The sequence below is a fragment of the Peromyscus californicus genome, unplaced genomic scaffold (assembly GCF_007827085.1).
Source record: "Peromyscus californicus insignis strain IS unplaced genomic scaffold, ASM782708v3 Scaffold_8__1_contigs__length_139910024, whole genome shotgun sequence".
In the NCBI taxonomy this organism is placed as follows: Eukaryota; Metazoa; Chordata; class Mammalia; order Rodentia; family Cricetidae; genus Peromyscus; species Peromyscus californicus.
The window spans coordinates 85,298,829-85,440,624 of NW_026294606.1; the positions used below are offsets into that span (position 1 = coordinate 85,298,829).

General features: G+C 46.9%; 5 protein-coding genes across 8 annotated transcripts; 3 read left to right on the plus strand and 2 right to left on the minus strand.

Annotated features, from left to right (window-relative positions):
• Positions 1-34,054: 34,054 nt before the first annotated feature.
• Positions 34,055-75,690, plus strand: Egln1 (egl-9 family hypoxia inducible factor 1). Of its 2 annotated transcripts, XM_052726839.1 has the most exons (5): positions 34,062-34,952; positions 68,668-68,787; positions 70,349-70,485; positions 72,325-72,392; positions 73,483-75,690. In XM_052726839.1, the coding sequence occupies exons 1-5, from the start codon at positions 34,128-34,130 to the stop codon at positions 73,539-73,541; spliced, it is 1,209 nt and encodes a 402-aa protein (XP_052582799.1). In that variant the 5' UTR covers positions 34,062-34,127; the 3' UTR covers positions 73,542-75,690. The 2 variants fall into 2 exon arrangements, with proteins under 2 accessions (XP_052582800.1, XP_052582799.1); XM_052726840.1 differs by lacking the exon at positions 70,349-70,485 and having other exon boundaries at positions 34,055-34,952.
• A 3,180-nt stretch (positions 75,691-78,870) lies between these two features.
• Positions 78,871-86,811, minus strand: Sprtn (SprT-like N-terminal domain). The gene is made up of 5 exons (XM_052726838.1): positions 86,333-86,811; positions 85,497-85,596; positions 84,532-84,660; positions 83,139-83,406; positions 78,871-82,370 (listed from the first exon to the last, which is right to left on the minus strand). Exons 1-5 carry the CDS (start codon positions 86,539-86,541, stop codon positions 81,601-81,603), a joined length of 1,476 nt encoding a protein of 491 aa, XP_052582798.1. The 5' UTR covers positions 86,542-86,811; the 3' UTR covers positions 78,871-81,600.
• Positions 86,812-86,952: 141 nt separating this feature from the next.
• Exoc8 (exocyst complex component 8) lies at positions 86,953-92,307 on the plus strand. Its single transcript, XM_052726837.1, has one exon. The coding sequence runs from the start codon at positions 87,076-87,078 to the stop codon at positions 89,224-89,226; it is 2,151 nt and encodes a 716-aa protein (XP_052582797.1). The 5' UTR covers positions 86,953-87,075; the 3' UTR covers positions 89,227-92,307.
• Positions 92,308-95,506: 3,199 nt separating this feature from the next.
• Positions 95,507-125,046, minus strand: Gnpat (glyceronephosphate O-acyltransferase). Of its 3 annotated transcripts, none has more exons than XM_052727732.1 (16): positions 124,933-125,046; positions 117,411-117,593; positions 114,549-114,725; positions 113,664-113,793; positions 109,658-109,785; positions 109,138-109,213; positions 108,173-108,324; positions 107,928-108,058; positions 106,324-106,547; positions 103,096-103,338; positions 101,299-101,378; positions 100,409-100,549; positions 99,371-99,470; positions 99,201-99,294; positions 98,178-98,239; positions 95,507-96,370 (listed from the first exon to the last, which is right to left on the minus strand). In XM_052727732.1, the coding sequence occupies exons 1-16, from the start codon at positions 124,966-124,968 to the stop codon at positions 96,327-96,329; spliced, it is 2,001 nt and encodes a 666-aa protein (XP_052583692.1). In that variant the 5' UTR covers positions 124,969-125,046; the 3' UTR covers positions 95,507-96,326. The 3 variants fall into 3 exon arrangements, with proteins under 3 accessions (XP_052583692.1, XP_052583691.1, XP_052583693.1); XM_052727731.1 differs by having other exon boundaries at positions 124,894-125,001; XM_052727733.1 differs by lacking the exon at positions 124,933-125,046 and having other exon boundaries at positions 114,549-114,754; positions 117,411-117,525.
• Positions 124,967-136,646, plus strand: CUNH1orf131 (chromosome unknown C1orf131 homolog). The gene is made up of 7 exons (XM_052727734.1): positions 124,967-125,315; positions 126,933-127,276; positions 133,633-133,689; positions 134,326-134,421; positions 134,517-134,603; positions 135,206-135,258; positions 136,098-136,646. Exons 1-7 carry the CDS (start codon positions 124,967-124,969, stop codon positions 136,228-136,230), a joined length of 1,119 nt encoding a protein of 372 aa, XP_052583694.1. The 3' UTR covers positions 136,231-136,646.
• The last annotated feature ends 5,150 nt before the right edge of the window (positions 136,647-141,796 follow it).

The following is a 141,796-nucleotide window of genomic DNA, read 5'->3' on the forward strand; positions in this document are numbered from 1 at the left end:
CATTCTCAGGTCCCTACACCTCTAGTAGGATCTAGGTGGTGTTACATCTGAATTATATTTCATAAAACTCATTACTATATTCATCAGCAATTCAGATGTGACAGGCAGGATTTATCACAGAAGCTTACAAATAGTGTAGTGTTAAGAATTCTGGCTGAGGTAGCTGGGTATGGTTACACACATGCGCATGATCCAGCACTCGGGAGGCAGAGACAGGTGGGGCTCTGTGAGTTCAAGGTCAACCTAGTCTACAGATCGAGTTCCAGGATGGCCAAGGCTACACAGAGAAACCCTGTCTTGAGAAAGAACAAAACAAAACAAACAGAACTCTGGCTGAGAGTGGGAGCGCACGCCTTTAATCCCAGCACTTGGGAGGCAGAGGCAGATGGATCTCTGAGTTCCTGGTCTACCTAGAGAGTTCCAGGACCAAGGCCTCCTCAACTCCTTTCCCTTAATTATAGGACATTTCAATCAAAGTAGTGTGCATAGTGACAATTAAGGCTGGGCTTGACTACTTTATACTCCGGCTTCCACCTCCCAAGTAATAGGATTACAGGCATGCACGACCATTCCCAGTTTTACATTGTGCCGAGAATCAAACCCAGGGCTTTGTTCCTGCTAAGCAAGAACTTTACCCTGCTGTAAGATATCTTTCTGTATGCTGTGAATATGTGTTGCTCTGATTGGTTGATAAATAATTGGCCAGTAGTTAGACAGGAAGTATAGGTGGGGCGAGCAGACCAAAGGAATTCTGGGTACAGGAAGGCTGAGTCAAGAGTCACCAGCCAGACACAGAGGAAGCAAGATGTGAAGGCAGAACTGAAAAAAAAAAAAAAAGGTACCAAGCCACATGGCTAAACATAGATAAGAGTTATGGGCTAATTTAAGTATAAGAGCTAGTCAGTAATAAGCCTGAGCTAATGGCCAAGAAGTTATAATTAATATAAGCCTCTGTGTGTTTACTTGGGGGACGCAAGTGGGAGAGATTTGTCCCAACTGCCGGCCAGCTGGGACACAGGAAAACTTCAACTACATTACCCATTGAGCTACACCTCCAGATCATTAAAAGACATCTTTATTTCTTGAGCATAAATACTCTTGTAAACATGAGGCATTGCCTTGAGCAAAAAGTAAAGCTGACCTCCTGTGAAAGTGACTGGTGTTCTTCTGAATCTGGCTGTGAAAGATGAAGGAGGGTGGAGGAACTGAGTCCCATTAAGGGAGGCCAAACATAGAAACAACAACAACAAACACAAACATACCGCACACAATAGTGAGCGCTAAGGACACAGAGGAGGCAGGCATGAGTTTTCCCTCCCTATTGCAAAAGGTCCTCTGGTCTGAAAGGACTTGCAGACTGTGTGAGAGGGAGTGATAAGGAAGTGGGATACAGGGTGTTTAGGGAACAGAACTCTCTGCTGTCACGATAGGAACTGTCATTACTTATGTGTCAAAACCCCTAGGAAGTACAACAGGCAGACTGAGCCATATCAACTCTAGGCTAGTTGATGAGGCGTTGTCATCAGTCTGGTAGATCAGCTGAATAGGGGACCACAGATCGCCAGTTGCAGGGGGTAGGGGGAGTTGGGGGGTGGGGGAGTTGTGGGGGTGGGGGGTGAGGGGTGGACTCCGAACGTCTGCTCTTTTGCCTTTCCTCCCTTCTTCCTGTCCATCCTTCCCTTATTGGTTTTTTGAGATAGTGTCTCTCATATAGCCCAGGCTAGCCTCCCACCTTGTTATGCAGCTGTGATCTTAACTTTCAATTCTCACGCCTCCTCCTGAGTGCTGGGATTGCAGCATGGGCAGCCCAAACCATGCCACACCTGAAGCTGCTCTAACAGAGACTGTGTTCCAGAGCCAGGGAAAACATTGTTTTTCTTTGTCGTCAAGGACATCGCTGGGACAACTTGTTAATTTTGAGTGAATACTGTAGACTACATTTGAAAACACAGCGTTTTGTCAATATGTTTCCTTGTTGTACTACAGTTGTACCAGAGAATGTTCTTGTTTTTAGGAAATGCACAATTAAGGCTTTTGTTGTTCAAATAACTGAGAAAAAAAACAGTAATAAGAGTAGAGAGAGCGAGGCGGGTGGTGGTGGCGCACGCCTTTAATCCCAGCACTCGGGATACAGAGGTAGGCCGATCTCTGTGAGTTCGAGGCCAACCTGGTCTACAGAGCGAGTTCCAGGACAGGCTCCAAAGCTACACAGAGAAACCCTGTCTTGAAAAACAAAAACAAACAAACAAACAAAACAGTAGAAAGAGCCCTGTCAAGCAGGGTGAAACACTAACGTTTAGGGGCTATGGGTGGAGAGCACATGCGACTTGCCCACTTCGATTGAGAACTTTTATTCAGTCTGGAATTATATTTCAGAAGAAGTTGGGATTTCACAGCTAAACACCAGGCAGAGCTCCAGGAGTCCAGTCGAAGAGAGAGAAAAGGAATTCTATGAGCAAGGGCATCAAGATCATGATGGGGAAACCTACAGAGACAACCAAACCAAACTAGTGGGAACTCATGAAATTTAGACCAACAGCTGTGGAGCCTGCCTGGGACTAGACTAGTCAGTCCATCTGCATAAGGGAGACAGTTGTGTAGCTTGATCTGCTTAAGAGGACCCTGGCAGTGGGATCAGAATCCATCCCTGGGCATATACATAGTACAGTACAGTACACACATGCAGGCATATACATAGTACAGTACACACATGCAGTCATATACATAGTACAGTACATACATGCGGGCATATACATAGTACAGTACACACATGCAGGCATATACATAGTAAGTACAGTACACACATGCAGTCATATACATAGTACAGCACACACATGCGGGCATATATATAGTACAGTACACACATGAGGGCATATACATAGTACAGTACATACATGCAGTCATATACATAGTAAAGTACACACATGCAGTCATATACATAGTACAGTACACACATGCGGGCATATACATAGTACAACACACATGCAGGCAAAACACCCATACACTTATTTTTTTTAAATAAGAAGAGCCGCAGCCAGGTTTTTCATTTTAGGATTTTTTTTTTTTTAAGATTTATTTATTAATTATGTATACAATGTTCTGCCTGCGTGTACGCCTGCAGGCCAGAAGAGGGCACCAGATCTCATTACAGATGGTTGTGAGCCACCATGTGGTTGCTGGGAATTGAACTCAGGACCTCTGGAAGAACAGCCAGTGCTCTTAACCGCTGAGCCATCTCTCCAGCCCCATTTTAGGATTCTTGATGCTCTCCTCCTTCTCCTTTCCTCTTCAGCATGTATTTATTACATTTTTTTTTTTTTTGGTTTTTTTTTTTTTTATTTTTATTTTTATTTTTTGGTTTTTCGAGACAGGGTTTCTCTGTGTAGCTTTGCGCCTTTCCTGGAACTCACTTGGTAGCCCAGGCTGGCCTCGAACTCACAGAGATCCGCCTGGCTCTGCCTCCCAAGTGCTGGGATTAAAGGCGTGCGCCACCACCGCCCGGCTTATTACATTTTAAGTGTAGTTGTGCTTGGATGGGCATGCATGACCTGAGCACTTATGGAAGTCAGAGGACAATTTTGGGGAATCATTTCTCTCCTTCCATCATGTGAAGACGAGGATTACACCTGGTAGTCGGGCTGGGCTGCAGGCGCCTTTCACAGACCAATTCATTTCTCCAGCCCAAGCGTCTCCTGGTTTGTTTTGGTTGAGGCAGGGTTTCAATACATAGCCCAGGCTGGCCTCAAACTCAAGCTCCTCCTGCCTCTGCCTCCCCAGTGCTAGCACTACAGGTATGTGACACCAAGTCCAACTTCACAATAGAAGTTTTGGGTTTTTAAAAAGATTTTAAGAAGTAGGGGGAGGGGGGAGAGAAGGGGGAAGAGAGGAATAGAAGGGGAGAGAGAGCAGAGAGAGAATGTGTATGGAGGTGTCCACAGAGGTCAGGAGAGGGCATTGGATCTCCTGAGCTCGAATCACAAGCAGTTGTGAACTGCCTGATGTGGGTGCTGGGAACCAAACTCGTGTCCTCTGGAAGAACAGCAAGGAGCCCTTAACCGCTGAGCCGTCTCTCAAGTCCCGCGGTAAAAGTGTGAAACAAGGAGGCAGATCTGCATCTCTGGGACAAGATGACTCTGCATCAAAGGGAGTCGTGTTTTACTCAACTGTACTCTCCTGGAAGCCTGGAGCACTGGGCTGTGTTAGCAGAACGTACTCTGCCCTTCTGCCAATCTAGGGTGGGGACTCTAGGTCCGAGCCTGCCGGAGAAGCAATAGCTCTACCTCTGTCCTGAATGTTACGAGTCAGTCCTGTGCGCACAGGCTTGAGTGTAACTCTTCTTTTTTTTTTTTTTTTTTTTTTTTTTTTTTTTGGTTTTTCAAGACAAAGTTTCTCTGCGTAGTTTTTTTGGTGCTCGTCCTGGATCTCCTTCTGTAGACTAGGTTGGCCTCGAACTCACAGAGAGATCCTTCTGGCTCTGCCTCCTGAGTGCTTGGACCAAAGGTGTGTGCCACCACTACCCGGCCTCAAGTGTAACTCTTAACTTCATCTCATACCATGAGTCTAGACATTCTGGGCAGGAACACGCTGGAGAAGATGCTCTGAGAATCCCACACCTGCCCCTGCATCTCTCAAGCCCCACCTGCCAACACACAGATAATGAATAATAATCTTGACATTTACTTTATTTATATATATATATTTGCAAACAGGATTTCATGTAGACCAGGCTAGTCTGTAGATGACTTTAACTCTTGATCCTCCTGCCTCCCACGTGATAAGATTATAAGCACCTGGTAAAACAACTGCTTTATTTGTCTTTCCGATTTATTGACTCGTTTAGCAGCGCATGCGACTGATCCCAAGGCCTTGTGCGTGCTAGGCAAGCTCTTTAACAAGCTACAGCCCCTGGCCTTATTTTTTTGTGGTTGCATGGTTTGTTTCTCAAAGAGGGTCTTGCTGTATAACCCAAGAATTCTCAATCTTCTGTCCCAGCCTCCTGAGTGCTGGGGTTCCAGGCATGCAGTGTCTGTCTGTGTTCACACACTATCAGCAGACTGTGCACCTGTCTCTGCAATCCTGCTATTTAGATGTCACAACAGGCACTGTCCACTACTGAGACCTATACCTACTCCACCCATTTGCTCATGACTCTATGGAGAAGAGGTCTCCTTTCATACACACCCCAGGTTACTAAAAACCTACAACCTCTCAGACACTGTCTCAGTCACTGGGTTAAAAGTTAAACTATGTCTTGAAAACAAAGATGAACATGCCATATCATTTCTACCAAGTCGAACTTGTCCATGAGGCTGTGTTCCCTGTGACATCACAATGGGAAGTGTGGAGGCTGGAGGGGAAGGGCTGGGACCTGCACAATCTGTGACAATCTAATCTCCCTTCTGCTTTAAGCAGCCACCTGGTCTTGAGCAAGTCACTTGAGCTGGGGATTCCTCCTCTGAAAGGAGAGGCTATACTTGGCTCTGATGTAAAATGCTGTAGGGGATGGGTGGGGCTATGGACAGAGAGAGAGAGAGAGAGAGAGAGAGAGAGAGAGAGAGAGAGAGAGAGAAAGCATTCCCTTTTGGCCTAGGGCCAACCCAAAGATAAGTGTCTTTAGTTGCTATGCCCCTTCTCCCATTCAGGAAATATTTGACTCAATTAAGTAATTTCTGAACTGTTTTGAGGGTTGTTTTCTGTTGTTGTTGGTTGGGTGGTTAGTTTGGGTTTTGATTTTTTGAGACAGGGTTTCTCTGTGTAGCCCTGACTGTTCCAGAACTCACTCTGTAGACCAGGAGCTATGCTGGAGCTCAGAGATTCAGCTGCCTCTGCTTCTGAGTGCTGGCATTAAAGGTGTGCGCCACCATGCCAGGCACTGTTTGTCTTGTCTTTAAGGCTGCTTTGGGGACTGGAGAGATGGCTCTGTGGTAAAAATTACCTGGGGCTCTTTCCCGGGACCTGAGTTGGGTTTCTCCGTACCCATGTTCAGGTGCTCACAACCACTTGTAACTCCAGGGTGATTTGATGGTCCCTTTGGAAAGCTGCAGTCACATGTGCAAACCTACACAGACAAACACATATGAATAGTGCACAGTAAAAGTAAGCTTGGCGTGAGGGAACATGCCTTTAATCCCAACTCTTGGCAGGCCAAAGCAGGTGGACCTCTGTGAGTTTGAGGTTTGAGACCAACTTGGTCTACATGGGAGTTATAGACCATGAGCTACATAGTGAGCCCTTGTCTCAATAAATAAAGTCTTCAAAACAATGAGTATTTAATTTTTTTTTTTTTAGTTTAAGCCTGAGGTTTGGGGTGGGGATAGTGGTTCATGCCTCTAATCCCAGCACTCAGGAGGCAGAGACAGAGGCAGGTGGATCTCTGTGACTTCAAGGCCAGCCTGGCCTATGGAGCAAATTCCAGGAGAGCCAGGGATAGGCAGAGAAACTCTGTTTTGAAAAACCACAAAAAAAAATTCTTTTTAGTTTAACACCAAATGACAATATTCACAGTCATCTAACTAGGATATTGAAAGACCACTTCCGTTTCCAATATGTATCATGAAGCCAATTCTTCAAAACAGATCACATGCAGATACAAAAGAACATGGATGTCTCCTCTAAGTACTTTTTAAAATATCCTACTTTAAAAAAACATAGTGAATTAATTATTTTAGGTAAAATAATTGTTTTAATATCTTGGTTTTTTTTAAGGGATTATTTTTTGTTGGGCATGTGGCTCAGTGGTGGAGCACTTGGCTATCATGCACAACCCATCACCAGCTCTGGTTATTCCTTTGTTGTCACAGTTCAGCATTGCTACCAGCCTGTAATTTGTGGAGGCCAGTGCATCATCAAAACTCAGGACCCTGCATGCAAAACCCACCATATACCTTAAGACAGCAACAGCAAAGTACTAAGACATGCAGGAAGACCTGCAACACCATGCCAGCCCAGGCCACTGCCCGTGAAGCTGACCCTTCTCAGTTCAGGGGCTGGGTCACTTTGGTTCAAATCCCAGATCCATTCTTGAAAGATGGCTCAGCATTTAAGAGTACTTACTGCTCTTGCAGAAGACCTGGGTTCAGTTCCCAGCACCCAGATGGCACCTCACAACCATCTATAACTTCAGCTCCCGAGGATCTGACACCTTCTCCTCTTCTGGCCTCTTTGAGCACTGACTGCATGCTCAGAGTGCACAGATATGCACGCAAGCACCCATACACATAAAAAAGTAGTAAGTAAAACCCCAGCACGTCTATCTGAGCTGTGTGATTTTGGGCGAAGCACTTTACTACTCTCAAGCTGAATAGCTACTCTCTCACAGAGAAGCTACCTCACAAAGGAGGGCGGGGTTGTTTTCATAAACGCTCAAGGTTGGCATTCGGTGTGACTCACTGATTAACAGTTGTTGTGGTGGTGCATGTTCCTTGGAGAACAGAAGTATGGTGTCTTTCTCACTAATGTGTTGCCTGGTCTAGCACGTGAGCTGGTGCCTTGATTTTTTTTTCAGCTCCCCTCATCACAGTCTTGTTTCTTTTTTTTTTGGAGCTGAGTATCGAACCCAGGGCCTTGTGCTTGCTAGGCAAGCGCTCTACCACTGAGCTAAATCTCCAACCCACAGTCTTGTTTCTTAATGCTTCCATTACCTGGAGTCAACTACAGTCTGAAATTTGAAAGTGAAAAATTCCAGAAATAAACCATTGGTAAATTTTAACTTGCATACCTCCTGCAAAATGTGATGGATTGGGGCTGGAGAGATGGCTCATTGGTTAAGAGCACAGACTGCTCTTCCAAAGGACATGAGTTCAATTCCCAGCACCCACATGGCAGCTAACAACTGTCTGTAACTCCAAGATCTGACCCCTTCACACAGACATACATGCAGGCAAAGCACCAACGCAAGTGAAATAAAAATAAATTTATTTAGTCACTCAGAAGTCAATTTGGTTATCAAACGGACAGTGATTATGTCCATGTGATCCTTACTTTATTTCAAAATAAGCTCAAAGCACAAGAATGGTGACGTTGGCAGCTGAGACATGCCAACAAGAAGTTGAGACATGCCTCTTTTAAAGGAAATGTGAAAGTATAATGACATTTTAATATTTTTCCCTCTTTATTTTATTTGTATGGGTGCTTTGCCTGCATGTATGTCTGTACACCATGTACATACAGTGCTCTTGAAGGCCAGAAGAGGACATCAGATTCCCTAGGACTGGAGTTACAGAAGGTTGTCAGTCATCGTGTAGGTGCTAGGAATCCAACTCAAGTTCTCTGGAAGAGCAGCCAGTGCTCCTAACTGCTGAGCCATCCCTCCAGCCCCATAATGGCATATTTTGACAGAGTGGGGTGTAAAATATTCCTTTACACTGTGTGAAGATGTATTACTGTGATTGGCTTAATAAAGAGCTGAATGGTCAATAGCTAGACAGGAAGAGATTAGGCAGAACTTCTGGGAACAGAGAGGACTCGGGGTCACCAGCCAGACTCAGGGAAAGCAGTATGAAAAGTATGAAGAGAGCCGTGTGACAGAATGTAGATTAAAATAAATGGATTTAAGTTATAAGAGCTCCTGGGACAAGCCTAAGCTAAGGCCAAGCTTTCATGATTGTTATTTGGGAGCTGACGGTACAGAGAAAGACTTGCTACAGAGGGAGTGAGAGGAGAGAGAGAGAATATGTGAATATCCCAGTTAGCTTTAACTGTCAACTTAACACAACCTGGAATCACCTGAGAATGAGGGTCTTCACTGAGATCAAATCAGATTGGCTGGTGCCATGTCTGTAGGGAATTATCTTGTTTGTTAATGGAGGAAGACCCAGCCTACTGTGTGCTGGGAGGTACCATCCCTAAGTAGGCGGGCCTGGGCTGTATAAGAAAGCTAGTAAGCACAGGCCTGTGTGTGAGCCAGCAAGCAGCAAGGTTGTTTGTGAGTTTTGCTTCAAGCTTCTGCTTGAGGTCCTGCCCTGACCTCCCTTCAGCAAAGGACCAGGACCTGGAAGTGTGAGCCAAATAAAGCCTTCCCTCCATTAAGTCACTTTCCATCAAAGTGTTTTTTATCACAGTGTCAGAGGGAAACCAGGACAGACCATATCCACAGCAACTTTATTGCAGCGGGCTGTGGTCATTGTTTTTTATGCTTTTTAAAGCAAGAAAGGTTTATCTTGGCTCGCAGTTCAGGGGTACAATCCCCCTGCTGGGAAAGGTACAGCAGCAAGACCAGCTCCTGTCCATGGTGTTGGATGCTGCTTGCCCTCACCCTGGTGGATCAGGAAGCCGAGAAAGCGAACTAATGTTCATTAATGTTTCTGAAATAAGGTCTCCCTAAGTAGTCCAGGCTGCTACTACTCATGATCCTCCTACTTCCAGCTCTGAAGTACTGAATTACAAGCATGTGCCTCCACACCAGGCCTTACACTAATTTTATTTTAGTTGTTATTAATGGCTTAGCATTAAGAACACATACTTCTCTTGCAGAGGACCCAAGTTTGATTCCCAGCACCCCTGCCTGATGGCTCACAACTATCTGTAACTCAGATCTAGGGGTTCTGATGTTCTCTTCGGGCTCTGAGGGTACCTTGAACTAACACGCGCATATCCACACACAGACATACACGCGCACATATAAATTAAGAATAACAGCCGGGCGGTGGTGGCACACGCCTTGGATCCCAGCACTTGGGAGGCAGAGGCAGGTGGATCTCTGTGAGTTCGAGGCCAGCCTGGTCTCCAAAGCGAGTTCCAGGAAAGGCTCCAAAGCTACACAGAGAAACCCTGTCTCGAAAAACTAAAAAACAAAAACAAAACAAAACTAAAAAACCAACAAAGAATAACAAAATAAGCCAGGCAGTGGTGGCATGCACCTTTAATCCCAGTACTTGGGAACTTGAGAGGCAGAGGCAGGTGGATCTCTGTGAGTTTGAGGCCAGCATGGTCTACAGAGTGAGTTCCAGGACAGCCAGGGCTGTTAAACAGAGAAACCCTGTCTCAAAAAACAAGAAAAAAAAAACAAACAAAAATAAATCTTTTAAATATGTCATTTTTATTTTTAATAGGCTGGGCACGGTGGCATATGCCTTTAATCCCAGAAATAGGGAGAGAGAGTCAGGTAGATTTCTGTGAGTTTGAGAACTTGGTTTACATAGTGAGTTCCAGGCCATCCAGTGCTACATAGAGAGACCCATGTCTCAAAATAAAACAAAACCAAAAAACTTTTTTAAAAACTGTCATTTTTGCTGGGCGGTGGTGGCGCACGCCTTTAATCCCAGTACTCGGGAGGCAGAGCCAGGCGGATCTCTGTGAGTTCGAGGCCAGCCTGGGCTACCAAGTGAGTTCCAGGAGAGGCGCAAAGCTACACAGAGAAACCCTGTCTCGAAAAACCAAAAAAAAAAAAAAACAAAAAAAAAACCTGTCATTTTTATTCTTGTGGTTTTAATTCTTTTTTTTCTCAACTGTTTTCCATCTGTGTGTGGTTGTTTGAATCTGCAGGTAATGAGGGCCAACTCTATATATCCATTGCTTTTCTGGGGTGTTTCCCACTCCCCAGTACCTTGGCACCTCAGTTTGCAAGATAGCGAACAGCAAAATCCAGGACAGGGTTACTGCTGCTTGGAAAAAAAAAGAAAAAGAAAGAAAGAAAGAAAGAAAGAAAGAAAGGAAGGAAGGAAGGAAGGAAGGAAGGAAGGAAGGAAGGAAGGAAGGAAGGAAGAAAAGAAAAGAAAAGAAAAAAGAAATCCAGTACTCTGTTACAGGAGGGATCACTCCAGAATACCCAAATCCCCACCCAGTAAAGGGACAGAAATTAGAAAGGGGATCCTGAAGAGAGGACCAGATCTTGGGGTGGAGGTTGATGGAATAATACATGTGATAAAGCAGAAGAGAACCCTGTGGGGAGAGGGGAGGATGTCAGCCTCAGAGGCTGCCAGAGCACAAGGGTGAGCATTGTCAAGGAGAGGTGAGAACAAACTATGGTTGAAAACACCGTAATGGCCGGGTGGTGGTGGTGGTGGTGGTGGTGGTGCACACATTTAACCCCAGCATTTAGGAGGCAGAGGCAGGTGGATCTCTGTGAGTTCAAGGCCAGCCTGGTCTACAGAGTGAGTTCCAGGACAGTCAGGACTGTTACACAAAGAAACCTTGTCTCAGAGAGAGAGAGAGAGAGAGAGAGAGAGAGAGAGAGAGAGAGAGAGAGTTAGGTCCAGGACAGACTCCAAAGGTACACAGAGAAACCCTGTCTCAAAAAACATATATATATATATATATATATATATATATTATAAATTAAATATATATATATATAAATTAAAAAACAACAACAACAACCAAAGGTCCCTCCCACGTTTCCACTCAGAAGCCAAGCTGCCTGGGTGCACATGCCCAGCAGCTCTCAGGAGCTTGTGAGCTGTGGGCGGGATCAGGTGGCTGCACCTGGACGTCTGTAAAACTACACAGAAGACAACAGTGGACAGTCTTGTCATTTAAAGCAGGGTATGGCACACCTTTGAATCTACTTTCCACACACACACACACACACATACACCCTGAGACAGGGTTTCTATGTGTAGTTTTGGTGCCTGTCCTGGATCTTGCTCTGTAGACCAGGCTGGTCTCAAACTCACAGAGATCCGCCTGGCTCTGCCTCCCGAGTGCAGAGATTAAAGGCGTGCGCCACTGCTGCCCAGCTGAATCTACTCTAATCAAAGAGAAATGATATTTTAAAAATTAATTAAGCCTAATCTCAGCCTGGGTACAATTGCAACAACTCATAATTCATGTCTAGCCACTTGACAGGATCCTTTCCTGAGAGCTTCACCGTAAATTCACAGAGCCAATGAGAACACGTAGAGATGCATGAGACGTCGGCCTCACCTTCCAACCCCTACTCTGCAAAGTTCCAAGAACACTAATGCATTTCTGCCAAATGCCTTCATGTGTCTTCCCTTAATATGTTTTATTATGGTAAATTATTCATAATTCAAAACACACCATTTTGAACCAGACTTGGTGGAGTACATCTGCAAACCCAGCATTTGTAAGGTATAGGCAAAAGGACCAGGAGTTTGGCAACAGCCTGACTCGGCTACATACCAAGTTCAGGGCCAACCTGGGCTATGAGAGACCGTCTCAAAAACATAAAAATTATCATTTTATTTTTGAGACAGGATCTTACGGCATGGTTGACATTGACCCCAAACCCTCGATCCTCCTGCCTCTGCCTCGCAGGTGCTGGGATTGCAGGCAGGCATGTAACACCATGCCCAGCTTATAAGGGGCTGGGAATTGAACCCAGGCCTCATGCATAGTAGGCAAGCACTCTACCAATTGAGCTACATACCAACCCTCAGTATTATAATTTTATGTAAACTTAATATTTGGAGTTTTAAAACTCATTCCAGTGTCATTTCTGTAGTTTTTGTAGACTTTGGTCCAAGGCTGAGTCTTCCATTTATGAATGGAGACTTGTCTTGGAACGCTTCAGTGGGTGATCTCAGCCTCTGGCTTCTCAGTCCAGTAGGATTTCTTTCTTTCTTTTTTGGTTTTTCAAGACAGGGTTTCTCTGTGCAGTTTTGGTGCCTGTCCTGGATCTCGCTCTGTAGACCAGGCTGGCCTTGAACTCACAGAGATCCACCTGGCTCTGCCTCCCAGGTGCTGGGATCAAAGGCGTGCGCCACCACGGCCCGGCCCAGTGCTATTTCTTACCATCAGGCTCCCAGAACCAAAGTCCTTCCCCGCTCTGCCTCACGTGAAAGACCATTGTCTCAAGGTGTTTAGGAAGACTAGACTGAGTCTTACTACCCACGTGGAAATGAGTGCCTTTCATCTCTCCAGAGAATCACTGAGCTCAGCAAACACATCTGAAAACTGGCTTCAGCATCAAGCTCACGGCTCGACTCAGTTTAGGTGGAGGTATGCAGGGCCAGCTCATGGAGACTTTGGAGAAGTAACTGCACATCTCTTCCCAGGTTAAGGACATGCTATCAGTAGCTTGAAATCAACCGCACTGAAGGAGTTCAACCACAGAAGTCAGAAACTGCTGTGACCTTGCCCACCTCCATCCAAGAGTCTGTTGCTAAGCAGCTACTGGTGCACCAGTTGTCAAGGACTGGACTGTCACCAGTGTCAGGGAGTAGAGTTTGGTAGTCTCAGGGACAAATAATAAGCCTTAGACATCAGGTCTATTCTACTCTGGTTTCTGTTCCTGGGATAAAACACTATTCCCAAAACCAACTTGCCGAGGACAGGGTTTATTTGGCTTACACTTCCAGGTCGCAGTACATATCACTGAGGGAAGCCAAGACAAGAAACTGGAGGCAGGCGCTGAAGCAGAGGCCACAGGGGAGCACTGCTTACCCTAGGCTTCTTCAGCTCTCTTTCTTACACAACCCAGAACCATCTGCCCAGGACTGATACCACCCACAGTGGGCTAGGCCCTTCTCCATCGATCAGCAATCAAGAAAATGGCCCACAGACTTGTCTACAGGCCAATCTGATGAAGGCAATTCTTCATCGGAGGGTCCCTCTTCCTATGTCAAATTGGCAAAACCTAACCAGCATGGTTTATATGAGACAAGGCATTTTATTCCTTCCTTCAGCAACAAAACATTGCGTGTCTCCAAGATAGACCATAGAAACTAGAATTTCTCTTTCTGAGGTAGGTCCCAGAAACCATAATCTTCCCCTGCCTGTAGGTAGGTATTGGAGCTGGCCACAAACAAACCCTCTGGCCTCCCTTTTCCAATGGCAGGTCGTCAGATAGGCATCTTAGGGTATCTGTCTCACAGCTGGAGGGAGGGATGCTGGGGCAGACAACCTTGCTTGGCCCCCCATCCAGCCCACCTTCTTGACATATGTACTGATGTTTCCACAGAAACCTCAGAGGTCAGGGTTCAGAAAGTGCTATAACAGCTAGTTGGTCATGGGGCAGGTCCTGGAGGGCGGCACCCTGAGAGGGCAGGGAAGCTCCATGGATCTCCTTCAGATCTTGCCCTGGGCACCTCTTGGCCTGTTTCTGTTTTAATGCTTTTCATGGTAGATGGGCAAACACGTTTCCCTCAATGAGTTCTGGGAACAAGTCATTTCATCTTTTATCCCTTCCTAGGTATTCTATTTTGTTTTTTGACAGAGTCTTGATATATAGCTCTAGCTGAGTCTGGAATTTTCTAGGTAGCCCAGGCTGACCTTGGTCTTAGAATAATCCTCGTGTTAGTCTCCCAAATGTTAATTAATTGAAATCCATAAGAGTTTGTGAAACTCCAATTTATATCCAGAGTGTCAGGAGCAAGGAAGCCCACCTGGGATTTGGGGCAAGTGTTAATCCCACTTGGTGAGAATAAGAACACTACCACAATTTCTGAGCAAAATTTGAAGCAAGCTTTATTAAATACTGGCTAAGACCATGACCACTGGCTAGGTCCACACCCAGGGACTCCCAGAGTATGGCTGTGAATTATATTAGTCAGAGGTTTATAAAGGCAAAACCCCCAAGGCTTCATACTTTCCACCTTCGTCCAATCAGTGGCAACCATATATCCTGACATACTTCTTGCCTCTCACCTACTGTGATCAAGGACGTCTTGCGCAGTTGGGGCAACCAAGCTTCTTTACAGAAACAAAAACACGTGACTTGTTATCTTACATGAATAATAGCCCCCAACATTCCAGGAAGTTATCTGTCTCTGGGCAAGTGGGGTTTACAGGTTACAGCTTTTATAGCTCTCTTAAACACAGTAATTTAAACTCAAAACACAACTTTTAGCCATCACACAAGCACCTGGGGGGGGAGTGTACGTGGTTGACAGAGTCAGGAATGACGTACCTCAGAACTCACCAACCAGCTTGCGGGAATGGGATGTCCCCACACATTTTATGGTTACAGGGGTGATGATCTGTGTTGATTGTAGTGGCTGAAGAACAGAAGGAAAGCAGGGAGCTAGTGGTTTGTTTTCCGGTCTGATGGTCTGTGACTAGGCATGATAAATTAAAGGTCAAGGCCGAATTGAGGGACAACCTTCCAGACTCTGTATCTGATGTGTGAAGAGCCGAATCTGTAAAACACCAGGTGCTGACAGGGAGCCACAGGTGGTGGAACACCCGGGAAGAGGCCTTAGTACCCAGGACACAGGCTGGATTAGGGAGAGATTACCGAGGTGAGAAATGTTTGCTGATGACTTTGTGCCTTATCTTTCCACAAAGTCCCTGGGAAGCCACGGGGAGGTTCCAGGGACAAGGTCAAAGGATGGGCAGACTTGGAAAGGCTCTGTGACTCAAGAAATGGGGACAGACTGGGACTTTGTAGGTCAACACCGAGAAAACTCAAAGGAACAAGTACTCGGATCAGTCCAAACAAGAAGACAGATACTGGAGTGGTGGCTGGTCCAGTGATGTGGATAGATACGGAACCTGAACCAAGCACTATCCTTGTTATCAATGACACTTTGTCTAATGTCATGTGTGCCTCCAGGATGAGTGATTCCCCAGGAAGCCAAGGGTTGGAGAGATTAAAAGAGATACTTAGTGACAATCTCTTCACTGGACATTCCAAGTCTGATATCCTTGTGTACAAGCCCATTATCTTTTCGTGGTATCTCTTAGAGCACCAGAAGTATAGCTGCTCAAACGTTTGATAAGAACAAGCAACATATGTTTAGGGCCTTTCCAGCCTGGGTAAAAGTTAGAAAGATACATTTTCCTTTGTGCGTGGCATTAAGGTTAATGGAAGGAATGACCTCTCTGTAGCAATGGCCCTGGGGTGGTGCTGCTTCCAGGTCCTTGTACTTCAACCCACAAGGTTTGTGATAACAATTTAGTTGGTTTTTTTGTTTTGTTTTGTTTTGCCAGGCGGTGGTGGCACATAATCTTTAATCCCAGCGCTTGGGAGGCAGAGGTAGGCGATCTCTGAGTTCTAGGCCAGCCTGGTCTACAGAGTGAGTTCCAGGACAGCCAGGACTACACAGAGAAACCCTGTCTTGAACCGCCTCCACCCCCCAAAATAAGTGGAATTTTGTTGTTGTTGTTGTTGTTGTTTTAATGTGTATGTGAGTGTGTTTATGCCATGTGTGTGGCCAGAACAGGGAGTCAGATCCCCTGGAAGTAGAATCATAGACCGTTGTGAGCAGTTGGATATGGGTGCTAAGAACCAAACTCTGCCCTCTGAAAGAGCAGGAGGTGCTCTCAACCACTAAGCAATCTCCCCTTGTTTGTTTTTTATGGTGATAGTGATCTATCCTAGGGTGTTAAACATTCGGCAAGCTCTCTGCCGCAGAGCTACAGTCCCAGCCCAGTGAATTTGTAAATAGTTTTAACTGGAAATGAAGGAGAAAAGCTGGTCCTGTTTAATCCTGTCCTGGCCAATGAATGCTGCGAACCTGTGAAGGACTCACTGAAGTGTCCCAATGAACGTTTCAAGTCTGATAGCTCTGGAAAGAACTGTGGGAAGAATAGCTGTCTGCTCTTTTCTCAAGAACAGGGCCTTGGGGGTGAAGCTGCCTTTGTTGTTGGAGCCAGCCCAGGGTGCTTAAAGCATAGGATTTGCTATTATAATCATGACATACTGCCTTGTGTCATGTGTGTGGCCTGTGTCCTGTGAGTCATATTAAAAATGAGTGTGGATCACATGTTTTCAGCATTTACTTAATTGGTTAGAAGACAAATAGCCTTTGAAGTTTGGTTTGGTTTTGTAATAGAGTCTCCCTCTTAGGCTTTCCTGGAACTCACAGTTGTAGCCCAGGCTGGCCTCAAGCTCACAAGAATCCTTCTGTCTGGGCCTCCCTAGTGCTGGGACGACAGGCATGTGCCACCACACCTGACTTCACGCAATACGACTTTAGAGGAGTTCTCTGACATGGACATTGGCCTGTGCATTTCACGGAGACAGCGATTCACAGACAAAGACCGCTTCTCCTTTTCTGTGATTGGTGCCAGTCTTCCTCCCTGGCCCCTATTGTCTGGCCAGGATGGCATACACTTTGTCTAGTATGGAACTCTGAGTAGTTTACTAACAAAAATCCTCTTCTCAAGCCTTCATCTGAATGAACAGAAACAGCCTTCGATTTCGTCTCAACCTTTCCTGCTTCTCTGCACCAGAGAGAAGTGTGGCTGGCTGTGGCCGTGTAGCCACAAGGAAAGGCTTCCTCTTGACCATGGATTGGCCCTCCTTCTTCTGGCCTCCAGATCAGCATACATCCCCTCATGATTACACCTGGTCTCCTTAGTGTCTGGGCTGAGGGCTGCAGCTGGGCGTCCTTAGGTTGCTCAGAGGTGGCTGGAGTCACTTGGCCTCACTGTCGCGAAGAGCCCTGTGGTTTTGCTGTTTTCTTACTTCTAGCCTTATGTGCTCTGCTTCCCAGCTGGCAGCCCCTTTCTCAAGTCCCCACGCAACCAACCATTCCCACTGGGACACATGCGGCACACCCCCTTAGAGGAGACAAGCCCCATTGGCTCTCTCCTAGCCACTCCAGAACCAGAATATCCACAAAGAAGACTCAAGGCCTCCCTCTGATGGGCCTCTGGATCCTATCTCATTTAAATCTGGTGTGGCCTTGACGAGGTTGGCTGGAAGGTCTGTCAGAACACACCACCACCCTACCCATAGCTTTTTCCTTTCCTCTCAATTCCCAAGCCCTAGAAGCAGGCTTCCTGCAAGTCCTCCTTCCCTGCCCTGAATCGCCACATCTAGACATGCTGAGCACCTCTAGGCATGCTGACCGGAAGCTGAAGGAATCTGAAATGTCCTTGGTCTTGACCATGTCCTAGGTTGAGATGATAGCCTGGGTGAAATCTCATCTTGGTGTCACATGATGAATATTAACCCCTTATTTTTCTCTCTGCATTCCTCTAGGAGTCCCCAGCATCCATCCCTGACTTCTTCAGATTGCCATCGGGAACTGACTGATGGGAGGTCACAGACGCAAACAGTAAAGAAAATAACAAAGCTGAGTGGTGATGGCGCACGCCTTTAATCCCAGCACTCGGGAGGCAGAGGCAGGTGGACCTCTGTGAGTTCAAGGCTAGCTTGGTCTACATAGTGAGTTCCAGGACAGACTCAGACTCCAAAGCTACACAGAGAAACCCTGTCTCAAAAAACAAAAAAAGAAAGAAGAAAGAAAGAAAGAAAGAAAGAAAGAAAGAAAGAAAGAAAGAAAGAAAGAAAGAAAATAATAGCTCTAATCTTGTTAGTGGCTGTGCAGATGTGAAAAGGGGAGATGGTTTGACTACTGTAAAAATAATGGTGTTTGCTGGGCAATGGTGGCATACGTCTTTAATCCCAGTCAGAGGTGGGCAGACGTCTGAGTTGGAGGCCAGCCTGGTCTACAGGACAGCCACGGATAACACAGAGAAACTCTGTCTTGAAAAGCCAATAATAATAATGATAATGATAATAATAATAATAATAAATGGTGTCCATGTCCACTGCAAATGAAATATTATAAAATAAAAATTTTGAAAAAAAAATTTTCGTGGGTCAGTGAGATGGCTCAGTGGATAAAGGCATATTGCTGCCAAGCCTCATGACCTAAGTTCAATCCCCAGGACCCACTTGGTAGAAGTCAAGAACCAGTTCCCACAAGTTGTCTTCTGGTCGCCACCTCACACACATGCACAAATAAGTAAATAAGTGCATATACAATATTAAAAGAGAATTGTAAATCTGGGCTGTGTGGTGACACACAAATCTGGATTCTGTGTTCTAGTCTCTGGTCATGGAAGGGTCCCATACACAGGAGTACGAGGCCTGCATGAAGGCGGTCCCAGTAAGTTGTTAGAACTGGGCACCCTCACAGTTCCCAGGGCTTGCTCTGGGTAAGTTTGCGTTTCACGTAGTAGGTTTGGGGCTTTGTTGTTGTTGGGTTTGTTTTGTTTTGTTTTGTTTTTTGCCTTGTTTTGTGACAAGTTCCCTTCCCTATGTTACCCAGGCCAACACCAAACTCACTGTTTTCCTGCCTCAGCCTCCCAGGTGCTGGGATTACAGATAGGCGCCACCATACCTGGCAGAGATATTGGTAAAAAAGAAAATTTGGAGTTTGGTGACGCCTACCTGTAATCCTAGTCTTTGAGAGTGTCAGGAGTTCAAGGTCATCTGTAGCTACATATCAAGTTTTAGGCCGAGCTGAGAGACTCTCTATTTTTTTTTTCATTTATTTATTTGAATTTTTGAGACAGGATTTCTCTGTGTAACAGCCCTGGTTGGCCTGGAACTCACTCTGTAGACCAGGCTGGCCTTGAACGCAGAGATCCTCTGCTGCCCGAGTGCTGGGATTATGGGCATGTGTGTAACTATGCCCATTAAAACTTTGTCTTAAAAACAAACAAGACAAAAAAGGCAACAATAATAAAGAAGACCCTGTTAGATAATCTTTACTGCAAACTAGATATAGCAGAAGAAAAAGGATGGATTAACTTGCATAATGAAAATAGAGGGGCTGGTGAGATGGCTCAGTGGTTAAGAGCACTTGACTTCTTTTCCAGAGGTCCTGAGTTCAATTCCCAGCAACCACATGGTGGCTCACAACCATCTGTAATGGAATCAGATTCCTTCTTCTGGTGTGCATGAAGATAGAGCACTCATATACATAAAATATATGAATAAATAAAACTTTAGCTGGGCGGTGGTGGCACACGCCTTTAACCCCAGCACTCCGGAGGCAAAGTCAGGTGGATCTCTGTGAGTTGGAGGCCAGGCTGGTTTACAAAGTGAGTTCCAGGATGGGCTCCAAAGCTACACAGCGAAATCCTGTCTTGAAAAAACCAAAACAAAGAAAATAGAAAATGGAACTGGAGAGATGGCTCAACAGTTAAGAGTACAGAGGACGGAGGTTCAATTCCCAGCACCCAGATGGTGGCCAACATCAGGCTCTAACTCCAGTTTCAGAGGATCTGACACCCTGTCTGGCCTCTGTGGGCATGAGGTACACAGACACAGTCAGGCAAAACAGCCATAAAAGTTATATATATATAGCCTGACATGCTGAATTTATTTCCGGGATCCACACGGGAGGAAGAGTCAACGCGCTCCAGCAATTTGTCCTCTGGCTTCCGTGCACAGCTCCCAGCCCAAAGAACTGTAATAAAGTGACCAACATCCCAGAAGGGGAGAGAAAGACTAGAGAGGAAACCAACCGACGAGGAGAGAATTTTCCTCACTCTAAACCCCGAGGGATGATAGCAACTCCTAAATCCAAGAAGCTGCAGAAAGACCAAGGAAAAACAACCAGGAGAATCGCAGCCAGAGAGACAAATGAGCGGAGGTGTGGGCCACGTGGAGCAGCGGCCAGCCGCAGTGGCAGAGCCCCCGTGGGAGGAGACGCTGGCTGCAAAGATCTGGTGACATGAGTATCAGAATGCTTTGGTCGGTTGGCACCGAGTGAGTACACGCTGGCTGGTCACCTTTGTTTCAAAGGAGTTGCAAAATCTGCTCTGACAGTACCACGTGTTTAAGGAATTTTTTTTTTTTGAAAGTCTACTGAAGCAGTCTAGGGGGTCTTGAAATGGGTTCATTTTCTCTGACGGTTCAAGAAAAGACAGGAAAAGTCTGAAGTGCAACAGGAAGCAGCAGAGAAATCTCAAGCACCACAGACAGAATCAACAGTTACTCGGGGGAGGGGGAGGAAATACGAACACAGCAGACAGACAGAAGGGGACCCTCTGCAAAGCAGAGGGAAACTCCGGGCTCTTCTCAAGCCCTGGGGGATTTAAAGCCTCTGGAGAGTTTTCTCCCCTGCTTTGGGGGTGATCAGTTTGAAGACAGATAAGATGGTTGACGGGTCCTTGTCCTGATCCAGCTTTGAACTTTTGAGCCAATCCATCAGTGGGGGGGGGGGGGGGGGGGGGCTGTTGGTGGGAGAAAAAGCTGCCAGACTTTTGTCTCAAGTCAGGAAGTTGAGGGAGAATCTGACCGTCTTGGAAATCCTTCACCTTTATTAGCTAGCCATGGCCTCTCCCCGTATCTGTCTGCCTACAGCAAGTCTGTGGTCTCTCACCATAGTGAGAGATGCCAAGCGAGAAGATTTCCCCAGAAGCTGTGACTAACTCAACCCTGCCACCCTTCCATCTTCATGAGCCAACCGGCATCCTAAGTGAATGTTCTACAGTTAGAAGATGTTGTCTAGGGTCTAGAGAGATGGCTCAGAGGTTAAGGGCACTGACTGCTCTTCCGGAGGACCTGGGTTCAATTCCCAGCACCCACATGGCAGCTCAATACTGTCTGTAACATTCTGGGGGATCCAACACTCTCATACAGACAGACATGCAGGCAAAACACCAATGCATATAGAAAAAATACATAAATAAATAATTTTTTTTTTAAAAAAGATGTTGTCTCTAAGAACTGGTAGGAAGGAAATGTCCAGATGTCTCAGCTCTTTTTAGGTTTAGGGAATGACGTTTCCTGATGTGCATATGATGGCCATCTATAAGAAATATATTAGTAAACAATTTTTACTGACTTAACAAGGTTTGTTAAAGTCAATAAAATGTCATTTTCAGGTATCTGCATCTGTGGGTGAGTCCTTGGCTTGCCCAAGCTGACTTGTATCTACAATACCAAACCCACAGGCCTTGAGCTTCAGTTAGACCACTTCAGGGCCTTTAGGTTTTGGTTGAGACTCTGTTGGATGCCACTGAATGTGAGTGTGGGAAGCAACTTCAGTCATATGTACTGGGTCACAAGGCCCAGTAACTTGCTGTTTTATTTAACAATGCCTTGTTGTTTGGTATGCACGAAACTTGCGTATAAACACTGCATGTCTCCCTAGCAGGTGGCCACAGTATTTAAATCAGCAGCCCAGTGTTGCAAATGCTGTGAGGTGGCCCAATATAAACCAAAGCCCTCCTGAGAGAGGGACTACTGGGGCTAGACTTGGTGACTCACATCTGTCACCTCAGCACTCAGGAAGCTGCTGCAGGACTAGGGCAAATTCCAGGCTGACCTATACCATTTTTTTTTAAGTATAATTTTATATAACTATGTATGCATTTAGTTGCTAGCTTTTCACAGAAACAGTGGAGGAAATAGGAAAATAAAAGATAAAGTGTTAAAAGAAAGAACTTGCTGGGCGGTGGCGAATGCTTTTAATCTCAGGACTTGGAAGGCAGAGATAGGCGGATCTCTGTTGAGTTCGAGGCTAGCCTGGTCTACAAAGTGAGTTCTAGTACAGGCTCCAAAGCTACAAAGAAACCCTAACTCGGAGGGAAAAAAAAGAGAGAAAGGAAGAAAGAAAGAAAGAAAGAAAGAAAGAAAGAAAGAAAGAAAAGAAAGAAGGAAACTTCAGAATTCTGGGTTGATGGTGGGTGTAATGGTGTATGCCTTTAATCCCAGCACTAGGGAGGCAGAGGCTGGTGGATCTCTGTGAGTTTGAGGCCAGTCTATAAAACAAGTTCCAGAACAGCCAAGGCTATATACAGAGAAATAACAAAAATATTCTGGGATTTTTGTCTTTGTTTTTTGTTTTTTTGGGGGGAGGGGGTTTGAGACTAGGTTTCTCTGTGTATCCCTGCCTGGCTGTCCTGGAACCTGTTTTGTAGACCAGGCTGGCCTCCAACTCACAGAGATCCACCTGCCTGTGCCTCCCAAGTGCCGAGATTAAAAGCATGTGCCACCCGGCTGAAACTTTAGAATTCTATGTCCAGGGAAAACATCTTTCCAAGAATTAGGGCAGGCTGGGAGTGGTAATTCATGCCTATAATCCCAGCACTTGGGACTGAGTCAGGAGGATTGAAAGTTTGAAATCAGCCTGTGTAAAGAATGAGTTTCAGGGCAGCCTAGGGCTACGTGGTAAGATTCTGTGTGGGAAAGGAAGGAAGGAAGAAAGAGAGGGAGGGAGGGAGGGAAAGAGGGAGAGGAGGGGGGAAATAGGGAGGGAGACAAGTTTCCTCTGTGTAGGAAGGAGGGAAATGAAGGAAGAGAGGAAGGGGGAAGGAGAAGGGAGGACAGAAAGAATGAAGGAATGAGTCAGAAAAGAAAGAAAAATCAGTTTCTCAGCTGCAAAACCATTCATTTCTTATAGAAAAGAAAAAAGGACTCAGAAAAGAAATCACAAAAACTGGCAGCATCCCTGTTTTCCTTTTGTTTTTTCTTGCTTGTCTGTACTCAGTAGTTTAGAGTGACAAAGGTTTCTTCCTTCTCTGTCCCTTTTAGTCCAAGCTCGGAGTGTCCCCACCAATGCGATTCCTTGGCATCTGTTTGAAAGGTCTACCATCTGATCCTAACTCACACTCACAGCATCATCTCCAGATGGGTTTTACATCTGTTGTTGCTACCTCTCACTTTTCTTCTGTTCTTTTCTCTTCTCCAGTAACTCATTCTAGTCCAGGCTGGCCTCAGACTCACAATCCTCCTGCCCCAGGCTTCTCCACAGCTGAGATTACAAACAGGAGTTACCCTATTTCCTAACTTTTTCCTCTCTTGAAGAATCTGGAATTAAAGTGTTGGTTTGGAATCCAGGACATCTAGATGCTTTGTCCCTTGCTTACTGTAACAAACTCCACGTAGCACAAAATTCTCCCTCCCCCAAACTCCAAAGTACAATATGGTCCCCTAAATGCATTGTGGGGCACAACAGACCCCAGAATCCCCCTGTCCAGCAGGACCAAAATTCTACCCCCTGCAAACAACAGCTATCTGCCTGCCTCCCATCCCCATCAATCACCATTCTCCTCTTTGTTTCTATGATTTTGACTACTTTGAATTCTCCTACAGGTAGGAATCATGGAGGAGAAGAAGAAGAAGGAGAAGGAGAAGGAGAAGAAGAGGAGGAAGAGGAAGAGGAAGAAGGCTGAATTATATAAATTATACACACACACACACACACACACACACACACACACACACACACACACACACACATTATTTTGTAGACCAGGCTAGCCTCCAACTCACAGAGATCCACCTACCTCTGCCTCCCAAGTGCTGAGATTAAGTGTATGCCACCACCACCCAGCTGAAACTTTAGAATTCTATGTCTGCTGTCAACACACAATGGTGGAACGGAGTGGTTGTGACACTACGTGGACTCCAGAGACCTACAGAATATGCACACCGGCATATTCTGAGTTCCAGGACAGCCAGGCCTAACAGAGAAAACCTGTCTTGAAAAACAAAAACAAAACAAACAAAAAAACCCCTCGAACTCATCATTCCAAGTCCTGGGATTACTGGCAAGCACCACCATACCCCACTCTGTCATTGGTTTTTGTTTTTTGGTTTGTTTGTTTTAATATTTTTGTCTTGTATATTTGAGATTTACAAACATCAGGTGAAAATCGTGGGATGGCACTGAGGTGAAATGGTTATTATGATAAAGCAAATTAGCCTCATCTCACATCCTTACTTTTTCCTTTTTTTTAGACTTTTATGTGCATGGGTGTCTTGCCTGCATGCATATATGTATGTGTATCGCATGTATGCAATGCCTTCAGAGGTCAGAAGAGGGTGTTGGATCCCCCGGAACTAGAGTTATAGGAGGTTGTGAGCCACTCGATGTGGGTCGTGGGGACCAAACCTGGATCCTCTGCAAGGGCAGCAGGTGTTTGTTTGTTGTTGTTTTGTTTTTGAGACAGAGTTCCTCTGTGTATCCCTGGCTGTCCTGGAACTTGCTTTGTAGACCAGGCTGGCCTTTGCCTCCTAAGAGCTAGGATCAAAGGCATGTGCCACCTCTGCCCAGCTACAGGCGCTTTTAATCTCTCAACATCCCTCCAGCCCCGTAGTTCTACGTTTATAACTTTACCTTTTGAAGTTTACTTCTCTCCCTTGCCTCAAACTTCACGGTGATATTTGTGGAGATCATATAGCATCCTTTATCACTATTTCTAACATTATATAGATGTCTGTCTTCTCAAACTTAGGAGTCCTCCCTTGATTCCCATAGGACCAGTAGTCATCACCCCAGGCTTAGGCCAACTTCAGTGTTAAGCGTTGAACCCAGGGCCAAGTGTATGCTAGACAAACACTCTACCATAGAGCCGTACCTCAGCTCGCTCTCTCTCTCTCTCTCTCTCTCTCTTCCTTTTTCCAGCTTATTTTGTTCTCCAGAATGTTAATTAAGCTTCCAAACTTTGACTTTCAAACATTCTGGAATGCAAAATTTCCCTCACTCTTTCCAGGATGTGTGTGTGTTTGAAGGATGGAATTCTCACTGGGGCCCCACCCCCAAGGCCGTCACTGGCTGCGCTTTCTGGAGATTTGTCTTTGGCTCTCTGACAGCTGCAGGACTTCGGCCTCCAGGAATGTGAAGCCCACATACTTGTGCGGCCCTGTGGCCCATTCATCACTGGAGAGCGCTCCATTAGCAGGGCTTCACCAGATTTAAAAAAAAAAAAAATTTTTTTTTTTCAGTCCTTAAAGGGCTAGCAGTAAGGCTGCATTTAAGTTCCTTTGGTTTTGCTGACCTCTGCCTGGATTCCTTTCAGTTCCCCAGGCATGCTTCGAGTTCTGAGTGGGCTCCTCCAGAAGGCACAGGGTTGCTTTCAATGGGGTCTTTTGTCAATTTAAGAAGTTTTCAAACCCTTTGGAGACTCAACTGAGCTGTTCCCCTCCTTCTTCTTGCCTCCTCTTCTTCATCTCTGTCACTAAGTCTGTCTGTCCCTGTCTCTGTCTCTTCGTTTCTTCAATGGAAGAAAAAGTAAGAGGAATTCAAAGAATGTAGCCCCAATGGATATGAAAGAGCAGCACATGGAAGGACTGGTGTGTGTGTGTGTGTGTGTGTGTGTGTGTGTGTGTGTGTGTGTGTGTGTGTGTGATGGGAGGCAGGGACTTGAAGAGGGGTGCAGAGCCACTGACGGGAGAAGGCAGCCAGACACTAAAAGCTCCATCTTCTTCCTGTCTATGTAACTGGAGACCTTGTGGAAGGTTGTTATGATTACTGTGCAGGGGAGCAGTGTGAGTTCTGGGCTGACAAATTTCATTCGGAATAAGCGGTTGGAAGCAGGAGGTAGAGTGGGGGGCAGGGAGGCTGCCATGCCAGCAGCTCAGAGGTCTACACAGCAGTGTCCCACTAGAGTGGCCGTCGCGGGGAGGGGACAGCTGAGGGAGCAAACTAGATAGGAACTGAATTCTGGGCAGTGTGACTAGTGCCTGTTCTTCAAAACTCTGTCCCGGACTGTGTGACTCAGTTTTATCACTGCTGGATTCTAACTGAAGAAGGCCAAGTAGGCATCCCACAGAGATACTCGCAAGCCCTGTTTATTGCTGCACCATTCAGCAGCCAAGACACAAAAGCAGCCTAGATGCCCATCAACAGATGGATGAATAAAGAAAATATGGGGTATGTGTGTGCGTGGGTAAAAAAACTTATATGTGAAGATGTGTTGCTCTCTTTGTTAAGAAAGAGCTGACTGGCCAATAGCTAAGCAGGTAGGTTAGGTGTGACTCGTGGACAAAAGAGCTGGGGAAGAAGAAGGGTGGAGTCATGAGGACACAGAGGAAGCAGGAGATGAACATACTGTGCTGAAAAAAGGTACCGCCATGTGGTAGAGAGTAGGTAAGAAATATTGGTTAAGATGTAAGAGATAGTAACAAGCCTAAGCTATCAGCTGAGCATCTATAATTAATGAGTCTCTGTGTAGCTATTTGGAAGCCAGCTGGTGGGAAGAGCTGACTGGCGGTCTGGATGAAAAACTCCATCTACATCTATATAACAAAGCATGTGTTTTACTGAGCCATAAAGAAGAATAAAGTGGCCGGGCGGTGGTGGCGCACGCCTTTAATCCCAGCACTTGGGAGGCAGAGCCAGGCGGATTTCTGTGAGTTCGAGGCCAGCCTGGGCTACCAAGTGAGTTCTAGGAGAGGCGCAAAGCTACACAGAGAAACCCTGTCTCGAAAAACCAAAAAAAAAAAAAAAAAAAAAAAAAAAAAAGAAGAATAAAGTGATGTCATCTGCATGGAGATGAATGAAACTGGAGATCATTGTGTCAAATGAAATAAGCCAGACTGTGATGGTTTGAAGGAAAATGGCCCCTAAGAGAGCAGCACTATTAGAAGGTGTGGCCTAGTTAGAGTAGGTGTGGTCTTGTTGGAGGAAGTGTGTCACTGTGAAGGGCTTTGAGGGCTCATATGCTCAAGCCATGCCCAGTGAGACAGTTCACTTCCTGTTGCCTTTGGATCAAGATACAGAATTCCCCAGCACCATGTCTACCTGCATGCAGCCATGCTCCCTGCCATGATGATAATGGACTGAACCTCTAAACTATAAGTGAGCCATCCCAATTAAATGTTTTCCATTATAGGAGTTGTTGTGATCATGGTATCTCTTCACAGCAATAGAAACCCTAACTAAGATACAGACTCAAAACAGGAAATGGTTTTTTTCCCTCATATACAGAATCTAGATTGAATATGCACGTGTGTGTGTGTGCATGTGTATCTGTGTGTGTGTGTGTGCATGTGTATCTGTGTGTGTGCATGTGTGTCTGTGTGTGTGCATGTGTATCTGTGTGTGTGCATGTGTGTCTGTGTGTGTGTGAAGCAAAAAGAGGAAAGAAGGGACCGATGAGGGGGACAAGAGAAGGATAAAAGGGGAAAAATAAATACATGTTTTTTTCATATGCAGAATCTAGATTATATATACACATACTCATGCAGAATGGGAATCATCTATGGAGAGGAAGGGGACCAGCAGGAGGGGCAGGGGTAACAAGAGGAAGATTGGGAGGGGTGTGAGCTGTAGATGTAACCAACCGTCTTATTAAATAAGAAACCCAGAACCAATGCAAAGAAGACAGCCAAGAGATCAGAGCTAAGAGCCTTACCCGCCTGCTGCAGCTAGTCTCTTCAGCCAAGAGACCTCTCCGAAAGAGACCTACTTCCTGTCTGTCTGTCTTTATATAGACTTTCTGTTCTGCCTTCTCATTGGTTGTAAACCCAACCACGTGACTGCCTCGTCACTGCCTGTATGTAAAGCCCTCCAGGTCTTCTATGGTATTGAGATTAAAGGCGTGTGTCTCCAATGCTGGCTGTATCCTTGACCACACAGAGTTCTAACTAGCTCGGCCTACCAAGTGCTGGGATTAAAGGCGTGCGCCATGAACGCCCAGCTCTGCTATGGCTTGCTATTAGCTCTGACCCCCAGGCAACTTTATTTATTAACATACAAATAAAATCACATTTCAGTACAAATAAAATATCACCATAGTGAGCAAAATACATTATACTCATGTGTGAGAATGTCATACTAAAACTCATTATTTTTATATCTGCTAATTACATTTTTTAAAACAAATATAAGGAAATAAAAAAGGCTATCCTGATCAAGTGAGGTCTTTTTGATGCTCTTCATCAATGCAGAACCCCTGCTGGTCTTTCATCACCAGCCCATGGCCACCACTCTACATCTCATTTCTTAAATCCTAGCTACATTCATGCTTCTTTGTGGGTCAACTGGAACTGACTGCCAATGTTTCCCAGTCTGTCTGTGCAGCCCCAGTGTGGACTAGCTATAGGAAGTGACCTCAGGGACACACCACTAGGGCTCTTTCAATACCATTAACAAGTAGGGATTGCTGGACAGTAACTGATAAAGGAATAAACAAACAGTTAAGGGTGACTGAGGGGGAAGTCATTAGTAGAGCGCTAGAAGGCAGTTACAGGAATGAGCTGCTTGGGCCTTTGCGGGTGTCCCTGCAAGACATTAAGGTGGCAGTGAGTCACAAACCCTGGCAGGGCGCTCTTCATCTTGAACTGGAGCTGGTATCCACGTCATTAAACTATAGATGAGGCATGGACTGGGAAGTTCACATTGCTATCTTTCTGAAAAGCATGGCCCTGTATGCTTGCCGGAGTGGTGTCCCAAAAACCAGCCCTTCCAGGTCACCCCACAGCTCTTGCCACCACCATGAAGCACCTTCATTCTCCTAGATGATCGACACCCTCTCCTCTCCTTTAGAGGTTACCTGCCATAACTATTAAACTTCTATTCCTCTATGCATAAAAATGGACCATCCAGTTGTACCTGCACTGTTGACAATGAAGGAACTGTATGTTCCACATACATAAGTCATTTATTATTGTTTTTGGGCCGGGATCTCATGTATCCCATCTCCTGAGGGTTGCTACAGTTGTACATCATCACAGCTGGTCTGACAAGGTCCCGGGAATCAGAGCTTGGGCTTCATGCATTTGGCAAGCACCCTGTCCACTTAGCTATGTACCCAGACCTTCAACCTTTTTTTTTTTTTGAGCTGAGAACCGAACCCAGGGCCTTGAGCTGGCTAGGCAAGCATTCTACCACTGACTTAAATTCCCGACCCCTCATCTTTTTAAATAATATATTTAATGAGGTTTTTTGAGACAAGGTTTCTCTGTGTAGTCCTGGAACTCACTCTGGAGATCAGGCTGGCCTCCAACTAATAGATTCACCTGCCTCTGCCTCCAGGTGCTGGGATTAAAGGTGTGTGCCACCACCACAAAGCTTATATTCTGCATTTATTTACTGTGTGTAGGTGCATGACATGGCACATGTGGAGATCAGAGAACTACTTTCTGGAGTGAGTTCTCTCTTCTACCATGTGGGCTCTAGGGAATCAAAATTATATATATATATTTACACATACATACTAGGCTTGGTATCATCATGCACCCTTACCCAGTGAACCATCTTGGCTGGTCCTCATGTATCCTTTGATATAAGGTACTGGGGATTTTTCTGGTTTGTCGTCAGTTACAATGTTTTCTGCATATTGTGGGATTGCGGGTAGTGGTTCAGCAATGAAATGACCATGACTACAAATTTCATTTGTTTATTTGTATTCTGACATACAAATTCAAACATCGTCTATGACAGCATGGGGGTTGGTTTCAAGGACATGAGTCCCTTGAAGTGCTTGGTGGAAAACAGCAAAGAACAGAAGTAGGGATATGGTTTAGTGGCCCCAAGGAAAGCTGCATCACCAACTGAGCCTTTTGCCCAGCCCGCTGTTTGGGGGGAGCAGGGCCTGTGTATATGTAGTATAATGTCTTAGTCCTTCCACCTTATTTTGAGACTGAGTCTTTCACTGAATGTAGGTCTCTTCACTGTTCTAGCTAGACTGGCTAACTTAAAAGCTCCCAGGGTCCACTCGGCTCCAACCACATCCCAGAGCTGGGTTTACAAGGCATGTGCTAAGATTTTTTTGTTTTTATTTTTTTTTCTGAGACAGGGTTTCTCTATGTAGTCCTGGCTGTCCTGTAACTCACTCTATAGATTAGGCTGGCGTTGAACTCTCAGAGATCCTCCTGGCTCTGCCTCCTAAGTGCTGGGATTAAATGTGTGTACCACCACCTGGCCCAAGATTTTATTTATTATTTTTAAAAGATTTATTTATTCATGTATTTTTACATATATGAGTACTCTGTCTCCATGGACACCAGAAGAGGGAATCAGATCCATTACAGAAATCTGCCTGCCTCTGCCTCCAGAGAGGTGGTATCAAAGGCATGCACCACCATGACCATGCCTGGCAGGAAAATTTTCTTAAAGAAAAAATTTAATAAAATTTGAGCCTAAATTTTTTTTTGGCAACTTTAAAATCCAAAAGTGTTAAGGTTTGGTCACTGGTACATTTTCCTGGACATAACGTCTCATATAACGATTTATTTTCACTAGAGAACGATTTGGTAGGAAGGAAGCTCCCCGTGTGCCTGGCAGATCCCCTTTCATGGACAGCAGGTGCTGCTTCCAGCCACACCCGTGTGTGTGTGTGTGTGTGTGTGTGTGTGTGTGTGTGTGTGTGTGTCCAAAAACTAGAGTTAGAAAATGGCTCTGATTTCCAGTCCCTTTCCCCAGAACTCAGAGACTGTCTTCCTGTTTATCTTGGTGAAATGCCTGTTATACTGGCCCTCTGCATCATATTCAAACAAGATGGTCACATGGGGAAGCCACAGGTCCTTACTCACAATCAGGCATTCTGCTTCTTGAGTAGAAAAGACACTCTGCTAGGAATGTTTAAGGATTTTCAGGATTTAGGGCAAGTATAACATTTTAAGAAACTGAATTTCTCTCAAAGGCAAGTCCTCCTCATGGGCTTCCTGAAAGCCTAGAGTCATTTCCTCCTCTGTGTGTGTTTGTGGACTGGTGCGGGGGCTGAGGAATGCAGGGTGAGGCAGGAGGATCCTGAATTTGAGGCCAGCCTGGGCTACAAAGAGACTGTGCACATGCTCTGCAAACCCTGTCATTCAGCTACACTGCCAAACCTCTTTTAACTTACTAGTTTGAGACTTTGGGTCTAAGTCGTCTAGGCTGACCTTGAACTTGCTCTGTAGCCCAGGCACACACTCTGTAAGCAAGACTTAAAATTTCAATCCTCCTGCCTCAGTCTTTCCACATAGCTGGGTTGACAGGCATATGCCGCTATCACTTCCTGGTTTAAGTCTTCCTTGGGGCTCACTTCCAGCCTTGTGTCTACTTTTGAGTCCCCCATCAGTTCTCTGGTGCTATTGCTTCTTAACTTAGGGGAGCATCCCCCAAGAACAAAGGGTGGCCACTCAGGTAGCCAGTCAGCTGTGGTTCAGGTTGTCACACAGGAGCGGAGATAGTAACACTTCCTTTAATTCTCCCTTCAGTTTCTACCATGGTGCTCTTGATGGGCTGGCCCAAGTATCATCTGAGCAGCAGAGACTCTCCCATGGCACTCCGCTAACCTGTCCAACGGGCCTGATAACACGACTTCCCATTTCAACCAGATTGCTTGACCCACATAAAAATTAAAACTTTTTTTTTTTTTTTTGTATTGACTGCTACCATGGTGGTGGAAATCCAGGCTCAAATCCATGTAACTTAACCCGTGGCATACTCAGTAAGACCTTCCTAGATGAGACTTAGGGCCTAAGTTATTGTGGACCTTTGGACATATTTGAAATGAATATTTTATATTTGACTTTCTACTAACTATATGTTTGTTTTGTGATTCTATATGCCTAATTGCAACAAAAAAGTTAACAGACTTTCTTCTGGAATGTTTGCCTTTTGAGATATACGGGTCTAAAACTTGTTTCACACGGATTGAGATTTCAGGCTGGTGCCACCACACAAAAGCCTTGCCTGACTCTGTAACTGAGAGTCTGAATCTGCCATCTTTAAGTAGAATTAAATAAAAACAGGAGGACATGTAGAGAGGCAAACACTGGCATACCAGGAACCCAATAACGGTAACCTTCTAAGACCCTGTCAGGGCCAGCGGCTCAGCAGGAAAAGGTACTTGCAGCCACAACTGACAGCCTGAGTCTGGTCCTAGAAACACACATGATGGAATAAGAGAACTTACTCCTGAAAGTTGTCCTTTGACCTCCAGACACATGGTGGCCTGGACACACCCACATACGTACATATATACACTAAACAAATAAACTGTAAAAAAAATAAAATAAAATTGTTGGACTAGGGGGGTAACTTTAATACCTACGAATACATAAATTTATAAGACTTGTAACAAATACCCCGTTTGTTGTCGCCTGCGAAGAACATTCCTACTCTTTTGAAGTTAAAATGTGTGCCTACTATAGCAAAAGGAGGCCGAAGAACTCTTTGATTCTACTAGGATTTACTTACTTTTGGGGGGAAAAAGTTCTTGGGGATCAAACCCAGGTCCTAGGCATGTAACAAGGGGCTCGCTGAGCCACACCCCTAGACCTCTTTTTGTGTTTACATTAATTTATGCACAGTCAAATATATGCCCTGAGTACACTACGACAAATACTTGTCCCGGGGATGATAGTCCTGCTGACTGTTTTGGGGGCAAGGTGACTGTGCCCAACTCTGTAGCCCTGGCTGATGTGAAACTTAACCATGTAGAGCAGGTTGGTCCTGAACTGGCAGAGATCTTACTTCCCCCTCCCCAGTGCTCTAATTAAAGGCCAGTCTCCTTGCCCCAGCTCCACCCTTTACTCCTCCTACCAATGACAGGTGGAAACAAAAAGATCTGGCTTGTTGTGTATGTATGTACGTGTTTGAGAATGGGTCTCTCTGTCCTGGAAATCGCTATGTAGACCAGAATGGCCTCAAACTCAGTGATCCTCTTGCCTCTGAGTGCTGATATTAAAGGCGTTCGCCACCACGCCAGGTTCAGGGAGGTTTTAAGATTTCATTAAAAACAAACACAAACAAGTGTGTTCATCTCAATTCCCAACACTGTGGGCAAATAAAAATCAAGATACTGCGCTGGGGTTGACGATAATCACCTTACCATTGTGGCAGGTGAGGCAGGAGAGTCATGTTTGCGGGCTATGGGGGCTACATCTCAAAACAACAAAGACCGTATTAATCCTCGTAATACAGACACTATTGCAAATTCTAATGCGAGATTTTAAGATCGTGTACAGAGTCGTTCACGTAATAACGCTCTTGAGAGCTTCAGGCCTGAATGCGGATCTGGAATCGAGCCCTGATTACCTTACTTAACCCGGGAGGTCTCGAACCGGAACCGGGAAAAATCTCAGAGTTTAAGGACGCCAGAAAACCAAAACCAAACAAAGCCAAACCAGAACCTGGCCCGGGGGTTTCAGTAGTCGGTCCCTAAGCGGGCTGCCAGGGAGGGCGCGGGGGCGGGGGGGGGCTTTGTTGTGCCCTCTGCGGCCTCCGGGGAGCTGCAGACCGGGAGCGCGCCGTAGCCTGCCGGGAGCACGGAGCGGCCCGGCGGGAGGTCTGAGCTTCCGTTTCCTCCTCTGCAATACCAAGGTGGCCAAGGCCGCCGCGCAGCAGTCCCGGAGCGCTGCCCGCGGGTCCCCGACAGGCAGGTGGAGGCGCGCGCGCGCGCGCGCGGAGACGGCCACGCGCGCCCCGGGCGGAGCCGCGAGGCGGAGGGGAGGGCGGAGGAAGCGGCGCGCCCGCCCGCTAGGCCCGGCCCGCCGCGTGCGCGCGGCCCCCGCCCTCTCCGCCCGCGCGCCGGGTCGCCGGGGCCGTGGTGTACGTGCAGCGCGCGCGGAGCGAGTGGCGCCCGCAGGCCCGCGCCCTGCCTGCCCGCCCCGACGCAGCCGGCTGGGCCCGCCCGCCCAGGGCGCCGAGCGCCGCGCAGGCCGCGCTCTCTCCGGCGCGATGCGGCGCTAGGCGGCCCCGGGCGAGGCAGGCGAGGCCAGGGAGCGCGCGGCCTCCCTCAGCGGGCGGCGGCCCCGGGTGGGCGCCCCGACGGCCCCGCCGCCGCCCCGCTCCCGGCCCGCGGCCCGCCCTGACGCGGCCATGGCCAGTGACAGCGGCGGGCCCGGCGTGCTGAGCGCTAGCGAGCGCGACCGGCAGTATTGCGAGCTGTGCGGGAAGATGGAGAACCTGCTGCGCTGTGGCCGCTGCCGCAACTCCTTCTACTGCTGTAAGGAACACCAGCGCCAGGACTGGAAGAAGCACAAGCTAGTGTGCCAGGGCGGCGAGGCCCCCCGCGCGCAGCCCGCGCCGGCGCAGCCCCGCGTCGCGCCCCCGCCCGGTGGTGGGGCCCCCGGAGCCGCGCGCGCCGGCGGGGCGGCCCGGCGCGGGGACAGCGCGGCGGCCTCGAGCGCCCCGGGCCCTGAGGACGCAGCACAGGCCCGGAGTGGTCCTGGCCCGGCAGAGCCCGGCTCCGAGGATCCTCCGGCTAGCAGGTCTCCGGGCCCGGAGCGTGCCAGCCTGTGCCCAGCAGGCGGCGGCCCCGGGGAGGCGCTGAGTCCCAGCGGTGGGCTGCGGCCCAACGGGCAGACCAAGCCGCTGCCGGCGCTGAAGCTGGCGCTGGAGTACATCGTGCCGTGCATGAACAAGCACGGTATCTGTGTAGTGGACGACTTCCTGGGCAAGGAGACCGGGCAGCAGATCGGCGACGAGGTGCGCGCCCTCCACGACACCGGCAAGTTCACGGACGGGCAGCTGGTCAGCCAGAAGAGTGACTCTTCCAAGGACATCCGGGGGGACCAGATCACCTGGATCGAGGGCAAGGAGCCCGGCTGCGAGACCATCGGCCTGCTCATGAGCAGCATGGACGACCTGATCCGCCACTGCAGCGGGAAGCTGGGCAACTACAGGATAAACGGTCGAACGAAAGTAAGTGGCTGGGGCTCGCGCCCGAAGGAGGAGGGTCTGTGAGGACCACCCCTTCGCCCCCACAGACCTGGGGCGGGCGCTCCGCGTTCGCGTGGTTTCTTTTGTCCCTGTAGTATACTCTTCGCCACAGTTCAGACACTGCTGGAGCCCTGGTCACTAATGGGGGGCATTGGGGTACCGGCTACATCGGGTGTGGGTGGTGCATCTTGCCTGCGTGCCTGAGCTAGTTGAAAGCCCCGCGGTTTTCAGCGCACACCCGGCTCTCATTGAGAGCCAGACACTGCGTGTGTTTAGCTGGGAGTTTTGTCAGCTGCCCCGAGAAAGGCCCATTTAAAAGCCTGTGGTCGGAAGACTCCCTGTATTCAGGAAAAGCTTGACGGCCCGCTCCCCCTCCCCCTTGTAGCTTTATCTTGCTGGCTGTCCCTACTGTTTTGAAACCCACTACCAAACCGGGAAAGAGGGGTTTCCGTTCCCAGGGCTCATAGTAGGTAGGTTACACTCAGAGCACAGGTTTCCTCTATTCGCTTTGTTAACGTGATCCTTCTCTTGAAAAAGAGCTGTTTTTGTGGCTTCCTGGGGTGTTTTTTTTTTTTCTTAAACAAAACCCACACGGAGTTGGAGGTCGGAGGGCTCCTTTTAACCTTAGGTTTGGTGGGATTTTTTTTTCTTTCTTACTGTGGCAGTTGCTTCCAGTCTGCTCCTCCCTCCCTCCTGTGGCAGACAGCGGCTCTCCACTTTTCCTTCCCAAATCTGAATCTTTTCTTTGATTTACCCGCTAGGGCCAACCTGATCCACCCTCCCACTCCAGTTAGAGCTTTGAGAGGTTTTGGAAAACCCCGACACACAAGTTTGTACACACAGCCTCTTCCTAGTAATTATTCCTTGTATCGGTTTCGAACTATGCTGACAGCCATATGGGACTGTCAGACTGAGCATGTTTGAGAGGGAAAAATACAATAAATATAACGAGAAGGCAATTTACAGCTTTCTAGCTCCATACTGGATGAGGGCACCTGTCTTAATAGCAAGTGAGCTCAAGAAAAAGTTGCCTAAAATTAAGCTTCATGCTGGGGATGTAGGTCAGTTGATAGAGTGTTTGTCTAGCATGCAGAGAACCCCGAGTTTGGTCCCCAGCAACATGCAAACCATGCCGCACTGCTGTGATCCCAGTTCTCTGGAGTTGAAGGCAGAAAGATCAGAAGTTTATGGTTATCTCTGCTACATCTCCAGTTCCAGGCCAGCCTGGGGTACGGGAGCTCTGTCTCTGATAGTCCAGTAAAATAAAACTGGGAAGAAGGTGGACGTCTGATTGGATCTCAGTTTGGGGTTTCTGTGAGATTTTCACTTATATTTAAAGACAAAGGCTGTCCTGGGCCCCACCTGAATATCCCTGTCACTCCAAGAAAGAGCTACTGTTGGGGGGACAGTCTGCAATAAGTCTGAGTGAGAGGCACAAGGAAGATGGTTTCCTCGGTCTCTCTGGATCTGCTTGCCTTAGGTGAGGAAATAGCAAGCCTGTTCGGAGGGAAGAGCCAACCGACAGCCTGGCTCTGAGGGCAGCGGCTCTCCTGGGAAGCTGTTGGGAAATAGACACCTCTTTCCTCATGGGTTAAAGTGGCCGAAGGAAACGGTGCTGATTTAAGTCACTTGACTGGAGGTCTTACCACGAGCGAAGGACGATACCTGGTAGCAGGGAGCACGGGGCTTACACTCTGAATTTGAGCTTACGCTTCTCATTCATTGCAGGGATACGGTTTCGGGGTCTATGAATGGTCTTAAGGACTTCCTTTCATTGACCCTCACATTTTAAAAATTGTATTTATTACTTACTTATTGTGTGCGTCGGTTAGAGGACAGCTTTCTGTAATTGATTCTCCTACCAAGTGGGTCCTGGGGATGGAACTTCTGTTATCATACTTGGCACAAGAACCTGTACTTGCTGAGCCATCACACTAGCCCCTTATTGAACTTTTTGGCTAAAAAAATTGGGCAGTCATGTTTGAATATATAACTTAAGTATTTCTTTAAAAAACCAAAAACACTGCTTTTGAGCATGCAGACACCAATTGTACACTCCTCCCAAATACTCAGCAAGTCGGCTGCATCAGGCTGCAGACTAGTCTCTGCACAGGACTGTCACAGTGATGGCAGTGTTGGGCAATGAGTAGCATCCCTGACTTAGATTTGGGGTAAAGGTCAGCTCATGGCAGACCAGGGCCCACCACTCAGGCAGACCTGGCTCAGGTTCACGCTAGACTTGGAGCGTATGTTTTCCTGCTGTACTGGATGTAGGAGACATCAGGTGAGAAGGTGTTTCCTCACTGAGCATATGGCTGGAACCCCAGTTCTGATAGGTGACATTTCTGTTGATGGTGAAGGGAGTACGTCATGGCACTCTGGGTCCGGCTATGTGAACTTTTTGACTATTCAGTGTTTACTTCATATACTTAAAAGCGGCCGTGTGTTTAGCCTCATTCTGACAACCCCTACGAGATAGACTTGAGAGTATAACACTTTTAAGAGTGTAACTTTTAAGTCTGTCTCATAGGGGTTGTCAGAAGGAGGCTGTAATATTTGCTTGCCTTCGGGAATGTCTTTGTGTTTGTACTGTGAGAGCGGTGTTAAGCTTCCTTTCAGTGTGTTTCTCACTTTGGCTTTTGAAGCGGTAGCAGGTTGTCAGTGCCTGATCCCCACCCCTAGGTTAGATGAGTGAGGTTGAGGGATATCCTTCTCTTACTGGAAGTCCTGTAAGATACTAGGATTATTATTATTATTATTGTTGTTGTTGTTGTTTAGTTTCTCAAGACAGGGTTTCTCTGTATAGCCGTGGCTGTCCTGGAACTCACTTTGTAGACCAGGCTGGCTTCGAACTCATGGAGATCCGCCTGTCTCTGCCTCCCGAGTGCTGGGATTAAAGGCGTGCGCCACCACCTCCTGATTATTTATTTATTTGATGTGTATGAGTGTTTTGCCTGCGTGTGTTTGTCTGTGCACCACTTATGAACAGAGGCCAGAAGAGGGCCTTGGATCCCTTGGAACTGGAGTTACAGACAGTTGTTAGCCACTGTGCTGGGAATTGACCCGGGTCCTCTAGAAGAGCGGCCAGTGAGTAATCACTGAGCCGTCTCTCCAACTCCCAGATACCAGTATTTAAGTCAGGTCTTCCAGCTAAGCTCTGCGTTCTCTGTCACTTACATCATGTACGTGTATGTCAGTTGACTTCTCCAGTGTCTGCCTCAGACATGCGCATCTGGCCACTGCTTAGCCACCCACTTGAAAAGAGGAACCCCCAAGGGAAGATGAAGTAATACAGGAGAAAACCAGAAACGTGATTGTCGCCACTGATGTAAGCCAGCTCTCGTCTCCGCTCTCTCTGGGATCCTCGCCCTGTCCTCGCCCTTCAGCTTCCCTTTAACCTCTTACCCTTTCTCACATCCTTCCTTCCATCAGGAAGGCTCATGGTGACGTCAGCAGCAAGGAGCCACAGTCTTCCCCTTGTACAGAGCAATGTCTGAGCGCTCTCAGAAGCCACAGGCGCTTTCACTGGGTAGAGAGAGGTGGTGTAGAGGAATGGGACCTGGGGAGCATTGTATTCATCTGCTGCCATTTTTTCTGAAGGAGAATGTTCTCATTAAAATTATTGCAACACCAGGTGTGGTGGTGCATGCCTTTAATCCCAGCACTTGGAAGGCAGAGACAGGTATATTTCTGAGTTCAAGGCCAGCCAGGGCTACATAGTGAGACTTTGTCTCAAAAAAAAAAAAAAAAAAAAAAAAAGGCTGAGGCAGGAGAATAGTGAGTCTGAGCCTGAGTTGCACAGAGATAACCTGTGTCCAAAAAAACCACAAAACAAACCACTAAAAAGTGGAATTACTAGAATTACAACATGTATAATGTTTTTAAATTTAATTCCAAATTTCCTGTGTTCATTTAAGAACATATATAAGGAAAAGATGTCGGGGATACTGATCAGCAGCAGAGCACATGCCTGGTGTGTGAAGGCACCCGGGTTCAGTCCCCAGCACTGCAAAGGAGAGAGAGATAATGAGTAATGGGATGAGAGAAACAAGCACCTTATACTACTCAGATTTTTCTAGTGCTGCAGTTAATTAGTCAGCTCTGGAGGGCTTTGAGAGCAAAGAATAGGATGAGGACGATCCTGCTGCTTTATTGCGGCTGCCATAGAGAGAGGTGGCAATCCTCTTAGATGATAAACCCTGCAGTGAGAGGCAGAGGCAGCCCGGGACTGTGCTGCACTGGATTCAGACTAAAGCCTCCTGACCTGTGAGAAGCAAATCTCCTGTTCGTAAGCCTAAAAAGAACAGAACCAGACAGCTTCCGTCCCTCGCCACTTCTGCCTGCCTCACTTTCCTCCTGGAACAGCGATTTTCAACCTACCTACTGCTGCTGCCCTTTAATATGTTCCTCACATTGTGGTGAGTTCCTCCTCCACAAGCCATAAAATTATTTTGTTGTTACTTCATGACTCTAATTTTGCTGCTGTTATGAATCATAATGTAAATATCTGATATGCAGGATATCCGACATGTGACGCCCAGGTTGAGAACTGCTGTCCTGGAACCTTGGACATAGAAATGGGAGTAGCCTGCCAGTGGTTGATAGCTGCATCAGCTGGTCCCTGGCAGCTGAGCGGAAGATGTTCCTTAGAGGTTAAGAGGTTACTGTGGGGCCAGGTGTGATGGTGCACATCTTTAAATCCAGCACTTGGGAGGCAGAGGCCGGAGGATCTCTGTGAGTTTGAAACCATCTTGGTCTATAAAGGGAGTTCCAGGCCAACCAGGACCACAGAGTGAGACCTTGTTTCACAAAAACACCTGTAGCATGACTGAGGAAGGAAGGAAGGCATGTGGGTCTTGTGTCCTTGCTGGATCTGGGTGGGATGCCATGTCTGCTGCTGGGACCCCATGATTGGCTGTGCTTTTGGGCTAGTGGCTCAGTGTCCGTGAGCTTCAGTTGGTATTCACAGTACTGCCTGCCTCTCACACTTGCTGTGAGGAATCTGTGTAACCTGCACACAAGCAATGCACCTTTTCTGGAAAGCAGTAGGCCGAACTATTATTAACTATTACTCTTCCCATGTTAAAAAAAAAAATTACCAGTTTTCTGATTCTTTCTTTTCTTAGTTTGTTTGAGACACAGTCTCACTATTGGAACCCTGATTGGCCTGGAACTTGCTGTATAGACCAGGCTGGCCTCTTGGACTCAGAGATCTAGCCCCAACTCTTTCATTAAGAGATTACTGCTTTCCCTCTCTCTCCACCTCTTGTAAGCTGGAGAAAAGAGGCTTAGAGCCTCTTTTGACCCAACCACTCCCCTGGCCGGGCGCACGCACGCATGCACACACGAGGGTATATTCACACACAGGCATGCACACACTTTTTTTTCCCCCCCAAATAGAAAATAAGTTCTGGAGAGGTTAAGTGACTTGTTCAAGGAAGGACTGTTAGTGACAAGCCACCGGAGGTGGCCTCAGCCCTCTCTTCTGTTCCTCAGTAGGCCCTTTCCTGCAGAACTGATTGTGCTCCGTTTTGCCGTTTCTGGGGGGTACTGAACATGTGACTCACTGCTCTTTCCAAATGCTTCAGCTGGTCTGACACTCTAGTTTGACCTCCTTTCCCACCCTGTCTGTCCTGTCGCTGTTGGAGCTGTGTCCCTGGAGCAGGGCGTCCCACTCCCTTCATGGGCCTGTCTTCCTGCCGTCCGTCCGTCTGTCTCTTTTCCTCTCTTCCACCAGGCTCTTGTTCTAGCAGGACTTGGAAGCCTCTGCTTTCTGTATGTGTGTCTTTGGGTTGATGTTATCAACTTGGTTGTTTTATTTAATTTTTCACTTTTGACCTTTCATTCTAACAGATTCTTAGATACTTTTCTGGTGCAGGGAACTGAACTTCCTTGTGATACCTAGAAAGCACTGAGACAGGGATTCGTGTAGTCAAGACTAGCCTCAAACTTGCTAAGCAGCCCAGGCTGGCTTTGGACTCCCGATCTTCCTTCCTGGGATTATAGGCATTTACCACCATGCCTGGCTTAGACAGTTCTTCTTGCTTCTTTGCCTAGCTGTGCTTGTCCCCATCTTCTTTTCTACCAGGTCCCCATTTCATGCTGGGAACCATCTGCACAGGGGATGTTCTGATCATTTACAGTACTGTCCTCAGCTTGCCTTTGGCTCTGCTTCAGCCACCCAGTTCTCCTTGCAAGGCCAGCCTGCCAAGGACCACTGCACAGACACCCTCGAAGCCAAAAGGGAAGTCTTTATTGCCAGCCAGCAGCTGCACGAGGAATTCTCCCAAATCACGCAGCCCTGAGCCTTACGGCCCTTTGTCTCTTACGCACAAACAAGCCACATCCTGGTTGTCACACTTCAGTTAGCAAGAAGTGGATCTACAGAAGCCAAAACGTGAGGTTAGTACGCTTAGGGACTCTGTTCCCTCTGTGGCAGGTGTTGGGGCCTCTGTGCTGGGTTTTCAGGTCGGAAGGTGCCTCTGACATGGTGGCAGTCTTGCGAAGGTCTGGGGGCCTGTTGCATTCTAAAAGGAAACAAAAAACCCAACAGATGCCTCACCGGAGTCTTCCCCTACCAGTTTATTTCATTTCACATTTCCTAGCTGAAACTGGACCTCTCGCCTCTTCACACAGCTGACATGTCCTGGGCCAGAGCCTGCGTGCTGCATGCTGTGCCTGTGTGAGAAGGACCGACACCCGGCCCCACACCCTCCTTCTGGCAGGTTCCGCTCTTCATTGACTGTGAGGAAGGCTTGGGCTCCTGGCCACAAAGGAGGCAAGCCAAAAAGCCACAGAGCAGCTTTCAAGAGTCTAAAGCCCCCATCTTCCTAACTGATCATGGGGGGCATTTCTTCCCCTGCACCCCATTTTGTTGTTATAATTGAGTTACCTTGTAGCAATTAATGATAGTTCACCTTTAGATGTGTGCCCATGATATGTCATGGTCCACAGTTCATCTCTATTTAGTCTCTCTTTCTATTTAGAGATAGGGCCTTGAGCAATAGCTCCTCCTGCCTCAGCCTCCCGAGTGCTGGGGGATTCTAGGCGTGCTCTGCCATAACTGCCCCTCCTTTGTTCTCTGGTCTGTGCTCTTGCCTGGATGACCACAGGCTTCGGCAAGCACCGGTTCTGGGGTTGCTGGTTTCAAACTCTCACTGTCCCTGATGGCTCAGGGTTTGAGACATGTTCTGTAACATGGAAAGTGTCACCTTCCTGCCAGGTGCATTAGGAGTACCACAGCACCTCAGAAGTGGGTGTGACCAGGACAGTGGAATGCTAGCACCTGGCTTCTTTATACACACCTGCAGCAGCAGCCACAGCTTCGTCTGGGAGGATCTGCAGGCTCCTCCCACACTGATGACTGACTGACTGACGACTGTACAGGGGTGAGAGACAGCCCTTCCTGCATTTTCGGAAAGCTTGGCAAAGTCAGGGTGATTCATACTGATCTCCCCTGTGTTAGAAGGGGAGAGGGCTGGTAGGGCAGATAGGAGTTAGGGTAGATGGAGGAACAGGTTTAAACGGTTCTGTGTATGACTTCTATGTTTATATAGCATCTGCCTACATACAATGTGATATATCCCTGCCCTGTGTGGGCCCCTAGGTGCGGGTACAATATAGTTGTCTTTGCCCTCTTGGGCTCATCTTTTGGAGGGAAAGCTCTGAGCTAGGGTTGCATAGTTTGCTGTTTTGGGACATGCAGGAGCATACATACATGCAACCCTGGCAATCCATAGGCTAGGAACGGTTTTCCCAAAGAAGCTGTCATTTTGGGAAAAGCGTGGAGTTTGGAGTTTCAAAGTCACGTACCTCCCTTTTCCCTCTGTCATTTTCTACAGTTTTACTTGTTAAAAAATCTGTTTGGAGTGGCTTACTTGACAGAGTACTTGCCTCGCATGCACAAAGCCAGGGGTTCCATCTCCACAGAAACCAAGTCTAGTGCATATGTCAGTAATCCCAGCACTTGGGAGGAGGAGGCAGGAAGATGAGGAGTTCAAGGTCATACTCAGCCATGTAATGAGTTCAAGGCTAGCCTAGACTACAGATCCACCTTATTACCACTTTTACCACTTACATTTTCCTTTTCAAACCCAGTTTCATATCTGCCTGGGAGAATTCCAAAGACCTAACCCTTTTTTTTTTTTTTTTTTTTTGGTTTTTCGAGACAGGGTTTCTCTGTGTACCTTTGAGCCTTTTCTGAAACTCACTGTGTATCGAACTCACAGAGATTTGCCTGCCTCCGCTTCCCGAGTGCTGGGATTAAAGGTGTGTGCCACCACCACCTGGCTTAGACCTAACCCTTTCTTATAACATCTTTTCCTTCTAGTCTTTTCTGTCCCTTGCTGCCTTTTGAAAAGAACATTTCATTCCCTGCCATGTGCTTTCTATGTGGCTCCTCTCTTCCCTCTGTGGCTTCCCCAGCTCTTGCCATGTGGAGGTGGTGCAATGTCCTGCGGCTTGCTTCTTGTCCTGCTGTGGCCCTGACAGCTCCTATCACTGATGACACACCCCTCACAGTGGGAAGCCCTGTGGGCACAGCACCTTGTCTTATCAAATGAGTGTTCCCAGCTGCTTGTATCACAAGACTCAGTGAGTGTTAGGTCTGAAATTCGCCCTGGACACCCTCATTGAGATTTTAATTGTTTTATATCCAGTCCCTCATACCATGTTGTACTACTGTTTTTTGTTTTGTTTTGTTTTATGATTTCTTTGCCATGCACAACCTATCATAAGTCGACCCAACACTGAAAACTGGGGAGGCAGCCAGTGGTTGAACTACTAAGTCAACCCAATACTGAAGACTGGGGAGGCAGCAGCCCCGTGGTTGAACTACTTGCCAGTGAAAGGACAGGCTTTCCCACCTGGAACCTATGTCATTGTCATGAGGCATGGCAGCCGCCTGTAATTCCAGTCTCAGAAGGCACAGACGGGATCCAGAAGTAAACTGGCTGGAGAGACTAGCTGATTGGTGAGCTCTGGGTTTGATTGAGAGATGCTGCACTAAAGGATAGGGTGAAAGGGCAAGGAGGAAGACTCCTGACACCTGCCTCAGACCTGTGAATACACACGTGTGCCCATACACAGGTGAATACAGATACATACATGCACTCTGCCACAGGTAATACACGAAAAGAAAATGATTGCCAACACTTATAAAAAACCTTACTTAAAAGCTTCGGGTGTATTTGCAGCCATGTTCAGTCTTTGATATTGATATTGTCGTCTCTAGAGTTCGTGTCTGAGAACCACACAGTTGGGTGCACACCCCCCGGTAGGGGAGGGGGACACCTCTCATTGAGTTTGAAGTAAGTTTATCATTTATGTCGGGCTGCATTGCAAGGGTATCCTGGGGCATGTGACCGTGGACCACAGGTTGGACATGCTCAGAAGGATGTGATTGGATTCTTTGAATTGATTATTATGGGTTGTGAAAACTATGCCATCTCCTCACAGCTGCCACTCACTCCCCAGCATACCAGCGAATCAAGTCTCTGGTGGGCCTCCATCCTGATTCTGCCTCAGCCGTTTAGACCATACACCTCCTTTAGTGACTGGCTAAGTCTCCTTCACATATGTGTGGTTCCCCCGACCCCAAACTAATTCAGAGCTCCACTGATCTTTCTGAGAACAACAACAACAACAACAAAACACCCTACTCCAGGGCTGGAGATGGCTCAGTGAGTAAGAGTGCAGACATGAAGACCTGGGCTTGAATCCCGGGCACCCATGTAAAAAGCCGAGTGTGACTACATACACCTATAAACCTAATGCTATGGGGGCAGAGACAGAAGAATTAGCCAGCCTAGCCCCTGGTTCAATGAGACACCCCATTTCAAGGCAGTAAGATGGAGGGTGAGACAGCAGGATACCCGACATCTTCCTCTGGCCTTTGCATGTACACACTCAGCCATGTGCACACTTGAATGTGTGCATATACCACACACATGCACACACACACACACACACACACACACACACACACACACAGTCCTTCTTGTCTACTATGGTGGTGCACACCTATAATCATAGCACTTGGGAGGTGGAAACAGAAGGGTCAGGAGTTCAAGGTCATCCTCAGCTGTCTAGGGAGTTCAGGGCCAGCCTGAGACCTCACAAGTTATAAGTGCAGAGCAACTGTGACGTTACCCTGTCTCAGACAGAGCTCCCCAAGTCTGTGCTTTCAGTGTGTTAGGCACTTACCTTGCTAGCACTCAGTGACTTTGGCTATCCCTGGCCTGTCCCTCACCTCCCTCCACCACCTGCCTGAACTTGTATCTCAATCCGTAGGAGCCTTTCCCCCCTCAAGTCTGTGGGTGTTCTTTCCTATTGTGGTCAGCCCCCCCTCTCTGCTTACTATGTTGTTTCTGACCCCTAATTTTCCAGATAAAAATAGCCCAGGCCAGCCTGGCCTTAAACTATTTTTAACTCCCAAGTACTGGGAGAAAGGTCTGCTTTGAAGATGAAATGAAGTCTGTGCCAGTCCCTGTGATAGGAGCCAGGCAGGGTTCTGATGACCTGTCCCCTGCAGAGGGGTGGCCTGTGTACCTGCCCCCTCACCCCACCAGTGCCTGAGAATCTGCAGGAAATGCCTATGTCCCCAAGCTAGCAGCTTGTAAGGTGTGATGTTGAAAGTGACCTCTTGGACATAGGCCTTCAAGGTGACCCACAAGAGAAGGCCTGTGGCCAGCACATGGTCAGAGTTAACATCCCATCCAGCTGATGCATGGAATACTCTAAAGCACAACTTTAAACTTCAGGCACCACTGTGGTGTTGATACGCATTTGGAGCTGTCACAGACTCCGTCTCAAACACGTTCAGGGTCGGCTGAAGCATTTATTTAACCAGGGGCCGGAGAGGCGCTTAGTGGTTAGGACCTGAAAGTCAATTCAGCACAGCATCCGTGTGCAGCTCACAACTGTCTGCTACTGCAGCTCCAGGGCATCTGGCATCCCTCTGTCCTCTTCATAAAAGGGTTGATTTAATAAAAGAGTGCATGTCCTTAACCCAGGCTTGAAATGTCTCTCTTAGGGTCAGGGAGCCTTCTGGTTCAGAGCACATGTTCTAGATTCCGATGTTTAATTGACTTCAGAAGCAGCTGATGGAGCTGTGTGTGACAGGAAGGCATGGCAGGAACCCAACTGAGCATTTACTTCAGTTTGGCTTTGATAAATATTCAAACATTTTTACCCTTATAATTTCACCTGTTATGGCTGGGGAGATGATTCAGTGGTTAAAGGCACTGTTGCTCTTGCAAAGTGTTCAGTTCCCAGCACCCATGTGGCAACTCACTCTGCCTGTGACTCTAGGTTCAGAGGATCTGCCACCTTCTTCTGGCATCATGGGACAAGGCACACACATGGTGCACATATGTATATGCCAGCAAAACAGTCACACAAAATCACTAAATAAATAATAGATAACATTTTTTTAAAGAGTTCCACATCTTAATTGTGCTTAATTTTGGCGTTTAAACTTCATTCATTCTCTGAGTACAGAGTTGGTGAGGAAAGTGGCCCCAGAGCCAGTACTTACCACAGGTCGTTTATATGCCAGGATCAGTGGTACCTGGACGGGGTCTCACTGTGCACCTTGGACTAACCTCGAACTTAACACCCCTCTTCGAGCCTTAGTCTCCTGAGTCCTGGCATTACAGATATGCACTGCCATGCCTGGTGTGAACTTTGAGTAAAGGTGTATCTAGAGACTGTGTTGATGACCAAATTCTATCCTCAGGTCCTATGTGAAGGTTGGCTAAGGCAGTTCTACAAACTGGCTCCTAACTTTTGAGTGTGTACCCTATAGATGTCTGATGGAAATTGTCAACTTCTTCCCTAAGTGATCGTGCATAGTTTACAGCTCATGTAGTGACCCCATGCTAAGTCCCTGTTATAGGGGCTGGAGATATGGCTCAATGGGTCAGGCTTGCCACCAAGCCTAAGGACCTGAGTTTGATCCCCAGGACCCATATGGTGGAAGGGCAAGTTTTCTTCTGACGTTCACATGGCATGCCATGGTGTGTGGTCTGAATTACACACAGACACAAAATAAATAGAAATTTTTTCTAAAGGTCCTGTTATAAGGATATCCCAAAACACTCAAACCAAGATACAGGGTCCCTATATTGCCCAGGCTGGCCTGGAACTTGCAGCCCTCTTTCCTTAGCTCCCAAGTAGCTGGGATTACACACATACCCCACTCATGCTATTTGGGCTGCTTTTCCTGGTGTCTTTAGAACTGTATGTTGTGGTTCCCCCACAAGGGCAGGCACGTGAATTAAGAGACTCCGCTAGGCATGTATGTAGGCTTCAGAAGTTGTTGACTTTGTATGGTCTCCTCACAGAAGCAAAGCCATCTGTGTATGCCAATACAGAAGCTGTGGCGTATGTTGTCTGCTCAGGGCATACCTTTGCATTAGCATCACTAGGCCGGTCCTTGCTTTGGAATCCAGATGTGCAGTTTTACCATAAAGGATGCAGAGTTGCTTTATTACTAGGGGTGGATACTGGATGGCAATTTCTCCTTTTCCTCTCTGCCTCGTCCTCCTCTCTTCCCGTGGCATATGTGCAAGTATGTTTTACTTTTGATTCTAACAGTAACTGGCGTCGCACGCAGGACAATTCATCTGAATTTTTAAAGATAAAAGGCCTTAGTAGATATCCCAGTGTGTCTGAGCTGGGATGCCCCTACTAACAAAAACAAAACCTGGGCTCATGTCATTCTGTTCTGCTTATGTTAAAGGCAGTTCCTGTGCTTGCTAGCTCCAAAGCATCCCTTGATGTTTTGGTGGAAAGATCTTTAAAACGTGTGGGAACCATTTGTTTGGGGGGGCGCTGGTTTCCAGAGACTGTTTCAGTGTTACACAATGTGACAGGTATTCAGTCCTGTAGACGTTTCTTCATCTTAGAATTGTCTGGGAAAGGGAAGGGGCCTGCTGACAGAAGCCAGCAATGCTCAGAGGCCCTGGTGGTTCCCGTTTAGTCCTTAGGCTGTCTGCATGGAGCAAGTCCCTGCTACTGGCCCAGGAGCTCCATCAATGAATTGGGAGCAGTATGAACCTAAGAAACAGAAAAAGGGGTAAAGGAGCTACTAGTAGGTTCATAAGGAGCTTTGGGAATGATGCCTGTGTCTTTAGTGGGGTTTTCTCACGTTGTTGGCTCCTGGTACTGGTTGGCAGTGTTTCACACGCTAGAGTGCAGTTTCATCTGTCCATGTTAAAGACAGGGTCTCTCACTGGGACCTGAACTTGCCAATTAGGCTAGTCTGGCTGGCCACTAAGCCCAAGAATCCACCTGTCTCTCCAACACTAGCTTACAAGTGTGTGCAACCACACCCATCTTTTTATGTGGGTGCTGGGGAATAAACTTAGGTCCTTATGCTTACATGGCAACTACTTTTACCAACTGAGCTATTTCGCCGGCCCTGGAGTGAGAATTCTTGGTTGGCTTTTACTAGAACATAAAGCTTATTTTTAACTAAAGCCTATCTGTTGTTGCTTGGGCAGTTGGCACATGGCCTGGGCCTGGTGAGAGGAAAGCTGATCTGTGGTTAAGGGCATTGTGTACTCATTCACACAGCCTGTTCCATCCTGAATGACTCCAGCAAAGAACACTGGATCAGGGGATCCAATATGTATTTTATTGATAATGGTGAATTTAATTATTAGGGCTACATGTAAAAATTGAATATCGTCGGTATTACTTTTGAAAGCTAGAGTGTGTGTGTAGAAGGGGTCAAATCTCATCCAGATGAGCTGCTCTAGTTCTGTGATAAAACACGTAGGCTCAATTGCTTTGTAATTTGACAATGATAGTATTTTTTTAAAGATATATCTTTATTTTATGAATGTTTGCCTGCATGTATTGTATGTGCACCATGTGTATGCCTAGTGCCCTTGAAATCCAGAAGAGGATGTCAGATCCCCTGGAGCTTGAGTTACAGACAGTTGTGAGCTGCCACGTAGGTGCAGGGAACTGAACTCAGGTCCTTTGCAAGAGCAGCAAATGCTCTTAACCACTGAACCATCTCTCCAGCCTCTAAGATTAGAGTTTAAATTGTGTGGACCCCCAACTTCCTTAAGTTTGTTTTCATTGCTGAGGATCAGTCCATGGTCTTCACCTGCTAGGGCGTTGCACTGTGAGTCACCCCCGGCCTGAGGAAACTTTACAACCAAATCATAAAATAATGCAGGTGCTTAGGGGTACTTTTGCCATGTCCCCCCCCCCCCCCCCCCCCCGCCATGTGACTTCTCTATCCTTAGTCCCATCTGCCATTGGCTTACTGTCAATTGTAGACTGACTTGACATCTTCACTGTTGAAGTCACTTAGTGATTGTTCTCATTAGTAAAAAGTACATTTTGAAAAGCCTGTGTTAGAGAGGAGAGAGGTGGCTCAGCGGTGAAGAGCACTGACTGATGTTCCAGAGGACCCGGGTTCAATTCCCAGACAGTCCAGAGTCCATTCATGCCAGATAAATAAATAAATAAATGAATGAATGAACAATTCCCAGACAGTCCAGAGTCCATTCATGCCAGAATAATAAATGAATGAATGGATGGATGAATGAATAAATAAAAGGAAGAAGGAAAAAGCCTGTGTTACTTTTGACTTAAGAAATTTCTTGAGTCCAAGTTTTTGTTTGGTTTGGTTTTCTTTTTAAGATTTATTCTTTTTAATTATGTGTATGTATGTGTATATTGCTGGTGTCCAAGGATCAGATCTTCCTGGAGCTAGAGTTGCAGGTGGTTGTGAACTGCTTAACATGGGAAATTGAGTTCAGGTCCTCTGGAAGAGCAGTACTCACTTTTAACTGCTGAGCCATCTCTCCAGTCCCTGGCTGGTTTTTGTTGTCGTTGTTTGTTTTGTTGTTGTGCTTTGTGCAGGGGACAGCAGTCTCCTGTAGCTTAGGCTGGTCTGGAGCTTACTGTATAGCCCAGGCTGCCCTTGGACTTGGGATGATTCTCTTGCTTTATCCTCCTGAGTGCTGGAGTTGCAGGGATGAGCCACTGTGCCCGTTTGTTCTTCACAGTGAGAACGACAGACCTGTAAGATGTAGATTCCTCTGCTTCTATATTAGAAAAATCGCTTTCCTGTTGACACTGGATAAAGCTGTGTTACCCATTTACAAAAAGCTCTTTATTTGAAGTCAGGCTATGTGTCCATATATGTACTTTTCTTGTGGAAATATATGCTGTTAGGTATATATGTGAGAATAATTGCATGATTCAGTATGGCCCGAGTCTGCCCTTAAAGCCATTGCTGCTTTAGCATTTGGGTATTGCAAGTGTAGAAATCTCACATATCATGGGGAAAAGTTATTGCTTTGTGACTGTAAGATTTACTATTATTATTGTAGATATATCACCATGCTCTAAACTATAGGAAGCAAAAACTAAAAGGAACAGTGGCAGATGGCCAGTTGTGGCAGCAGGAGACTTTAGTACTTATTTCTCAGTCATTGTTAGAACAACCTCAGCCTGTCACCTGGCCCGGGTGACACTTTGCTCACTCTGCAGTAACAGTGGGACATTGAGTACCATGTGCCCAGCTGTGTCTCAGGTCTCAGTAAACACTGAGGATTGAAGCTATGCGGAGCATCAATAATAGATCTTGACAATTTTAGAGATTCTTCAATAACTGTGAGTCAAAGAAAAATATCTGGATCGATGGGACTGGAGTAGGAGTTCAGAAGTAGATGCACCCTCGCAGGATTAATTGGTTTGTGTGTGTACATGCATGCTCAGATAAGGGTCTCATGAAAGCTCAGGCAGGCCTCAGACTTACCATGTAGCCCAGGATGGTCCCAAACTTGTGGCAATCTTGCTGCCTCAGTCACCAAAGTGCTGGCATGACAGATGTGAGCCACCAGGCTTGGCTCAATTGAGTTTTTCTATTTAAATTTATGTGTGTGTGTGTGTGTGTGTGTGTGTGTGTGTGTGTGTGTGTGTGTGTGTGTGTACTCATATATATTTATATATATAACACATATATGACTGTTTTGCTCACATGTATATCTGTACTATGTAAATGCTTGGTGTCCTCAGAGGTCATTGGATCTACTGGAACTGGAGTTAGTAACAGTTGTGAGCTGCCACATGGGTGCTGGGAATTGAACCTCGGTCCTCTCTAAGAACAACAAATGCTTTGAACCACTGAGCCATCCTTCCAGCTCAGATTATTTTTTTTAAAATAAAGAAACCAAAACAAAACCCACCACAACAAAATAAAGCAACCCTGACGATGCAATGCAGCATTCTTTTTGCTCTTTTTCTAGTAGATGGTGCTAGAGTGCCATCTACAGGGACACGTAAACCTTGACGCTGTACAGTAGAGTTAGCTCAGAGTGGGTCGTGTGCCCAGTGTGAGCCCCAAGCCTATAAAGCTTACAAGAAAACCTAAGAGAAAATCTTTATGAACTTAGATAAAGGTATTATTAGAATGCCAAAAAAAAGATAGACTCTTAAGAAAAACATTGAAAGAGGGGGAATCTGTGGTTGGTACGCAAATGAATAGAAAATTTCTTAATAAAAAAAAAAGAAAAATACATTGAAAAACTGGACTTTGTCAATATTAAAATATTTTGTTTACCACAGGATACTGTTAAGGAGCCAGTTGCTTTAAAAAAAAAAAAAACGGCCAGGAGTGGGGAGCCAGTGGGGTGACTTAGCTGGTGGTATTTGCACAGACACCTTGAGTTCAATACCCGGATCCCACAATTGGTAGGAGAGCACTGACTCCTAAGGGTTGTCTCCGGCTTCACACACATCCCATGGCACCAGTGCACCTGTACACTCTAAATAAGAGAAATAAATATTTTTTTAGAAAGGGATGGAAGGGATGGCTTGGAGGTTCTTGCAGAGGACTTGGGTTTGGTTCCTAGCACCTACATGGTGGCTTCCAACCATCTTTAACTCAGTTCTAGGTGATCTGGTGACCTCTTCTGACCTCCTCAGCATGAGGCACACATATGGTGCACATACATACATGCAGGCAAAGTACTCATAAACATAAAAAAGTTTTTAAAAGATACCATTAAGAACATGAAAAGACAAATTAGGGAGAAAATATTTACAAAATGTGAGAGATTTGCATGTGAAAGTTGTATAAAGTTTCTTGTAACTGAGAAATTAGATAAATGGGCTGGAGAGATGGTTGCATGGGTCAGAGGTCTACCACAGGAAGTTCATTTAGTTCCTAGCACTCTTGTCCAGTGGCTCACAATTCCCTGCACTCCAGCTGTGTGGGATATATGTCCTCTTCTGGTTTCCATGGGCAACTGCACTCAATTGCACAACCCCCCCCCACACACACACACATTAAGTAGGCAATAAAACAAAATCTCAAAAATAAGACAAACAAAACCTAAAAACCCAGACATAAGAGAAACAACCCAACAAAGAGATTTGAAAAGCTGTTTCACAGAAGGGATTAAACACCAATGGCTAAGTATGTTAAAAGATCCTCCAAAGGCGCAGAATGTGGCTTAGTTGGTAGTGTGCTTGCTTAGCATGAACAAAGCCTGGAGTTCAATCTCTAGTACCATAAACCAGGTGTGGTGGTACACACCTGTAATTCCATCACTTTGGAGGTGGAGGCAGGAGGACCAGGAGTTTGGAGCCGTGTGGATCCATAAGCTCCTGTCTCTCCTCTGACTCATTGTTAGGGAAGTAGAAACCACAGCGTCTCTTTAGCCTGTGTTTTCTTCCCCTTATGTCTGTAAGCTCTCTACTTTGGGGTTATTCTCCTTTCCCTTCCTTACTCTTACGCTTCCTTCATAGAGGGGCCAGCACACAAGCACAGGGATGAGGGGCTCAGCCTAGCAAGGATGTGGAGCCACCTACTCCTTAGGAGGTTGCCACAAGCATGTATTGGTTACAGGGATGCAAAATGGCATATCCGCTTTGTAAAATCAGGTTGGCTGTGGCTCATAAAGTTAAATATAAACTCATGATGTGACCCAGGAATTTCATTGCTACTAAGAGAAGTGAAAAACCTGCCCACACAAAGCCAGGAGCATTTCATTCAGTATTGCCCAAAATAGGAGGCAGCCCAAGTGTCCTCTGTCTGCAGATAGATAAGCAGCATGCTGTGCAGTGGGATGCCATCCTCAGTAAAAGGACTCCTTGTTGTCCTTGATAAAACAGTGCGCCACTCCCGAGGCAGCTAATAGAGGCCACACTGTTGAGCCCCCACTGTTGGGTGTGTGTGTGTGTGTGTGTGTGTGTGATTCTGCTGAGACCGGGTGCTGTCAGGGCAGCTCAGCCGTAGACGTGGCTGGGTTATTTCTCACTTTTGGTTGCCACAAATCATTTGTGGATTTTAGTGAAGAAACCATTCTACAAGTAGAGTCGCTGCGTTGGTGAGCAATTCTGTATGTGTGTGCTGCCAACAGTCATGAAGGGTGTTTATGTGGTACCAGGCAGTACTCAGTGCTCGCTCTACTTAGGTTACCATGCTGTTACTTCCCATTTTATAGTTGAAGAAGCAGACACGGAATAATGTAAAACAAAACCAAAACCCAGCAACAACAACAAAAACTACCTTGTTGCATATCTCAAGCCAAAAAGCCATACACCAGAATCAGTTTGAGTGTGAAGCTGCTGTAATCCCAGGACTCAGGCTGAGGCAGGAGGATCACATCAAGTTCAAGGTCAAGCCCAGCTAATAAGTTCAAAATCAAAAACAAGAAAAAAATTGAGATAAGTATGATAGATTGAATCATCAAAACAAGCTTTTCTCGTGTGTGTGTGTGTGTGTGTGTGTGTGTGTGTGTGTGTGTGTGTGTGTCTGTGTGTGTCTGTGTGTCTGTGTGTGTCTGTGTCTGTCTGTGTCCCGTTCCATCCATCCATCCATCCATCCATCCATCCATCCATCCACCTCCACATGTCAGAGCTCAATATCAGATATCTTCTCTCCTTGCTCACCCTCCACCACTTCTGAGACAGGGCCTCTCATTGGCCTGGAGCTCACTGATTGAGCTGGAGTGGGAAGAAGTTAGCCTTCAGGGTCCTGTGTCTGCCTCTCCAGTGCTAGGGTTACAGGTCGAGGGCCAGGCTTTCACATGGTTGCTGGGGATCCAAATTCAGACCCTTTTTTTACCTTGGTGCAGTGAGCGCTTTACCAACTGAGCCGTCTCCCTAGCCCCTCCTTGTCTTTACTGAAATCACTTTAGCAAGGTCCCATCTAAATGTTATTTAGTTTGAGCAGAGACTGGCACCTTCTCAAGAACACCAACCATTGGCTGAGGGAGTTCACTCGTGTGTGGATGTGGTTGTTTGAACAGACCAGCCCCTCGTGTCACAGGCCAGTTAGTGCAGGCCGCACAGCTTCTGTGGCCATGAAAACATCTCAGAAAATCACGGGCTGTCAGGGCCCCAGTGAGTCCAGGGCCAAAGTGCACAGCGCCCTAACACTTCACTTGGGTCTGAGAAAGCTGAGGCTGAGGCTGGCAGGGTGACAGGCCGAGCTCCATCTCTCGGACCCACTGGAGGCGGGGAGAAAGAACGGACTCGCACAAGTTGATCCTTCACCTCCACACACGTGCTGCTCCTCACTTGCTCACTCACTCGCTCTCTCCACCTGCCTCTCTTTCCCTCCCTCCCTCCTTCCCTCAATAAATTAAAACAAAAACAAAACCTGGAGTGTGTCATCTTCTCAACTGAAAGGAGTTGTACAAATGTTCAATTTCTACCTCGGGTACCCAGAATGTTTATTACCTCTTCTGAACACCTCTCCTTACCAGTAAGTTTGCAAAGAAAAAAAGACTTCTTAGTCCTCCGTGTTCTTCAGCACACTGATCCCATTCTAATACTTTCCCTAGGGTGTCTGTAGTATGGGACACTGTCTGCCTTTACTTCCCTGTTCCTTGACCTCCCGGTGTGAGCCTTCAAGTGCTAGTAGGAGACAAATCTTGTGAAACCGACTTTTCAAAGTCAAGGTTGTTCGGAGTGGGTCTGCCTTCCTGTCCTGCCCTCCCTCCTCCTCAGCCACTCTGCAGCTCTTGACCCTGGAGGAGGATCCATGTGTTGTTTCAGACCGAGGAACTCAAGAGTCAGAGAACATGAAATTCAGCATCAGGCAGCTGGGATTCAGAACCCTGGCCTGCTATTGGCTCATCGTATGATGCCATCGGGTCACCTGCCTCAGTTTCCCACTAGAGATTTGATCATCCGCATGTCACCACCATCAAGAGACTAGATGAGCTAACCAGTGTGCGGAGAGCACTTTACCATCAGAGCCCTGTCCTTCCCTCTGCTTTTCTCGGTTCGTTCACAGGGTTCTGAGCAGCCCTGGCTTTCTGGAATCTCCTGACTCTTCTTTCTCTGCTTGTTCCCTTTCTTCTCAACAGTTCCAGTACACACTGGTGTAGTGTCAGTATTGCTGTTGTATGTGTTGTATAGTGATGTGTCAGGAGGACTTCGGGGGCTGGAGAGATGGCTCGGTGGTCAAGAGCACTCACTGGCTGCTCTTTTAGAGGACCCAGGTTTGAGTCCCAGCAGCCCCATGATGGGTCACAACTGTCTGCAAGTCTAGTTCTAGGCAAGCTGATGCCGTCTTCTAGCCTCCATGGGTACCAGGCACACAAGTGATGCACAGACACACATGCAGACAAAACACCCATACACATTAAATAAATAAAAAATGTTTTGTCAAGGAAATAAAATCAGAAATACGGTTTTGAAGACGTAAGTCAGCTATAGAATAACCGAAAGACCTGGGATTTCTGGGGAAAGACAACTCGGGTTTGAGCTCTAGACAACACCTACTTACTCTCTGACCTTGGGTTTGCTTCAGACCCAGTTTCCGGCCTGCAAAGCCAGAGAGGCTTCTTTTATTGCAGAATTATGAAGATGATCAGAGATGGCAGGGTCTGACTCAGGGTGGCTCCAAGTAATCATGACACAGACCCAATCAAACCACTAGTCAGTGGTGATAGTTAACACTGATTATCAACTTGACAGGATCCAGAATCACCTAAGTGACCAACCTCGCCAGGCGGTGGTGGCGCACACCTTTAATCCCAGCACTGGGGAGACGGGGCCAGGTGGATCTCTGTGAGTTCGAGGCCAGTCTGGTCCACAGTGAGATCCAGGACAGGCACCAAAACTACACGGAGAAACCCTGTCTCAAAAAACCAACCAAAAAGAAGGGGGCGGGGGAGGCAAACCTCTGAACGTGTCTATGAGGGAATTTGAGTCTGGGTTAATTGAGGCAGGAAGACTGAATGTGGGTGACACTATCCCATGGACCAGGGTCTTGGGCTGAGAATGAAAAGGAGAAAGAGCTGAGCACCCATCCTCATCTCCCTCTGTTTCCTCTCTGTGGACACTGTAACCAGCTGCTTCAAGCTCTATAAGCCTTCCCTCTATGGTACTGTGCCTCCAGACTGCACGCCAAATTAAGCCTTTCTGTAAGTTGGTTTTCTCTGGCATTTTGTCACAGCAACAAGAAAAGTGACTCATATGCCAGTCAGATGGGAACCCAAGGCTGACAGCCAGTCAGCAGCAGGCATGATTTGTGAGCCGGTGCATGGTGTCTGTTGTTCTTGCCATCGCCAAGCCCATTGATCTCGTCTCTGTGTCTTTTTTTTTCATTTCCTTGGTGCAGTGGTGGGTATTGAACCCAGAACCTTGCATACAGTTGTCAAACTTCTACCACTGAGCCTCATCCCCAGCCCACTGTTGGCTCTTTTTGTTTGTTTGTTTTTGTTATTCGTTTTTCAAGACAGGGTTTCTCTGTAGCCTTGGCTGTCCTGGAACTTATTCTGTAGCCCAGGCTGGCCTCAAACTCAGAGATCTGCCTGCCTCTGCCTCCCTAGTACTGGGATTAAAACATGTGCCGCCACGACCCTGCCCACTGTTGGTTCTTTTTTTTTTTTTTCATGGTAAGATTTTTTTTTATTGAAATATAATCTGAGCAACAAGAATGTAGCCGAGAGGAGGAGGGGCTGGCCTGCCTGAGGCAGCAGCCTCTCTAATGGCACAGGATTAAGAATACAAATATCCCACTGTCTGTGTACCCCACGCCCTACCTGTCAGGGACTGCAGGACAGCAGCAGGAGGACCCACCCACAACCCCCAAAGAGGGCCTGGCTCTCGGCACCTGCCTGCCTTGGCCATACTTCGCGCTTCCCTCAGTTCCAAACAGGAGGGTACTGCCATTGCTCCCACCCACAGAGACATGATCAGCCAGTGTGACAGGTGAGGTCCTCAGGATGTTTCTGGGGAAAAGAATCAGAGAAGATGGGAAGGAAAGGGTGATCAAGGAACCTCACCAAGCCAGGCTGGGCAGAGTTCCAGAGGAACGGCCAGCCCCCTTCATTCTCCTCCTTCTTGGGCTCTGAATGCAGGAAGGAGAGCTGGTGCCTACAGGAAAATAGAGCTCTGAGGAGTCCCCACTGATCACAGCAGGTAGGGAGCCCAGAGCTGCACTGAGGAGCCGCAGGCTGAGTGGACAGCACTGGGGTTGGACTAGCCTGGGGCTGGAAAGACACGGATGAGAATTGGGGTACCAAGAAGCAGCATAAAGTCATAAATAACAGGAGCAAACTCAGAGCTGTGAGGGATTCTGGATGACCCCACATTTTCTGGGGCTGGGGACATCCAGACTCTCCAGCTCAGGACCACTGTTGGTTCTTAATTGCACTTACCTAATAGTTTCCTTTGTGCTCCACCAGAGCAGACCCCAACTGCCATTAAATGGAGTCACTGTTGGCATCTTAGGTTTTCCCATCCTATGAGAACTTCTCACTCTTCTTCCATGCAAAACCTGCTCCATCTGGTGTGTTCTGTGTTGTCACTCATGGTCCCCACATCCTCCCAGTCATAGTACCTCAGTGCTGACTCGTTCGGGCTCTTGTCCCTGTTCCTGCTTCTTCTCTACATTCTCAGCTACACTGAGGCTCCCACGGCCATCTTTGGACATCTGCATTTCCAGCAGCCTCCTAGGCATGCATGTGCTCAGGCTCAGGACTCCTTCAACCCACTGTTTCCCAAATACTGCCTCCAGACATCCCAGAGCTCTGAAGCAAACTCCTAGGCATATGTGGATATCTTTGCATTCCAAGCAGACATCATCATTGTGTTGGGCAAGTAGCCATGATCCTCTGGGTCATGTCCTGTGTCTCTGAAGCTAAGTTTTCAGGGCTTCCTCAGATGGAAAAGCAAGCACCGCCTGATACTCCACGTGGAACAGGAAGCCAGGCTGTCAGTCTCCAGTCTGATGCCAAGGTTTGAAGCATCCAATAGGCAGACATTGTTAAGGCTTAAGACTCACTCATTGCTTACTAGGAAAGATTACTGCTAGGTATTTATTTTGGCCTGGAAGTTCTAGGTTTTAGCTAGGTAAGTTTGGGGACTATAGGATAGACTTGCCTTTATAGAAGCCTGCCAGCGGAGTCCATGTAGAGCTGCAAAGACTGTAGCTGGAAGGGCAACATAAGAGTCATTTTAAAGTAGAGTCTGTTGTAGGTTCAGGAAGGAAGTCACCGATGGAGAGGCAAATGCCGAAGGTTACATGAAAGAGGTCATGGCATGGGCTTCTAGTAGCAGGGCTCCGAGGTGAGATGACGTGAGAATGAGGTCCTGCTTCTCAGAGTGCTGCCCTCACACCAGCTGCAGGGCTTTATTGGAGGAACTGCAAAACCACAGGCCACAGTCAAACCTGAATTAGAACACACGTTTTAAACAAGGGTCTCAGGTGGTGTGTTTGCAGTTCAAATCTCAGCAGCCCTTCTGTGCCAAGAATAACCTCATGCTGTGTGTTGCTCTGTCATGGGCTGAAATGGTGACAGGAGGAGTGAGAGGAGATTTGAAGGAACCATTCTGAGGAAAGTCAGACAACCTGATGAAGAGTATAAGAGTGGCCAAGAAGATCTGAAGGGTCAAGGGTCAACCACAGTTAGGACCATGCATGCAGTCGTAGCCTCTTGGGGTGGTGCCAAGCAGCATAGGTGTCGTGTATGCTGGGTGAGGTTGAGGAAGAGCCAGCTAGCAGTCATCTGTCACACATCCAGAGAGAAAGAAAGGCACAAGGAGGGTGAGATAGAGGAAAGGGCTGAGGATTGGGGTTCCCTGAAGCCAGTGGAAAGAAAGGCTACACCTGTGGATGGGAGCAGACGTTTCCTGGCCTCCATCCCTGTGGAGAGGAGTGTTCTTTCCTGTTAGGCTGCAGTATTGGCCAGGACTTTGGGATTGTCAGGTGACTCCAGTGCTTTCTGTGTGGAGAGGACAGCCTAGGAGGAGGCCTGGGGGGGGATGAGATTGGGAGATGGAGTTGAAGCTGGGAAGCAGCTTTTGTTGTGGATATGGCTTTCACACCACTGGAAGTGAGGATTTGGCACCTTAGAGGCCGCCCTCGATGATTGCTCAATACGGCAGCCACTTCTCCATGTGTCGTGGTCAGGTGGAGGCTGAGCAGCCAATGCATATTGGCACATCCTCCAGGCTGCCTCTGGGGCCATGTCAAGTCAGGTTACAGATGAGGAAATGCCTCACAAATGCCCACAGTCACGTAGCTGGTAACTGGCAGAACCAGGATTAGGAACAAGAGCCAGGTGTCCTTTAAAGCTGGGCTGCTGTGTTCTGAGTCACCTGCTCCTGGCTGCTGACCGATACCAGGGTGTGAGGTGTTCTTAAATGGAGGTGGCCAGAGCGTCGCACTCAGGCTGTCAGCCTGGCTTCTGCAAGCCTGAAGGAAACTGACTGATAACCTGGTGATGCTGGCACAGAGCTCTGAGCAACCGAGAACTCGGCCTCTCTGGTTCTGTCCTGTGACATCAGGGTAGCCTCAGTGGTCTTGGTGTCATACCCTGGAACTAGGTGAGGAGACAGACACGTTTCTTCCAGGGGCTTTGGCAGGAACCTCTAGTCTGAGGTCAGGAAGAAGACTCAGCAGGTGAAGGTGCTTGCCATGTAAGCTTGGTGACTTGTGTCCATCCAAATCCACTAGAGGTTGTCCCCTGACCTCTACAGGCACACAGTGCCACACACGACACCCCCTCCCTATCATGCACAATACATACACAAGTGATAATAACAATTAAACTTTTATAAGTTAAAATCTCAGGGTGAGCCCGAGGCTCTTACAGTCTTCAACTCTGAGCTCTTAGCCCAGTGGTTCTCAGCCTTCCTAATGCTTCAACCCTTTAATGCAGTCCCTCATGTTGTGGGGACCTCTAGCCCATCCACCTAGTATCTTAATTCAGAATTTTGAGAATAGTTTAGGTAACATTTGCCTTAAAGAGTTTCTCATAGTGGAAAGTACTTATTTTTTAATTGAATTCTAAGTTTAAAAAAATTCAGCTGGGCTTTAATCCCAGCACTCGGGAGGCAGAGCCAGGCGGATCTCTGTGAGTTCGAGGCCAGCCTGGTCAACAGAGTGAGATCCAGGACAGGCACCAAAACTACACAGAGAAACCCTGTCTCAAAAAAAAAAAAAAAACAAACAAACAAAAAAACAAAGCAAACAAACAAAAATTCCCCCATTGTGGGATTTGGAAGGCAGAGACAGGCATATCTCTGTGAGTTGGAGACCAGCCTGGTCTACAGAGTGAGTTCCAGGACAGCCAAGGTAACCCAAAGAAACCCTGTCTTGAAAAACAGAAACAAAACAAAATTGCCCCCATTTTTGTTTTTTGAGACAGGGTTTCACTCTGTAGTCCAGGCTGACTGGGAACTTACTGTGTAGTCCAGACCGGTCTCAGATTCCTAAGTGCTGTATTGATAGGCATATTAAACTACCACACCCAGCTTTTAAAATGTTTGTGCTTTGTATTTTAACCCTGTGAATGGCCTTTAACCCTATAAAAGGCTTTCCAGCCTTGCAAGTCTTTATTTCTGACAACTCCTAGACCATCTTTGGGTCTGTGAAATTCCAGTTGGGTTGTTTCATTTTTAGTTTATCTCTGGGGACTGTGGAAATGTCTCTTGATTTTGTTTAACTTTTGTAATAATATTTGCAAAACCATATCCAGTGTTTCCTTAGTACTTTTTTTGGGGGAAAAACTCATAGTCTCATGTCAAGCATTTTCTTATCAGAATGAGTTTTTCTGAGTATCCTGTTTGTTAGAATTGAGTATTCTTAGAAGATAGAGATGGCACCCCAGGGTGTGCTGGGTTGTGCTGCAGCAGGGTGCTGCCGGGCCAGGTAGGCAGGTACCCCACCATGTGAGAGCAGACAGAGCAGACATTGGGCACTTCTGCCTCTGCCACATTGTATCTCCTGCTGCATGGCGGTGGTGCCCAGCTAGAGACAGCCGTCTTCCACTTCCCATTTGAAAAAATAAACGTTTATATTAAGCACAGCGGCACATGCTTAGCTTCAGAGTTGCCTGAACATGAGGAGGGAGCACACAGAATCAGGCCAGAGGGTCCAGCATACCTGCGCTTACCATCTGGCCAGGTGCCTCCACTGTCTGGCTTCAGGTTGCCTTGCTGTTCTGACCACTCCTCCATAGAACAGGGTTTTTTACAGTCACTGTAAGGATTGAATGTGCTTGGCCTCTAGCAAGACCTCTTAGATGTTATAACAAAGACACTTGCCTGCCTGGCTCCCCTGTCCACTGGCCTCGAGGCAGGTGAAATGAAGAAACAGCTCCACGATGGAGACCAACTTCTCTAAGGTCCTGGAGCTGTTAGGTGCCGCTGGTGTTCCTGTTGTCTGTGCACTAGGCACAGTTTGTAGCCCTTCTCGTGTGCTGGTTGGTTAGCTTTGCAGGCAGTATGATGCCGTTGTTTTCACTTTCCAGGCAAGGGCCGCTCAGTACAGAGAGAATAAGTAATTGGTCCAGAGTGACCCAGCCAGTTAACCTCGGCGGCGGCACAGTCAGAGCTCAGGTACAGATCCTGGCAGGTCCCTCTGTTCTGAATCCTCCTTAATTTCTTGCTCCCTTTTAGGAAGACAAACACAGTTTAACCAGTTGTATACACTTAGTCATGTTCCTGTGGTCTGTCTGACCTAGTTCTGGGGCCCAGAGAGCATAGTCTACCAGGACTGTGTCTTTCCAGCCCTTCCTCATTGTCTGTGATATGCCATTCTTCATTAAAGAAAAAAAAAAAAACTTTTTTTAAGATTTATTTTTATTTTATGTATGTAAATGTTTTGCCCGCATATATATCTGTGCACTACATATGCGCAGAGAGGGTGTCGGGTCCCCTGGAACTGGAGTTAAGGATGGCTGTAAGCTGCCATAGGGGTGCTGGGAACTGGACCTGGGTCCTCTGCTCTTAACCACTGAGCCATCCCTCCAGCCCCCCTTTCTGATTTCTTTGTGTGTTAGATACTTAACACCAGTTTATCAGCACTCTTCCTCTAATGTGTCCCCAGAAACTGCTGCAGCCGTCAGGCCTGGCCTTCGTCCTGTAAATCTGTAGGACCATCTCTCCTCCTTTGTATTGCTTAGCTGCTTAGCAGCTCTTTGAAGCTGATGGTCAACCAAAGTCCTAGCTCTTTCATTTTTGTTGTTGTTGGTGTTGTTTTTTTTTTTTAAGATAACTTTTTGAGAGTAGGACTGGGATGTAGTTATCGATGCATGCCTATAATCTCAGCACCGAGGAGGTGGAGGCAGGAGGAGCAGGCATTCAAGGTTGCCTTTGGCTAGCCAGTGAGTTTGAGGCAACTCTTCCTAAGAGCCTGTCTCAAAAATAAAACAAAAAAGGTGCTTACTCTGCCAAACTGTCTCCTCCCACCCCTTTTATAGCCGGCTTTTTAAAATGGGAGTAGTACCCTCTAGGAGCCATAAGGATTAAATGAAAGAATGCTGTGAAGGTCTCAGCATAAGGACAGACGCATACTCATATCTTGATAAATCCTGACTGTTGTCTGTTGCTTTTGTGTGGTTGGTTTTGGGATTTTGTTTTTGTGTTTTTGTTTTTTGTTTTTAAAGCAGAATTTAAGCCAGGCCATAGTGACTTATACATGTAATACTAGTACTTGGAAGGCTGAGGCAGGAGGATTGGTAGGAAAGCTTAATTGGTGAGTTCTTTTACTGGTGTGAGTTATTGAAATAAATGTGAGCTAGGATATGCTCAGTTCCTCTGGGCAGACAGACCCTGGGTGTGGGATCTGTAGAGAAGAAAGCTTGTATTTAGTTTGTGCAGATGGTATTTCAGTGGCTAGTGGCCACATGTGAGAGTGGTTGGTTCTTCCTCCGTCATTAATTTGTTTACAGCTTAGTCATTAGTCTTTGGATTAGTCATCCGTGTCCTTCCAGCTTTGGCCCCCATTCTTACCATACCCCCATCAGTCACTTTAGTGAGCACTGGGTCTTGTCACCCTATAGAACTAAAATGAATTTCCTATGCTGACAGGCTCTCCAGATGTGATACTGAGCAGCAGCGTGTGAAGCTCTGCCTGCAGACAACTGACACGCCACCATATTGGTCAGACGACCAGGGCAGACCAGCTAGCTGTTGGCGTCTCAGCAGTCTTTGGGATATGAAGAGTAAACCTGGGCTAACCGAAAACTGTGGCCCAAAGACACAGGGGCTCCGAAGGGAGAGGCTGAGGGCCCCAGAGGATTGCTCTGGAGGTGGTGGGAATGAGGGTTCAAGAGACATGGAAGGTTGCTGGCCTTGTGCTGAGTCCCTGGTGAGGTGAGGCTTTAGGAAGCTCGATTTCTTCCTACCTGCAGCTGAGGGCTGTGTGCAGCTGCCTGCAGCATGTACTTGAACATTCTTATAAACATGCAGCAGATAGTGCCAGATGAAACCACAGCATGCTGGGTGCAACTCTTCTACAGACACAGATAGCTTAGGGTGTGCTGGAGTGCATGCATGAGTGTGTGTGTGTATGCACATGACCAAGTGTGTGCTGTACACCTAGAATCCCAGCCCTGAGGTGTCTGGCACAGAACGATCTTGAGTCTGAGGCCATCCTGGGCTATACAGGGAGACTATTTAATAAAGAACAAAAGAAGTGCACTCACAATCAAGCCAGCACACAAGGGCGGCGGGGGGGGGGGGGGGGGGGGGTTGGCTGTGAAGACAGATGGGAGTGTGCTTGACCTGGATGGAGTGACAGGTGAAGGCCAGCATCACCTTTCTGGAGCACACCTGCTGCGTGCTTGAGACAAGGAACTCAGGCAGGGCGAACTGTCAGATCACAGACCTTTTCCTCTCGTTCAGAGTGAAAATAATTTCAGAACCTGTCAAGTTTTGGTTTTCTTTTTCTTTCTTTTCTTTTTCTTTTTTTTTAAGATTTATTTGTTTATTATGTATACAGTGTTCTGTTTGCATGGCCAGAAGAGGGAGCCAGATCTCATTACAGATGGTTGTGAGCCACCATATGGGTGCTGGGAATTGAACTCAGGACCTCTGGAAGAACAGTCAGTGTTCTTAACCTCTGAGCCATCTCTCCAGCCCAAGTTTTGGTTTTCTTAGCATTAAACAATCTCAGTTTCCAAACAATTCACTTTGGGGAGAAGAGGGGTAGGACAAAGAAACATATTTGGTTCAGCTTCATGCTGAAGCCGTCCATTGCCAGAAATAAACACACCTTGAACTCCAGAGAGAGATGGCCAACCTCTTCCTTTTATTCTCTGGGTGAGAAGAAACAACTTTATGGTGTTTGCCCTCGTGAGAATGTCCTCTGTCTTGTGTGTTTTCATATCAGAAAGGAGGAAAAATATAGTTTCATAGCTTGCCTCCTCAGATGTTTTCCTCCCGGGAAGTAGAGACATCTAGAATTGGTGTCTGCAATGTTAGTTCAGGGACAGGACACCGTTGGGGTCCAGGCATCACACTGCTCCATCTTCTGGCTTTTTTGTTTGCTGGTTTGTTTGGAACTCAGTGTAGCTTTCCATAGCTGTTGCTGCCTGTCCTAGGGCTGACACGGGCAAGGAGACTGAGGAGGCAAGCTAACTGCAGGCCTGCTCTTCCATCCCCAGTATCTGCATCCCCAGAGCATTGGGGTCCCAGGGTGCTAGGTGCTAAGACACATGTGATGGTGCAGGTGGTGGAGATATCAAGGGACTGGAAAGCTAATTATCACAATAAAATGGATTTTTACTTCACTGACTTGAAACTGAACCTTGGTGCTGTCTCATCCACACTCTGACCTCTATGTGACCCATCCTCTCCTCCTCCCACTCCTTAGCCAGCTGCTTCTGTGAACGGAGTTGGGTCTGTGGCCACGAAGCCCTGCCTTGTACAGCTGTCACTCAGTCTCCTTTTTCTCCCTTCAAGACTGCATTGATCACCCCAGTCTGTTGAACCCTTCAGTGCTGTCGTTTGGCCTTGCTTCAGGGACTGGCTTCCAGAACCAGATTCCCTGCATCCACCTGGTGTGAACACACAAACTAGCCTTTCTGGCCTCAGTTTCCTGGACAGGTGGATGAAGATGAGAGCGACGGTTTGGGCCCTTACCTGGTGTGTCGGATACACTTACTTAGAGTGCACTGGCTGATGGTGAGCGGCCGCAAATATTGCCGAGTGATGCCAGCTCTCCACAGTTGGCGCCGTCTTGTACAGGTCTGATTTTAAAGCATTAGTGAGGTGTGCTCGCCATTAGCTCCTGTCACTTCTGAGGCTTGTTTTTGTTTTGTTTGAGGCAGGGTCTCTCTCTAGCTCAGGCTGGCCTGTAAGTAATTGAGTGATCCTTCTGCCTTCATCTCCTGAATGCTGGAATTACAGATGTGCATTAGACACCTGACTTTTTGTTAGTTTCAGAATAGTATCTACAGTCCCGTGTTTCTTGATCCCTTTCTGGCTTTTTGGGCCACAGTATCCCAGACTGTTGTCCTCATGGGTGATGCCCAGGCACAGCTGTGCTTCATCAGATGGCCCTTCCTTCTGAACTCCAATCACCAGTCAGCTCCTGGGAACAAACATGCCATGTTCTAGGATTTCCTGTCTTGGGAAAAGATAAATAACTTCACATTACCTAACTGTATTGGTTAAGGTTCTCTGGAGTAGTAGAACTGAAATGAGTCTCTCTGTACAGAAAGGGGATTTATTAGAAGCACTTACAGGCTGTGGTGTGGCTAATCCAACAATGGCTGCCTATGTATGGAAGGTCCAAGAATCCAGTAGTTATTCAGTCTGTGAGGCTGGATGTCTCAGCTGGTCTTCAGTATTTGCCAAAATCCCAGAGAAGTAGGCTCTAATGCTAGTGAAGAAATGGACCTCCTGTCGAGGGTGGGAAGAAGCAAGAAAGAGAGCAAGCTTCCTTCTTCCATGCTCTTCATGTAGGCTACCAGCAGAAGTACCCCAGATTAGAGGTGGGTCATCTCACCTCAGAAGATCTGCATTAAAGGTGTGTCTTCTCACTTCAGTGATCTGGATTAGAAGTGGATCTTCCCATTCCAAATGATGTAGTTAAGCACAAATCCCTCACAGATGTGGCTAGCCATTTTTGGATTTTAATTAATTATGGATATAGTCAAGTTGACAACCAAGAATAGCCGTCACACTGACCTTACATTATATATGTCTATGGGCTGACACCACTGACCTAGAGTTTATAATAAATGCAAGCAAGAATATCTGGGTGCATTACACACCTGTGACTCCAGGACTCGGGAGGCCAAGGCAGGCCAGCCTGAGCTACATGGTGAAACCTTGTCTCCGAAACCCAGCTAATGAATGAATGAATCAATGAACGCAAGGAACTTTGTCTCTTTTGATCATCATATTACTCCCAGGGCCTGTATGTATATGGACATGTATGGTAAGTCTGAAAATGTATTTGCTAACTGAAGAGATGGATGGGCAGCCAGTGTGGGTGGGCCGAGGAGGACTTCCCATCTCCTCCTTACTGGAATTACCAGATAGGTGCAGAGGTCCAAACTGACTTTAAACTGTTGTGTGCATGTGGGGGAGGTGTACATGTGGAGGTCAGAGGAAACTTGGTGGAGTTGGTTCTCTTCCACCTTTACGTGGGTCCCAGGAATTGATTTTAGGCCATCTGGCTCACACAGCAAATGGTTTTCCCACTGAGCCATCTCACCCCACTCCCCAGATCACAGTAGGAGAGAATTGAGGTTTTAAGTTATTCCCCACCCCACTCTCTACAGGTGGGAGGGTCTTGCTGCTGAACTGGTGCCCTCTGACAGTTGGCAGCTAGTGATGGGCTCCTTTGCTGAGCAGTCTGAAACCCTCATCCCAGGCCATTCTGTCAGGACAAATGGAGACGTAAGGGAATGCTCACCAGCAGTCCTGCCTGTGATGGAGAGCAGGCAGGTGGTCGGGGTATCTAGGGTAATGGCACTTGTGTTCAAAGATTCAGGCTGAAAATGCTTCCCAGTCCGTTAAGAGATGAACCACTGGCCAGTTGGCTGTGAATTTTAAAAATTAGTGTTTGTCACATATCTAAATCTAATGGTTGATGACTTTTGAAACATTAGGTAATCATTCCTGGGGATTTATCTGGAAGCGGTCTCCCGTGCCAATGGATAGCCTCCCTTCCAGCTCTGTACTCTGAACTGCTGTCAGCTGACAGGAAGGTGGAGGCGGCTGTTGCGTAAATCATAGTGGCACTGACAGGGTGGACTGCTGCTTGCCTCTTCCCTACAAGCCTTTTGGGGCTTTTCTGTCATCAGTATCCGACAGTGGCATGAATTTCAGTCAAAAAACGGACGTCCAAGTCACTTCAAGTTCAAATATTTGTGCCCTTGAGGGGTTGATAAAAGAAGAATGTAAATTCAAAGGAGAAAAAAATTAGCATTTGTCACATATTTAAATCTGATGGTCGACGACTCTGTTGATGTTTCCTAGTTTCCTTTGTTCCCTCACCTTGAGTTCATGGGTGTTCTCAGCTGTGACCCGACATGCCCCGTGTTCCTCCCAACTGTACGGTTTCTGTTGACCCACTCCACCCAGTGTTAGCTAATCACGTGCATGCTCCCAGAGCACGCAGGTACTTGGTGTCTCTGTGGACTTTATCCCCTTGATGTATCACACCCAACAATCTCCTAATCCGTGTCTTGATGAGCTGAGCAAAACATTGCTTCCATTCCCACCCAGGAGGGGTTAATCGCTGTTATTGAGTCTGAGTTTCCATTATTCATTGACATGAAGGGTATTTGGAGTTGGCCATCTAAATTATGTTCAACCAGTACCATTCAGAGTCAGGTGGCACCAGGTTGGGGTAGTTCATTCCTCAATTTTGGGTACCAAGGCTAGCTCAGGAAGACAGAGCTCCACTGAGCAGGTCAAAAACTCACTTTCTTGGGGCTGGAGAGATGGCTCAATGGTTAAGAACACTGACTGCTCTTCCAGAGGACCTGGGTTCAATTCCCAGCACCCACATAGCAGCTCACACCTGTCTGTAACTCCAGTTCCACAGGACCCATGGCAAAACACCAATGCACATAAAATAAAAATAAATTAAAAAAAAAAAAAACACCTCACCTTCTTAGTTTCCAGAGTATATAACAGTCAGGACAGTGAGGTCTAGAAACTCTTCTGACTTGTTATTTAAAGCAGTGGCCACTGGCTTGTGATAGCTCAGGGTCTCCATCATTTGGTCTCCTGACCCTCCATGTTGGCTCATTCCATTGCTGCAAAGCTGCCACTGAGCTGGGTTCTCCACACCTTGGGTTGCTCACTGGCCTATTTGTGTTCTTTATAAATGTCAGCATAGAATAGCCTTACCTCCCCTTATCACAAAATGGGATCTTACTATGCTCACACTTAGGTGTGAGTCAGAGTTCTGTCTCATAAGCATGTTCACTCATGGACCATTTACCTTGTTTTTCAGGCCATGGTTGCTTGTTACCCAGGCAACGGAACAGGCTATGTCCGTCACGTTGATAACCCAAATGGAGATGGAAGATGTGTGACATGTATATATTATCTAAATAAAGACTGGGATGCCAAGGTATGCAACTGAATTCAGCAGTAATGGTTTTTCCTCAAGTATTTTTTTTTCTCACAGTAATATCTGCACTTCCTATGGGTGAGGCTGGATTAACAGAGGGCAGTTCTCTCTCAAGTCTGGTTCAGTCTTGAATTGTTATGAAATGGAACAGATAATACTGTGTCTGAAAACAAACACAAATGTATTAAAACATAGTAGCATGCCTTGTCCAGTATGTACCTATAGGTGGTACTGTGGTGGAAGTGGGTCTGGTGGAGCACACCAGTAGTCCCTGTGCTTGGGAGGTGGAGACAGGAGATTCCGGAGTTCAAGGCCATCAGTGACATGGAAAGGCTGCCTGGTTCAGGGAAAGTTTCCAGTGGGAGATGAGTGTCCACCAGCCAGTTCACTTAAACAGCAGGGTGGAGAGAGAGGATGCATTTGTCTTCCCAATCTGACAGGTCTCTAAGTGTTTGCAGGATGCCTTGGCATTGGGTGACACACAAAAGCAAGGAAGCAGGCCATATTCCTAGTGGCTGACATCCCCCAGGGATGAGCCCCTAGTCTGCTGTCTAACTGTGAGTTCTAGGTTAGGTTCAGGGCAAGGCATTCACGTGCCCTTCAACTGTGAGCCCGCCTGCTCGGGAGCATTGGTTTGCTGGGCTTGCTGGTACACACCTGTGACCTCAGCATGTGAGAGGTTGAGTCATGGGGATCAGAGGCTAAGATCATCTTTCGCTACATAGAGAGTTAGACACAAACTTGGGTTATTGTCCCCAAAAAAACGAGTAACAGAATATCTCCAGATTGGTGATTTTAGTCTAGTGTTTTTCCTCACAGTCTAAAATAAAAGGACCACGTGGTGCATGTCCCCAGTTCCTCATGTAGAGTCCCCATGGCTCCCAGTGCACTTGATGTACTGTCTGTGATGACTGTCCAGTCGCCACAGAAAGCTGTGGTCCAGGTAAATGAGTTGTGTGGGTGAAGTTGAGCTCTTAGCAGTTGTGATTAGAATTTAGACCCAGGTGCAGAATGAGTTAGGAGTGGAGATGGCTCAGTAGGACCAGGCACCTGCTGCCAAGCCTGAAGATCTAAATTTGATCCATGGGACTCAGCAACTCCCAAAAGGTGTCCTCAAACTTCCACAGTACACATAAACATAGATTAAAAAATAAATTCAAGGCCATAAGTTCATCTGCTTGTTAAGTGTCTGTTGAAAGTTAAAGCCCGATGATTGTTTTATCTGATGGGATGAACCAACCATTTTACTGGGGAAGCCACTCAGCAAAGTGGCTTAGTGCTGACATCTGTGTGAACAGAAGTGCTTGCTGGTTTTCAAAACTTGCAAGTAGGTTTGGAGATCTTGTATATTTGTCTGTTTCAAGTGCTTACAACAAAAAGGAATTTTTCCATGCATTAGTGTTGTACATGGAGTCTCGGCTCACCATTACACCTTGTTAATTAACATAATTATATTCACAAGTAATCCAGCTAAGCATTTTGAGTTACTTACCTCCTCCCAATCCCCAACTTAACCGGGTCCCATTCTTGGTGGATCATACTGAATACTCTCTTTTCCCAGGTAAGTGGAGGTATACTTCGAATTTTCCCAGAAGGCAAAGCCCAGTTTGCTGACATTGAACCCAAATTTGATAGACTGCTGTTTTTCTGGTCTGACCGACGCAACCCTCACGAAGTACAACCAGCATATGCTACAAGGTAGTGTTCTGTTCACGGAAAGTTGGTTGACAGTGTGGCAGGGCAGGAGTGAGTCGAAGGGTGAACCCGAAAGTTTCTGGGGAGTGCCTGCCTGCTCTCCAGGCCCTCTTCTTAGTTTGGATGATAGTGCTTATTAGTACTTGGTCCTGAGAGTGTCAGCCTTCGCTGGGCAGTGGTGGTGCACGCCTTTAATCCCAGCACTCAGGAGGCAGAGGCAGGCAGATCTCTGTGAGTTCGAGGCCAGCCTGGTCTACAAAGCAAGTTCCAGGAAAGGCGCAAAGCTACACAGAGAAACCCTGTCTTGAAAAACCAAAAAAAAAAAAAAAAAAAAAAAGAGTGTCAGCCTTCTCTTAGCTGCTCTTTGCTTGAGGTGGAATAGGACTGAACCTCCTCCTCCTCCTCCTCCTCCTCCTCCTCCTCCTCCTCCTCCTCTTCCTCCTCCGGCATGGTGCACCTGCTAACACTGCCCATTTCTAGATCATTGGGTGTTTTCAGAACACTTTTAGAAAAGTGAAAAAGAAAAAGAGGAGCTTTTGGAAAAATAATTCTGAGAGCACAAGTGTGTGGTGCCCGCCGAGAAGGGTGTGTTAGCGCTCTTTGGTTGTGATCCCGCTCCACACGTGCTGCCATGCCCGGTGCATGCCTGCCATCCAGGGTGACCTTTCTCTTCCTGCTTCTGAGCTGTGCTTCCGTCACTGATCACATCACAGTGGGCAGCAGCTGCATGGTGGAGCCTGAAGTCATAGGTACCCTGACAAGAAACATGGGGTCCAGGCACGGCACACATGGGAGGCTAGAGATAGAGTCAGGAGAGGGGCCGCTGGGCCAGAGAACAGAGGCCAGAGCCCAGCGTGGTCTCTATAGCCCGGGCAGAGGGTAGACTGTTGAAGTCTGGAGACACATGGGTGTGAAGAAGGCAGCTCTGGAAGGCACACGTAGAAGAAAGTAGCAGGGTTTTCTGGTGAGGACTGAGGGCCCTGGGAGGCGCTTATTACGTCAAAATTCTAACTGGCAGTTAACTGACAGCCTGGGACACGGGGCAAGAGAGATTGAAAACTATCCATGTAACCCTGTTTCCTGGAAGAGGCCATGGTAGAAAGAGGGGTGGAGCCTGGGCAGAGCGGGAAGCCGCTGGCCAGTGGAAGAGTACATGTACTATACTGTCACCACTGGTCGTACTGGCTCTGCCTGCATTTGGCTCTTCAGGAGTGTTGACATGATTAGGCGGCTGTTTATTTGGGTTGTTGCTTTTCCTATGAACTTTGGCCTGGATCCACGTATTCTTACCTAATGTCAACAAGGAACCAATGGCCTGAAGCACATGCTCACATCCACAGTGTCTGTCCCTTGCTCCACTGTTTACCTCAGCAGGTACTGACACATGCTTTTATCTCAGAACAGACCTGTCATACCACATTTATTTGTGGGATAAAGTAGTCCAGTTAGGTGAGGATTTTTAGAAAAAGGTTCAGCCAAACCCAGTGTCAAAACTCAGTGCGACTTTCTAGGTAGGAATCCTAGAAGTTTCTGAGTGTGGCTTAACTCTTGCTCAGTGATGCAGCCAGAGATGTTAGACTGCTGGCCTGGGTTTCTTTGTCCCCGTCACTGTCCCTGCTCTCTGGGCCCTTTCCCCTCCTCTGTCTGTTTCTGACCATGCAGGCTGGGTGAGCATGGAGAGAGGCTGTGAGCCTCCCTTGGCTGCTGCAGCTCATCTGCGGGATGGACAAGCCACACTCGCCTGCTACACACATCAGTCTGAGGATGCTTTGGGCATTAGAAGTTGTCAGGAGCACTGTCTTCCCAGGGACCATTCTGATCCTGTCTTAAATTTCCTTCTAGGTACGCAATAACTGTTTGGTATTTTGATGCAGATGAACGAGCAAGAGCTAAAGTAAAATATCTCACAGGTAAACACAGCTGGGGGCCAGGCTCTGCCGGAACAATTGGGGACGGTGTTTTCCAAAAGCCACAGTCCAGGAGTGTTTTGCCAGATTCCTTAATTCCTTATTTTCAAAAGGATTTCTTTAGTTAGTCTTTATTCTTTTTTTTTTTTTTTTTTTTTTTAAAGATTTATTTATTTATTATGTATACAGCATGTATGACTGCAGGCCAGAAGAGGGCACCAGATCTCATGACAGATGGTTGTGAGCCACCATGTGGTTGCTGGGAATTGAACTCAGGACCTCTGAAAGAGCAGTCAGTGCTCTTAACCTCTGAGCCATCTCACCAGCCCCTAGTCTTTATTCTTATCTGCTGAGATTGTCCAAAGCTTAGCAAAAGTTTGAGGCAAGTATGAGTTAGTTACTCAAACACAAACTGATCTTTTCTGTGATGGCCCTTAGGAGCCTCAAGCTACTCCTCAGTGCTCCTCAGGTTACCTAGTCCCCTCCCCTTCTCCCTTAGATAAGGGAATATCCCTTCTTTTCTAAACACTGCCTCGAAAGAACGTGTGGCCACAAGGAATGTTCTCCCAGCCAGAGGACAGGTGCACAGACTCGCAGCTGTCAGCTTTGTGTGTAGGCCATGCACTTGTCCTGTGCCTGCCTGGCCTGGGACAGTGGCCTGTGCTGCCCAGGGATGGAGCCCTTGCCCGCCTTTGCTTTACCTCTTCCATCTCTGGAAGTCTGCCCAGCGGCCACAGGACCCACTCACTGAGTTCTAAGGACTCCGCTCAGCTTTTTGTAAGAGTGTAAGGACAGAATGTGAGTGCACTTTCTCTACTTTCAGAGCTATGGTTTGCGTCCATTCTGTGGTTTCCCACTACTTTATAGTCAGGTGGCTTTAAGTGAAAAGACAGCGGCGCTGTGTCTGTTGGTGTCTCTGCCTGCCCTCTGAGATCTGCAGAGCCGTGCACCTGCCACAGTGGCGGTGGGAATGGCTGGTGGGATGGACCTCATGGGACGCTGGAGACATGAGGAGGTATTGCTTCAAATGTTTGGGGTGCAGTCACAGGAGCTCTGGTAACTTAATCAGTGAACGCTTCTCTCTTTCTTGCAGGTGAAAAAGGTGTGAGGGTTGAACTCAATAAGCCTAATTCGGTCAGCAAAGATGTCTAGCGGGGCCTTAGGTCCAGCAGTGCTCACACCACCTACAGCCGCTCCGTTGCCTTCTGTGGACTCGCGGATGGGATAAGCAGAGACTCCTGGCTGGTATTCCAGCTGGGAGCCAGGCGACTTTGCCAGGTGTTGTCCAACAGAGGGTTCCATCTGCTGTGACTGCTGAGGGGTCAGCTCCAGATCTGTGACTGCACTTGGCCACTGACTGAAGAGGAGACGCTGTCTGAGGAGAGTGGCTTTTCCATCTGGACGTGAAATGAGGGCCCTATGTAGGATTTTCTTCATTCTTCTATTTTGCCAGATCTATCATCTAACTGAGTTCATTTCATCTCTTTTTTATATCAAGTTTGAATTCGGGGAATTTTTGTATTAGGTACAATTTATCAAAACTGAATTAAGGAAAAAAAATTACAGTATTATTCCTCAAAGTAACATCAATCTATTTTTGTAAACCTCTTCATGCTATTAAATTTTGCCCTAAAGACCTACGATGATTGTCGCCAGTGAATGATGATTCGTTTTCTTTTGACTGAAAGTAAAGAACGGGCGTTGAGTTGCAGCCGAAGTCCACGGGTTTTTCTTGGCCTGTCTCACAGTAGTTTGAACTTGTAAAGGTCTCTGCTGTCATGCTTTGACCTTGGTGATAGTGAAACCTAACAGTAGATGGTCACCACTGACTACCAAGTAACCTACAGAATTATGAGAGGAAAAACGCCACAGGAAAAGGGTTTATCTTTTAAGTTAATTTTTCAAAGCTAAGTGACTGGCACTAAATAAACTTGAGGCTCTTCTCTGCTCTGGTTCCCAAGACAAAGGGCTTTCTTCCGCTTCAGGTCTGGCCTGCCGTCGGTCTGTCCCACTGCAGTTTTCCCCGTGGTTTCTCCTTAGTTCGACTGTGCTTCCAGATCCTCCCAGATCAGAGCCTTGTTCTGTTGCCGAGCACCCAGTGGCCCCAGGCACATGGACATGCGTGTGGTTGTAGCCTCAAGCATGGTCACCGGCTCCTGGGACAGCTATGCGTCATTTTCACAGCCAGTGAAAGGCATGTGTGTAGCTTAGAAATGAGAAGAAGTGTAAAACCAGACACTTTGTTTTATGGGTTTTTATCTTTTTAGAGAAAAGAAGGACGGTGTGGCACAACCACACCAGGCCTGCCAGACTCTTGTCACCTCTACCGTCCCCTTAGAAAGCAGACTTTGCACAGATTTGGGGTGGATCTCCTTGTGCCCTTGGGTGTTCTGTCTCTGACCTTGATCTTTGCCAAAATGTGTGTATACAGAACCACTTCTGTGTATTTCACCGTGCACCAGTCTTAGCAGCTGTCTAGTTTGGATCCAGTTAGAAACCTTTTCTGTGGAAAGCTCAGTAATTCTTATTAAGAGATTGCTATTGTTCATGTAAAACATGAGAAAAAAATCAAGTAAAGCTGAGTGTGGACTGGGGGTTCCTCAGCACTGTGCTTGTGTGAGGGGCTCATGGCAGGAAGTCCAGTTCTGTCCCACATCCTTCCCTTCAGCCCCAATAACCGCTGACAACCTCTCCAGCAAGTGCCTCTGCCAGCCGAGGGCCAGCTCGAGGTTAGCCACCTGGCCCTTCTGAAAGCACCATGTTTCAGAGTTGGGAGAAACTGTTTGGCATTGGTGGGAGAAGAAATTTGATTGGAGCAGCAGCCTTTCGATGTGGGAGTCCCTGGTATACTTTGTATCGGACCTTTACTGGTGTACCAAGTCCCAAACTCTGCTGCCTAGGGGGTGTGTGCTTGCCAGACAAAATTTAAACTATAGATCTTCTGGAAAGTTTATGTACTTTCCTGGAGGTCACTTGTGAAAAGATCAAGAAATCAGGATAGTCATGCACTTAATACTCAAACTTAATACAAATTTCATGTTAGTGGCACGAAGCAGGGCTCTATTTAAAACTATTTGTGGCCTCTGTGTGCTAATCCTGGTTAAAGAGAAAGCTTTATGATGCTGTTTATTCAACACATTAAGCAGCTGTAGAACAGACCTTTATCCGTGATAGGCAGAGCACTTCAGGATTTGCATAGAGACTCATGGTTTGGACGCGGTGTTTCCTATGAAAGCCTCTCACGTTGCTTGTAAAGCTAATCTAATTAAAAAGATGTATAAATGTTCTTGAAAAAACTTAACTGTTGTCACCTCCAGCTTTCTTCTGTTTGCAGCCCATTACCATCTGTTGGCTTTCATCATGGGCCCCTGGGTCAGTTACTTATTGCCATGCATCTTTGCTCTAGTCCACAGCATGCAGCAATTACCTTCTGTAAGTAACGGAGAACAGCCAGGAGAGATGCTCCAGGTGTGGAGACATCGCTGCGTGGTTAGTGAGCTGCCTGCATTCTCACTATCAGAGGTCTTTTCTCGGTAGGCTTTCAAGTTGCTTTGAACACCATAGCTGTTGGATGTGTCTTCTTTGCACCCTTGTGCTGCTGAAGGAGGAGTGTGGTACGCACCTGCAGGGCCGCTGGAATGCAGCTCGACACACATGATCCTTTGATTTGTGGTCACATGCAGAGGCACCAGTTCTTAGGCCAGAGTCATAGGATGTACTGTAGCTCTAAGAATTTAGAGTGGTGCCAGGTATAGTGGCACACACCTTTAATCCTAGCACTTGAGAGGCAGGAGGATCTCTATGAATCTGAGGCCTACCTGGCTCGCCAGGACTCCATAGTAAGATCCTGTCTCCAAACACAAAACCCCAAACAACCAACAGAGTGTGGTATTCAATGTTTTGGCTCCTCAGGGCATTTGGAAAACTGGACTAAATGTGCAGTGGGGTGGGTCAGAGGATGAGTGTGTTAGAAACGAAGACTGAGTGTGGCATGTAATAAAACAGAATTAACGGTCTCCTTAGTTTTGATTTAACCTTCTGAGCCTTTTCTTTAGTTTTGAGACGGGGTCTTGCTGTTGTCCAGGCTGGCCTCGAACAGCAGTCCTGCTCAGCCTCCCTAGTGCTGTGCTTCAGTTCTAAGGCATCATCCCTGCCTGGGATAGCTTTTTAATCCTCTGCATGCCTTCACTTCCACCTGGGTCCTGTAGCTAGAAACCTGAGCCTGCCTGGGCTCGTGGCTCTTTCTGTCCACCTGGCTCCTTGGATTCATCTATTCAGTGTTCGGTTTCCTGTTTCCCAAACTCCATGTAACAACTCCTGATACCCAAAATGTGGGGAGAATAGATGCTCTCTGGCCCACAACTCAGCTCAGTACAGGAACCCCCACTGGAAACCTTAGATTCTGAAAGTATTGTTCTGCTGTGTGGATCCTGGGAAGCCCCACCACTGGTTCTTTATGCTACTGGGCCTGTCCAAGTCTCTGGAATGTTCTCATCCCTGGTCTCTACAGTTTCATGGCTTGCTTGCATTAGCCTGTGGCTTTTCTCAGCCCTGGTGAAATCACACCCCACCACCTGGGGGCATTCTCTGCTTTCTTCCTGGTGCTCCTATTACACAGTGGGAACAGGGCAGCACATATTTAATTCTGTCATGTTCTCTTCTGGGAAACAACTTTACTTCACCTCTGAAGGGGATCAATCAGCCAGAGGCCCCACCGTGTTTGCAAGGCAAGGAAAACCAAGCCTTTCCAAAGGAAAGAATAGAAGTTGAGACTTGGCTGCAGTCGGTGAAAAGTCTTAACTGTAAAGCATAAGAAGCCTAAATGCACTCAAATGAGCATTTTCTTGACCAAAAGTTACCATGTGAAGCTAGAGAGCCATGTCCGGCACTGTGGTACACTCCTGCAGTTACAGCTACAAAGGGAGCCCAACTCAGGAGTCCAGGCGACTGGGTTCACACGGTGGAGTCCTGACTCTCAGAACTTAACAACCTAAAAGGAAAGGCAGGCAGGGGAAATAGTCATCCCTTCAGGGAACAGAAACGAGAAGACTGAAAAGCGTTGTCTTAAGTTAAATCCAAGGGCTAAGGGCCAGTGAGATGGCCGCTAACACTGCCAAGTCTGACCCGAGTTCCCTTCCTGAAACCCATGTGGTAGGAGAGAAGTGACTCCTGCAAGTTTCTCCCTGACCAACACACATGCTGTGGCATGAACAAGTTCTCCCCAAGAAAATTTAAAAAGGGAGAGGGAGCTATAAGATGCCCAAGGAAGGATGGATTCAATGAAAACACAGTGCAGTAGAAATGCAGCCCTAGAAGTGTTCGAAAGCAGAGCACACACATCTGTGCTCTGAGCTCATGGTGCTCGTGGTCCCAGCAGTATCAGAATGCACGGCTTCTTCTCTATCGTGTGGAGAAGCCAACCCTCCATCTTCTACTTCTGGTCCCATGGAGCAGCTATGGAAATACTCAAGTCATTGTGGGTCCAGGTTATTTTATATAAAGGAAACTAGATACTTGTTTTTTTGAGACAGACTCTCTGAGACCAAACTGTTCAGTCTTCCAGCCTTACTGATTGCTGGGATTACATTCTTGGCCTTATGTTTGTATAAGCATACAAATGTGTATTTATGAATTTAGTTTTTGAGACACAGTTTCACTATGTAGCTCTGGCTGGTTTGGAATTCAGAGATCCATTTGCTTCTGCCTCTGCATGCTGGGATTAAAGATGTGTACCACCATACCCAGCTGTTGAATTATTTTAATATAGTATGCACACATAAAAGAAATCTATCTTAAATCTTTGACAGCTTACTCTCAAAGTTGTCCACTGAGCATGCATGCATGCATACACACACACACACCACACACACAAAATATATATTAAAAAAATTGAGGGGTGGGATCAGTAGAGATTAAGAATTAAAGAAGTTTCCAAGGCTTCAAGTAGCCAGCTTTGAAAGGAATTTCAACTAAACGTCCTGCGTGTATTACTTACAGCAAGCAGGTGGTGTTGCTACTGGAAGACGGAGAACCAAGATAGCAAATGTGGGATCTGATTCCTCTGTGTGCTCCGCACCCTGGTTTACATATGAGATGACATCCCTACACCTCTGATGTCTGCTCTGTAGAGTGCACCATTCAGGAGGATGTACTTGTTGTAAACAGCTTCCCAGCTGGTCTTCGCTTTTACTCTACCATTTTACTGACCATGGCCATCTTTAGTCTATGGAGATTATGAGCCAAACTGAGTGTGGTCTAATACTCTGAATCAAGGAAAGGGGAGGAAAAAACCTCAACTCAGTAACCAAGATGAGAACACCAGGGCTGTGGTGGTGCATGGCCAGGGTAGCCTGCCTAGGTAATCTTAAGAGACCATGTCAGGACTGGGGATATAGTTCAGTGGTAGAACACTTAACCAGGTACATATAAGGAGCCAGGTTACATCCTCAGCATCACAAAAATCAAATCAGAAAGACATCAATCGCTTTACGTCAAAACATTCATTTATTTTTAAATTCTCTAAATCTTTGAAAAAAATACAACCTTAGAGCTTTGGAACAATGGGAGAAGATGAGGTTTCAGTTAGTGTTTTCCCATTTACCTCTGATCCCAGTTAAGATCTGAGTATGTGCACAGTGTGTGTGCACAGTTGGCCAAAGCCAACTAAAGGTTTCTCATGTTGCTTTGTTAACCAGCATGGCACTGGGGTGTAAAGACAAGTTTCTATAGAAACAGAACCTATGGCTGTGGCCCTACAGTGGGGAGCTGAACCAACTTTAGCTCCACTGTGAGGTTAGAAATTTGCTTCCAAAGAATACTAACAAAATGGAGCACGTTTCACTGATAAATAAATGTAAATATAAATGACAGATACAGGGATAACTATTCTTAGGGGCAAGTTTTCTCTAACAAGTATGGGCTCACTAAATTTCCACTTTCTCTCCAGCATTTCAGAACCTGATGTTGCCTCCCAACTGCACCTAGGTACTTTCTGCACCTAGCTCATCCTCTTTCCCTCCTGCCCTGTATCAACTGGCACTGCACAGAGGACTGGAGAACACGGCAGCCGTATCCCACCCTTATGCTGGCTAGGCCTGTCTATCTGCACTCTTCCTCCTGCATCTCACACAGGATGTGCCCAGATACCTCCCTGCCTACTGAGGCCCTTCCCATTTAACAAGCTAACTCAATTCACTAAAAAACAGTGCCAGGGTGGAACCCTGTCCCAGCACTATTATAGGGCCCTGAGATTAATCTACATCTTTCCCCTTCCGAGGATGTAGCTCCTGAAAGGCATGAACTACCACTTACTTCATAGCCCTAGAACTTCATGCAGTTTGGCTCAGAAAATATTTAATTGCTTATAACCTGTTAAATTGATAAAAATATGGCATATATTCAAACACAAAACTTTAATAGCCATTTATATAAAAACATTTAATACTATTGAACTTCATGCTTTAAGAAATATCAAAACTTGTTTTCCAACCTGACAGACTAAAGATCCTGTCAAGAATGCTGAAAAGTTGACACTTGTACACTGCTGAAGGAGGGAATTCAGAGTTTGATGGAGCTGAACACAGAGACGCCCTGAGACCAGTTCCACTCCCGAGTGGGTGTGTCAGCATTACTTAGCCCTGCACTGGGATACTTCCAATGGTTCACCAATGGGGTGAGGGGGAAACTTCGGGTATCTTTAAATTCTACAGAGGAATGAAAATGAACGTTTACACACAGTAACAAAGACACTACCTTCACACTCTCTGGTAAACTGTGACCTTTGGGGATGGAGAAGGTAGGCACTCTAAAGAGACAACTACAACAGGACTCCCCCAGCCCCTCTTGGGGAGGTAATGGGGGAAGTTACACAGTGGAACACCAGGCAAACCAGGTTCACCCAGATGCTCACAAAATTTGTGCACCTTACAATGTATAAATGACCTTGCAGCAACGTCAGCCAGGTGGAGGGACAGCCATAAGACAAACTGAGCCAAGTATCTGTGTCCCTCTGCTGAACATGGAAAGATGAAGCAAGAACTTCCCAGTGCTCGGATAATAGTGCTTTTGTTTCTCACATGGCACAGAGTTCACAGTGCTGCTTCTGTACATCTTTCTGCTCTCCAGGGAAGTGGGCAGCTTTGTGAGATGTTAATATATCAGTTACTTTTTAGCACCAAGTTTTAACGATTCACTTAAGTCCCCATCAAATCTGGCCTGCAGAACTGAGTAACCGCTGTAACATTCCAAAACTGTACTATATATTCTGTATCTACTTTACTCTAAAATCTGCTGCCACCTTTTGACACATATAGATGGGACAGAGGTAAAAATGTTTTGTTTTGTTTTGTAGACATGGTCTCACTATAGCCGAGGCTGGAACGTAAGCCCAAGCTGGCTTTAAACCCCACAGCCATCTTCCTGCCTCAGCCTCCCAAGTGCTGGGATTTTAAGCATGAGCTGTAAGGAGTTAGAAAATTCTTTTAAATACAGGAGGGTCTTTAAAATCTGCTGCCACTTTTTAGTAAAGGTGGGACAGATTATATTTTATATATATATATATATTTTTTATACTGAAAATATAGAAGTCTTTAAAATTCGCTACCACCTTTATGTAGAAAGTAAATTCTTTTAAAATACAGAAAGCTTATTTACTGCTACGATTCTGAGAAAAAAAAAAGAAAAAAAGACCTCTGAGTACTTTTAGAACAACTACTATGTTTCATACAGTCTGGACAAAGAATCTGATGTCAAAGATTAACATCAGCTCAAAGAATGAACCTTAATATTAAAAGTATTTGACTGTCGGGACTCCTGATAAGACTATCTTAAGACTATACAAATAAAAATACTCTAAAACCTTCAAAAACAAGGGAGAACAAAAGTACCTAAAATCATACATTTCTACAGGAAAAACTGAGCCAAAGTCCTGGTAAGGCACGGGTGAACACAGCACCTTGACACACAGGATGACAGCAACTCCCTACATTACCCAGGGTCATGGGCTCAAGCGATGATCTGCCTCAGCTTCCTGAGTACCTGGAACTATAGGGTCGGAGCATCACACCTGGATGGAGAGGCAGACTCAACTGCTCACTATGTGTATGTAAAACAGAACACTGTTGGTGTAATAAGCCTGGCTGTAACCCACAGTTCCTTCACCTGGAGGGCAACACCACCATAAGCCAACATGTGGTGTGGGACCCACTCCATTTCAGACTCTTCGAGGTCGGAGATTGGTTTTGTTACCTTCCAGGCAGCGGTCCAAGTGCTCATTGATGTGTGACTCCAAAACTACACTCTGACAAACTGGACAGTTGACCAGCCGTCGCTGACTGCATGAGCTGCTTGAATTCTGAACTGTGCTGGTGGCTGTGGGCCGTGAGCTATTCTGAAGATCACCACCATCACTCTGTGTTTGCTCCTTGTTGATACTATCCAAAGCAATCCTGTCCTCCAACCTGGGTCGCTTATTTGGGAACTGGTCTTCAGACCCACTCTCCTCTTGGGATATGGATGAGGATGTCACAGTTGCAGATGCCATGACTTTGGAGGCATTTCTCAGGGACGCTCTGGAAGGTGGAACCTTTCTCTGAGAATCGGATGAGGCTGAATGCTTAGTGCCATCCTCAATTGTCCCACTCTTTACTGGGGATCCATTCACATTTCTGAAAGCCTTTTGGTTGGCAACAGAGACTCTGGGGAAATAGCTGCTCAGGACACTTTGGTGACTAGCAGTGGGAACAGGGGAGACCAGATGAGTTTTTTTACTTGGGAAACCATTCTGTTCACATTTCACCTCAATGTTGGAATTGAGTCTCAAGGCACTTGCTGAATGATCTTGACTTGAGAGACCTTTGGCTTCATTAACCATGTATGAGGTGTTCAACTTCCCAGGTGAAGAACAAGTACTCGTATCTCCAAGAACATACCCTTTTCCACTGAATGGAATGAGTGGCTGGGTCTCCCCTCTGGACGGCTTGTCTGCAAAGGAAACAGAAGAGTCTTCCTCAAAACACTGCCACGGTGATAAACACTGAGCAAATGGTGGTTATCTAAAATGAAGGATTACTTCCTTCTAACTCAGATTCTGTGCAGTAGTCACCTATTGACAAGAGAAGGCAACCTTCAGTAGTCAGAGCCCCGTACTGCAAGAACAGGAAGAGGAAGAAAGTGCAGAGAGAAGAATCTAAGGCATTTCCCACAAAGAGCTTGGATTCCTCTAACCTGCTCTCCTTACCTGGCTCCCCAGATTCAGTCCCTCTGCACCAATTCTCTAGTCCCTTGACTTCTCAGCACTTCAGATGAGGAACTACAGCTGGGCTCCTGAGGCCTACCCCACCAACTGACAACCTTGCAAGGGGAAGCATGAACTTCAGGAACCACTGCCGCCTCCTCAGAGCTCCTGAGGACAGGAGCAGTTCCTAAGGATGACACAGGGACAAATGCAGGCCAAACTCCTTTCCTATGCTCCTGAGACAGCAGAGGTAACAGACAGGAAGGGCTGGCTTGGTCAGGACTCACACTCTGGGTGCTCTTCAGTTACCGTTTTCACTGACTCCCTCAGATACTGCAAATGGAGACCAGTTCACCTTCCCTCACTTCCACAGTGAAGCACGTTCCCACCATCACTTTGTGGTTTTATACCTGAAAAGAACAGTCCTGCACAAACCTTAACCCAGTTCCCCAACAGGCAGCACTGTCCATGCACTAGCCAGGGTCACAGAGATGGGAGATGAAATGGAGCTGTACCTTTAGTCTCCACTGCTGAGGCTGGCTGCTTGCCTGGTTTTGTCTTTCCTCTGCCTTTCTTTGAATAGTTCTCTGGCTCCTTGATTTTTATGTAGGTGCCTCCACAAGTTTTCTGGTGGTCAGCCCACCAGTAGTCATGGGCAGACGGTGCCCTGTTGGTTGCTCGCTTCACATAGCCATAGTAGGGCTGTTTGTGCTGGCAGGGCCCATTGCAGCGCCACCAGTGCCGACGGTACTCATCCACCTCGTCATGGAAAGTGTGGTAGACCTGGGCAGGGAAGGGTCCAGCAGTTAAGACACACGTTAGCCATGCTACAGAGATATTTTACCCAAGGAGTCTTTGTTTGCTTTTTAAATATTCCACTTCTCAGATATTTCTAAAAAGTTCTATTTTGGGAAAGACAGCTACTATATTTAGTTTATTTTCAAAAGTTCACTTTAAAGGGACACATGAGGTAATTTAAAACTTCCTAATGTATAAGATAGCAGCATACAAGACAAAAGGTTTTGGTGTGTGTGGGGAAACACAACCATCAAACACCTCTATGAATACTAACTGTTTCAGCAATTGAGCAACATGATCAAAAGCTAGGACTGAACAGTGGTTTACTATAGCACTGTAATAAGCCTCTAACAAGGAGAAAGGGTTGAGACCCAACTGGGAGGAATCTGTCTCTCAGAAGAAAGCATACAGATTTCTTTAAGTGTAAATTCCTAGAAACAATATAAACTGCTAAAGGGCTGAACAACAGCCAGATCCTTCCTATAGGAAACTGAAAACTCCCACAGTCTACAATATAATATTTAACTAGTGCTCAAGTTGTGCTAATACACTGCATGTCCTTGCTCTCAAGCTATCAAAAAGCAGGCACTGTTGTCACATCATTTGCATGGCAACAGATAGTTCCAGAAGAGTTCAGTGGTACAAGCAGGATCACTAGTGTAGGGAGGGCACACCTCAGCCTTGACTGTGGTATCTCCTCCAATACTACACTGTCAGGACTCAAAGAACCGCTGATGAGGGACTGTCACAGATGTAGGAGAAGCTCCTCCTGAAGGTCTAGAAAAGTATAATGCAGGAAGGACCAAGGAAGCATGCCTCAAATGCTGATCTGGAGTTGCTGGAGGCCTCAAGGAAGAGGACTGCTGGCTCTGTAGCCATTCTACCCCGAGAGCCTAGACAAGTCCATTCATTTCTGTAGGAGTCTTGTTCAAGGCTGAAAATCTTCATTTCACTGAATGAATATAAGTATTATAACTGTGAATGGCTGCTGGGCTTGGTGGCACAAACCTACAATCCCAGTACTTAGGAGGCTGAGTTAGAATTGTGAGTTTGAGGCCAGTCTGGTTTACTGGTTCCCCCTGTTCCCCAAACATGTGTAGCTCAGAATACCGTTATGTTGGCTCCTGTCAGTTGGTTGATTCGATGCATATGTTTGCAGAACTCTGGGCCATGTCCTTCCCGGTCTTTATCATTATTAGTGACAAATAAGTAGGCATGGATCATTTCATGCAAAAGAGTCTGAAACAGAAAACCAGCAAATTAATTTTCTAGGGCATGTCTGAAGAAGAAAAAGCATTCTCTTTCTTAACTTGGAGTCTTAGCTCTCTGTAGGCCCAAATACACAAAACTTTACATATAATATTCCAAACTCTGCAGATCCCAGTAAACAATTCAAGGAATAACATTTGCTCAAAAAGGCCTATTTATCTACCAACTCAAAACCCTAAAGGTTGGTGAATCCAACCACATAAAAACTTTAAAATTCTGATGGAGAAACCCACAGTACGTCAAGTCAAAAGATGATTCCGACAACTCTGCAGCACATATCACGGGCTCTGAGTTTTGAACATAAGGAACTCCTGATGGCAACATAGAAAGAGCAAACAGCCCAGGTCTAAATGGGCACAAAGCTAAGTATATGTTGGGCAAAAATGATGCATACCTGTGATCCCGAACTCAAGGTTGGAGGTAGAAGGATCAGGAGTTTGATACCAGCTTGGCAGCATCAGACTCTGCCTCCCTCACCATCACCCTCCTAAAAAATAGCTGGGTACATGCATGCCAGCTCACTGAGGAGGCTGTAGCAAGAGAAGCCTATAAGACCAGGGCCAACTTGGGTAACAGAGACTGTCTCTTAAAAAGCAACAAGATATCCTGGCCAGGAATGGTAGTGCACAGCTGTCCCTCAGAACTGAGGCAAGGGGATCTTGAGGTTGAAACCAGCCTGGGCTACTATCAAGATCTTGTCTTAAAAGAAGAAAACAAAAAAAAAAAAAAAAAAAAAAAAAAAAAAAGAAAGAAAGGAAAATTCCCACAAACCACTGGGCTGAGAACCAGGTTTATACAAAGAATACCTCTACAAGGTCCTTTCTTGGTCTCAGTTTTAGAAGGGGCTCACTGAGACGGATGGAACACATTCCTCCTCTTCCTTCATAGGTGCAAATCCCAGCACACCTGGAAAACAATCACAACGACGGATTAGGTTCACCAAATCCATTGATTTGGAGAGTCAGAGACCGACCAACCAAAAAGTAAACCCTAGCCAGGTGTGGTGGTGCATGCCTTTAATCCCAGCACTATGGGAGGCAGAGGCCGGCAGATCTCTTGAGTTCCAGGCCAGCCTGGTCTACACAGTGAGTTCCAGGACAGCCAGGGGTACATAGTGAGGCCCTGTCTCAAAAACAAACAAAACAAAAGCAAATCCTTACCGGTTTGTGTGCAGTTCACAGGAAAAAGTCCCTGGTGGCAGATGGCTTTCCTGAGTGGAACACTTGGCTGCAGGCAGTAACACTTGCTCACCCTCACCCACTCTGTCACCCACTCGGCTCCACACAGGCATTCATTTGCGGGGAATGGTTTAGCCACCACGTCTGCAGGGGCACTTCGCCAAAAGTGTCATAGGGTTGGTGTGAAGTTAGATGTACACTACATCTTACCCTGCTTTACTGCAGGCTGCTTTCTATGTGATTGTGTATTGAAGGGCAGATTACTATCTCGAATGGGACTTCTCAAATTCAATGGGTAAAAAAGGATCATCACTGGCACATCCCTGAGGGCCGTTAGGCCCGGCCCACTCGGGTGGAGGCACGTCTCCCAGTGACCTCTCCCTCCACCGCGAGGCGGGGACACCAACGACAACTCAGCGGCCTCGCCCTTCCCCACGTTCCGAGCCGTTCGTGGGCGCACTCACAGTGTCATGCGCACACTCCACTTCACTTCCACCGCCTCCAGCTGACCCCAAAAGAAGCGGTCGTTAAACTGCAAGAAGAGCGCCTGCAGGTCCGGGGTGGGGTCCACCAGCTCCCAGGACGAATCCACCAACGACACGGGCTCCCGCGCCGCCGCGCGCACGTCCCACTCCTCCTGCAGCCGCAGGGCAACCACCAGATCCTCGTCCATCGCGCCACTCCCGCCCAGGCTACTCCAAAGACGCCGGTCGTGCTCGCGCAGCGCACGGGTCTCGCGAGACCTCCGGGCCCGGCTGTCAGGTGCTCGCGGGCTCGCCTCGAACGCCTAACCGAAAGTGGCTCGGAGCCGCCCCGCGGGCACAGGCTTAGGAACGCGGGGCTCGGGCTAGGGACGGCTCCAGGAAGCTGGCAGCCTCCTGAACGCCCCTGAAGTCCTGAGACTCACGTCAAGTCTGGTCCGCGCCTGAGCCTGCTCTGACTTCCGTACTGGCTCGTCCGCGCACGCGCCTTAAGTCACTGCCGTTCTCGCGCAGGCGCGCCGTCGGCACCCCGCCCCCCAGGCGCAGGCGCAGTATGGGAGTCTCGACTCCAGCACAGGCGCAATGCAGCGCTCGGCCCCGGCGCAGGCGTTTGGGTGTTGCTCCCGCCCCGCTTCCTCTGCCGTCTTCTCCACCGGGCTCGGGTGGGGCCCAAAGGCGGCGAGTGACAGCGACTCCGGACCGCGGGCGCAGGGCGGGTGGCAGCCATGTCGGACAGCGGGGCGAGCCGCCTGCGGAGGCAGCTGGAGTCGGGGGGCTTCGAGGCGCGGCTGTACGTGAAGCAACTGTCGCAGCAGTCGGACGGCGACCGCGACCTGCAGGAACACCGGCAGCGCGTGCAGGCGCTGGCGGAGGAGACGGCGCAGAACCTGAAGCGCAACGTCTACCAAAACTACCGGCAGTTCATCGAGACGGCGCGCGAGATCTCGTACCTGGAGAGCGAGATGTATCAGCTGAGCCACCTGCTGACGGAGCAGAAGAGCAGTCTGGAGAGCATCCCGCTGGCACTGCTGCCCACCGCCGCCGCGGGCGCCTCCACGGGTGAAGACACGACGGGCGCGGGGCCGCGGGAGCGCGGGGCGGCGCAGGCAGGCTTCCTGCCCGGGCCGGCGGGCGTCCCCCGCGAGGGCCCTGGTGCGGGGGAGGAGGGCAAGCAACGCACACTCACCACACTGCTGGAGAAAGTGGAGGGCTGCAGGGACCTGCTGGAGACGCCAGGCCAGTACCTGGTGTACAACGGGGATCTGGTGGAATACGAGGCGGATCACATGGCCCAGCTGCAGCGCGTGCACGGCTTCCTCATGAACGATTGTCTGCTGGTGGCTACCTGGCTGCCACAACGGCGAGGCATGTACCGCTATAACGCGCTTTACCCACTGGACCGCCTGGCTGTGGTCAACGTCAAGGACAATCCACCTATGAAAGACATGTTCAAGCTGCTCATGTTCCCTGAGAGCCGCATCTTTCAGGCAGAAAATGCCAAGATTAAACGTGAGTGGCTGGAAGTGTTGGAGGAAACCAAGAGGGCGCTCAGCGACAAGAGGAGGAGGGAGCAGGAGGAAGCAGCGGCCCCCCGCGCGCCACCACCAGTCACTTCCAAAGGCAGCAACCCGTTTGAGGACGAGGATGATGAAGAACTGGCCACCCCCGAGGTGGAGGAGGAAAAGGTAGACCTCTCCATGGAGTGGATCCAGGAGTTGCCCGAAGACCTGGATGTCTGTATTGCGCAGAGGGACTTTGAGGGCGCTGTGGACTTGCTGGACAAATTGAATCACTACCTGGAAGATAAGCCCAGCCCACCTCCTGTGAAAGAGCTGAGGGCCAAAGTGGATGAACGAGTGCGACAACTCACTGAGGTGCTGGTGTTTGAGCTCTCCCCGGATCGTTCTCTGAGAGGTGGCCCTAAGGCTACGCGCAGGGCAGTGTCTCAGCTGATCCGGCTGGGCCAATGCACTAAAGCTTGTGAGCTGTTTCTGAGGAACAGGGCAGCAGCCGTGCACACTGCCATCCGCCAGCTTCGAATTGAGGGCGCCACTCTGCTCTACATTCACAAGCTGTGCCACGTCTTCTTTACCAGCCTCCTGGAGACCGCAAGGGAATTTGAGACAGACTTTGCAGGCACCGACAGTGGCTGCTACTCTGCGTTTGTGGTTTGGGCACGATCTGCAATGGGCATGTTTGTGGACGCTTTCAGCAAGCAAGTTTTTGACAGCAAGGAGAGCCTGTCCACTGCAGCTGAGTGTGTGAAAGTGGCCAAGGAGCATTGCCAGCAGCTGGGAGAGATTGGGCTGGATCTCACCTTCATCATCCACGCCCTGCTGGTGAAGGACATCCAGGGGGCCTTGCACAGTTACAAGGAGATTATCATCGAAGCCACCAAGCACCGAAACTCGGAGGAGATGTGGCGTCGAATGAACCTGATGACTCCTGAGGCCCTAGGAAAGCTCAAAGAGGAGATGAGAAGTTGTGGGGTCAGTAACTTTGAGCAGTACACGGGAGATGACTGCTGGGTGAACTTGAGCTACACAGTGGTAGCTTTCACCAAGCAGACCATGGGCTTCCTGGAGGAGGCGTTGAAACTGTACTTCCCAGAGCTACACATGGTGCTCCTGGAGAGTCTGGTGGAAGTCATCCTGGTTGCCGTGCAGCATGTGGACTACAGCCTGCGGTGTGAGCAGGACCCAGAGAAGAAGGCATTCATCAGGCAGAATGCATCCTTTCTTTATGAAACTGTCCTCCCAGTGGTGGAGAGGAGGTTTGAGGAAGGTGTGGGGAAGCCTGCCAAGCAGCTGCAGGACCTGCGGAATGCATCTAGACTCCTGCGGGTGAATCCCGAGAGCACCACTTCTGTGGTCTGAGGCCCTGGTCTGCTGTGTGTCTGTGTGTGTGTGTACATGTGCTACAGATGCATTATTTGTATTTACATTACACTTGTCAGCACATTCCTCAGAGTCACAAACAGTATATAGATGGTGTCCTCTTAGAAATACAGTGAAAGGAGAAAGAAAATGTGTTAAGTCCCACCTCCCCCAGATTGGAATTATTAGAGCATATACCATGCTTTTATATTAACTCCTAAAGGAATGTATGAAATAAATAGTCACACCATGGCATTTCAGATTACCCTCTGACTTGATACACACTTCTCACAGTAGGACATCCAGGAACATTGCACTTCTATGCTACCTAGAAAAATATGTAAATCCATAGGGCTGTACATGTTACAAAGCCTCCCAATTCAGCAAAATTGTAGTTTCTTGATGGTCAGTGTGCTGGCTTTATGTACTCCTTAAACTAACCAATTTAGAGAAAATAAATGAGTTGGGAAAATTGGTTTGGGGTAAATTTGAATAAGTGGGCACCAGATTTTTCAGTCTTTGTAGTACATGGAAGGAAGCCTTCATAAAACAACTCTGCAGGCATCCAAGTCACTGAAAGGTAGCATGTTCCATGGCTATTTGGCATCATATTATTTCACTGGGGTGCATCTTTTTGGGAATCACAAGGACTACGGTGACTTTTAACATATTCCAGAACTGAATGAATTTGCTGTTACAACACCTTTTGCCATGTTCAGGAAGTGAAAGTCACGGTGAAAGGCCCACACCAAGGAGCCTAGCAGTAGTCGAGTGTCTCTGGGCCCCTGCAGACACCTCACCACCAGCCTGATTCAGGAGCCACTGAGACTTAGGGCAAATGCAGAGCTCCTTATTTGAATATTTACTGGGAGTTCAGGGTCTCTGTAGATTAGGAATTAGAGAAAGAATGCAAATCTCACAGCTTAAGAATGCCTGCTTTGAGCAAAGAATTGTTTTCTTGAGAGAGGTTTCAGCCCAGGATGGCGCCTTGAGCTGGTTTGTAGCCAAGGAAGACCTTGAATTTCTAAATCTCCTAACTCCACTTCCCAAGGGCTGGGATTACAGGGGTGTGCCCCCTTGCCCAGTTTATGCTTTGTTGGGAAACCCAGGGCTTTGTGTATACTAGGCAAGCACTCTACCCACTGAGCCACATCCTCTGCCCTGATGGGTTTTTAGTCTTTTTTTCTTTTTGTAACTTTGAGGGGAGATGAATATGCCTCAAGCACAGGGAAGGGGCCTTTTGTGACTCCTCAAATGCTGTGTTGCACTTTAAAACACAAGAGCCAGGGATGCTGGTGCCCACTTGTAGTCACTGCACTGGGAGCAAGAGGCAGTGTATCCAAGGCCAGCCTGGTCAGCAGGGGAACTCCAGGACAGCCAGGGCTCTGTAGAGAGACGCCTCAAAAACAACCAACAACTTCTAAGAGAATTCCAGGTCATAATGCTTATTTCAGATTGTTCAGTAAAGGACACAGTAGGTGGTTGGGAAACTAAGGTTTATAAAATGCTTGGCTCTATACTGGTTATTTAATGTTCCTCTATTAGAGAGTGGGTTTTTTGTGTGTTTTTTTGTTTTTTGGTTTTTTTTTTTTGTGTGTGTGTGTGTGTGTGTGTTTTTTGTTTTTTGTTTTTTTTTGGTTTTCGAGACAGGGTTTCTCTGTGTAGCTTTGGAGCCTGTCTTGGGTCTCGCTCTGTAGCCCAGGCTGGCTTTGAACTCACAGAGATCCGCCTGCTTCTGCCTCCCGAGTGCTGGGATTAAAGGCATGCGCCACCACCACCTGGCTAGAGAGTGTTTTTGAAGACCCATTTTCCCACTAGCTTCTAGCTGTGGTTTTTGTCCATGATGCCATGTTATTATACCATTGATTCTAAGTGTTATTCCTTGTCTGAATAAAAAAGGTAGCATTATGTAAAACCTTAAATGGTTTCTGCAGTGATTTAGGGTTATAAAACTCCTTGGCTTAGTTAACTCATTTCAGACCAATGTTTTCTTTACTTTTTTTTCTTCTTCTTCTTTTTTTTTTTTTTTTTAGCTCTACATACTTAAAAAGTTGGAAATCACCATTGCAGATTTTTACTGACTTTTTTTCATGTTAGGATTTTTTTTTAAAAAAATGACGGGTATTTTCTATATAGCCCTGGCTATCTTGGAACTCTCAATGTAGACCAGGCTGGCCTTGAACTCACAGAGATCTTCCTGCCTCTGCCTCCAAAGTGCCAGGATTAAAGGATTGTGCCAATATGCCAGGCTCTGTTAGGATTTTCTACATGACCATAACTGATGTTCCAGCCAAACAAAAATACTAATTTGTCTTAAGATCATTGGAAACTTGAATTTCATGGAATTGTGCTGGTTGTGATGATTATTTGGTACCTTTTGGAATTTAATATATGAAATGTTCTGTATGAATACAGTGTGGGGAATGGAAAGCTCTCTTAGGGCTTAGAGCTGTAAGAATGCCAATGTATTTCCCCACATAATAATAAATGGCTGTATCTTTATGGAAATGTAAATAAGAGAATTTTATTGTGCTAAGAATGGGCTAATGTGTCCCTCAGTGTAGCAGAGGGAATCTGGGACATCTGTGCAGGAAGCTGACTGGATCTACGTTGGGTGCCAGACACCTGGTATAATTCACTGCCCTCCTCAGATGGGGTCAGAGCTCTGACCCCATGTTTCATCAGACTCCAAGCAAGTTCGAAAGCTTGAAGGATCATCTGGTACAGTGATAGCTCCATTCGTATTGATACCCCACTTCAACATTAATTACCTTTTCTTGTTTGTTTCAAAACTAACGGCATAGACCAGGAACCACAGTGGGATTAATTATGGTTGAGAATTTGGTCTCTGATGAAAGCCTCCTGTCACTTAAGTGCTCAGTCATTTCTGTTTAAGATGCTGCCTGTCAATAGATTACCAGCACTTTCATCCTGCACCTTGCATCTTAGCTAGGATTGGAACCTGGGGCTTGCTGTAGACGATGAAAGCATTGCTGTATACTTTGATATGCTGTGAGATTAAGTCGTCTATACTGTCTGATAAAATAAAGCTTTACAGTGTTCTCACACTGGATAGAATTGCTACTATAACATTTTATATAATGTACTTATTTTGAGACAGGGTCTCACTCCAGCCATGACTGGCTTAGAACTGTCTATGGAGACCAGCCTGGCAGTGAACTCAGATTAAAAATAGGACAAAGTTAACAAAACCAGCTGTGTTCAGCAGAAACAATGTACTTTCAAATGTAGCAGTTTCTCACAGTGTGTGCTGTGGGCATGTCTGGAAGAGACCTGCTTGAAGGGATTGCAGAGCTTGGGAGAGGTGTATAAGAGAAAGCAGCAGGGTCCTCACCCTTGTGGAAAGCCCCAGCAGTCTCTGCCAGGTGACCCTGACAAACTGTGTGCACCCTCCCGCAGAATTCATACAGTCCCTTTCCTGCTTTATTCACTCAAGTATTTCAAAGCATCTTCTCACTGTTAGCTGTACTTCCCTGGGGTTTTTCTGTGATGGGGTAGTCTCCATAGTTAAATACTTCATGGTTTTTCATTTTCTGGTAACCTTGTTAGCTTCAGGGGCTTATGACTTGAAAATATTCCCAGCTGGATGTGATGGCACACATTTTTAATTCCAGCATTCAGGAGGCAGAAGGAAAAATCTCTGGCTAATCAGGGCTTACCCAGTGAGACCCTGCCTGAAAACAAAGCCAGGTGTGGTGGTACATTCCTTTAGTCCCAGCTATTGGGAGGCAGAGGCAGGCAGATCTGAGTTCGAGGCCAACCTGGTCTATATAGTGAATTCTAGGACAGCTAGGACTATGTAGAAAGACCCCTCTCTCTCTCTCTCTCTCTCTCTCTCTCTCTCTCTCTTTCTCACACACACACACACACACACACACAATAATGACGATGATGATGATTCCAGGGGAGATAGCTGAGTGGTTAAGAACACTTACTGCTCTTGAGGACAGAGGTTCAGTTTCCAGTACCCAAAATCATAACTCCAGCTTCAGAGAATGACACCCTCTTCTGGCCTCTTTGGGTATTGCGTGTTCATGCACATGCACATGTAAAACATTTCTAAAAACCTCCTGGAAAAGCTTACATATGGATAGCTGTGTGTGTATACATATATATGTATGCACCTTTCCTTATTTATGGGAATATATGTATATAATCTATAGGTGTTGCTGTGCCAAACTGTCCCCTTTTTGTTATGTACATTAACCCATATATTTTGAGCTGGAGATCTCCAATGGTAGTGCTTCTACTGGCCTTTCAGTTCCTCCTCAGTCCTCTGGTGGCAGACTTGACTGTGACAGATACGGCATCGTAGGTCTGAGTCCCTCCTGTCCCCGTTTTCATCAGGAACCATGAGGCCAAATGCCCAGTCTATCTCTTCTGCTTGGTCTTGCCACCAAAGGAGCAAGTGAATGTAGTATGCTGGCTGATTTCAATTTTCTTCACCATTTTCCCGGAGGTACCAGAGTGGGTCCTGTGGGTCCTGTATTTACCCATGATACCTTCTTGGTTCATTTGCTGTGATGTTGACCTAACCCCAGACAATTATCCTTTCCTAATTTAGATAAACACTGCCAAATTTGATAATCGGGAAAGTTGTGTATTCTCTCCAATAATACAGGAAAATTTGTTTCCAACAATCATAATTATTCATTTTGTGATAAAAGTAGCCTTATTGTAGTAAGATTTTTTTTTTTTTTTTTTTTTTTTTTTTTTTTTTTTTTTTTTTTTTTTTTTTAGGTTTTTCGAGACAGGGTTTCTCTGTGCAGCTTTGCGCCTTTCCTGGATCTCGCTCTCTAGACCAGGCTGGCCTCGAACTCACAAAGATCCGCCTGCCTCTGCCTCCCAAGTGCTGGGATTAAAGGCATGCGCCACCACCGCCCGGCGATTTTTTTTTTTTAAAGAGCAGGCTTGTCTTGAGTTCACAGAGCTCCCCTCCCCTCCACCTCATGAGTGTTGAGAGAAAGTGTGTTATCACAATGGGCTCCATTACTTTAAAAAAAAGTGAATGTGTGTCTCTGTAGTGACGTGAGAGGGTGTCAGATCTCCCAGGGCTGAAGTTGCAGGCATTGTGGGCCACCCAATATGGGTGGTAGGATCTGAACTCAGGTCCAATGGAAGAGCATCAAGTGCTCTTACCTCTGAACCATCTCTTCAGCCCCAGATTTATACACTTAGAATAATAATTTTTTGAGCTGAGGATAAGGCTCAGTACAGTGCTTGCCTAGCATGCACAAAGGCCTGAGTTCAATCCCCAGCACTGCAAAAACACTGCATAAACCAGCATGGTGGTGCATGCCTGTAATCTCAGTGCTGAGTCGTCAGGATCCCAAGTTCGTTCTCAGCGCCCTGGTGAGTTCAAGGCCAGCACGTGGCTGGTGAACAGCTCAGCTCACGGTCAGCAGAATGGTGTGCTGAGGTGTGGCAGGTGACAGTGGCTGACAGAGCTGTGACCTGCCCACTGGAGTCCACAGCCAGGATCACTGTTCAATTGTACTGCTCACTTCAACATGCAGGGATCCCCTCTAGCTTCCCAAAGCAGCAAAGGTCGCCAAATGGCCTGTTTGTCACTTGTGGGCCAGTGCAAAGGCTGTCCTAGGCCCTGGGATAGATGCACCACCTGGGGAATTTGGAGAGATAGGACCACACTGGGCTATTCAGTGACCTTCCTTGGGTCTTACTTTCAAATGCCTGTCCCTGATGATTGAACTATAACCCAGATTCATATACTGATGAGGGAGAGCCTCTCATGACAAGATAGTGATGATTTTGGGCTTTTCTTAAGAGTCCTTAAATTCACAATCCTGTTGGGAATCCAAGCATGTACTGCCATATCCAGCCTGCTTTCTGTGGGTAGACAAAGAGGTCCTGAGTCACACAGAGTCAGCAGCCATGTCCAAAACCAAGGTGAACCTACTGTGGACACACCTTGATCTTGGACTTCAGCTCTCAGAGCACAAGAAATTCACAGCTAGATGCATTCTGCAGGTCCTGCTTTCCACTCTGGCAGCCCCAAGGACCTATCTGAGCCCACATTTCTCTCTACACACACCCATAGACTTTTCCTCTATTACTCAGCCCCACCCCCTGTTATAGTTCCACCGATGCTGGGTCCTGGGTCACTTCCAGAGTGACTAACTTGAAGAGCTATCCCATCTTATTTAAACTCCTCTTCCCTCTACGTACATTCATGGCACATCATGTAAGCATCTCTTTGTTGTACACACTTAGTTCAATTTGTTAATAAAACCACTGGGTGTAAAATTTAAAGTAAACTAGATAATTTATTACACACTTCTGTCAAACTTGTACTTGTTTGAGGCAACTTAATTAAAGTAAAACTGTAAGATATAGGTTGAGTCCCTTATCCAAATGCTCCTGATGGAAGGAAGTGTGTTAGATTTAGAGCTGTTTGTTGTTCTTCAGTAAGAACAATTTATTGAATGCGCTGACAAAGAACAGTGAGCTGTGCTGCTTTTTAGGTTCTGGAAGATCTGCTGATCCCAAACAAAATGTCTTAGAGATCTAGACATGAACTTCCTTCATTTTATATGCACCACACACACACAGACCAAAGGTAACCATACGCAATATTCTTAGTGCACCTGTGTTTTGACTGGGACCCTCAGGAGCTCAGGAGAGGACTCTCTTGTCATGCTCAGGCTCCCAGCTTCAGGCTGTGGGCTGGGAACACTCACCTGTGTCCCCTCTTCAGTGTTTTCCTGCACCGGTGAGTGGTCAAAGCTGCTGCTATACTATCATTCATATGTCGGCCTGAAAGGGGAGCATGTGTGGGAAACTGAGTGGCAGTGAATGGGGCCTGAGCTCTGCTTTCCAAGAATGTTTTCCAAAAACTGTTTTATTTCAGAACACACAGGTTGACATGAATGCCGCAGTCGTCATGTCAGGAAGATCACACTGATGCTCTCACTGGTCATCTCCTCCTCTTGGCAGAAGCACGGCTCACAAGGTCTCAGGGAGATAGAAGACACATCCTCCTCTTGATGCCCATGGTGGCAAAGTAAGTCCTTTGTGACTGTCACTATGGAACTGCGCTTTCTACAGCTGCTTCATGATTGTTAAAGTTTTGCGGTGGCTGCTTTTCCTACTGGCGTCTTACAGCCTAAGACAAAGAGACAGCTAATGAAATAATGGTGGTCTTGCTTGTTGCCACAGCTCTGTAGTAAGGCTGTGGTTCACTCTGCAAGGCAAGCTGCAAACACTGAGACCTTCACTGATCACTTAGCTGGCTCCCCTGGATTCTACTGACCTTTCTTTACAAAGCCAGTGGCTACCTTTTCTAGATGTTCCTCTTTCTCAGCCTACAGCATCCAGAGGGCTCTTAGCTCCATCATGTACTAGAGAGTGTATTCACCCAGAGTATCTAAGACCTCCGAGGAACAGTAAACGTCACCACCGACGGGTGTACCTGAGACAGGACTGCCATGAATTTGACGTCACTCTGCGCTACAGAGTGAGTATAGTTGAGTGCGAGGCTAGACCAACCTGGGATCCAGTATCAGATCTTGTCTCAGAAAACAAAAACAAGGCCGGGTATGATAGCACACACCTTTAGTCTCAGCACTAGGGGCAGGGGGCAGAGCAGAGGCAGGCAGATCTCTGTGAGTTTGATGCTGGCCTCGTCTACATAGTGAGTTTGAGGCCAGCCAGGGCTACATAAAGAGACCCTGTGTCAAAAAAAAAGGGGGGGGGAGGGCAGCACTGGAGAGGCAGCTCAGTGGTTAAGAACATTTGTTGCACTTAGACATATAACAGCTCTCTGGTTCTAGAGAATCCAATGCCCTCTTCTGGCCTCTGTGGACACTGCACACATGTGCTGCATATACATACATGCAGGTAAAAATACCCATACGGATAAAATAAAATCCTTTATTAAAAAAGGAAAAACAAAAGTCTGAGCCAGGACAGAATTCTCCTCACCACAGCTGAACACAAAGGATGCATGCTGATGGAGAGGAGGCCTGAGCAGCTGGCTGTGCTGATGGAGAGGAGAGGAGGCCTGAGCAGCTGGCTGTGCTGATGGAGAGGAGGCCTGAGCAGCTGGCTGTGCTGTAAAGCACTGCCCATTTGGAGTCGGCAGTGTCTTCTTACTTAACACTCTTTGCTGCACTTTCTTTCCCCTTGTGGCCTTTTAAAAGTCTGTTCTTTTAACATTGTAAGCAGTGTACAGCATTGTGATACCCTACCATTTTAAAATCTTCCATCTTTCTCACTCCTCCCCAACTCCCACCTCTGTTTGTTTTTCCCCTTCCCCCTCCTCTACCTCGTTTGTTTTGTTAAGACAGGGTACTGTGGAATGTCGTTCTGTATGCTGTGAATGTGTGTTGCTCTGATTGGTTGATAAATAAAGCTGTTTGGCCAATGGTGAGGCAGAATAAGGTTAGGCGGGACATTCCAACTAGAGAAGAGGAAGGAGAAAGGCAGAGCTGAGAGACGCTGCCAGCTGCTGCCAGAAAACCAAGATGTAAAGTACCAGTAGCCACAAGCCACGTGGCAAAGTATAGATTTATAGAAATGGGTTAATTTAAGATGTAAGAGCTAGCTAGTGAGAAGCCTGAGCCATATAGTTTGAAAATAATATAAGCCTCTGTGTGTTTACTTGGGTTCTGAGCAGCTGCGGGCCCAGGTGGGACCAGAGAAAACTACAGCTACAACAGGGTCTTGCCCTGGAAGGCCTGGTACTCACTATGTAGCCCAAAGCTGGCCTTGAACTCATGGCAGTCCTCCTGCCTCATCTCCCAAGTGCTGTGATTGGTACTTTTCCTTAAGGAAATTCTGGACTATACTCAGCTTGTTTATATTAGAATCTACAGCTGTTCCTTCCGATAAGAATACTCATGCCACAGCATACCTTAATGTCTACTTACACAATAGGGAAAATGGGTCTAAGCCTATTCAGCTGTACTTACCAAGCATTTCTTCTAATTTGCTTGTGGCAGGCTCGTTCACACTAAACACATAGTTACTATCTCTAAAGAGAAGAAAAGCTGGGTTACTGTGTGAACTAGGGCAGAGACATCTTTTCACTACAACTTCTTCCTACCTGTATATTCTATCATGGGACTGCTAAAGGTCTGCGTCATGAAGCTTACTTTTTATTCCTTCAGGCCTTGGGACCAATTCCAGGTCCTCACACATGGTAGGCAAGTGCTCTACCACAGCCCAGGTACAACAACAGCCCCAGTTTGAAGTAGCTGAAACAGGCTTCTTGTTCCTGTTCTGACCACACGAGATACACAATTATGAGAGTTTGGCTTCAAAATACTTGTTCATTGAGGAGACTCTATACCAGTAGTTCTCAACCTGTGGGTCATGACCCCTGGAGGCAGGGTGGGAGGTGGTGTTGGAAGACTCTTTCACAGGGGTTGAATATCAGATATTTACATTATGACTCATAACAGTAACAAAATTACAGTTATGAAGTAGCAATGAGATAATTTTATGGTTGGGGTCACAAGATGAACTGTATTAAAGGGTTGCAGCATTAAGAAGATTGAGAACCACTGCTCTAGACACACACACACACACACACACACACACACACACACACACACACACACACACACACCCCTACCTTCTGACCACATAAGATACAATTATGAGTTTGGCTTCAGCTTTATCACTGGGATACTCATTCAGTAAGGAGCTCTGTCCCTCTCCATCCATACATGTGCATGCATACACTAAATTACCCTATGCTCTTTTCTGTAATTAATCTAGGAAATGCAGTCTGAGGTCAAGCCAAACCTGGGCTAGAGTACGTTCTTAATTTTGTGACGGTGGGTTCTCCGGAAACTTGCACTGATCTAATCTTGAGGGCAAGAGAGAGGGACACATGGCACTGCACTTCCTGAAGGACACATTCCTGTGTCGCTGGCTCTCGGGCTTCAGTGCCATTCCGCACCTTGACCCCATTAGCACCTGGTACTTACACCTTCTTCTTTTCTACCACCCCGAGTCTCACAAAAGCTGCTAAGGCATTTTTCTGCAGGTCAGAAGACAACGCATCGTAACACTGAGAGGCACCTGCAAAGAGGGAAGAGGGCGAGCAATCATTCCTATTCTCAGCTGAGAAGCCACCACCCACAGAGACGTGCCTGACCTCGATCCAGAAGCTGACTGGTGAACTTCCTAGCTGCAACCAAGTACTGTCTCTCAGTGAAGCAGGCCTCTTCTTCATGCAAGAGGTATTTGGAAAGTATCTGATTTCAAGACGGAGAATGAAAGGAACAGAGAAAAGGAGATTGCCAAAAATGAGAACACGTTGAGCACACCGCCCTCCTTAAGAACACCACCCTCCAAGCTCTGCAACTTCTAACATAGTTCTTTTGATTCCAGCAGCTCTTACAATTAGAAAAGGACAGTTTGAAATGACATTTGGTAAGAGTTTAATTTCTCATCTCAGCTGACTGCAAGAAAATCACTTCCAGTTTGGGCTGCCTGGGGAGAGAGGACCTACCGTCTTTGACTCTGTCCTTCTTTCTGAGTGCACTTGAGTGCGGGTCCTCAAGCACTGGCTGATTTCCAGTTCATCAAGTACCCATTCCATGCTAGACTGTGGGAGGACGTGGACAAGGCCACCTCTGGGATTACAGTTACCACTATCCACCACCATCACAGGCGCTCAGAGCCAGTGGATAAGCAAAGTGCTGAGAGACACAGATGCCTCTTTTCTGAAAGGCTGGCATACCCCACCATTTCAAATTCCCTCCCTCCCTGGAATCCTGCCACAGCGGCCAAACCCAGTTCTGTGTCCTCTCCTGGGTTGTCTGAACAGGATCCTGCTCTTGTTCTCCCCAGAAGCAGAATGAGTGTTCAGTGACATTAAAGGAGAAGGCACTGAAGTCTTGTGCTCAGTTAGTGACCACTAAGTATCAACACCGAGCCATACAAAGAACACAGGAAGACACAGCATGACTGTAGTTCTGTAGTTCTGATGCAATCATGGGCTCACAGGGGTGCGACCCTCAGCCTGTCATAGGCCCAGCTCCTCCTGCTTGTCCCTGAGTAGACATGGAACTTAGCTCTCTAGGTCCACTATTCACCTGCACATGCTCACCCTTCACACCAGAAATAATTTCAGGAAGAAAGTCTTATAATACTGACATGGGGGTATGCAGGATTTGCAAACTTCACATACCTGGTATGATTCCACAAAAGGTTGAAAGAGCCCTACAAGAAATTCTAGCATAGCATTCCCTTTGTCTGTGATGATGATGTCCTTCCCAGTCATCTGTATAGCCTCACTTTTACACAGCAAGTAACAGCCTTCCTCGAAGTCCTAGAAAGGGGAAGGGGAGGACACATGGACATGCTAGTCTGTGTACCCTCAGCATCTCTAGTCCTACAGCTCCCCAGAGCCGCCTGACTATGCACTGAAGCTGTGAGCATTTGTTCCAACACTCAAGTGCCAAGGCCCAAACATGTAAACATACAGTGTTTGTGAAACAGTGGCCCAGGACAGACACACACACACACACACACACACACACACACACACACACACACACACCCCAGATGTTCTTCACCTGGCACTGCAACACTTCCTTAAATTTTTTTTTTTAATTTTAATTTTTATTTTGCAATACAATTCAGTTCTACATATCAGCCACGGATTCCCTTGTTCTCCCCCCTCCGGCTCCCCTCACCTTCCCCCTAGCCCACCCCCCATTCCCACCTCCTCCAGGGCAAAGCCTCCCCCGCGGACTGAGAACGTCCTTAAATTTAATAGCAACTCCAGAAAATAGCCACAAGTGGACTTAGACTCAAACCCTGCCAGCCCTCACTTCTCCCACCCCAACTGCCAGAGCACAGGAAAAGCCTCTCCTTAGCACAGCACACAGAAACCTATAGCACCTTCTGTCTGCCTCTGCCCTCACCAGCAAACCCACAGACCACACAGCTGTCCCCCTGCCAGGCAGGCCACTCTCAGAGGAAATATGCTGCTGTGCTGAAGCATGCTGGAGACCCTCACCTGTCACTTCCGGAACACGCATTGTGGCATGCCTGCTCTGAGCTGTCAGAACTTACCCTGAGTGTGCTTCCCGGAAGGAAGATGAACTCATCTGAAAACACGTTGCGTAGGAAGGAAAAGCAACTGAAGACATCCTCTGGAAAGAACCCATTTTACAACATTAAGACATTGCTTTTGACTTTGTAGCCCTTCAAATGTGTGTGTATATGTGCAACAAGGAAATAACTAAGTCCTTAAAGGAAGTGAAGCCAACCCTAGTTTATCCGAAGGACAGACTACAGTCCTCCAGAGTTTAAAAGGGCTAAATATAAATTAAACAAGGCCTCAAAACCCTCAGTCTAGAAATGGGCATGATATCACCATCCTTAGACGTTCCTCAGAAGAGGGACTTCCTTCTGAGCAAAGAAGGAAGGGACCTGATTTCCCAGCTCCTCCCTATTCTCCTATCTACATTTTTTTATTTTTTGTCTTCCAATAGGTCAGAACAGCTTTATTTATTAACCAATGGGAGCAACACATATTCACAGCATACAAAAAGACTATTCCACAGCACTTCCCCTTTTCTGCTACCATTTCTTCACTGTGACTTAGTGCTCTGTGTGAAAGCCTGGGTCAATCACCAGACACACACAGACATACACACACACACTTAGGACTCTGTGTGAAAGCCTGGGTCAATCAGGAGACACACACACACACACACACACACAAAGACCACGGTGTGTCCCTGAGACCAGCTGAAGAAGATTCTCTGGGGTGGGGCCCCATGATCCTCAGGCAGACCTGGGTAGACCCAGCCTACACAACTCATTTCAACTCGCTGTGATCTGATACCACTGTGCTGTACAGTGATGGTGGTGGTGTCCTATCTGCCTTTGCTAGGGTGTCACAGCAGAAACTGCATCAGACCAGCACTTGGACAATGAGATGTTCCCAGTGCAGAGCCTCTCTAGGAATTACAGGACTCTCTGGACCTAATTGCCCTATTTATAAAAGGCACAGCTAGTGTTAGTTTATCGTATGTTTAAGGATACATGCATGCCACAAAAACGCATATGGGAAATCAGAGGGCAAGTTTCAGGAGTTGGTTCTTGATTTCCGCCTCATTGCAGGCAGAGCCTCTCTTGATTGCTGCTAAGCTGAACACTCAAGTATAGCTGGTACACAAGCTTAGGGGCAAGTCTCCGGTCTCTGCCTCCTGTCTCACCACAGGAATGCTGGGATTTCATATAGACGCTACCGCACCTAGCTTTCTGCATGAGTTCTAAGAATCTCAACTCAGCAATCAAGCTTGCCTAGCAAACATTTATCCACTAAGCCATCTTCCTAGCCCAAAAGTACAGTACAGATTAGGGAGTCATTAGGTCTTTCCAGTTCTGAAGTTTTTTCTCTGAAGGATTTATTTTCATTTTATTCATATGTATGCGTGCGTACATGCCCTGTGTGTGCAGGGGCCCATGGGGGGCAGAAGAGGGTGTTGGAGCTCCTGGAGCTATAGTTGTTGGCAGTTGTAATCTGCCCAACATTGGTGCTGGAAAACTAACTTGGCTCCTCTGAAAGAACAGACACATTCTTAACCACTGAACTATCTCTTTTGTTGTTGTTTTGAAACGATTTTGCTACCTAGCCCAGGCTGGCCCTAAACTCCTGGAAGCTCCTCCTGCCTCAACCTGAGTATCTGGGGCTAAGCCACTTAATGCTATACTTTCCAACTCTGGACCTGTAAGCGGGCAGGGCAGCCTCCTTTGTTAGAACAGAGGGCTGCACTTAACAGGGCTTCAACACTGCTCCCTTTCTGGGACTAGAGGGCCAGGCCTCTTCGGAAATTCAAGGCCACGCTCCAAGGAAATTACCTTTCCTGAACCCAGGTGTCATGTGCACGGCTACAGCTACTAAGGACGGACGGACGAAAACGTTGAGCAGCTGGTTCTTGTAGGCTGAGCACATGAGGAGGGTGATGTGCTGGGACACAAGTCCTCTGACCATTTCTGAGCTGCCGGAGTTCACTTTCAGAACCACCCGGTCTTTGACAAGGCTGGCCAGGTTGGAGTGCAGGAGGATCGTGGATTGGATCACTTCCTCAGGAAGTTGGTTATCTAGAGAGAGCAGCAGAGTGAACTCAATGAGAAGGCAGCCTCCAATTCCACCATGCTTCCCAGAACCTACAGGCTCCAAGGCAGCAGACTTCTATGGTCTAACACCCCCTCCTTCTGTTCCCGAACTGAAAAGCCAGCTTTCTAACATGCCCACACTATTGGAAGGTCACATGCCAGCTCCTGCCCCACCACTACTTCCTCATCCAGGAGCCAAGCTTCCTCTGTCCTCAGCTTCTGAAGATCTCCTTTCCAAAGCCACAACTCCAAAATCCCCGAGTCCAAGTTCTTCCCCAAGGATTCTCAGCAACCTGGGCTGTGTCCACAGCACTCAGGCTTAGTCCACTGACCCCAGCACTAGCTCACCATCACACAGTGCCCTATCCTACCAGAACCAGGAGAGACCCAGATCAGCTTGTCTACTTCTGTGAACTGGGAGGTGCTTGGCTAAAAATCATGACCTGGTCTTTCAGTGATTATACTCTAGCTGCAATGTCTGTGATTTTCAATTTATACTAAGTACTGTGACAGGCTCCCACCCCCAAGCCCACAGCATAGTATCCCTAACTCCAATAAGGGGTGTGTATGTGCATGCTCTTGACATGGTGTGTACATAGAGGTCAGGGGACAATTCTGGGAGTCGGTTTTTGTCTTCCCACTTTGTTTTGAGGCAGGGTCTCTACACTTTCAGTGTATGAGTATTTTGCCTGTATATAAGCATACCACATGGGTACAGTTCCTGAGGAGGCTAGAAGAGAGGGTGTGATCCCTGGGAACTAGAGTTACAGATGGCTGTAAGGCACCATGTGGGTGCTGGGGCCTGAACTGGATCCTCTGTGAGAGCAGCAAGGGCTCTTAAGCACTGAGCACACTTCCAGCCCCAGGTCTCTTTTCTGCTCTTACTCTGCACTGTGTACTCCAAGTGCTCCCAAGTGCTGAGCATTCTTCCTGCTGCCTGACCCATGAGCAATTCTCCTGTATCCTCCTCCTCCTCCTCCTCCTCCTCCTCCTCCTCCTCCTCCTCTCTTCTAGATGGGAAGCATGCTGGGATTGCAGATACACATGACCATGCCCAGTTGTTGACCTGGTTCTGGGGACTAAATCCAAGTTGTGCCAGGCTTGTGTGTGGCACACACCTTTAGTCACTGAACCTCCCTCATCCTCCAGTGAAGTTTTTACTGAGCTGTCCCTCTTCTTTTTTTCTTTTTCTTCTTCTTTTTTTTTTTTTTTTTGGAGACAGGGTCTCTTTGTGTAGCACTGGCTATCCTGGAACTTGCAATGTGGACTAGGCTGGCTGAAACTCACAGAGATCTGCTTGCCCTTGTCTTCTGGAATGCTAGGATTAAAAGGTATGCACCACTACACCTAGCTTTTTCTTCTTCTCCTCCTCCTCCTCCTTTTTTTTTTTCTTCTGATTTCTCGAGACAGGGTTTCTCTGTGTAGCTTTGGTGCCTTTCCTGGAACTCACTCTGTAGCCCAGGCTGGCCTGGAACTCACAGAGATCTGCCTGCCTCTTCCTCCTGCATGCTGCGATTAAAGGCACCACCACCAGGCTTTATTAGTTTTTTTTTTTTTTTAGACAGGGTTTCTCTGTGTAGCCCTAGCTGTCCTGGAACTTGCAGAGATCCACTTGCCTCTTTCTCCCAAGTGCTGGGGACTAAAGGCATGCACCACCACCACCCAGCTCTTCTTCTTCTTCTTTTTTTTTTAAATAAAGACGTGGTCTCATGTAGCCATGGCTGCCCTTGGACTCTTTTTTTTTTTTTTGGTTTTTCGAGACAGGGTTTCTCTGTGTAGCTTTGCGCCTTTCCTGGAACTCACTTGGTAGTCCAGGCTGGCCTCGAACTCACAGAGATCCGCCTGGCTCTGCCTCCCGAGTGCTGGGATTAAAGGCGTGCGCCACCACCGCCCGGCCTGCCCTTGGACTCTTGATGTTCTGCTTCTACCTCCTGAGTGCTGAGGTGATGGGCATGCTTGCTCACTGAATTAGTATTGGAGAGCTAGGGAAAGCCCTTAGCTGCATACCAGAAAGCAGCCAGGGTACAAACACAATGAGATTTAAAGAGGACTGAGGCTGCAGCTCAGTGTACAGAGCATACACAAAGCCTTAGGTTCAGTTTCCTGTTCTGAAAACAAAACACAACAAAACCAACCCTGAGGCTGGTGAAATGGATGGTCCAGGGGGTAACGGCTCTTGCCACACAAGCTCAGTAAACTTGAGCTCAATCCCTGGAACATACATAAAGGTGATGGGAGAGAACTGACTCCACAAAGCTGTACTCTGACCTGAACACCTCCCATCTCCCAACAATAATTTTAAAAGCAACTAGCTACATTGTAGCAAATAGCACACTTGCTGGGAATATCTGTAATCCTGACACAGGAGAACTGCTCCAAGTTTGAGATGAGCCTGGGCTATAGAGTGAATTTTAGGCCAGTCTGGGCTATACAGTGAGACCCTGCCTCAAAAGAACAAAATTTTGAGGCTATGAAGATAGCTCAGTCAGTCAAGTAGAACCTTTATTTGATTCCTAGAATCCACATAAAAGTCAGAAGAAGTAAAACACACCTGTAATCCTAGCTGAGGTAACAGGGGAGGCAAGGATAAGAAAATCTTCAGGGCTTGCTGGCTAGCCAGCCTAGCCAAATTGGCCAGCTCCACATTCTGAAAGACCTTGGCTCAAAAACTGAAGCAAAAGTGAAAACATCTGTCATCAACCTCTGGCCTCCACAGGCTCATGCATACCATACATGAGTAAACACACACAAACCCTCCAAACTTGAATTAAAAAGAAGTGGATGTGGAGGGGAAGGACTCATCATTATTCTCTGTCTGGAGCTGCCAAGGAAACAGCACTGCAGTCCTACAGGGTCAGTCTCCAGAGTGAGCCAACACACGGGCAATCACTCTCAAGGAGATCCCTCACGGGGTCTCAGATTAGGAAATGAAAGGCTAGTCTATGAACCACGTGCATCCCATCTACGTACCAGGCCAAAGCAGGAACCCTCCAAACACCTGGGTTACGCCCTTCAGCCACAGAGTCTTCTCCACGAGGGTGTCCAAGTCCATGGATAACTGGTTTTGAAGTAGAATGGCAACTACCAGAAGCCATGGGTTCAGAACCAGGTTTTCAATTTGCAGAAGCTGTATCCTGTAGGCGACTTCAGTGACAAAGGCATGTACATCCTCGGACTGCTTCTGAGGGATGCATCTGAAAGGAGAGGCACAGAAGTGGCAGCTCAGCTACCCACACTCGGGTGGAGAGGGCCCCACCAGAAGGCGTGCCATGCTTCTGCCAACCAAGTTCTCTCAGACCACATACCAGCAGCATTCCCTAGCTTCAGTGTGACCTGCCCATGTCTCCAAAGTATGCAACTGAATTAAACAAAAACATTAATTCCCAGTTCTAAGTAATTAAAAAAAAAAGCAAACAAAACCCCTCTTTTTTACTTTAAAAACAGAACATATCATTGTCACAAGCACAGCTGCTTGAACCATGGGTCTGCACTCCAAGAGCCACGTGGTCAGCATCTCCGCTGCCCATTCTGGTTGCAGAAATGTGCAGGGGTCCACAAAGCTAGGCAAGAAGGTAGTTGAAGGGGAGGTGACAGCCAAGAGGCTGCCCTGCACCGGAGTAACTGGCCAGGGCTCTGTGGCAGTGAATGACAAACATCTGCTTCTGGAGGAACAAGTGAGGCTGCTGGCCAGGCACCTCACTGCCAGGGACCTGCGAGAGCTACAGTGCCACTTGAGGGGCTAATCGGGAATAGGGTATGTCTGCTTTACTTCCCCAGGGGACTCTTGAAGTTAAGAAAACACAAATGCCTGGGCTGGTGAGATGGCTCAGTGGGTCAAGGGGCTTGCTGCCAAGCATGACAACCTGCATGCACCACAAACATACAAAATAAATCAATTAATCGAACTGAGAGAAAAATACAAACACAGATGCTCATCTGTGCCCTGAACCCTTAGAGAACCCAGTGTGTCTGAGAACAGGGGCACTGTTGCAGACCCTGGACTCCTTCCTAGGGCCTAAAGCAGTGCTCTGGACACACTGGCCGCCCTGTGGTCATGTCCACGATCCCTGTGTTTGAGCTTCTGAACAATGGTGCTATTTCTCCTCACTGTTAAGCTGGAGCCCAGGGGGATGACCAATCATCTGGCTACACACTGACACACACAGCGTACAGCTTATCTTTTTTTGTTTTATGGGTGAGCACTTTGGGGGGAGGGGTGCAGCAAACAGTTCTCTGTCTGTTTGCTATTTCAGACAGGGTCTCAAATAAACCAGGCTGATCTCACACTTGCTGTGTAGTTGAAGATAACCTTGGATTCCTGATCCTCCTGCCTCCACCTCCTGAGGGCTGGTATTACAGACATGCCCCACCATGCTGGCTTCAAGCATGAGATTCTTTAATTGAAGCTTTCCAATGATGAACATGTAATTGCCAGGGCTTCCCTGGCAATTTGCTGGGAGAGCTCAGGCAAGCCAAAGTTTGGTCTCAGAGGCCGTCAACTCAAGAGTCCCGATTCACACTTGTGGGTTTTACTTCTCATTCCTGTGTCAGGTATTAAAACACAGGCCTTGCACCTTGGCACCAAGTTATACGGGTTCCGACCGAGCCGCCCTGCAGCTAGAGAGCGCAGTGACACAGGGTCTCCAAAGTATACATGGATGCTTCCAAAGTTCTCAGAGAGAATCCGTCTAGCTTTCAACAACCCCTGGTGGCATCACAAGAGGGAGAAAGAAAACAGGAGTACATCTGTAAATTAGTGGATGTGTAAGCCAGGGTATTCTCTACACAGAGAAAATCAAGTTTGGCTCTCTTCACTTACACTGGTGGATTCCTTTGGCTTAGGAATTCCTAGGAGTTCATAGGCATAAAGAGTTTCTTCCAATATTTTATCATAACTGATGCTAATTGGGACAAAGTAGGTATCAAAAACTTCTCTTTTAAAAAATGGTTCCATCACAATATTCAGGAGACCTGTAAGCACAGGGAGAAATATTTCATCATGTATACTGAAGAGCAGGGCACACAAGGACTCATAAATAATATATCAATCTCCCTCCTTCCTTCTACACTGTACCTATAGCCTCCCACCCGCAGGATTTAGAAGGTGAATCCTAAATCTGTCTCCAACATCACCCATTCTTGGTCAAGAATAAAATCTGTCATTGCCCAGCTGGTGGTCAGTCTTGTTACTGATCCCACAATGAAAGGAGAAATAACCCAGTCAGGAAGTTAAACCAGCATCATATACAGCCAGCCTTCCACACCATCTGAGCTATTGCCTCTCACGAACTCACCCAAAACTGACAGAAACTGGGCATAGCAGTTCACACTTATCATCTCAGCACTCAGAAAGTTTAGGCAGGAGGATGGCAGCAAGTCTGAGGCCAGCTGAAGCTACACAGTGAGTTCCAGGCCAGCATGGGCTACTGACTGAGAAACAAATCAAACCATATACATATATACATGAAGATTACAACTGCAATCCATTTTCCAGGGGAGCCCCCAAACTCCCTTAATGATGACAGGCTGTGTCTACTCTTGCTATCTGTGCCCAGTGCTCTGATTCTCTATGCTTCTGCCCTATCCCATTCCGAGGCAGGGAAAAAAAAAACAAAAAAAAGATATCCAAAGTGTCCAAAAACAGCTACACTTAAGGAAACATTTCTATTTACAAAGAAAACAGTATCTTGTCAAAGAAGTATCGAGTTCTATTTGGCAGCCAGAGTGACACCACACCTGAGGTCTGGGGCTTTTTTATATGCTTCTAATACATAAGGGACCTACCAAATTTAGGAATCAAGGTCTTGGCAGAGCGACTCCTTGTCCCTTCGAGGAAAAATTCAACAGGAGCATAACCATTCTTTAAAAGAGAACACAACAAATACACAAAACCCATTGTCTACTCTCAAAATAATACAGGCCTCTTTTGTGTCCTGCCCCCACCCCCACCCGTGTGTGTGTGTGTGTGTGTGTGTGTGTGTGTGTGTGTGTGTGTGTGTACACTCTGGGACTGAATCCATGACCTCTCATTTCCTAGGCAAGCACTCTACCACTAAGCAAGCACTCTACCACTAAACCACATCCCCAGCCTAAGAAATGGCTTCTTCTGACTCCTTATCCCAAGTGTCCGCTGCCCTTTGAACAAACACCACTCACAGCAACATTTTAACAAGGATGCCTCTCAGATGAGGGACCACTGGGAGTTGGGTATGCTCCTTGAGGGGAAAAGACAGCTAGGGGTCTATTCAGAAGTGAAGAGCAAGACAGCTCTGCAGCTCCGGGTCCCTGGAGCGCCTTCATTTACCCGTAGCATGGTCTTCACATATTCAGAGAATACGGCCCAGTACAGTTTATTTCCGCCAAAGGTGCGCCGCATGAAGAAGGCCCCAGACATCCTGAGTAGCTCACCGACCAATTTCATTCCCAGGAAGTCTAAAACACAAGGTAGGGACAATACGGGAACAAAGATCTAAATGTAAACACTCTTGAGAAGTTCATGAACAAGACATGTGCCTTGTGACAGCAATAGTTATACTTGTGAGATTAACTCCAGAAGAAGAGCAGAACGGTGCTGGGGAGAGGGCTCAGTGTCAAGTGTCTGCCACGCAAGCATGAGGACCTGAACTCATTCCCAGCACCCACATGACAAGCAGAGCATGGCAGCACACACCTGTACTCCAGTGCTGGGAGGGAGGCAGTGACAAGATCTCTAGAACTAACTGGCCAGTCAGTCTACCCGAATCAGTGAGCCTGTCCTGGTTCAGTGAGACCCTGTCTCTAGAAATAAGGTAACTAATAGAAGAAGACATTCAATGTCAACCTCTGCCCTACATCCCTCGCCCCATGCTCACACATATACACAAACGTGCACTCACGTGCATATCTGTGTGTGTGTATGTGTGTGTGTGTGTGTATCCTGACACATGTACACACATGCATACAACACATACACACAAAAATAAAAATGAAAACAAAGGCCATCTAGTAGAATTATGTAAGGGACTCTGAGCCAGATACCTGCTGGGAGGAGACCTTGTACCTCTCTTGTCACCATGGTATTTACAAGCCACCAGGGACACAATGGCAGACAACATGACAAGAATGTCAGAAGGCCAATCTCCTCAGCCATGCTCTCACATGATGTTGCTGAATGTGAATAAATATTCTGAATTTGAGTAATCACAAAAGAATAGCCTTTTTTAGGACATTAGCTTTATCTACTAATGTTGGATCAATAATTTGTTTTTGAGTGGCCAACTGCAATAAAATATTTTTAGATAAAGAGTTTACCTGAATTAGAGTTGTGTATTTGGAACAAATACATATTAACAGGCAGAACATGGAGTTAAGGAAATTTAAAGAGGAAACTTTTTTCTTAGGTATACAATAAACAGTTGGTTGGCTAAGCCTTGAGTGGTAAGGAGTACGTGTAGAAAGTCAATTACCACAGGGGTTATGTCGACCAGAGTTGCTTCATGCCTGACCTTGGTTTAACAGACACTTGGGAACTTGTCCTTATGTGTTTTATTTGCAGGAGTAGCTAGTCTGTTTTTGAATTTGTTCTTAAATCTAAAATTAGCTGTCTTTGTGACTGAGAATACTGTTACTTTCCTATGTTAGTTATGAAAAATATCCTAGTATTATTTCTATTAATAAAAATTATAAAGCTTAAGCAAAAGTCATCTTCCTGACCATCTACAGCTATAAATATGCCCAAAGATGAAATATTTTCATGAGATAAACACAAGCAATGGGAAAAATACCCATAGCGGTTTTTAGGGAAGAAATGTAATGGCACATGAGAGAAATTACAGAAGCAACCAATTTTCAGTCTATGGTCCTGTAAGCCTTGCTGAGGAGATTCCTCCATCAGAGGGTTACTCTTCTGACGGGTTAACACCTGAACTATTAATTGTCATCTGTTGTATATTCCCACGGCCTCCAGCAGTTTATGATCACAGTGTTTATCACAGCTTACAAACCCTAACTAATATATGTACTCCCATGTCCACAGCACTTGTGGAAACAGCATCCATAACAGAGGGGCTTGTCTAGCATGCCTGAGGCCTTGGGTTCTATTTCCAGCACCAAAATAAATAAGTAAATGTTTTAAAATCTCACATTCATAACAGTGTGTCCTAGCTGGTTTTGTGTCAACTTGACACAAGCTAGAGTCATCTGAAAGGAAGAAACCTCAATTGAGAAACTGCCTCCATAAGATCCAGCTTTAAGGTATTTTCTTAATTAGTTATTAATGTGGGAGGGTCCAGCCCATTGTGGATGGTGCCATCCCTGGGCTGGTTGTCCTGGGTTCTATAAGAAAGCAGGCTGAGAAAATCCAGGGAAGCAAGCTAGTAAGCAGCAGCCCTCCATGGCCTCTGCATCAGCTTCTGCCTCCAGATTCCTGCCCTGTTTGAGTTCCTTCCCTCGCTGCTTTTGATAATGAACTGTTACATGGAACTGGGAACAAAATAAACCCTTTCCTCCCCAACTTTTTTTTTTTTTCATCAAAGCAATAGTAACCCTAACTAAGACACAGTGAGGAAAGGCAGCACCGATTTACTTCAGAGAGGAGGATGGGCATCAAAGACACTCTATATGGAGTATCTTCTTCTTGGCAAAAATAGCCATTTGGGCAAGAAACTGTTCTTGCCTGGACTGCTTGATCGACTGAACATACAGGACCCATAGGAAGGTGACCACTGAACTTTGCTTGGCAAAATGGCCCTTCAGGTTCTTGCTTTGCAGAGGAAACTGCCAGACATTCTACAGGACACAGAGAAAAGTGACTGAGAGACTCTAGGCCTGTGGGCTAAAGACAGATGCCCCAACTTTACAGAGAAACTTTGGATGACTGTCCAGGCTGCCAGCTGTCTCTGTCTACTCTTGCAAGACTCCCGAAAGTTGCTTGTGTCCTTCTCCCATTTCTCAGGTAATATTTTATCCTTCTGAGGTCTTTGATGTAGTTGACTAGATAGTTATAGTTTCCTTAGTTATGGTAAGAGATGTTAGATATGAAACCTTAGACTCACAAATATAAGATAGATAGGATATCTTCTTTAATTTTACCAAATACAAATAGACGAGACATTATAAATAGACTAAATATTGTAACTCTAATTGTTTTGTTATATATAATTTTACTATGTTAAAGTTAAAACCTTCCTTTTTGAAAAAAAAGAAAAAGGGGAAGTGCTGTGGATGATTGATTGATAAATAAAACGCTGATTGGCCAGTAGCCAGAAAGGAAGTATAGGTGGGACAAAGAGAGAGGAGAGGTCTGGGAAGTAGAAGGCTGAGGCAGAGAGACGCTGCCAGCTGCCCCCATGAGAAGATGTTAAGATACCGGTAAGCCATGAGCCATATGGCAACTTATAGATTAATAGAAATGGATTAATTTAAGATATAAGAACAGCTAGCTAGAAGCCTGAGCATTAGGCCAAACAGTTTAAATAATATAAGCGCCTGTGTGTTTATTTTATAAGTGGGTTGCAGGACTGCGGGGGCTTGGCGGAACCTGGAGAGAAGCTCTCCAGTTACAGTTACCTGAAATAACCAAATGACAGAAGCAAATAAAGTGTCCACAGACAGGTTAAAGGATAAAATTAATGTCGTATATCCATACAGTGGACTATTACTCAACTTTAAAAGAGAAGGGAATCCAAATACAAGCTATAACATTGAAGTCATTATGCTAAATGAAATCAGTCAGTCACAAAAGGGTGCATACTGGCAATTTCGAGTATATGAAGTATGCAGAGTGTGTGGCTGCAGAGGCAGGGAGTAGAACGGTGGCTGCCTCTGGTAGGAGAAAAGCAAAGCACAGTCTCTGGTTAGTAAGTGTCAGTTTTGCAAGATGCGAAGGGTTCTGGGGCAGACTGGAACAATGGAGGTGCAACAATATGAATGCACCCAGTGTCTCTAAAATTGCATTTAAACAAGTCAAGACTTCACGTTACATGTATTTTACAAAAACTGAAAATGTTTTTTTAAAGCCCTTATCTATTTGTGGTCTAGAATGATCACTCGGACTATATTATCAAACTTTTAAAAAGCAGGAACTATGACAAGGTGGGACAGCTTCTCTTTTCAAATCTAAGCCAAAGAATCCATGTGCACAGAGGCCTCTCCATGTCTGCTCAGTCATGGGATTGTACAACACAGGGTCCAAATTAGGCCACCACACTATGGGAGACAGGGACCCAGAAAAGTTGCTCTTGGTACCCTTCCAATTCTTTGGTACTCTTATCATCATTCTAGAATGCTAAGTCTGTACAGTTTAAAAACGTGGATGAAGACTATGCACGCACCCATTCCTGCTGCAATAACTGGCACAGGTAGATCATAGTTGTACAGAACAAAAGACAGCATGAGGAAGTCAATGTAGCTCCGATGACTGGGCAGCAGGACTACAGGGTGCTCCTGGACAGCTCGTTGTAGCTTGAAAAAAAAAATGTCAGATTTTCAAGAAGTTCAGTTGTCATGTCACTAAAATCACAGCTTAAATCAGGAAACAGAAAGGTAAATAAATCATGGCTGAGCACGGTGGCTCACACCTGCAATCCCAGAACCTGAGAGGCTGAGGTAGTGCAGGCCTGTTATCTCAGCATTTGGGACATTTGGGAGAAGAAGGTGGAAGGATCACAAACTCAAGGTCATCTTTGGCTATATGAGGAGTTCAAGAGATCTAGCTCGTATGAGCTAGGGATCCTGTCAATAAATAAGTTAAATAGAGACATCTAAGGAAGCAGGGAAGCAACACAGAATAAAACCGGGGCAAGTGATGAGCTGGCAGTAAGGTCTATACCACATGTGTTATAACCAAGTTAATTGACCTTGACCACCATATCCTAAGAGAACGTGTGTTTATAGGAAAATCACACCAGTATAGTAGGAGATGGTAAAGGAAATGCTGGAGAGGAATCTGTATGAGCACAAATAAAAATTCCTTCTATTACTTTTGTAGCCTGTGAACATGTCACACTCAAATGGTCTAGAAGTCTTACTTGACTAACTTGGAAGCCTGTAAGTCTGACATTAAAGGAAGGACAAGCTGCAGACAGCATGTTCCCTGGGCCCACAGTGGATGCCTGATAACCGCCCCCCACCGCCCCAGCATTCAGTCCAAGAGGGATGCCTCAGAATCGATTATACCACAGGATGAGGACAAGAATGTCTGTTCCAGTGATCCTCACCTTTTGAATGCCTTCTTCATTCACACACACCTTTGAGAAAATCTGTTTAAAGATTTTGCTCAGGACAAAGGCAAAGAACCGGATGGCTCCCATACGAAGTTTGTGGCTCATTTCCTCCAAGATTGCAGTGGCTTCCTCTCGGAGGGTGTCGACAGATGTAAGGGACTCCCTGGAAAGCTGAAAGGAAGGCAGAGCAGGGATGAATTCTGAAAAACAGAAACCAGAGCTCCTTTCACTCAAACCAATGTGAGTAATTCCAAACTGACCCTGTGATGTAACTCTAAGACAGTGTGTGCTCTTCTTGACTAGATCTCACCCAGCTCACTAACACAGTAAATGATGTTAAGTCATTCTCTTTCCTGCTTTAGGCCAAGTTTCTCTATGGAGCACAGGCTGGCCTTGAATTCACCATCCTCCTGCCCCTGCCTACTGACTGCGAGGACTGCAGGGGCACACCAATGTGCTCAGTGAAAAATGATTCAATTTAAAGGTTTAAAGGCTAGAAATTCAAAGAGAATCCACATGGCACCTGAGAAATGGCAACCAAGGGTGACCTTCTCTGGTCTGTGTACACACACACACACACACACACACACACACACACACACACACACACACACAGAGTGCAGTATTGCCACATCCCTTATCTACTCCTTATCTGTCCTCAGTTGACAGCCCAGGAAGGAGGGGCTGGGTAACAATCACCTCTTACAGTGCTCCTTTCTTTTAGTCAACAGATTATCTCAAACAGTGACTCAGCAAACAAAGAGCCTACATCACCAAGTCACCTAAGGACTAACAGCAGGGGGCAGGGAGAAAGAAGAAGCCAGGGGAACTGGAGGTGTGGATGAAAATAGGGAGATGAAAGTTCAAGCAAGAAACCCGTACAAAACAAAGAAACACAAACAAACAAAAACCAAAACAAAACAAAGCTTTCCTGGGCCAGGCGTGGTCGTTCAAGTCTGAAATCCCTACAGTTGGGAGCTGGAGGCAGAAGGACCCAGAGCTTGAGGCCAACCTGAGCTACAAAATGAGTTCTAGGCAAGTCTGAGAAACTGGTTCATAAACAAAACCAATCCATCAAGAAAAACAACAACAGAAAGTGGGGGATTACTTTTGGAGTTTTAAACCAGGAAGGGAGGAAGATGGGGTCGAGAGAAGAGCATGAACAAGAGTTGAGAGTTGGGTCATGGCCCAGCCTTGCTGCATCCATCTCTGTAAAGGGGTCAAGGTATGCTTCTTCACTTATCAGTTCAAAGAGGTTTACTGAATGTCTACCACACAAGAGGCACTGGAGAAGGTCACAGAGAAGGACAGAACCGCCAGCCTATAAAAGGAGAGCCCCAATAATTATGCCTAGCATGCAATGCTGCATAATGATAAACAACCATGCTACTGGCATATGTATTTACTATAGTACACTATTATTCACGAATACACCTACCAACATATGAAGGAAAAAGTCACTCTAAGTCAAGCTGGTGATGCATCCCTGTAATCTCAGCACTGGGAAGGTAGGAACAAAAGGACTAAAGTTCAATCTGAGCTACAGGAGACTCTGTCTCAAAGTCTCTTCCCATGCACATGGGAGAAAAAAAAAACATATGCATGGGGCTGGAGATGCAGCTCAGTTGTAGGGCATTCGCCTACCATGTAAAGAGCCCTGGGCTCATCACTACGGTGGCAAAGAAACCAAATCAAAACAAAACAAGCAATATGCTACTTCCCTAGGGACACCCTCAGGTATCAAATATTTAATCAGGACAGACAGAATCATTTTCTTTCTTGCTGATTTAATCTTATATTTTGTTCAACTTGGATCAATAAGCAGTAAGCTCCACCATATATGCATACCACCTAGCCTAGGGACATGCAAACTGTGCTCCCTAGTTTCATGTAAGGATGCCATGGTGATTCCACATGATGATGCATATCTGAGAACCCAGCCCATCTAACCCAGACATACCTGACTGGAGTTAACTTACTGCAAAAATGCCTTGGGTACGCCATAGTACTGTCCCTGAGTGTTAATTGGAGAGGAAACTTGTCTTCTGTCATGAAACAGGCCTAACCACAGAGAACTGATAGCATCTCCATGATGTGAGAGGCCAAGCAAAGCAAGCGATTAAGGGCACGGGTCAAAGTCGGTATCTACAGTAAAACCAGAACAGTGCTCCTGCATCCCGTCTGTAGGGCATACTCCATCTGAGCATCTGAGGGCATGGCACTGTGTAAACAAAACCCAGTCCTTCCATGTGGTTTCCAAGCCCCTGCTGAGCCTCCCTTACCACTGGAGTCTGCTGCACTTCACCACCACCTTTTCTCTCCTCCGCTGGTCAGACTGAACCACTTTCAACATTTTACGTGAACCTTCTTTGACTTCCTGTTCTGAAAACAAACCGTGGCTCCCAAAGTGTGGGCTTCTTGAAAAGCTACTGATACAGGAGTGAGACCAGACCTAGGCTTCCTCAGAGCTTCTCTTGACGTTTTAATGTGGAGGTCTGATGTGATCTGTTCAGCTAAGAACTCTCTTCATCCCCTTCACTAGGAAGACCTGGAGCTTCTGTCAACAACAAAACCTTCCCTACTCTCTACACCAAATAGCTTTGCTCATAACTAATTAGCACATTCATACTGTGGGCTCTTCACCAGCAAGTTGTGTCTCATATTTTACTATGCCACTGGCACCATGCTACTTCTTGGACTGGCCTTCCAGTCTTAACAAAATGACAGCACACATTTGAGTGTCATGTAGCTAAACCTAAAAGTATACTTGAGATGATAAAATAAATTCAGAGAACCAAGAGAAGGACCCACTTACAGTGGAGGAGGCTGGCTGTGCCTGAAGAACGATGTTCTTACCTGCTTAATGACATAGTGAATTTCTTCAGAATTGAGAACAATGGACTTGATATCACTTGGTTTGCAGGGAGTGACTCCCCTATACAAGGTGGGTGTGTAGCACTTCATGGCAAATTTCAAGTCACTGACATGCCTCCTCTCCTCTAAGATGTCTTCAAACTCATCCCACTTTTTGAGCTCTTTCTGTGAAGAAGGAAAAGAAAGACAGTGAGGAGCACCTATCGGGAAAGGATGGATTACTAAAGTTTCCCTCCACCCAAATGTTTACTTCACAACACCCGAGCAAGAGTATTCTAATATTAGATTCCTAGACAGAGAAAAAAAAATGTCAACACCATGATCAATAAGTTGATACTAAACTATTATTATTAGATAGTTTTATTTTATGTGGCCCCAAATTATTAATATTATACAGGGCTTTATGTAGCCCCAGCTGGCCTCAAACTCTCTATATAGCCAAAAACAACCTTGAACTCCTAATCTTCATCTCCACTCCCCACCTCCCAAGTGCTGGGATTATAGGCTAAGCCACTAGGAATGGGAACCTGTGGTTTTGTTTTGTTTTGTTGGACCAGGGACTGAACCTAAGACCGTTACATGCTTTACAAGGCCTCCACCACTGAGGAGAGGCCCCAGCCTATTGACCAGCATATTTCTGATGGCTATCTTTGTAAACTCAGTACTATACTGACAAACTTGTTTTGTCTGCCTCTATTTAGCTTTAAAAAAATAAATCAAAACATGTATTCGAAGCCTCAAGCTTGGGTGTGGTGGTGCAAGCCTATATAGTCCTTGCTTTTTAGAGGTGGGGGAAAACCATCAAGGTTCAAAACCAGCCTAGTCTACATGAGACTGTCTCAAAACAAAACTATGTCAATAAAATAAGCAGTCTGCTCTACCTCATCACTTGTGCTCAGCTCTTGTGGGTCCAGCTTGTTTCCAAGCCCTTGCACTGGCTTCAGAGTACAGGGGTGCTCTTAGAACAGTGCTTTCCTGACCAAGTAATGAGTAGTGGTAATGATAATGATCACAGTGAACGCTGCCAGCTGCTAAGTGCCAGGTCTATTCTGAGAGCTTGACACGCATAAGAACAATCTCCATTACAACCTCTGAGCAGCTGTCTTCACCAGTCCACAGGAAACCCAAGGTTCAGGGTCACCTGCCTCCTGGGAGGCCCTCAAACAGCACAGACACCGCTTGGTGGCATCTGTGGCTCCTTACACTGATTGCCACGCTTGTTTATGGCAACATTAGACAATCAGCACTATAGCCCAGAAGTAGCTTCCATATTTTTTTTATTTGCACCTACAGAAATATGAGCATATCTTATTCAAAACAGGGGTCATGCCAAATACAATTTACCTTTCTTCTTTATCTGTATTCCCCTATAGTAAAATACTGTTTTAAAACATCTTAATTGCTACATAATTACCACGTTTCATAACATCTTTTTTTTTAATTACCAAAGTGACTTGTGCTCACTTAAAAATTCAGAAAATGCAGGGAAAGCACAAACAAAAAAAACCCTCTAACTTTATGTGTAATCCCCTAATATAGAGATTACTCTAAGGAATGCTTGTTCCTAAGCACAGGGACATGTCTCTCCCAACAGACACACACTGAGACTGCCAACTTGATTTTTTTCACATGTCATAAACGTCCCTCCTTGTCATTTAAATTTCTTCCATTATTTTTGTCTTCCTCTATTTTAATGTTATTAACCTTAATGTGGCACATACAGGTTGCATTTCACTTCTTGGAATTACATGAAAAGACACAACTGTCCTTAAACACAACCACACAGCATTTTCTGTGTGAGCCTTTGCTTTGGCTGGGCCAGCCTCGCCTGCTCTTCTTTCCCTACCTCCAGTGAAATTACCCACTTTGGTATTTAATTCAGTGCTCTCTCAGGAGAAAAACCTACCTTCTTCCTCCAGTTCAGTGACTTAAGCTGGGGGAGTTCTCCCTCATCTCCTCCAGTCCTTGTCTCTGGCCTTCCACAACTGCTGGGCACTCACCTGTTCCACTGGATTTGCTGCTTTGTTTCCTCACCTTTCGTCTGATTTGTGTGTGTGGGTGGGGGTGGGGGGTTACGGATGAAATCCAGGGTTTTTAGCATACATACTAGGCAAGTGCTCTACCACTGAGTCACTTCTATGGCCCTACAGCAAGCTTAAAACACTAATTACATGTGCTTCCAAATCTTGCACCTGATTCTCTTCTCCCATCATAAGTTCTGAATTTCCAACACTTCTCCAAAACCTACCCACTTTTTGGTGTGGTTCTACAACATGATTATTTTCCTGAAATCCTAACTATTAACTACTATCTGAGCTACACCTTTGGGCATCATTCCACCCAATCCTGTTATTGTGGCCTTTGAGAAGGTATAACATCTACTCAGCATCCACAGGCCCTACCCTCAGCTAGGCTACCAGGCAGCCTGCACTCATAATCTGTATAGCCTCCTTGCCTAAATGTACCGAGTCGATCCTTCTGCCAGCCAATTGTATGCTTTTCAAAACACAGGTTATCCCTCCCTCTTAAAAATACTTACATGAGTTCCACCTGCTCAGAATAAGGCCCGTCACTTTCAGAGTCAGGTAAGATCTGTTAAGTCTGACCTCCCATCCTCTGAGACACAGTTAACTCACTGTTTACTCCCTGGTTAGTGTGCTGTTCTGCCACAAGAGGACTTGCTGGCATCCTTCTGGGCATGTGGGCATCTGTCTGGATGGTCCTGCTGCTCTGCTGTACCTGCTGCAGCATCATTCCACTGAGAAGGCTCTCAGGAACTCCCCACAGAATCACCCACACCTTGCTCAGGACCTCTCTGCCTGCTAGTCACATCTAATACATATGTGCTCACACTGTACCTGCATACCTATGCATGCTAACAATGCTCCCAAAGGCAGGTCATTTGTCCTTGCTAATTGTAGCTCATAAGACTGGAAAGCCTTCTTGAACTTTACAGTTCTCATTAATAAAGCAACAGCTCAAACCTGGACTCAACAAACTACTATTACATAATGTAAGGGCAAGTGAGAGCTTAGAAGCTTCCCATTAGTGGTCTCAGGAGTGCAAAGAGGACAGTGTCATTATCAGCAGGGAATGCATTGAGCCCAGGACAACTAAGAAGGCAAGAGGACCAAGTATATATATTTTGAGAAAGCTTGACAATGAGGTTTGGCAACCCTCCCAACCCTCTACCCCCATCACCTTGGTTCTCTAGTTCCGGTAAAGCTAAGCCCACACTTTTTTATGAACCTAGGTCAGCATGGTCCCCACCACCTGCTCCTCCTGTGCAAAGGATTGCAGCATGCAGGAGCAGTACTTACTGCCAGCAAGTAAACACATTCGAATGGCTAGAATGCTCTTACCCAAGAACACAGTGCAAGTGAGAGTCCAGTAGGAAGGTCTGGATGAAGCACGTCCCCCACCTTGGGTTGTCCCTTGGGCCCTCCCACAGCCTCCCTCTCCACTGCTTTCCTTCAGCAAGTGGCCCCTCAGAGCTCTCTGTGCACCAGGCTCCTTGCTACAGGCTGGGAATACAGCAGTAAGAGGGCAAGCAGTCACTATCCAGAGAGAAAAATGCCCTTCAGCACAGACAAACAAGATCAGGTCACTGAGTGATTCACTGGCAGGCAGCATGCAGTGGAGCCCAGGCTTTGGCACTCTGTGGCACATGTACTGCCACCAAGGCCAGCTCACACCAGAATGACCTCAAGATGTGCAGCAGCAGGAGATGATACAGGAGTGTGTGCTACCTTCCCCTAAAAGGACAACTTTCAAACAGAGATAACAGCAATGTTCAGTAAATAACTGGGAAATGCTGTTCAGTAATACTTATCTTTATTTTGTATAAAATGTATTTAAGTATAAATTTATGTGACTTAACCTTTGGTTTTCATTAATGGCTATGTTTTACCAATGGGCTTACAAATGCCATGAATATTTAACAATTAGCTCTGGCCAGCCAGTACAAAGACTGCTGTGACCCACCACTGAATGAGCTCAAGAAGATAAAACTTTATACTGAGTGGTTCACGAAATGTTTGAGGTGAGTCCTTGATGTTAAAAAGAGTCAGCAATATAAAGTTCTGCCACACAGAAGGGACCATAAACACTTCCTTCCTGAGAAATACAAAGCCAGGGTGGTGAAGTCCTGTGAGCAGGACTAGACTGATAAAATCAGAGCAGGAGCAACTGGCAGGTCTGAGGTGGGATATCCTAAGGATCTGGACCTTTCACTGGAACTCTAACAAGCAACCAGGGATCTGGATTGTGCACTTGGGACACACGGACAGAGACACACACACACACACACACACACACACACACACACACACACACACACACACACACTCAGGGCAAGAGTGCACTTCTAGCTTCAAAAACATCCTAACTATCACTGACTTGCCAAATCCACATTCTCAGGCACGCCCTCCTCTTTTGCTTGGGTACCACATTCCTAACTCTACTCAGATGCCTCCCAAACATTTAGGATGTATCTGGTCCAGATCTTGATAATCCACAGCTGACAATCTTACATCCCAGATCGAAACTGCTCTGTTACCTGACTAAACCTGCTCCTCCCCTGTACTTCCTATCTTTGAGAGATCATCATCTGCCCAGTTGCCAAACCACAGGAACCCAACAGCCTACTCTGCCCCCACTTTCTTTGCGTCCTAGATACAACTGGCTCCCAGGGCCGAGGATCTCCTGCCCTAAGTATCACATAAAACCATCATGCTCTGTGCTTCCCAGCCTCACTGGGCTTCACCCCCTTGCCTGCATTAGTCATTTGTCCTAACTGATCTTCATGCTTACGAGTCACACATCTTCCCCACCCTGAGCTTCTTCCTACCTACAGTCTTCAGAATGAAAGACATTACTAATGCAGATAATCATGCCAGAAGCCTAATGGTTTTCTTAGGCTTTCTAGAGCATAAACACACTGAGAAGATTTAATCCTTGATAAAAGGCACAAATACCCAGAATACCCATGATATGTGAAATTCTTTTAGGAAACACCTTTTGCTTATGTTCTTAATTTTGTCTTCTGTTTTCTTTATCATTCTCTAATCAGTTTCCCCACACATGCAAGGCAGTGATTTTCTTACCGAACTACTTCAGCAGTCCCCACCTCCCAGCATTCACACTACAGCAACACAGTCTTGGTGTCATTTCTTAGAATCCTTCTAAAGTCCTCAAATGAACCAGATGTTCCTTCCCTTGACTCCAACAACATTCAATGCATGCTTTAATCACTGCCCTTATTTATCCCACTTAATTGTACTGTTTACATTTACCGCTTCCTGTGTCCTCAGAGGCAAGGCAGTCTTTGGTACTGAGAATAAAAACTGGGAGACTGCAGGCACTCCTGATTTTGCCATCATTAGCAATATCTTAATACCACTAAAGAACTACAGATTAGACAGAAAGTATGGCACAATTAAAAGTTAGTGGAAGAAGTTAGGCAGTCTCAAGTAAGCTATCATGGTCATCGGCTGTGCAGTCACAAAAATTAGCCAGAATCTGTTAAAGGTGACTGAGTCAGGCAGTGGTGGCACAGAGGCAGGTGGAACTCACACAGGTGGAACTCACACAGGAGGAACTCACACTGGAGGAACTCACACAGGTGGAACTCACACAGGTGGAGGGCAGAGGCAGGTGGAAGGCAGAGGCAGATGGAACTCACACAGGTGGAACTCACACAGGTGGAAGGCAGAGGCAGGTGGAACTCACACAGGTGGAACTCACACAGGTGGAAGGCAGAGGCAGGTGGAAGGCAGAGGCAGGTGGAACTTACACAGAGTAAACTGTCTCAAAACACCAAAGGTGGAAAAGGGAAGGAAGCTACTGTCCAGCTTCAAAAGTGGAAATGCTCATGGCCAGCTGACTTAGTTATTCACACAGAAAGTTGACAAAAGTCTTATGATTAAGAAAACATAGATGAAGTAAAAACCAACTCCTTTTTATTAACATATGCAAGGAAAATTCCAATCCACACACAAACCCATTTAAAGGTCAAGAAGTTTCTTGAGTTGGATCTATACAACAATCTCCTTTCCCAACACACCTGCTTTAGAAGAACAAACTGTAAAACAACAAAGTATTTCCAACATCGAACTGTGTGGTGAGGTCAATGAGAGAGGCTCCAGCCATGAGCTTCAAAGCAGCAGTTCACAGAAATCATAAATGTAAACTTCTTAATAGACAGTGAAGGAAGTTTGCCCACATTCCAAAAGATACTGTCCTAGTCTCAAGGTAGCAATATTCTCTTAGAAACCAGGAAGTTTGTTTGCTTTGCTCTTTCATTTTTTTTTTTCTCTTTTGATATTTCTACACAAGCTAACACTACACTGGACTTAAGGCAGAAACTGGTATTAATTGCCATGTCATGGAAATATCCTTTTAAAGGCATTATTTGCCAAGAGTGGTGGTGTAGACTTGTAATCCTAGCTCTCTGGAGGTTAGGACATGAGGATTGCAAGGTCCAGGACAGCCTGGGGTTTCATAGCTAATGCCAAACCAGAGTACAAACCATGAAGACTGTTTCAAAAATAAGCTATTAAAAATAAATTCCCCGGGGCTGGAGAGATGGCTCAAAGGGTTAAGAGCAATTCCTTTCCCAACACCCACATGGCAGGTCACAACAATTTTAACTCAATTTCCAGACCACATAGTGCACATACATACATGCAGGTAAACACTCATACACACAACATAAAAATAAATTGTCCCCCAGGATTGTACAATCTCACGGGGTGAAGGGGTACAAAGCTTCTTCCACCTTGATAATGAATACTGTAAGCACATGAATATTGTAAGCGACCAACATTCTGTTGGAAACTAAACCAGGCAAACCACCAGTTAAAACCAGAAGAGGAAGTAATTCTGGAGGGGGGGGGGGTGTAGAAGCAAGTTGTAGTGAAGGCAGTGGTAATGGGAGTCCTATCCAACAACTTGCGGAAAAATAACGAATAAAAGACAGTAACTTCCACAAGTTCCAAGTCTTCCTAAATTAGAGTGTTAAAAAAACTCTACTCGCATATTCTTGCCGAATATTTTTCTCCAAAGAATAATTCGGGGGGGGGGGGGGAGGGGAAGGCAGGTGGAGAGCCAAGTCTTCTCGGGCTAGGTCAGCCTGCAGGTTTCTCAACCGGTAGAACTCTGCCGACACGCCCTCGGTGGACAGGGAGCCTCCAATTCTCCCTTAGTGCTGGTGTGCGGGGCTCCAGGCCTGACAGGGCAAAGGGACAGGGGAGCCACCACCGACAGAAACTTGTAAAAGCAGACACGTTTACCGAGACGCAGACACATGGTTGCTGTGGATACCAAGCCAAGTACCCAAATCCTGCACAGAGGGACGTCATGACCTGCTCTCTTAAGACAGGGGCTGTGGGCTTGGGGACAAGGGTCAGGAGGGGCTGTCCTTTCCCGAGACGTGGCCCCGGGCCTCAGTCCCCGAGGCGCCTACCGCATAGAGGAGCACAGTGCCGGGGCTGGCAGAGCTGACCGAGAAGCGGGAACTGGAAGAGCTAGGAACGTCCATGGCGCGACTGCCGTCCCGGGCGGGGCCTGGGCTCGTCGGCTACGCGGCTATGGTACAGCGGCTGGGGGCGGTTCTTTCGAACGGGGCGGCTCCAATCTGCCCAGGGCGGTGGCACTCAGTACGGCCACCGCACGGGACCCCGGGCGCCGCCATCTTAACCAGGACGGAGGCCGCGCAGGGCCCAGTGGAGCACGCGCAGGAGCGCCGGAAGCGGAAGTGGTGGGTTGTGGGCTGGATTTGGAGATCCGTGCAGATTCCCATGGCGGCGGAACGAGAATCGGACTCCACCGAGCCTCCTGGCTCTGAGACACTCCTAGATGCCGTGCTTCGGACCCTCTACGACCTGGGTGAGCGTGGCTCCCGAGAAGAGGCGGCCGAGGACGGCGGGACCCCGGGCCACCTGGGGCCAGCCCGGGTCACCCGATCTCCTGGCGCCATGCCGGCCGGCTGGCCTTACCCCTGCGGTGCCTCCCTCTCTGAGACTTTCTCGGCCACATCTTGGCCGACCTTTCGCTCTCTTTCTCACTGTGCGGAAAAGAAAAATCAGAGCGTGTTACTAAAGACAGGCAACTGTCTGGCACATAGGCAAAAGGACAGTTACTCGCAGGCTGAAGAGCTCACATGTAGATTGCCTGAGTTTTAGAACCAAACACGTTGCAAACGCTGTATTATGTTTATTTTGGAGCGGTTACTCAAAATTCTAAGCTCATTTTCACGGTTAAAGACATAGCTTAGAATGAAGAAGAACGTACTGGGTGTACATGCTCTTGTGTGTTCCCATTTACTGTCAGAGCAACCCCTTACATATCCCTACATGGATCTCTTTGTTACAGAGAAACAAGCACCAAAAGCTAACGGAACTTGTTAAAGGTTACCCTTCGGAACTCGGATCTCAAGGTCTTGGGCCTAATACCACATTTTGTGCTGTGTTCACTTGTCCTGTATAGATAGGTTCTCAGTGTCTATGGAGTGGAGGACAGACAAGACTTGACCTTCGACTTTCACTAGTTTTAGGACTAATTTTTAAAATCCTAAATCCGATTTATGTCCACATATGCTGAAATTCCTTGTTAGTTGCTCCAGTGACCCGGACCGTTTTTATACCCATACTGCCAGAGTTAAATTGGCTCCAAGTACACGTTTAGTGAGTGCACAGCTTGTGTCTAGAGAGCTCTTGCTCTCGCTCATACTGTAGGTCAGTAATGAGGCCTAGAATTCTGGTTCAGATTTCAGGTCTCTGTTGAGAGTCTGAGCAGAGGAAACAAACAGAAGATGAGAAATTTAGTAGAAAGTAAAGGCATTTAAATTAAGGCAGTTTTCCTGGATTTTCTTTAATTCATAACTGAAAGAAAACAGGAAGACCGGGACGTGTACTTGTAACCCTGCGATGTGGTAAAAAGCAATACTACTGTAGGGGCAAATGTTTTTAATACAACAAATGGGCGAATTTTGAGTTACAGTCCTGGGAACTAACGACTTTGATGCCACTAAGGAAGGATCAAGTGTGAGGACTAGAGCGATCGTATTAACAAAGGTCAGAGATACACGAACAGTTACCTAGGCAAGAATGACGGCATTTTGATTTCTAAAAATGGTGCAGAAACACCCTACTTGAAGAAAAACAGTTTCTTTTTTAAAAAAAAAAAAAGTTGTGTTTTTACTTTTCAGGTTACATTTATTTATGGGCAGGGGGGTATTTGTATGGGTGTGTATTTGTCACCTCCACCCTGTTAAAATAAGACAACTTACTCAAGTCAGTTCTCTGCTTCCACCATGTGGGTCCTGGGGATCAAGCTTAAGTCATCAGGCTTGGCAGCAAGCACTCTAGCCCCAGACAGTTTGTTTCTTTATTCGTACACGTGGGTGCCTGTGTCTGGGCCATATGCACAGTGACGTTCATTTGCTATTGGGGTTAACTAAAACCAAAATACTTCTAAAATTTTCTTTTATGTTGAAACAAACAGGAGAGACGGAGGTTGAAAAAGAGCATAAAAGGATCAGAAAGAAGAGAGAAAAGAAGAAAGACGTGGAAATGATAGCAGATGTGACAGCAGAGTCACTTCCTCTGCCTGGAGCCCTTGTAAGAGGCCAGAGGAAGAGTGCTTCCAGCTTTTTCAAGGAGCTCAAAGAAGAGCTGCACTCTGCTCCTGCTGTCCCCTCAGCTCCCACTTCAGGACCGGAAGTTCCTGCCACTACTGCAGTACCGCTCTCTCCGCTAAAGAACAACGGCAAGCCAGTGGAAGTGGTGGAGTTTCAAAGCAAAAGTAAAAAAAGAAAGCCAAAATCAGATCAAGAGGAGCACACAAAGGTAATGAATCTGCTGGTCTGTGCCTGTGTGGTTAGGGTGCTTTAGGTGGCCATAGACTGTAACTGGGGCCCCAAGGCTCCCTTCAGGCTCCAACATTTGGTAAATGACTCTCCGGACTCAGCACTGGGTTCTTATCCATCTGTGGACGGGAGGACTGACTGACGACCGACCAGAGTTCCCAAGCCCAGTCCCCCAGAACAAAGGGGACATCTTGGTGTTGGTGTGAATGTTGGGTCAATTTAGGACATTCGTGCCTTGAGGCCTCGGGTATGCAGAAACACTCTAGTCAGCCGAATATTACTTGCTCAGTGCTTTGGAGATAGCCGGCTGCAGATCAAGGAGCCGAGACTATCTTAAGAGTTTCAGGGTTGGCCAGGCATTGGTGGCTTACACTTTTAGAAGCCTACAAGGATATGTCTTTTCTGTTGTGCCATGGTGTGAGAAGGTAGGAAAACATTGTTTTCAGTGTTGACCAAGTTTCAAAACTAACATGACCTTTCTCCATACCCTTCCTCACTAATTCAAGTGTCCTTTTCTTCTTGTGCTCACTCTCGCCCTTCTTTTGAGAGTGGAAAGTTTTCCTCCTGATAGAGTGGGCAAAGGAGTTGGCATTGTGTGAGTCTGGATTTCCCCATCCCTCAGTAACAGAATGCCTGCAGGCTGTCAGGTTGTCTCTTCCCCTGCAGGAGTCTTTCCCTTGTACTTGGATTTTCTCATGAACCTCTGTGTTTGGAACTTCTTCCACCTGCTGGCATTTGTCACGTTCTAGATGCCCCCTGCCCTTTGAAAACGCGTGTGTGCAGTGAAGGAGTCGGGTGAGCCCTGTAGATACACACACCCCCATGCAGAGGCTTAGTGTCAGCATTGCAGCCTAGGACTGAGGACAGACATGCAGGGGTGTGGGCATGCCAGGCAAACGGGGAGAATTTGATAGGTGAGGCCAAAAAGGTAGCCATGCTAAGTGCGGCGTGGCAGAGGGTTAGTTGGGCCTTGTTCCCTCAAAGCAGGAACACCATCATGAGGCAGGTGGCAGAGACAGTGACTGGTGATGAACTCCATTAGACACTCATGGAATTGGAGAACTCAAGACAGGAAGAGGTGGTGGTGAATGTTGGAAATAATCCAGCTGTCTGGCCCTACCTAAACCCAGAAAATGACCTTTCCCCGCAGAACTTGGACCCAAGCCATAAATTCCACAATGAAGCTGTGTCACGCATTGTCACAGGTTTAATGAGCTTATCTGGGAACATGGCACTGTTTCAGTGCTGCTCTGCTCCAAATGTCTTAACCTGCAAATGCACTCCCCAGGCTTCCCTACCTTTGATACAGCAGCTGCAGAAGTCCTTTTACTTAGGATACTTAGGTAAGCAATTCTCTATTCCACAGTCACTGTGCGCCTGCTCCCTGGCTGTCCCTATCGACCTGCAGTGGAATGTGTGAATGCTGTGCTGTTTGTGGTTAGAAAGTTATAAATGTACAGAAACAAGTAGGGTGCTGAGAGGAACAGGCAGAGACTAATCTAGGTAGAATATTCAGGGGAGTAAGGCCCTGAGCAGGTAATGCTCAGTATTGAATGGTACTTGGAAGGGGAATGGGGAGCCACATAAGCAAGAGAAACAGCCTTGCCTGACTGGTTCAAAGAGCTGGAAGATCAGTAGGAGTAGGACAGAGGGCACAGTGGCATGAGATGACGCACAGAAGCTGGGAAGACAGCCCTTCCCAGGTCTTAGAGGCAGCTGTGGGATTTTGTACTTTAAAGTACATGAAGACATCCAGGTATGATGTCTTATGCCTATAATCCCTGAACTCAGGAGGATTACCATGAAGTCAAGCCAGCCTTGGTTATATAGCAAGTCCTAGGCCAGCCAGGATTACAGGCAAAACCAACAAGAGTTCCAGGCCAGCCTGAACACATGATGAGGTCCTTCCAATCAAAACAAAACAAAGGAAAAATCAATGAAGTACGTGGGGAGCTATGACAATTTCCAGCGGGGGCAGGAGGTGACCTGATTCTTGTTTTCAAGAGACTAACCCTGGATGGTGAATGAATTATAACCAACAAAGTGAGTGAGGGGTTGCTCTCAGCATTCTGAGTTTGAAATGGGGGTGGCCTAGACTGGGGCTTGAGGAGTCAATGGAAGAAGCTGTTTTAACGGGATTCGTGAGAGGAAGGACAGTCTTGGGCTTTGAAGCAGTATGTCAGGTAGCCTGAAGCCATCAGGTGTCACTTGGCTCCTAGGGCAGTGTCAGTGGGGCTGTCCTCCTCAAGCTGTTCAGTCTCCACTGTCACTGCTCCACTGTCACTTAGGCTCCTTAGTGGGCTAGCTAAAAAGGGACCAAAGCAGGCCATGGTTGTGCTCACCTTCAGTCCCACCTTCAGGCAGATCTGTGTGAATTCAAGAGGTCAGCCTGGGCTACATAAAGAGACCCTGTTTCAGAACAAAAGGTGGGGACAGAGGCGGGAATGAAGGATGGAAGGGAAGGGCCTGTGTCCTCATCTCCGTGCTCTGCTGTAGGAACTGCTCGACCATTGCCATTGCCCCCCCCCCATGCTGTTGATTGTTCCCATCCACTGACCCCTTTTTGCCTCCCCGAAGCCTCATGACTCCCCCAGGTGTTTGCTCACAGAGGAGCCTGGTGCCTGCTGAGGTGGTGTTACTGGTATTCCCTTAAGTGCACTGCTTACCACATGGGCCACTCAGCTTGTGAGCATAACTTGACAGGGTTCTGTTTGGTGCTTTAAATTAATGCAAATTTGTTTGGCAGACAAACCTCGTACGGCTTCTCAAACATCGCTTCTGTTTCCCCTGTTTGACATGAAATTTACAGATAATAGTTTATTTCTCTGGTGCTAGGGATAGAACACACAGGCAAGCCTCTCCGAGATATGCCCCCAGCTGTCATGGAGGTACATGCTGATGGGTTTCCAGTCCACCTGAAGGTCCTGTGCCTCTCACTGTTCAGTATAGCAGGCAGAACTTGACCCTGACCCTAGCCATTCAGATAAAGGATTGTGGATCTGAAGTAAGCACAAGGTCAGGTTCTGACCCCAGGCTCTCTGGCTTCCAGGCTATGTACTTAGCTGCTGCTTGGGAGATAGAATACAGGTTATGTGGGTTCTGTGGCCTTTGATAAGACAAATGGGAGGAGCCAGAGGAATCACCAGACCTGAAGATACTTCCTCAGGTCATTGCCAAATAACCATGACAACAGAGTGCATATCCAGCTCACCCTCTTCGTTCTGAGCTCCCTTGGGATCAGGTTTTAGGAAGAGAGTCATCTAGTTAAGGCACTTCATACTAGCCAAAGTAAGTCCTTACTATTTTTAAAACTGTCTTTGTTTGAAAAAAAGAGGGTGTTTACTTACCCACCCACTCTAATAATCTTAAAAGTTTGTCTACATTTTATTTGTGCATGGAGTAATGGGCACCATGGTGTACCTGTGTGGAGGTCAGAGGACAACCTATGGTAGTTAGCTCTCTCTTTCTACCACGTTGGACCCAGGGAATAAACTCAGGTCATTAGGCTCTGTGGAAAATGCCTTTATCCAAATCTGAGTCATCTCAATAGCCCACGAATAACATTTCCTTTTCTTGAGTGGGGTGGTGTTTTGTTTTATGTTTTAAAGACAGGATCTCACTATGTAGCTCTGGCTGTCCTAGAACTCATGATCTAAACCAGGCTGGCCTTGAACTAACAGATCCTCTTTCTTCTGCCTCCCAAGTGCTGGGATTAAAGATGTATACAACTACACCTTGTAGCTGGAAGGTTTCTCCAGTACTGCCCGGCCTCACGGTCCCTCAGCTACTTATAAAATAATCATTCAGAGGCTTAATGTTAGTTACCGATTGCATGGCCTATGGCAGGCTTCTTGCTAGCTAGCTCTTATGACTTGACTTAACCCATTTTTATTAATCTATAAGTTGCCACGTGGCCATGACTTAGCGGTACTTTTACATCTTGCTTCTCCTGGTGGTGGCGGCGGGCGTCTCCTTCCTCTCCTTTTTCCTCTCCCTATCTCTCTTGGATTTTTCCCACCTGGCTCCATCCTGCCCTGCCATAGGCCAATGCAGCTTTATTTATCAACCAATCAGAGCAACACATATTCACAGCGTACAGAAAGACATCCCACAACAATACCTGGCAATTTTTTTCTTTTTTAAATCCAAGCAACACAGAAGAAAATGCTTTGGGGTAAGTCATCTAGCCCACAGACAGGTTCACTAGCCCAGCTCCTCTATGGAGAAGAAAGCAAGAGACATGAGGTTTGCATTGTGATTGGATAGCCTTGCTATGCAGGGCAGGGACTGCCCTGAGAAAGCAGGACAGCCACCCTGGCTGGCACCATTGTCCCTCATGGGGGCCACCATCTTTTTTAGAGGTTGTATGGCATTTACAACTCTCCTTTGCTGCTGTGACAGACGGGGCCTGAGATTGGATGGTGACTGTTGTTGGCCAAGTGTCTTTGTCTTTGACAGTAGTCTCAAGGTGTCAAGCATCTAGAGAGTCCTGTAGACTGAAGCCATGGCCAGGGGGTGTGACTTGAAAGCCTTTGCTGCAGCAGTGCCACCAGCAGTTAGGAAGCAAAGCTTCACCATAGCCAGGAATGATGCTTCTCCGAGGACTGTCATCCCAGCGGATGGGAAGGGCGCTGGGAAAGAAAGAACATAAAGGGAAAATGATTCCAAACCTCTGCTTAGACATCTGTGCTTTGCCCAGCTCCTTGCCAAGCAGAACTTTCTGTCTGGTCCATGACAGACAGATGTTTCTTTGTTTTTTCTTGTTTCATCTTCCCCTCTTAAAGCCTTGATTCCTTTTTTTTGGGGGGGGGGGGGGGCAGGGGTGTTGGGGGGGCGGTTTCAAGACCGGGCAGTACTGGAGAAACCTTCCAGCTACAAGGTGTAGTTATATACATCTTTAATCCCAGCACTTGGGAGGCAGAGGAAGGAGAATCTGTTAGTTCAAGGCCAGCCTGGCTTAGATCATGTAGCCTGAGCTACATAGTGAGATCCTGTCTTTAAAACATGTCAAGGGTTTCTTTGTGTAGTCCTGGCTGTCCTGGAGCTCTCTTTGTAGACCAGGCTGGCCTCGAACTTACAGAGATCCACCTGTTTCTGCCTCCTGAGTGCTGTGATTAAAGGCGTGCGCCACCACTGCCCAGCCTTGAGTCCTTAAACACATGCTCTCAGAGTTGAAGAGATGGCTCAGCTGTTAAAAGCACTCACTGCTCTTGGAGAGGACCCAGGTTTAGTTCCCAGCATCCACTTGGTGACTCCAGTCCTAGGGGAGACAGCATCTCTTCTGAGCGCTTCAGACTCTTGTACACACATAGCACACATACATACAACCAGGCACACATAAAATAAAAATAACCTTTCAGAACAAAAGCATGCTCTCCACCTCTTTTCCGCAGGTTGTTTGTAAAGATCTGGGCAGCATGTGGAATTGGTACTTAGATAGTGGGCTGGCTCCAAGGCCTCTTTTACAGTTCTTCTTTGTGATGAAATACACATAACAGAGTTTGGTACATAACTGATCACTGGTGAGCAGCCATCACCAGCTGCCATCTGCAGAGTGTCTTCCTGCAGTGCTGCAGCTGTCCCTCTTAAATGTCCCTCTGTTCTGCTCTCCCTCTTAAATGACAACGCCCCTTCTAAGATGGGGACACTACTTGCCCTCTGTGACTGGCTTATATCACAGTGCCCTCTTGTTCATCGGTGACATGTTATGTATCAGAATTCTGCTCTTTGGTTTATTTTTGTGTGTGTGCTGTTGACTATGTTTGCTACATTAGCACTCTGCCACTGAACTACACCCCAATCCAGAGACTCCTCTCTATGGAGGCTAAGCATAAACCACTTAACCTGTTCATCTGTCACTAGAAATCTGGGTTGCCCTTATATTGTAGCTGTTGTGAACACTGCCACTGTGAACATTAGTGTACAGTTACAGATACCTCTGGAAGCCTCTGCCAGGGTGGAACTGCTCAATTACGTGCCCACAGTGTTTTTACTGTCCCTAGGAAATGCCACACATTGTCCATAGCAGCTTCCCTTTAGCATTTTTCCCTACAGTGTATTAGGGTTTGAGTTTCTAAACGTCCTTGCCAACATTTCTTATTTTCTCGGGGTGGAGGACTTTTGGGAGGGGTTGTTTTGCTGTGTTTTAATTTTTATTTTATACACATATCCACAGAGTTTTTGGGTTGTTTGTGTTGAGACAAAGTTTCATGATGTAGCCCAGGCTGGCCTCACACTTGCAGCCACTTCCCTGCCTCTTTGCTCTTCAGATTACAGCTGTGTGCCACCATACCTGGCTAATTGGTAGTTTCTAATAAAAGTTTGTTTTCTTTGCAGAATAAAACAAGGGCCCTTGAAAAAGATTTGGGAATTCAAGAATTTAACCTAGAAAAGGTAAGCATTTTGAGGTAGCTTTTTAGTTCCTTTTTAAAATTTGCATTGTTTATTATGAACTGACAGCTTTAACAGAGAGTCTTGTCCCAAGGCTAGGGAAGTGGTGAACCTGGTCTCACAGTGTTCACGTGACTGACTCACTAGCACAGGGTTGCAGCACAGTGCCCAGTGATGCAGGGGCAGTTAGACAGACGGGGACATGTGTCCACAGTGTAGCAGGTTTCTAAGATGCCTGAGAAAGGGAGAGGAGGAAGTCACTCAGCAACCGAGAGGAGGTGACTACCTCTTCTGAAAACAATTGTCTTTGACCTGCTGTGGCCGGCCTCCACGTGTGGACAGCATGTTTGGAGAAGTGCGTTCATGTAAGTAGTGCCCCTCTGGCACTGGCTCGGTGAGAGCATCCAGTCACAGTACTGAGTGCTGCCCGAATCCCAGCACTATCACTAGTTCATGCAGAGACAATCCATTGCTTCGGCTGTGAGATAAAACCAGGAGGAACCACCAGAGAGCAGGGGTTCGAGAGCCGGCTGGTGCCTCCTCAGCCACAGCCGCACTGCAGTGCTATGGCTGTGGGCAGCATGGCCGAGAGCTGCTGGGGAGTGGTTGGGTGCTGGTCTGACTGTTGTGCACCGACAGGCTCGTTTGGAAGTACACCGCTTTGGGATCACAGGCTACGGCAAAGGAAAGGAGAGAGTCCTGGAACGGGAGCGGGCGATCATGCTGGGGGCTAAGGTGAGGGGCTGCCTGCTATGGCCAGGCCTGGGGGACTGCTCTTTTAATGTTTGTGGCAGAAAAACTGATGGTGTGCCTTTATTCTTCCCTTTCAGCCTCCGAAAAATAGTTATGTGAATTATAAGGTTTTACAGAAACAAATCAAAGAGAAAAAGGCAGCCCTGGAGGAAGAGAAGAGAGTGGTAAGTGTGATGTGGCTGCACTTGCCTCTGTTAAGCGGGTGGGGCTGCCTCATGACTGGCATGCTGGCGGTCAGCTTGCCAAGCGGTCAGGACACCAGCATTGCCTAATAAATCCCCCCTCCCCCAAGTCAGATCAACTGAACTTCATCAGGCCAGCTGAGCATCTGGCCTGGTCATGGGTAAGACATGGCCACAGTGTCTGCCTGTTGAGTGCCTACCATGTGCCCCGCAGGTGTTGGTGCTTGGCTATGGTTGTCCCAAGGGAGCCCTGTCCTCCAGGGGTCATGGCAGTGAGGGAAGCTACAGCCAAACCCTTGGGGTTTTGTGACAGGTCTCACTATGTAGCCCAGGCTGGCTTAGAATTGTCACTGCTCCTGCCTCTGCCTTCTGAGTACAGGTCACAGGTATACACCACAAGATCCCAGTAGCCTGTCACATTCTCTAACAGGGTTCAGGGTGAGACCTTTTGGTTTATGTCTAATATATCCACTTGAAAATGTTTTAAAAAATGACATTTATATGGCTTTCTGTCACAAACCTCTTGCCCTGTTTTTGAATGTTCACAATCCATTACTGACATATTGTCTTCAATGTTAATTTAGGCCCGGGACACAGACATTTTCAAGAGAAAGAAGAGGAAAGGACAGGAGGACAGGTGAGTGGTGGCTGCAGTTGCTGGGTCGTCACTGGCCAAGCCTGTGGTTGGTTCCCTCACGGTATCTTGAGGGTGCAGCACCCCAACCCTCTCCAGTTACCTGCTTGGGCCTGTAAAGAGGAGGCAGGTTAGGAAACTGCCCCAAATCGGCCAACTGCATCAGAACTGAATCCAGCACCTTCTCTGGTGTCTATTATCAAAGTCTAGACACCTCCAGTGACTCATGAGAAGCTGAGGTTGGCATTTCTGACCAGCCTTGCCTTCCTCTTGAGAAAGCCGGTTGGCCTGGCTGGCCTGACATGCCCCACACTCACAGTGGAACATCTTGATGCAAAATGGGGACATAGCGGGCAGGGACCTGGGTCTTGTCTTAGCTTTGGGTAAGGATTCCCCTCTCCTCTGGGCACCGTGCTTCACACCAGGCTCTTCATCTTAGCCCCTTCTCACAGCACTGCCTTTGCCAATTGAGTGCTCACTCTGTGCCAGGGAAGAGTTGGTGCCAGGTGTAGTCACCCCAAGGGAGCCCTGTCCCTCAAGGGACGTGGCAGTGAGGGAGCACCCACCTGTGAAGTCATAAATTGTGGTGTCTGGTGCTAGCGAGTCCTGCAAAGTAGAGCTTGGAGAACATTGCTGGGGGTGAGCAGGAGGTCACTTCAGGGAGGTGACTGACGTCTGTCGGGAACTGAGCAGAGAGGAGGGGTCACCCTGGAAATAGTGTTCCACACCTTCCTTAAGCAAGAGACCAGTGCAGGTGTGGGGCCTGCGCAAGAAGAGGAGGCCGCAGGCTGTGGTCCTGCTTGCTCTAACTGTCTGGCACCTTTCTCGTACCATCAACACAGGAGATCCAAGAAGTCGGCTCCCAGCATTTTGTCAAATGGACGAGTTGGACAAGTTGGAAAATTCAGAAATGGGACATTGATTCTAAGCCCCACTGATATCAAGAAAATAAATTCTTCCAGGGTAGCTAAATGATGTACTTTGTCTGCACCAGAGAGGAGTGGGAACAAGTGACCGTGCCGTCACAGGACCCTGCCGAAGCTGCAGACTTTCACGTTCCACAAGAGCCTTTTTCATTTGAGGAGCAAGACTGATAAATAGGGTGGTGACCCTGCCGAGTGCCGGCCAGTGCCCAGGCCCCACTCCCATGGGCTGTAGAGGTCGGTCTCTGCAGTTGGTGACCCTGCCAAGTGCCAGCCAGTGTCCAGGCTCCACTCCCATGGGCTGTAGAGGTCGGTCTCTGCAGTTGGTGACCCTGCCAAGTGCCGGCCAGTGCCCAGGCTCCACCCCTGGTTGCTGCTGTCAGCACATTTGGTTGTAGTCCACTTTTCATGATTTTACTGTCTCGTAAGTGTCTGTGATTGACATTAAAGTGCCTTTTGGACATTTAATGACAGTGTCACTGTGTCATGAAAGAACTAAGAACTCCGGTCATCTGTTGCTTTTGTGGGGAAGCGGTTCTATTGTCAGCCCACTATATGAAGTCCATTTTGTAAGAATTTCCAAAAATACAACTCTGTAGTATGAGTGACTGGCTGTTGAGTAACACGCGTTCTGACTGGTTTCCCACACCTCCTTGGAGCTGTAACCACGTTTACAGTGATGTTACCCCTGCTGGGTGTCAGCATCTTCTCCGAGAGTGAGGTGAATTAAAGGAAAAACTCCAGTGAGAAGAACAAGTCTGGTACTTCCCACCTTAGGAGTTGGGCTCCTTGTCCAGCAAGCAGCGCTGTGTGGTTTGGAAACCTGTAGGTCATTGCCTGCAGGTTGTCGGGGGCTCGGAAAGCATCGCCAAACCAACTCACAGGATGGAGTCCAATTGGTTAGAGTTTTTAAGTTTATTTTGTGTGTATGGTTGGGCACATGTGCCACGTTGGTTGTGTGGAGATCATAGGACAAACCTTTCAGGGGTCCACCACACAGGTCCCAGGAGTTGAATTTGGGTTGTCAGCCTTGGCAGCAGCCACCTCCACCCACTGAGCCATCTCCCCAGCCCAAGTTTAGACATGACAACACTAGGGAAAAAATCTAAGGAGTTAGAGATGACCTATTAAAGGGGGCACTGGATCAATTGACTCCATCTTTTCAAGGAGAGCCCAGGGGAGGTGGAGTCCTACTTCCATGAGCCATCAGGGCTTAGACAGCTGAGGCCTCTGCCAGCTTGGACCAGAGCCCCACCAGAGTCCATTTTGGAAGGGTATGCACATTCCAGTAGAAATGACTAGGTTTGGTTTCTGCTTTTTAATTTTCTATGGAAAAATTTATGCTCTACCCTTAACAAAAGGCAGAGAAGTGTACTGTGTAAATACCTAAAGCTCAGCATACTGACCACTGAGTATTCTAGAAACACTTAAGAGGTTTGAATGCAAAATGATCCACAAACAGCTCTGTATTCTGAGTACAGAGGACCAAGCTTAAATCAGCGCTCTGGATGAAGCCTCCCAATGAGGTCTTCCCCAAGGCTAACTACAGCACTGATTCTCAAGCTACAGGTCACAACCCCTTGGGGTTGAACAACCCTTTCACATGATCAGATATCATTGTATCAGATGTTAATGATTCATAACAGCAAAATTACAGTTATGAAGTAGCAACAAAATAATTTTATGGTTGAGGGTCACCATAGCATGAGGAACTGCATTAAAGGGTCGCAGCATTAAGAAAGTTGAGAACCACTGAACTACAGGGAAGTGACCATCAGAAATTCATGCTAAGGAAATCAGGGTCATGCCTGAGTTGCTCTAAGCCACCAAGTAAGAGACCTGGCTTCAGTGCACCTCTTCAGAGTCCAGTCCATGCAGCTGTGCAGGACGCTGGACGCAGGCAGGGCTGGCAAGACGGAAGTGGCCTATACAGGAAACTCCCGAGTTGAACTTGCTCGGAAAGGACTGCAGAGCCAACTCCTGCTGACCGAGTCCCCAGAAAGTGGAAAGGTGCTGTTGGGTAATGCTGTCTTAGCCATCATCGATTTGAACCAATGTGGCAAAGAAGCACTGCCTTGGTCTCGACTCGGATGGGGAAAGCTGACGTCACCTCTAACTGCACTGATGCACTCTTACCATCCAGAAGCTGTGCCTGTTCCCCCCCCCCCCCCCCCCCGTGCATCTATTGTAGCCATGTGACTGGTTTCCTTAACTACAGTGACTTCTCCCTCTCTGCATAATCCACCTATCTGTCCCCAGCTCAGGTATTTCTCTGGAATCATACCTGTCTTGTATCCTACCCAAATTACTCCCATAATTCACCATGCTTTTGTGTCCACCACACCTGCCCACAGTACTCCTCTTATATCCCTTACTATACCACTCAGGACCACCTTTGTGTGTGTTCATGTATGCACAGCTACATACATGTGTTCAGGTTTGTGTACACGTGTGCATGTGTGGAGACCAGAGGAGAGCCTCAGCTGTCGCTCCTTAGGTACTGTCCACCTTGCTGTTTGTTTTAAATTATCATTTTATTTTAAAATTTTTATGTGTATAGGTGTTCTAATAGTCATGTATTTCTGTGCACCACTTGCATGCTTGGTGTCCAAGGAGGCCAGAGGAGGAGGATGGATCTCCCAGAATTGGAATTACAGATGGTTGAGTTGTAGAATAGAATGTTTGCTTAACCATGTAAAGATTTGTTTGTGTTACAGAATATTTGTTTATGTAACGATGTGTTGCACTGGTTTATGCTGCATTTGTTTAACTATGTGTGTTGCTGTTTCACTGTGCCTGCCTAAGAAACCTGATTGGTCTAATAAAAAGCTGAATGGCCAATAGCTAGGCAGGGGAGGAATAGGCGGAGCTAGTGGACAGAGAGAAAAGGGGAGCCAGTCAGCCAGCCGGGGGCCAGACAGACAGACATGGAGGAAGCAGGAAAGCAGGGTGGACAACACGTAGATAGATGAACAAGCCTCGGGGCAGCACACAGATGAATAGAAATGGGTTCATTTAAGTTTTAAAAAAGCTAGCTAGACACAAGTCTAAGCTAAGGCCAGGCATTCATAAGTCCTCATGTCGTGATTTGGGGGCTGTCGGTCCAAGAAAGTCTGCTACAGTCGAGCCACCATGTGGGTGCTGGGAATGGAACTCAGAGTAACCAGTGCACTCTGACTGCCCAGCCGTCTCCAGCTGCCCACCTTGGTTTTTGAGATAGTCTCTCAGTGACCAGGAGCTCGCTTGGTGTGTCGGATAGGCTGTCAGGCCGGTGAGTCTCCAGCACGGGCTACAAACTCGCCACCACCCCCAGCTGCTGCTGCTGTTGCTGCTTTTCCTCTTCTTCAGCTGGAAGATGATTCTAGACGAGTTTAAGAGAAAAATCAATAGGGCAGGCAAACAGAAAAGCTTGGCTGCTGCTGGGAGCCGGGAAATGGATAAGGGGGAGAGCGGTAGCCATGTCTTTTGAGTTAGGGTTCAACAGTAGAAGTCATCAGGGAAGCAGGTCCTTCAGAGTGAGAAAGCCCAGAGGGTTTTAGCATGCTCAGGATTTTGACTGGTATCACACTTCTTGAATTAGGACTCAGAAAAGCAGGCAGGCTAAACAGTGAAGACCTGCAAGCAGCTGTCCCATCTGGGTTTTTAATGTGGTTTCTGAGGACAGAACTCGGGTCCTCGTGCTGCACAGCAATCACATTGCCTGAGCCATTCCCTCAACCCCTTCTTGGTCAGAAGGCATGGTGTGACCAGTGTCCCTGCCCTCCAGGGCCCCCGTAGTCACTGCATCTGACAACATGGACAACCCTGAAAGACACAGAGTTTGTTGAGGGGACTCCTCAGCCTTTCTTAATAAGAAATTCTCAGCCCTCGGAGATAAAGGAAAAACTTTAATCAGCACGTAGCTGTAGCCTCTAGCTATGATTTAAATAGGTCCAGCCTTGATCAGAAATAGTTCATGGTTTATGTAGGGTTAGGCATTGTCATTATCTTGTGACCATCTTAGGGTGGTCTTTTTTTATCCCCACCCCAAAGAGATTTTTCCTAGAGCTAAGCAGATTTTACAGAAGCTAAAATTTGGAAGTTTCCAGTTAAGACAGTTTGACCTTTAGCAAAGAGAATTTGCTGTCTAAGAGGGTAGTGATGGTGGTCGCTTCTCCAGGGAGAAGAGTACATGTGACCCTTTTCAGAAATGAGAAAGGGCCAAGCAGTTTCCCAGAGCAGAAGTCAGCAGTTCAGTGTTGAATCTTCTGTCTCAGACTAGACAGTTTCTCATTGTGTTTTCTTATTCCCATGTAACCCAGTATTCCCAAGTAAGCTCGGCTATCGTAAGGTTAAAGCTTGCTATGTTCCTTTTCTCCTTCAAGCTTAGCTGCAAGTGTCAGGTTTCACGGAGGAGGCAACTCGGGCCAGGTCTTCACCAACTCACTCAGTTATTCATTTGTATTTGGGCTGCACACTCAGGTTTCGTGCTGAGCACTGTAGCCTTATGATGACCACAAGGACAGTAGAGACTGGCATGTCAGTAGGCAACGGGGATACCAGGCCATAGCTGGACTGTCCAGACTGGACAGCTGGACTGTCCAGACCTCAGAGAGCAGGGAGGAACTACCGTGATTGGGTCTTCCGAGAGCTAGCAGTTGACTAGAAAGGAGAGGACTCTTTGTTAGGTCTTTTTGTTTTACTTTGGTTTTTGAGACTGAATCTCTCACTCTGTAGCGAAGGATGGCCTAGATTTCATTATGTAGCTCAGGCTGACTTCAAACTCAGGGTGAAATCCTCAACCTCTTGAGTGATAGATAGAATTACAAGAATAAGCCACTCTGCTCAGCTGTTTATTGGGTCTTAATAGCCCCCTGTTGGGTCCTGCTCCCTCCCAAGATCACCCCTAGGAAATACACTCCAACAGCATAACTTGCCTCCCTCAAAATCCAACCTACAGTCACCCCCACCCCACCTACTGAGCCTTTTCCACTAGTCTTAGGAGCAGTTGGACAAAAGAGGGCTACTCAAAGGTGGTACAGGCCGTTAATCCCAGCACTCAGGAAGTCAAGGCAGACAGATCCCTGTGAGTTTGAAGCAGGTCTGGTGTACAAAGCGAGTTCCAGGCCATCAAGGGCTACACAGTGAGATCCTGTCTCAAAAATTTTTTAAAAATCATGGCACAAGGAAGGCAATGAAGGACATTCCAGACCCAATGTGACTGCTGTCAGTCACATTGCTAAAGGACATTCATCATCCCTGATACTCAGCTTAAGATGCTTGCTTAGAGCTATCCTGGAGCCCAGGTCAGTTTTTCATGGGTTTATCTTATTTCCAAGACAGGGTGTCACCATATGGAACAGGCTGGTCTTGAACTTGTGATCCTCTTGCACCAATCTTCTAAATGCTGAGATTACAAGTGTGAGCCACCACACCTGGCTTAACCTTATATGGACTATTTATCTTAACCCTATATGGACTGCTACATACCTCCAGTCTTCTTGCCTTTTGCAAAACTGAGTCCAAGAGGTAGTGAACTGGCTCAGTTGGTAAAGCGCTTGCCGTGAAGGCATGAATACCTTCGTTTGAGCCATAGAACCCATGCAGGAAAAGGCTGGGGGAATATGGAGGCCCACAGA

What these genes read in the sequence shown, in the direction of transcription:
- Egln1 (XM_052726839.1), top strand. Translation starts at nt 34,128, where the DNA reads ATGGCCAGTGACAGCGGCGGGCCCGGCGTGCTGAGCGCTAGCGAGCGC. An exon ending in GGATAAACGGTCGAACGAAA is followed by an intron (nt 34,953 to 68,667) that starts GTAAGTGGCTGG and finishes CTTGTTTTTCAG; the next exon opens with GCCATGGTTGCTTGTTACCC. An exon ending in CAACCAGCATATGCTACAAG is followed by an intron (nt 70,486 to 72,324) that starts GTAGTGTTCTGT and finishes ATTTCCTTCTAG; the next exon opens with GTACGCAATAACTGTTTGGT.
- Sprtn (XM_052726838.1), bottom strand. Translation starts at nt 86,541, where the DNA reads ATGGACGAGGATCTGGTGGTTGCCCTGCGGCTGCAGGAGGAGTGGGAC. An exon ending in CAAGAAAGGACCTTGTAGAG is followed by an intron (nt 84,661 to 85,496) that starts GTATTCTTTGTA and finishes TTTCTGTTTCAG; the next exon opens with ACTCTTTTGCATGAAATGAT. An exon ending in CTCAGCAGTGGAGACTAAAG is followed by an intron (nt 82,371 to 83,138) that starts GTACAGCTCCAT and finishes TTTCCTTTGCAG; the next exon opens with ACAAGCCGTCCAGAGGGGAG.
- Exoc8 (XM_052726837.1), top strand. Translation starts at nt 87,076, where the DNA reads ATGTCGGACAGCGGGGCGAGCCGCCTGCGGAGGCAGCTGGAGTCGGGG.
- CUNH1orf131 (XM_052727734.1), top strand. Translation starts at nt 124,967, where the DNA reads ATGGCGCGACTGCCGTCCCGGGCGGGGCCTGGGCTCGTCGGCTACGCG. An exon ending in CGATCATGCTGGGGGCTAAG is followed by an intron (nt 134,422 to 134,516) that starts GTGAGGGGCTGC and finishes CTTCCCTTTCAG; the next exon opens with CCTCCGAAAAATAGTTATGT. An exon ending in AGGAAAGGACAGGAGGACAG is followed by an intron (nt 135,259 to 136,097) that starts GTGAGTGGTGGC and finishes CCATCAACACAG; the next exon opens with GAGATCCAAGAAGTCGGCTC.
- Gnpat (XM_052727731.1), bottom strand. Translation starts at nt 124,968, where the DNA reads ATGGACGTTCCTAGCTCTTCCAGTTCCCGCTTCTCGGTCAGCTCTGCC. An exon ending in GCACTGTGCTCCTCTATGCG is followed by an intron (nt 117,594 to 124,893) that starts GTAGGCGCCTCG and finishes CCTTCTTCACAG; the next exon opens with AAAGAGCTCAAAAAGTGGGA. An exon ending in GACACCTGGGTTCAGGAAAG is followed by an intron (nt 101,379 to 103,095) that starts GTAATTTCCTTG and finishes GGTTCTTTCCAG; the next exon opens with AGGATGTCTTCAGTTGCTTT.